We start from the raw sequence: 120,316 nt of genomic DNA on the forward strand, positions 1-120,316 counted from the left end.
CCTTATCTTCTTTCGTTCTTTGATGAGAAATTTAGGTTGGAAGTCAGAGTCCTAAATTTAGTACAGAATGATTTGGGTTCATTTGAATTCAACCCATTTCTTTGTTTCCCTTTAAAATTAAGTTTGTTAAATAAGCAATATGTTTCCCCATTTAGAGGGCTTGTAAAGGATTGTTTTTGTATTGTTTGGTGTGTTGGAAATTTGTATTGAAATTCCTTTTTTTCTTTGATATCTTTTGATATTGTAAACATATTAAATTTCATAAATAAAAAAAATTTAAAAAAAGGAGAAGAAAAGAGCATTTCTTTCATACAAATGCACGGGGGAAAAAGAAGCTATCATTGAATACAGGACAAGGTCTGCAGCGGTCAAAACAGCAGTCAGGGAGGCCAAACTTCGAATGGAAGAAACTCTAGCAAAGAACATTAAGAAAGGGGACAAATCCTTCTTCAGGTACATTAGCGACAGGAAAAAGAACACAAACGGGATAGTACGCCTTAGAACGCCAGACGGGAATTATGTGGAAACAGATTCCGATAAAGCCAAACTACTGAATGATTACTTCTGCTGTCTTTACCTGCGAGGCACCAGGGCACGGGCCACAGCTGGAAGCAAAGCAAAGCAAGGAAGACCCATTTCAGAATTTTGAGTTCACACCAGCTGATGTTTACAGAGAACTGTCAAGACTCAAGGTGAACAAAGCCATGGGACCGGACAATTTGCACCCAAGAGTGCTCAGAGAGCTGTGCGATGTTCTGGTGGAACTGTTAGCCATGCTCTTCAATCTCTCCCTAAGTACGGGGAGAGTCCCCCTGGAATGGAAAACAGCTAATGTCGTTCCTCTGCACAAAAAGGGTTGCAGAGCAGAGGCTGCGAATTACAGACCAGTGAGTCTCACATCAATAGTGTGTTAACTCATGAAAACTCTACTTAAAGGTAAATTAGACACGATTTTGGATAAGGGGAATCTAAGGGATCTCTGTCAACATGGATTCACTAGGGGTAGGTCATGTCAGTCCAATCTTATCAGCTTCTTTGATTGGGTAACAGGAAAGCTAGACTCGGGAGAGTCTCTGGACATAGTGTACTTGGATTTCAGTAAAGCTTTTGACAGTGTCCCACACCGTAGACTATTAAGCAAGATGAAATCGATGGAGTTAGGTGAGACACTAACTACATGGGTCAATGATTGGCTGAGTGGAAGACTTCAGAGGGTGGTGGTCAACGGCACCCTCTCTGAGACATTGGAGGTGACTAGCGGAGTGCCACAGGGCTCAGTCCTGGGTCCATTCCTTTTTAACATATTCATAAGGGACTTGACCCGAGGGCTTAAGGGTAAAGTAACAATATTCGCCGATGAAGCCAAACTATGTAATATAGTAAGTGAAAGCAATCTCAAGGACGCAGGATCTGATCACGTTGGAAAACTGGTCCTCGACATGGCAGCTGGGCTTCAACGCTAAGAAATGTAACGTCATGCATCTCGGCAATGGAAATCCATGCAGAACTTATACCTTGAATGGAGAAACACTAGCTAGGACTTCAGAAGAACGGGACTTGAGAGTAATCATCAGTGCAGACATGAAGGCTGCCAAACAAGTAGAGAAGGCCTCATCCAAGGCAAGGCAAATGATGGGATGTATCAATAGAAGCTTCGTCAGCCGCATACCTGAAATCATAATGCCACTGTACAGAACCATGGTGAGACCGCATCTAGAATACTGTGTGCAATTCTGGAGGCCACATTACCGTAAAGACGTGCTTCGAGCTGAGTCGGTTCAGCGGATGGCCACTAGGATGATCTCCGGGCTCAAGGGTCTCTCATACGAAGAAAGACTAAACAAATTGCAGCTCTACACTCTAGAGGAACGCAGGGAAAGGGGAGACATGATTGAGACACTTAAATACATCACAGGTCGTGTCGAGGTGGAAGGCGATATCTTCTTTCCCAAAGGACCCTCGGTCACAAGGGGGCACCCGCTCAAAGTCAGAGGAGGGAAATTTAATGGGACACCAGGAAGTATTTCTTCACAGAAAGGGTGATAGATCACTGGAACAAGCTTCCAGTGCAGGTGATCAAGGCCACCAGCATGCTTGACTTTAAGAATAAATGGGACATCTACAAGGGATCCCTATGAGGGTCGAGTTAAGGAACTAGGTCATTAGCACTCAGACTTAATGGGGTAGGTCAGTAGAGTGGGCAGACTTGATGGGCTATAGCCCTTTTCTGCCGTCATCTTTCTATGTTTCTAAGGCCAAATGGCACATCCAGGCTGCCCATTCGCAGTAACCATTATCTCTTCCTCTTTCTAAGAGATCCCACGTGCCTATCCCAGGCTTTCTTGAAATCAGACACAGTCTCTCTCCACCACCTCCACCGGGAGACTATTCCACGCATCTGCCACTCTTTCTGTAAAAAAATATTTCCTTAGATTACTCCTAAGCCTATCACCTCTTCATTTCATCCTATGCCCTTTCATTCCATGAGGTTGGCTCTTAGGCATTGGTGGAATGAGGCATTATGGCATCACAATATCTGCTCTGGATACCAGAGACTGTCATTCTTTAGTGTTTACCTCAACCTCAGTCCTTCTACAGCAGCATTTTTCAATGCAAAGCTTGAGGGTCAATGGTTGTGCCCATTCAGACTCTGATTCTCCCCTCTCTCCTTAAAGAATGACCTGGGGATGGTTAAGAACATAAGAATAGCCTTACTGGGTCTTACCAATGGTCCATCTAGCCCAGTAGGCTGTCCGCACGGTGGCCAATCCAGTCATTATTACCTGGCAAAAAAAAAAAAGCAGGTTCCTGGACTGCACCAAGTAAGTGACATCATAGGAAGAGCCACCACTGGCGCGACAGCAGCTTTGGGATTGCTGCTCATGCCAACATTACAGAGGTACGGGGGAAGGGAAGCAATGTGCTTGCGGCAGGAGAGACGGGGAAGGAGCGTGTGGAGGTGGTGGTGGGGGGACGGAGGAGGAGTGCCATTGCCCCTGGTGCCGCTCACTCTCGCTACGCCACTGCATGCACTATCAGGAAAGAGTGTGCACTCTCCACATAGTAGAAATACGTTAGCTGGACAGTTATGGATGATGGCTAAAAAGCTTTGGACAACTTCATTATTTGTTGAAGCTTTTTCCTGAACAGAGGTTGGATTAATATATCAAATACTTTATATCGTTTTTAAATCTTATGATTAGTGAAGCTTATTTTTTTATTGAGGGGCGAAATATGTTTATTTTGTGTTGAGTTTTGGAAGATGTAAGCGTTTGTACAGGCAACTTTACTGACCACATATGTTATTGTTTTTCTTATATTATCTTCCGTTTCTTTATTCTGCATATTATGATCTTTGATCCAGATACAATGGAGAGAGATAAACATTGTTTTCTAGTTTTCTTATCTTGAGCATCATTGATTGTATTCAAAATGTAGAACTTGAAGAGTAATATGTTATTAGTTTTACTTTTGTTTTAATGTCGTTTATGTATTTATATGTGACTTGTATTTTATGTAAGTGATTTTGTAACCCTCTTAGGATTTAAGCAAGCTAGAAGTTTTTTAAATCAAGAAATACAAATAAACAGTACTTTAAGAGGGGTGCATGCTCTTGGAACATATTACTATATATATAAACTGACATTTATGGGCCCAAAAAATATCCCCAAAATGGGGGTCTCAGTTTATATTCCAGTCTCCCACTTAACTGGAAATTTTCTTCCTCCACCCCCCATTCAGTGGCGTAGCGAGTGAGAGGCACCTGGGACGGTGGCACCCCTTCTCCGCCCCCCCCCATTCCTTCCGTGCCCTCTCCTGCCACGCGGGTGCGCCCCCTCCCTGTATCTTTTTAACGGTCGCAGCATGAGCAGCAACCCCAATATGCTATTTGCGTCCGCGTCGGCTCGTCCTGATGTCACTTCTTAGGCTAGGGTCCAGGAAGTGATGTCAGAAGAAGAGCTGGTGCGAGCAGGTTAGGAATGCTGCTAATGCCGCAAATGTTAAAAAGGTACGGGAGAAGGGAAGTTACGCACACGCGGTAGCGGGGAAGGAAGAGGAGCAGAGGGGAGGATGGGTGCTGGTGCCCGGGGCGGACTGCCTTCCCCTTATGTTACTGCCCCCATTCCCTGCCATTAGCGATTTCAATGGGCAGCACACCTTCCTTCTTTAGCTGTTCTGCACTGAGCCAGTAAGATCAGGGCAGCCGGAGGCAAAGCTGCAGGTTCTGCCGCAAACGCAGAAGGGTTCACGGCAGGAAAACTCTGGGACAGAGGCGGCTTCATGGTGTTGTTGGAGTACTCCTTTGGTCAGCTGATAGCAGTCAAAAGCTACACCGCTGGACTGGTGCAGGGCTTACGACCCACTAACAAGAGAAAAATCCAACAGGAACTACAGCAAAACCAAGTGAAAAGCAAAAAACAAAAACAACTGCAGACTATGTACAAGATGCAGGCAGGCACTGTTTATTTCAAACTCTAATGGTATATACAACCTTATTACCAACCGAGGGACCCAACACGGTCCATGTTTCGGACAACAAACCTTCCTCAGGGGTCCTAATAAACATAAACATTGAGTGTAAATAAAACTTAGAAAATATCTTAATGAGTGAGACAGGTGATGGTGTACATAATGCAATGTGAAAGATATAAATAAATAAATAAATAAATAATAGTGAATGGTGATATATATATTTAGTACTTTTATGACAAAATTGCCACCACCTTCTATGCTCACCATTCAGGGCAGATCGGCGCAGAGGGAAAGCTTCGGGGCAGTAGCAAACTTATCTTAGCTTGCAGGTTCTGACGTGGCACTTATTTATTTATTGCAATAAAAGGAGGCAGTAAATCTATTTGTAACTATCTGAGAAGTTTGGCAACACTTTTTGAGACTACACCGCCTAAGTTATAACCTTTTGCATTGTACGATCGGTTCCCTAATGCAGGATCGAAACGTGCCATGTCGGAACCCGCAAGCTAAGATAAGTTTGCTACTTAAGACTAATCATATGTGAATACAGTAAACATAATAGACTATGAGGTACACGGCACTATAAGAAAATATAATACTCTTGGTATCAACTAGTTTTTTGAACATGCGATGATTGGGTGGTGAGGCAGTAGTTTTGGGGTTCTCTCCTGTTTATTGCCTTTGAGTCTCTAAGCATTAGTTTCATTACCAGTTGATACATTTTTAAAGTATCCAGTTCTATTTTTTACAAGAGTGATTACCGATCCAGGACAAGCAGTGGCTTCCCCCCTGTTGGTCTCAATAACAGACTATCTCCCCTACCCCCTTTTACAAAAGCAGAGCATGGTTTTTAGCGCTGGCCATGGCAGTAACTGCTCAGACGCTCATAGGAATTCTATGAGCATTAGAGCTGGTACTGCTGCAGCCGGCGCTAAGGTGGGTATGGACTTTTCCTTCAGGAAATTGTCCAGACCTTTCTTAAAACCAGCTACATTATCCACTTACCACAACCAATGACAACGCATTCCAGAGCTTAACTATTCTCTGAGTGAAAAAATATTTCCGCCTACTGGTTTTAAAAGTATTTCCCTGCAACTTCATCGAGTGTTCCCTAGTCTTTGTAATTTTTGACGGAGAGAAAAATCGATCCACTTGTACCCGTTCTACTTGAGCCAACCTCACTCTTAATTGTTCAGGAAAAATGACAATTGCACATATATTATCAGTTCAATATTGTTTATTAATATTAACAGCAAATTCTCGCATCGAAAGGCATATGTACAATTGCACAGATGTGAAAATTGCACCTCTCCTGAAGGAATACATGGTCTCAGGGAAACCCCTGCCACCAGGTTCACTTATATACTTTTGCAGTGCCTAGTATGACATCACACCTGTCAACTAATCAACCAAGAGAGAGGCCGTCCTTAGGTATGAACAAAGAAAATTCCTTTTAACATAGTTACCAGGCTTAAGAAAAGTTTTACAAATCACAACTTTGTTTACATCAATTTCTGAATGTGCAACACATTATAACATACCCAATGAACATTTTGTATTTCTCAAAAAGTTTAAATCAACCAGCCCTTCTGTGTTTGGAGAACAGACTGAAGAGAGTTTCTATGGTAGGCTAGCTGAAAGGTCAGATAGGTCAAACTGCAGATGTTGCCTTTCAGGATTCTTCAGGTTTAAAATATATAAAAATATGTTTTCAAAACCAATTCTCATGTTTAAACATACATTCACACACATAATCAAACACATTCGGGGTCCCAAATATGCCACACTCATATCTATCACATATTCAATACTTTAGAACAGTGTTTTTCAACCTTTTTACACCTATGGACCGGCAGAAATAAAATAATTATTCTGTGGACCAGCATCGGTCCGTGGACCGGCGGTTGAAGAAAACTGGGATAAGATGTGGTCCAGACCCCGCCCCCATAATAGTACTAATTGTAACACTATTTTTTCCATTCATTTTTCACAGATACACAATATAATCTTATTAGCAACACATAATGGTTAACCAAAAAATTAAACTATATAAAGCAGAGACAACAGATGTAAATTCTCAAAATTGACATTCATCACTAAATTCAAAAATAAAATCATTCCCCCCTACCTTTATTGTCTCCCTCCATCCATGCTATGCTTACCTTCTGGCCTGCTCCCGCCTGGCCATTTTATGCCGCCCCCCCGGTATTATCTTCAGGCCGGTTCCCTCTTCCTCACTGATGCAGTGCAGAAAGCTGTGGGCAGTGGCTCCTTGCGCGTCTCATCTGGAAGCCTTCCCTCTGACGTTGCAACATCAAAGAGAAGGCTTCCAGTTCAGGTGCAGGCCCGTGGCTTTGTGCACTAAATCAGTGAGGAAGAGGGAGCTGGCTCGAAGATAACGCCGCATCGATCGCACCGTGGACTGGCGGTTGAAGAACATTGTTTTGGGCCCGATGCACATGCTGGCCTTGTGGACTGGCAGAAAATTTATATGGACCGGTGGTTGAAGAACACTGCTTTAGAACATATTCACTTTCTTCTATACCTAGCCATGGGATGTGAAATCAGATATGCTCCAAGCTAACTAGCTCATGAACATCTGTTATCAATTAGGCCATGAGGATTTCTTGGCATGAATCCTTTAGACAAAAGGCACAAAGAAGGACAGAAAACAAAATGGAGTTATTAATACCTCTATACCAGATTTCCCCTATAATCCTGCTTAATTCAGCAAAATACATATACTTTTTCCCTCCTGGTAACCCCTAGTGTTTTTCTGTTATTCTCTAATGTTATTTTTCTGGCCTTTGCCGCAATCCATATTCAATTTGTTTATACTTATGTACCAACTTTTCATAAGCTTCTAACTATCATATATACATCTAACTAGATTTACCCTGAACCATATGAAAAGGCGGCATCTTATGTGTAGAAAAAAATCCACAACATATTCAAAATTTTTTCTTGCGCACTGTCCATTCCAATACAGCTTATCATAGCGCCCCCCTGGCTGCCAGTGCCAGTCTATATAATCTACTCAGGATTTTGTAGACTTCAATCATATCTCCCCTCAGCTGTCTCTTTTCCAAGCTGAAGAGCCCTAACCGTTTTAGTCTTTTCTCAAACGAGAGGACTATCTTCCATCCCCTTTACCATCTTGGCCACTCTTCTTTGAACCTTTTCTAGCACCACTATATCTTTCTTAAGATAAGAAGGCCAGAACTGAACGCAATACTCCAAATGTGGTCGCACCATGGAGCGATACAGGGGCATTATAACATTCTTAGTCTTGTTAACCATCCCTTGTTTAATAATTCCCAGCATCCTATTAGCTTTTTTTGGCCACCGCCGCACACTGGGTGGAAGATTTCATCGAATTGTCTATGACACCAGATCTTTTTATTATACTCTGTACACGTATGTGGTTTGTCTCCCATGTGGATCCTCTGGTGATTTTTTAAACTTGAACCAGAAGTGAAGCTTTTATTACACTCTGTACACTGTGACAATCCTGCATCCCCGAGTTTTGTTACAAAGTAATATGGAAGGAATTACAAACCCCGATGTAGAAGGGCTGACCAAGTCAGGGGCTGGGGGTGTAGATCAGCTGACTATCCTATGGACAGTGAAGAAATGGAAGTAGAACAGAAAAGTTGTGACTTCCCTGACACTGTCCTGAAGCCAGGCAGTAAAGTTTTACCTTGCTGCTTTCCAGGTGCTGTTAAGCAGAAAGCAGCACAGCAGGGTGCCTTGAGAGAAATGATTCAAGCCGAGGGAAGGAAACTCTCCCCCCTGTAGCTAAAGGGGAGTGGTTTCTTCCCACAGCTTAAACAAAGGCTCTGTAGTGAGCTTAGGGGAGCAGCAGGGACGGAGCAAAGAGGAACCAACAGAGCCCTCGGGACTGGAGCAGTGCAGGAACATAGATCCCAGCATGAGGTTGAACTGACCTGGAAGCAGCCAGAGCTACCTGCTGAGTTAGACTGGGACATGAAGGAGGAACAGGTTGGGAACTCTCCTTTGAAGAAAGCTGTGCTCCCTGTGTAACGCATGCTGAGCCAATGGAGATTGCTTAGGGCTGTGAGGTTAAAGAGGGAAAGGTTTCTGCTCCTTGCTGTTTCTCTGCTGTTCCACTGCTCACAAGGAAAAGTGATGTCTAAAGATACAGTTAAAGAAACTGCCAGCAAAGTTCCTAATGTTAGGGCTGAATAATGCACCAGAGCTTATATGTTCTGGGGAGATACAAACCTGGATATAGCTGGGTCAAACGCTGGCAGAACGACAGCCTGGGTTGGCTAAGGTCTCAGGTTATTAAACCTCCGTGCAGGCTTACAAGTGCTAATTGATATCCATAACAACCAGTGAGAGGCAACGAGTGCTGCCTGCCTGCAGAATCTTAACCCAAATGCTGGCTAAGGACTGTTTATGAATGCTGAGAAAATACAGTCCCCGTTTATCCAGCTCAATATTACTAGCTGTACTGAATGAACTTTTGATTGATAGCAGTTGCACTTTTCAGTTATGATACTCTGGTGAAGAGGACTGTTAATACTATGGTTTATTTTGATGAAGTCCAGAGCATGCCGGATTATGTTTGATTTAAAGAAGTGCCTGTTTTGTGTATAACGTTTATGCCACCGGGGAAACCGAGCTTGCTTGTTGTTGTTGAGGCCGCTGGCCTAATAAAAGCTATAATTTACAGTTGAAGCCTTTCAGACTGTTGGCGTTTCTTTACAAGAACACAGAACGTTTAACTCAAAAGGGGCTCACGCCAAGTTTCAAGTCCGATGTTACTGCCTGGCTACCTAAATCCACTCGGTCAAGGCATAGGCAGTGATAACACGTATGTGGTTATTCTCCAGTATGGAGCCTCTGGTGATTTTTTAAACTTGAACCATATGTGAAGCTTTTATTACACTCAGTACACGTATGTGGTTTGTCTCCTGTGTGGATCCTCTGGTGAAGTTTTAGAACTGAAAGCCTAGTGAAGCTTTTATTACACTCACTACATGTATACGGTTTATACCCTGTGTGGATCCTCTGATGATTTTTTAGATGTGAAAGATGAGTGAAGCTATTATTACACTCAGTACATGTATGTGGTTTATCTCCCGTGTGGATCCTCTGGTGAATTTTTAGACTTGAAAGTTGAGTGAAGCTTTTATTACACTCAGTACATGTATATAGTTTGTCTCCCGTGTGGATCCTCTGGTGAACTTTTAGATAGGAAAGCTGAGTGAAGCTTTTATTACACTCAGTACACGTATATGGTTTGTTTCCCGTGTGGATCCTATGGTGTCTTTTTAGATGTGAAAGATTTATGAAGCATTTATTACACTCAGTACACGTATGTTGTTTCTCTCCCGTGTGCATCCTATGGTGTCTTTTTAGATATGAAAGATCCATGAAGTTTTTATTACACACAGTACATGTATATGGTTTGTCTCCCGTGTGGATCCTCTGGTGAACTTTTAGATAGGAAAGCTGAGTGAAGCTTTTATTACACTCAGTACATGTATATGGTTTGTTTCCTGTGTGGATCCTATGGTGTCTTTTTAGATGTGAAAGATCCATGAAGCTTTTATTACACACAGTACATGTATATGGTTTGTCTCCCGTGTGGATCCTCTGGTGAAATTTTAGACTTGAAAGTTGAGTGAAGCTTTTATTACACTCAGTACACGTATATGGTTTGTCTCCCGTATGGATCCTCTGGTGAACTTTTAGATAGGAAAGCTGAGTGAAGCTTTTATTACACTCAGTACACGTATATGGTTTGTCTCCCGTGTGGATCCTCTGGTGAATTTTTAAAGCAGAAGGATGAGTGAAGCTTTTATTACACTCAGTACACGTATGTGGTTTGTCTCCCGTGTGGATCCTCTGGTGAATTTTTAAAGCTGAAGGATGAGTGAAGCTTTTATTACACTCAGTACACGTATGTGGTTTGTCTCCTGTATGGATCCTCTGGTGATTTTTTAAACTTGAAGTACACGATTGTGGTTTTTCTTCCCTGTGGATATTCTGGTGATATGTTAGAGCTGAGAGCTGAGTGAAGCTTTTATTACACTCTGTACACATATACAGTTTCTCTCCCGTATGGAGCCTCTGGTGATTTTTTAAACTTGAACCAGACGTGAAGCTTTTATTACACTCTGTACACATATACGGTTTCTCTCCCGTATGGAGCCTCTGGTGATTTTTTAAACTTGAAACAGATGTGAAGCTTTTATTACACTCAGTACACTTATGTGGTTTGTCTCCCGTGTGGATCCTCTGGTGAAATTTTAGACTTGAAAGTTGAGTGAAGCTTTTATTACACTCAGTACACGTATATGGTTTGTCTCCCGTGTGGATCCTCTGGTGAACTTTTAGATAGGAAAGCTGAGTGAAGCTTTTATTACACTCAGTACACGTATATGGTTTGTGTGCCGTGTGGATCCTCTGGTGATTTTTTAAATTTGAATCATAAGTGAAGCTTTTATTACACTCAGTACACGTATGTGGTTTGTCTCCTGTGTGGATCCTCTGGTGAAGTTTTAGAACTGAAAGCCTAGTGAAGCTTTTATTACACTCACTACATGTATACGGTTTATACCCTGTGTGGATCCTCTGATGATTTTTTAGATGTGAAAGATGAGTGAAGCTATTATTACACTCAGTACATGTATGTGGTTTATCTCCCGTGTGGATCCTCTGGTGAATTTTTAGACTTGAAAGTTGAGTGAAGCTTTTATTACACTCAGTACATGTATATAGTTTGTCTCCCGTGTGGATCCTCTGGTGAACTTTTAGATAGGAAAGCTGAGTGAAGCTTTTATTACACTCAGTACACGTATATGGTTTGTTTCCCGTGTGGATCCTATGGTGTCTTTTTAGATGTGAAAGATTTATGAAGCATTTATTACACTCAGTACACGTATGTTGTTTCTCTCCCGTGTGCATCCTATGGTGTCTTTTTAGATATGAAAGATCCATGAAGTTTTTATTACACACAGTACATGTATATGGTTTGTCTCCCGTGTGGATCCTCTGGTGAACTTTTAGATAGGAAAGCTGAGTGAAGCTTTTATTACACTCAGTACATGTATATGGTTTGTTTCCTGTGTGGATCTTATGGTGGCTTTTTAGATGTGAAAGATCTATGAAGCTTTTATTACACTCAGTACACGTATGTGGTTTCTCTCCCGTGTGGATCCTATGGTGTCTTTTTAGATGTGAAAGATCCATGAAGCTTTTATTACACACAGTACATGTATATGGTTTGTCTCCCGTGTGGATCCTCTGGTGAACTTTTAGATAGGAAAGCCAAGTGAAGCTTTTATTACACTCAGTACACGTATGTAGTTTCTCTCCCGTGTGCATCCTCTGGTGAAATTTTAGAGAGGAAAGCCAAGTGAAGCTTTTATTACACTCAGTACACGTATGTGGTTTGACTCCCGTGTGGATCCTCTGGTGATCTTTTAGATAGGAAAGCCGAGTGAAGCTTTTATTACACTCAGTACATGTATATGGTTTGTCTCCCGTGTGGATCCTCTGGTGAACTTTTAGATAGGAAAGCCAAGTGAAGCTTTTATTACACTCAGTACATGTATATGGTTTGTTTCCCGTGTGGATTCTCTTGTGAACTTTTAGATCTGAAAACCGAGAGGTTTTATTACATGCAGTAGATGTAAATGGTTTTTCATTTTTATGATTCCTTGTGCGCAGTTGGAGTCCTGAAGACAAAGGGAAGCGCTTATTAGATTTATATACAAGATGTGTGAATTCTTTCTGGTGTTTTTTCCTCTTTTTGCCATGGTGGAATTCAGAAGTCACTTTATCACTATTATTTATTTGGAAGGGTCTCTCTGTCTGATGTCTTTGGCTCTCAGGGATGTCACTGAGCTCCCTCTCATTTCTCTCACACTTAATGAGTCCATCCACTGAGTCTCCTTCAGGGTCTCTTTGCTCTTTTGATTCCTGCTTACAGGTCTTTGAGTTTATCCTCTCAGTTCCATGGGAAATATTCTTACAGACATTTTCTGATTGTCTTTGGATTTCCTCTATTTCTATAGGATGTTCTCTTTGCTCCTTTTCTCTCTTCCTTTTTTGATGATCTGTTGGATATAAACAGAAGGTTTTAATCATGTGCTAGAAGACAGTGGTGGGTTCTAGAATCTAAAATATTACCTATAATAAGGACTGTTTATCCTACACTCGGATTTTCTAGTTGTGGCTTAAAAATTGATCTGTTTCTTATTTGGAAACCATTTCTTGAAATATAAGCAGAGGCCGACCAAATTTCAGTTTCTCTTACAGTACTAACACTGGCCTAAAGTCCTCTTGCCTAATTTTGGTTTCTGCCCGAAGGCTTCGGTCATGGTTTTGGCCAAAACTGACCATGCCTAGTCAACGGAAGCCAAAATGTGTGCTTTGGTCTGCTCCATCCCTCCAGGAGTTGCTTTTCCCCCCTACACACATGGAGATGCCCCCGTCAGGCCTATTTCACAATCCCTGGTGGTCGAGGTGTATAGTCAAGGCAGGTGCGATCCCCAGTTGCTCCTTTTCATGCTGGCTATGCTCTTAACATGGCTGCCGTGACCTCTAGTAGCAATCTCACCAGTGTGACAAACCCAGCACCAGCTGTAGTTTTGACTCTGGTAAGATCTAGTGCAGAAGAGCTGACCAGGTTGATTCTGGGGGTCAACTTGAGGCTGACCTCTCTTGCCCCTATAATCAGAGCAATAATGGTATGGAACAGAGGCAGGCAGACTGGCAACAGCAGCCTCCGGGCTATAGGGCAGCTAGAGAAGCCAGAAGGAATGTAGCTGCACTGAATAAACCCAGGCAGAGAAAAGCTGCTATAAAACCAAAGCCCATCCCCCGCTACAGGCTGAAGGGGATTGGCTCTGAGCTGTTCAAAAGCAGGCTGAGGCAAGCAGGAGGAGGAGGAGCGAGTGACCAGGGTGAGTCCTACAGGCTGAAGGGGATTGGCTCTGAGCTGTTCAAAAGCAGGCTGAAGCAAGCAGGAGGAGGAGGAGCGAGTGACCAGGGTGAGTCACTCCCACAGCCCAAGGTAGTGCAGGAGCCGTGGGACCAGGCAGCAGAGCCAGAAGTGCCAGATTGGCCCAAGGGTGACCTGGATTTAGAAATTATAGAAGATATAGAAAATATCACCTTGCGTGGGGACACAGTATTGTTAGGTGACTTCAACATGCCTGATGTGGATTGGGATATACTTACCTCTGCTTCCGGCAGCAGCAGGAGGTTATTAAACTCTATGAAGGGAGCTGGTCTCAGGCAACTGGTGTTGGACCCAACAAGGGATCAGGCAATTCTGGACCTTTTACTTACCAATGGAGAAAGTGTCACAGAGGTCTCGGTGGGCGACACTTTGGCCTCCAGTGACCACAACATGGTATGGTTAAATCTTAAGAAAGGTTTCACTAAAACTACCATACTGACCAAGGTCCTCAATTTCAGGGACACGAACTTCCAAGACATGGGTTCCTTTGTCCACCAGGCGCTACATAGCCAAGCAGAAACCGATAGCGTGGAAGAGATGTGGTCAACTTTGAAAGCCACCATACAAGAAGCGACAAACCGCTATGTTAAATTAATAAGTAAACGGCGGAGGAATAATAAGCTGCAGTGGTTCACTACGGAGATCTCTAACCTCATCAAGGAGAAGAAAAAAGCATTCATCTCTTACAAAAAATCGGGAAAACAGGACTCTAGAGCATACTACCTGACCAAGTCACAGGCCGTCAAAACAGCTGTCAGGGAGGCTAAATTCCACATGGAGGAATCTCTAGCTAAGAACATAAAGAAGGGAGATAAATCCTTCTTCAGATATATCAGTGACAGAAGTAAAAACTCAGGCGGGATTGTACGTCTTAAGAAACCAGACGGAGGCTATGTGGAAAAAGATTCAGAAAAAGCACAGCTGCTTAATGACTACTTCTGCTCAGTATTCACCAGAGAAGCACCGGGGCTTGGCCCTCAGCTACAGACAAGGGTTGCCTCAATTGACCCTTTTAGTAACTTCAAGTTTACGCCCAGCAGTGTCTATGGTGAGCTGTCAAAACTCAAGGTTAACAAGGCAATGGGGCCTGACAACCTACACCCCAGGGTGCTTAGGGAGTTGAGTGAGGTCTTGGCGGAGCCACTGTCCGCACTCTTCAACCTCTCCCTCAGTACAGGCAGCGTCCCGATGGACTGGAAGACGGCTAACGTTATTCCACTCCACAAGAAAGGCTCCAAGATGGAGACGGCAAACTACAGACCGGTGAGTCTTGCATCAATAGTGAGCAAACTAATGGAAACTCTAATCAAACATCAATTGGATACGATCCTAGATGAGGAGAATCTATGGGACCCCCGTCAACACGGATTTACTAAGGGGAGATCTTGCCAATCCAACCTAATCAGCTTCTTTGACTGGGTGACGGGGAAGCTGGATGTTGGGGAGTTCCTGGACATCGTGTACCTGGACTTCAGCAAAGCATTCGATAGCGTACCACACCGCAGGTTACTAAGCAAGATGAGTTCTATGGGATTGGGCGATACATTGACGAAATGGGTTGGGAACTGGCTTGGAGGTAGACTTCAGAGGGTGGTGGTGAACGGCACTCCCTCAGAAATGACGGAGGTGATCAGTGGGGTGCCACAGGGCTCGGTCCTGGGCCCGATCCTATTCAACATCTTTATAAGTGACTTAGCAGAAGGACTGCGAGGTAAAATGACATTATTTGCCAATGACGCCAAACTAGGCAATGTTGTGGGCATTAACACAACGGACGAAGATTCAATGCCTGACAACATGATGCATGACCTGCTCCTCCTGGAGCGCTGGTCTAGGAACTGGCAACTCAGCTTCAATGCCAAAAAATGCAAAGTTATGCACCTGGGCGGCCATAACCCATGTAAGATTTACACCCTTAATGGAGAGATCCTAACAAGAACGGTAGCAGAACGAGACTTAGGGGTGATCGTCAGTGAGGACATGAAAGCTGCCAATCAAGTGGAGCAAGCTTCATCCAAGGCAAGACAAATCATAGGTTGCATACGGAGGGGTTTCGTCAGCCGTAAACCAGAAGTCATTATGCCATTGTATAGATCAATGGTGAGGCCCCACCTGGAATACTGTGTGCAATTCTGGAGGCCGCATTATCGCAAGGATGTGCTGAGACTGGAATCGGTACAGAGAATGGCCACCCGGATGGTCTCGGGACTCAAGGATCTCCCGTACGAAGAAAGGCTGGATAAATTACAGCTATACTCGCTCGAGGAGCGCAGAGAGAGGGGTGACATGATCGAGACATTCAAACATCTCACGGGCCGCATCAAGATGGAAGAAGATATCTTCTGCTTCAAGGGTCCAGCGGCAACAAGGGGGCATCCGTGGAAAATTAGGGGCGGAAAACTGCATGGGGACACCAGGAAATTCTTTTTCACTGAAAGGGTGGTTGATCGCTGGAATAGTCTTCCACTTCAGGTTACTGAGGCCAGCAGCGTGTCTGATTTTAAGTCCAAATGGGACAGACACATGGGATCTATTCACAAAGAAAGGTAGGGGAGGGTCTTTGAGGTGGGCAGACTGGATGGGCCGTGGCCCTTATCTGCCGTCTATTTCTATGTTTCTATGCAGGAGGTGGAAGAAATCCTCCCCACCTCAAGCTTCCAGATTCCTGATTGTGTGGAAAGCATGGAGGTACAAGTTGCTGGTCCTGAACATGAGAACCAGACAGATATTATGGACACAAATTGAACCAGGCAGTGAGTAGCTGGAAAGCAGTGAATGTGGGGGGTTTTCTCTGCCTTTCCTTTGTGCCAGAAAGCCTGGAGAATTTGAAGCAATAGTTTGATGTCAGGAATTTACTTACCTGAATGCTGGCAACTGATTTTTCCTAAAAGTAAAGGTTGAAGTTATAGAACCTGAGAACTGTGTGAATGAGTTTGTTTGGAATTTTGCAAACATACTGTGGCTGCCGTTTAATCTCACACAGCTGCCTTGCCTTCCTGAAGGTAGCTGAAGAGAACGGGGTTCTTTGCAAAGCAGTGCTGGGGCTTGCTGCCAAACAAAGTTTCCAACATTTGCTGTGACACAAGTTTGTTTAGTCCCTGTCTTGACTGCTGGAAGTTATTTATGTTTTATGCTTCTAACAAATACTGCTGAGAAGAAGTTTGAATTATGTTTGAATACCATTATCTTCTAATATAATAAAATGCAATGCCGCGCATGCGCACTCAAAAGTCATGTTCCCTGATCCGTCGCGGACATGAGAGTGCGCAGGCACGCCCCCGGCTCTCACTGTGCATGGTTCTGCGTCCATCGCGCTTATGCTCAAGCTGCCGCCACGGCTCCTCTCTCGAACCGCACCAATTGAACAGCTAAAAGGAAAACCCAATGTAGTACAGGAGAGAATATGATTACCATGCAGAAGGTAGGGGGACAACAATCGCACTTATGCTCAAGCCGCCGCCACGGCTCCTCTCTCGAACTGCACCAGGATCGAGAGAGGAGTTGCAGCGGTGGCTTTCAACTAAAAAAAAAAAAAAATTACACAGCTGGGGGTAGCCACTCTCACCCGGCTCTCACGGTGCGGCTGAGCGCTGGCGGCCTGCGAACCCTAATTGCGGTGGCGGCTTTCAACTACAAAAAAAAAATTTACACAGCTATGCGCATGCGCGCTTACTACTTACGTCACACATGGCAACTCAGCTGGGGCAGTCGGGGCCTCCCCTGCCACACCCAACCCGCTCATACAACTCCCGCAAAGGGGGAGAGGAAGGGCTACTTCCCTCTCTCTCCATTTGCCTTTGAGACCATCCGCGACAGGCCCCGCAGCCTCCCTCCTCTGAACGTTGTTTCCCCCGATTATCCAGCATCCAGCCCTCCCTCCCCCCCGCCACCACTTCCTGTTTCTAGCGAGGCGGGCTGCGTCAGAGGGGACGGGTTATCGAAGCGCGAGCCAGCTGCGGAAGTGGTGGTGGTGGGCGGCCTCAGGTATGAGTTTGATATTAGGATGGTGGGGTGGGGAGGCCTGAGAGCGAGCGTGCGCGCACAGGGAGGAGACGGGGAGAGACGCGCTGGACTGGCAGGGGGTTGGAGAAGCGGAAGAGGAGAGACCGGTCTCCAATTGCGTGTGAAGAGAGGGGGGCTCTTGGAGTGTGAGGCCAGCGGAAGACGTGTGACACTCCCCCTGTGCTTCCCTCCCCCTTCTCCCCCGCAGAACAACTTCCGAGGGAAAACACAGTGCGACTCATTGAGTTCAGTAGATTTAACCTGTTGGACTTGGCTGATGCAGCATAAACACCAACCTCACCTTCTCCTCAAATTGACAGGGCTCATTCACTACCCAAATACCTCCCTTCGCACTCATCCAGTATGCTTCCGACCCAGACTCCTCCCCTCCTCCCACTAGACATATATTACTCGCCAATGTCTTAGCAAACTCACTAATCATTCCTTACTGTCTCTCCCACTAATTAATGTTCCCACTAACCCAATTCCGTTCCTCTCTCCATCTGATTCACACTCTCCCAATCCCTCCATCCACACTTACTTTCCAACCACTACTCCTGATCAGACACTCTCTCTCAGTATGACCCAGATTCTCTACTGCCCTGGCTCCATGTGACACACACATTTCAAAACTGTTTCCCATCCTTGACTGCTGTGACATTCACTCAATTGCTCTTTCCTTCCACTGCTCTGACAGACACCAAAACTATCTCCCTCCTCCCATCCAATTCATTTGTTTCCCAACTTCTCCCTCAGTGACCACTTTCAAACCTCTATCCTCACCCATAAACATCCTTTTTTTTTACTGTATCTCCCCAACTGCCCTGCTCCCATTCCACCCACAATCTGGCACACTTACTCACCCGACTGCCACCTTTCCTAGAATTCAGCACACTCAATTCCAAGCCACTTCACTCCTCCTCACGGATCTGACACAACTGCACAGGGAAATGGAGGGGGAGGGAATGCTGATGTGGCTACTGCACAGGGAAGTGCAGGCTCCCTTACTCTTCATGCTCCCCCCCTCTCTCACAGAAAGTCATTTTGTCGTTGCCACCCCCCCCCCCCAACACCACACAAACCTCCTCCACACACCTGAACCCCCGTTGAACCTCCCATCTGACATTCCCACTGCGGTGTGACAATCCCATCCAAACCTCACTTTCCGCTCGCTTAATTCCTTGCCTACACCATCCCTTCTCGCATTCTAAAAAAAATACAAACTGCTGCACAGGAAAATGCACAGGGGAAGAAATGCTGCAGCAGCTGCTGTACAGGGAAGTGGGGAGGGAGGAAAATGCTGCACAGGGAAGTAGGGAGGGGGAAATGCTGATGCACAGGGAAATGGAGGGGGAGGGAATGCTGATATGGCTACTGTACAGGAAAGTGGACAAGGGGAGATAAATGCTGCATAGGGGAAGGAAGAGAGACAAATAGAAAGAAAGACAAATAATAGGAGGGAGGGAGACAGAAAGAAAAGAAGAAAGACACAAGGGCAGGGAGTGAGAAAGAAAGAAAGACAGACATACATATATTCTAGCACCCGTTAATGTAACGGGCTTAAAGACTAGTAAAGTATATTGCTGAATCAGAGTGCAAGAACTCCGGCAAGATAACCTGTATGGGATTTTTGCTTGTGTATTTTGATTTTGCCTTTTACAACTAAATTTGTTTTGCCAATATTTGCCTTGTATGCTTCACCTTTTTGGGACCACCAAGGTCAGAATAAAACTTTGATTCTTTATTTGAGAACGTTGTCTGAGTGGTAATAACTTGGAGCCAATATTGACCCTTGCCTCCCAAGCCTAGGCAGTCACCTAGGGCTAACTAGAAGACCTGAAGATACCCTTGTTATAGGGGACACGCCAGAATCCCAGTGTTTGTCACAAGATAGCTCTGCGCCGAGGAGTATTGGTGACAAGTTTGGTATCAGGAGTGCGGATCTGGTACCTCTTCAGGTGAAGATTGGGAGTGCAAAGGTGGAAAATTTTTTTTTTTAACCTACTCTTTTTGTGGTTGCATGTTTTGAATTGGGGTTTTTTTTTTTTGATGACTATTACATCTTGCCTGTACTGGAGTGCAACATTTGTTGGTTCATCGGAACCGGGATTACAAAATCACCGGAGCGGAAGTAGCTTAACACTGCAGTACTGAGGAAGGATATTGAAACGTGCACTCCCCTATACACCCCCATAACCCTTTTGTACTGGCACATAGGTGGCTCCTCCAGCCATAAGGGCTATTGGGGTGATAGATAAGTGGGTCTAGGGGATTCTGGAGGTGGTTTTGGGGGGGGGGCTCACCGTGACCTATAAGGCATCAGTAGTGAGATGATGACATGGCACGCTTTTTGTGAAGTTCACAGCAGTGCCCTGTAAGGTACCCTACTATTTAGGTGCCATGTCTGGGTGTTCAGTCTATCACTTTGCAGACCCCTCCCACGTCCAACAGGGCTTGTTCTAGACGTTTTTGACTTGCATGAAAAGTTGGACGAAAATGTGGTATAAAGATGGACGATTTAGCGGCTTGGACGATCAGATTGGCAGGACGTATATTTAGACGATTTTCAAAATGAAAAAAAATTTGGAAAAATTTGTAATTTTCAAAAAAGTGTCCTAAGCTGTTTTTTTACTTTGGACAACTTGCAACTTAGATGAAAACGGACTTAGACGTTCCTTTCGAAAAATAAGAGAACAAGAGGGCATTCGGAAAAGTTGAAAGGGGACAGATTCAAAACAAATGCTAGGAAGTTCTTCTTTACCCAACGTGTGGTGGACACCTGGAATGCGCTTCCAGAGGACGTTATAAGGCAGAGTACTGTTCTGGGGTTCAAGAAAGGATTAGACAAATTCCTACTGGAAAAGGGGATAGAGGGGTATAGATAGAAGATTACTGCACAGGTCCTGGACCTGTTGGGCCGCCGCGTGAGCGGACTGCTGGGCACGATGGACCTCGGGTCTGACCCAGCAGAGGCATTTCTTATGTTCTTATGCCTTGGATACTATTTGGGTGATTCTAAAGAATTTCCAGGCTCTGTGGGGTATGATGAAGATGCAGTATTTTAAGCAAATTTGAAGTATGCAGTAGTTTGATTCTATAATATATATATATATATATATTCTAATTATATATATATATATAATTAGAATCAAGAGCAATACATTTCTGAAATTATTTTCTAGTATATATAAATATAAATAAATAAATTATATATATATATATACATACATATACTAGAAAATAATTTGAGAAATGTATTGCTCTTGATTCTAATTTTAAGGAGCATATAGTCCTTGCATTCAGTAATATTAATGGACTTATTTTTTTTTTTACTCTGAATTGTGTGTCAGGCTGGTATATTTGTCCACAATGTAGACCAGTGTCTGGATCCTTTACCCTATTTTAGTTACATTCTATATAACACTTTGCCTTTAACTAAATACAAACTTAATGCTACTTTCCTTTGTTACCTGTACATAGTTTTAAGTATAAAATGCTGGCAATCATGATTTTTTTTCCCCACATATTTTCACAAAGGTTCTGTCTCAGAAGACATTTTCAGCAACAGTCTCCCGGAAGAGGTGTCTGAATTCAAGAAAGCCTGGGATAGGCCCGTAGGATCTCTTAAGAGAAAGAGATAATGGCTACTGCGGATGGGCAGACTGGATGGGCCATTTGGCCTTTATCTGCCATTATGTTTCTAATTTCAGTTTTCGGCTGAAAGTGTTTAGACATCTGCAGTAGCAGTTTCAGATGAAACTGAAAAAAGCAGTTTCAGTCGGCCTATGGGCACAAGTAGACAAAAGAACTTTGAAGAATGGTCTGTATTAGATATGTTATGAACTGTGGTTATCAGGAAGTTTCTTCCATGATGATGAATGTAAAATTATGTCCTACCTGTTAATTTTCTTTCCTTTAGAAGCAGCAGATGAATCCAGAGACCAGTGGGATATAGCTCACATCGACCAGCAGGTGGAGATAGAGAACTGATTTCCAGTTGGCTTTATAGCCTGGTGATCCTCCTGTTGAATCAGTTATGCATATTGCCCCAGCATCCCAGTAAAGGAGCATGAGCCGTCAAACCAAAGGAAAAAACTTCATTCCAGTGAAAAATCTTGTAATTAGAAATGTAAGAAACTAATAATAATCACCAACAATCTCCCAACCGAACTCAGAATTTCGAAGAACAAGCGAAAGAGTGCGAGAGAGAGAGAGAGAGAGAGAGAGAGAGAGAGAGAGAGCCCATCTGGGTGGGGCTCTGGATTCATCTGCTGCTTCTAAAGGAAAGAAAATTAACAGGTAGGACATAATTTTACATTCCTTTGCAAAGCAGCAGATGAATCCAGAGACCAGTGGGATGTAGCAAAGCAAACTCAAACTGGGTGGGAAGCCAAAGTCGCCTCTGCAATCACCGAAGCGCCAAAACTTGCCTCCGCACAGGCTGCCACGTCCAGCCGATAATGCTTAGAAAAGGTGTTCCCTGACGACCAAGTGGCCGCCCGGCAAATTTCCTCCAAAGACATACCACCGGACTCTGCCCACGACGTTGCCAACGCCCGAGTGGAATGTGCACGAAGCTGTTCTGGCACGATCTTCCCTGCCAACAGATAAGCCGACGCAATAGCCTCTTTTACCCAACGAGCTATCGAAGCTTTTGACGCCGCCATCCCCTTGTTTGCACCTGCAAAAACCACGAAGAGATGATCCGACCGGCGAAAGTCGTTAGTCACCCCTAAATAATGAAGAATCATACGGCGTACATCCAGTAACCGTAATAACGCGAAACGCGCCCCCCAATCCTCCTTCTGAAAGGCCGGGAGGAATAAACTCTGGTTCACATGAAACGAAGAAACCACTTTCGGAAGAAAGGACGGTACCGTCCGCACCGACACCCCAGCATCCGAAATGCGCAAAAAAGGCTCCCTGCAAGACAGCGCCTGCAGCTCCGACACACGTCTTGCAGACGCCATAGCTACCAAAAATACAGTCTTTAATGTAATATCCTTTAGCGTCGCCGCCGACAGCGGCTCAAACGGCGCCGCCTGCATCCTAGTGAGTACCAGCTTCAAACTCCAAGCTGGACAGGTGCGCCGTACCGGCGGACGGATATGGTGAACCCCCTTAAGGAATCGCACCACATCCGGGTGAGATGCTACTGACGAGCGCGACACCCGGCCTCTATAACATGCAATGGCCGCCACCTGAACCTTAATCGAGTTATAGGCTAACCCTTTAGAAACGCCTTCCTGTAGAAAAGACAGAATAGCCGCCAGAGACGCCTGGAAGGGCGCAATACTCTGCTTCCCGCACCAAGTCTCAAAAACTTTCCACACTCTAGCATAAGAGGTAGAAGTAGACATCTTCTTCGCTCGAAGAAGAGTGGCAATAACCTGATCCGAATAGCCCTTTTTAGTCAACCGCGACCGTTCAATAGCCAGGCCGTAAGACCAAAGTGGGCCGGATTGTCCATGGAGATTGGACCCTGGGTCAGCAAGTCCGGAGTCACCTGGAATTTCAACCGATCGCCCGACGCGAGTTGCATCAGATCCGCGTACCAAGACCGACGCGGCCAATCTGGAGCCACCAGGATCACTCTGCCCTGAAAGAGAGCGATGCGTTGTAAGACTCGACCGATCATCGGCCAAGGGGGGAATACATACAGAAGGGAATTCGGAGGCCACGGGAGAGCTAAAGCGTCCACCCCCTCCGAGCCCTTCTCTTTCCGTCTGCTGAAGAACCGAGGCCGCTTTGTGTTGCGGGATGAGGCCATAAGATCCATGTCTGGCAGCCCCCACCGAAGGACCAGCAGTTCGAACGCCCTTGGAGACAACTCCCATTCGCCGGGATCGAGACGATTCCTGCTGAGGAAGTCCGCTTGAATGTTTTCGCGACCCGCAATGTGTGCTGCTGAAAGAAGCGGAACATGCCTTTCCGCCCACCGAAACAGCAGCATCGCCTCTTCGGCTAATTGAGGACTCCGAGTTCCCCCTTGACGATTGATATATGACACCGCCATGACACTGTCCGAAAAGATCCTGATCGGCTGGTCCCGAATCATGGCCTGAAACTCTCGTAGCGCAAGCCTTATCGCCCTCAGTTCCAACAAATTGATGGAACAGTGTGCCTCTCCCGAGGACCACACTCCCTGCACGGAAGCTTGCCGGCACTGAGCCCCCCATCCTCGGAGACTGGCATCTGTCGTAATCACGACCCAATCCGGCGTCGCTAGCGGCATGCCCCGGAACAGATGGACCTCGGTCAGCCACCAGTGCATGCCGCGAGCCACCCGCGGACTCCAACGGAGCCGGCGACAATAGTCCAGAGAAGCCGGGGACCACCGAGAAAGAAGCGACATCTGCAGGGGCCTCATATGGAACCGAGCCCAGGGAACCACTTCCAGAGTCGCCACCATCGAGCCTAGAACCTGAACATAATCCCAAACCCGAGGATTGGGCGACCCGAGAAGCCCTCGAATTTGAGACTGTAATTTCTCTCCCCGTTCCCGGGGAAGAAACACCATTCCTAGGCCAGTTTCGAATCTGACCCCCAGGTGCACCAAAGACTGAGAAGGGGACAGAGAACTCTTGGGAAAGTTGACGATCCACCCTAGCGACTGAAGGAGCGAGATTACCCGTTGAGTTACCTCCACACTCTCTTGCCTGGACGACGCGCGGATTAACCAGTCGTCTAAGTACGGGTGAACCCGAATCCCTTCTTTGCGTAAAAAGGCAGCCACCACCACCATCACCTTCGAAAAGGTGCGGGGAGCCGTTGCCAGGCCAAAGGGCATAGCCCGAAATTGATAATGCTGGCCGAGGATCGCAAACCTCAGAAACTTCTGATGCGGAGGCCAGATTGGAATATGGAGGTACGCCTCTTTGAGATCGAGGGACGTGAGAAACTCTCCCGGCCGTACGGCCGCAATCACCGAGCGAACCGTTTCCATCCTGAAATGGCGAACACTGAGAAATTTGTTGACTGCTTTTAGATCCAACACTGGCCTGAAGGAACCCCCCTTTTTTGGAACAACAAAATAAAGGGAATAAATACCGCGGCCTACCTCCTCCGGCGGTACCGGTACTACCGCCCCTAGATCCAGGAGAATTTGAAGAGTTAAGCGGACCGACTCTCCCTTGGCCGCTCCATTGCACGGGGATACCAAGAAAGAATCGGCGACGGGAGCGGCGAATTCTAACTTGTACCCTTCTTGAATAATATCTAACACCCAACGATCCGACGTGATCTTGGCCCACTCCGCCCAAAACGCCGACAGGCGTCCCCCTAGTGGAAAAGCAGAGGGGGCCAAGACCCCGTCATTGCGGAGCGCGACTTGCCGGGGTACGAGCTGGCTGACCGGAAGCGGGTTTCGTCGTACGAAAGGAACCTCTCTGTCGCCCCTTAGGTCTAGCCGAAGAAAAGGCACCATACGCGGAACCAAAGAACGGTTTCCCAGACCTATACCTCCTCACCTCCCTGAAACGAGGTCTAGATGACGAGGACTTCAAAGGGGGCCTAGGCCTATCTTCCGGTAACCGCTGGGTTTTGGTATCTCCAAAATCCTTTACCAATCTCTCTAAATCTTCCCCAAACAATAAACCCCCTTTAAAAGGGAGTTTCACAAGACGAAGCTTAGACGCCGTATCTGCCGCCCAATGTCGCAGCCATAAAGACCTGCGAGAGACAACTGAAAGCGACATTTGTTTCGCCGAAGCGCGAATAATATCATACAAGGAATCCGCTAAATAAGCTAAACCTGATTCCAAATCACCCAGTTCCGAAGGAACCGCACCTCCGGACTCCATCAAATTATCCGCCATCCCTTGAGACCACTGCAGACAGGCTCTTGCCGCATAAGAGCTGCAGATTGCGGCCTGCAAAGTCACTGCAGCAACCTCAAAAGATAACTTCAGCGAAGATTCAACCTTCCTATCCTGGGCATCCTTTAATGTAACCCCCCCCTCTACAGGCAAGGTCGTCCGTTTGGTAACCGCGGCTACCAGTGCATCCACCTTAGGCAATTTAAATTTCTCAAGTTCGTCCGGGTCTACCGGATACAAAAGCCGCATGGCCTTTGCTACCCGTAACCCGGCATCCGGCGTATCCCATTGAGCCGAGATCAGCTCCTGCATGGCTTCATGCACCGGAAAAGCCTTCGGTGGCCTACGGGTACCTGCCATAAGAGGGTTACCTGAAACTTTCGAATCCACCTGAGAAATGTTTAAACTCAGTAAAGCCTTAGAAATTAAGGAGGAAAGTTCTTCCCGATGGAAAAGCCGGAGCGCGGAAGGGTCATCCACTTCCCTATACTGGGGATCCTCCTCTTCCCACTCTTCTACCTCACCTTCCTCCAACAACTCTGGAAGGGAAAAAGGGGAAACAACCATAGGCTCGTCTGCGGACGCAAGCCTGCGCTTTTTAAATATCAGCGATTTCACAGGAGAACCATCCCCCTTCGCCGTCTCCCCAGCATCCACTTTCAGGGGACCAGGCGGGGGCACAGAAAGCACCGGCAAGTTCCCTGAGACCGGAGGAGCAGGCTGACTGCACTGCAGCATGAAAGCCTTATGCATCAACATAATAAACTCCGGGGTGAATGAGCCCAGGCCAACCGCTGAAGCTCCCCCCTGTTCGGCGCCGGAGAGCGGAGCCCCCGCGCCCTCCCGCACTTCCGACTCCCCCCCCCCTGCCGACCCCCCTTCGGCCGTGGCAATACCACGCCGTGAGGCCGAGCCGACCGCGAGGGGCGGGGACGCCGAGCGCGCTTCACGGACGCGGGAACTGGCCCCTTCGCCTGCCTGCAAAAAATAATCCTCAGCTGGTGCGTCTAAGCACCCCGCTGAGCACAAGCCCGCCGGTGTTCGACGCTTCCCACAGCGTGAACACCGCTGACGAGCCTCTTCCTCCATCACCACGCCGCCCCTCCCAACCGGACCGGCACTCGAGGTAATCACTAAAACAAATAACTGTAACCAAAGTTCAGTACTCACCACGCTCTCAGCCCGCCTCCCTCAATCAGGATAAAGCTGGTAATTAATCCAAGCTACCTTACCGGGGCACAGCTCAGCACAGGCAGTAACGTTTTTTTTTGTTTGTTTTTTTTTTAACTGGAATGAAGAAACTAACGCTGAGAGCAGGCAAACCCTCAATCACTCGGAGGGGAGGGTGGAGCAGGGACCTGGGAGGGCCCAGGTGTAACTCCTAAAGCCGGCACCAATCAGCCAGGCACCCCTATCCAACTGAAGAGCCAAAGGCTCAACAGAGGAGACTATAAGATCACCAATCCACCAGGCACCTTTAGATTCTAGGAGCTAGAGAAATAGCTCCACCACCGCTGGGAGATAGAGCAAAACTGATTCAACAGGAGGATCACCAGGCTATAAAGCCAACTGGAAATCAGTTCTCTATCTCCACCTGCTGGTCGATGTGAGCTATATCCCACTGGTCTCTGGATTCATCTGCTGCTTTGCAAAGGAAGTAATGACCCCTTATCCAGACTCAGTTGAACATGGCCACAGTCAGGTCAAGTCTGTGTCCACTTTAACTTACAAAAGGGAGAACTATCCAGATAAAGTTAGGACAGCAAACAGACTCTCCTGAGAGGAAAAGGGGGAAGAAAGTCTCAAGGGCTAAACAATTGCTATTCTGGGGAAAAGAAACAGAAACATGGCATCCACTATCTCCTCCTCTCCTTAAAAGATCTCATTTGCCTTTCCCACACTTTCTTGAATTCAGACAGTCTTTGTCTCCACAACCTCTACCAGGAGCCTATTCTACGCATCTACCAACCTTTCTGTAAATAAGTACAGTGGAACCTTGGTTTATGAGCATAATTCGTTCCAGAAGCATGCTTGTAAACCAAAGTACTCGTATATCAAAGTGAGTTTCCCCATAGGAAGTAAGGGAAACTCGATTGATATGTTCCCCCCCCACAGAGGCCACCGGCGCTGCTCCACCCCCCCTGCAATCCGGCATCCCTCCCCCCCACCGTGATCTGGCATCCCCCACGCACCCACCCACCCAAACACATTGGCTTACTCCCATCTGGCACCAGCACCAGCAGCAACACACAGGACATGCCGGTGATGGAAGATCTGCTCTCTTCCTTGTGCTAGGCCTTGAGCATCTGCGCATGGAAGAAGCGATATGGATTGCTCTGAAAAGAGAAGATGGAACTTCTATCTACGTGGGTGTAGTCTACAGACCTCCGACTCAATCGCAGCAAATTGATACGGATCTGATTGTGGATATCCAAAAGTTTGGAAGGAAAGAGGAGGTTCTGCTGTTGGGAGATTTCAACCTGCCGGATGCGGACTGGAATGTTCCGTCTGCGGAATCGGAAAGAAGGAGGGAGATTGTGGATGCCTTTCAAGAGGCTCTGCTCAGACAAATGGTGACGGAACCCACAAGGGAAAAAGCAATATTGGATCTGGTCCTCACAAATGGAGAGAGTATCTCTAATGTTCGAGTGAGTGCTCACCTGGGTAGTAGCGATCATCAAACGGTTTGGTTTGATATAACGGCTAAAGTGGAGAGCGGCCGCACGATACTTAAAGTCCTAGATTTCAAACGTACGGACTTTAATGCAATGGGAAAGTACCTGAAGAAAGAGCTGTTAGGATGGGAGGACATAAGAGAAGTGGAAAGACAGTGGTCTAAGCTGAAAGGAGCGATAAAAATGGCTACGGACCTTTATGTGAAGAAAATCAATAAAAACAAGAGAAAAAGGAAGCCGATATGGTTCTCCAACCTAGTGGCTGAGAAAATAAAGGCGAAAGAGTTGGCGTTCATGAAATATAAAAAAACCCAAGAAGAGGAGAGCAGAAAGGACTACAGGGTGAAACTGAAAGAAGCCAAGAGAGAGATACGTTTGGCGAAGGCACAGGCGGAAGAACAAATGGCTAAAAATGTAAAAAAGGGAGATAAAAATTTTTTCAGATATATTAGTGAAAGGAGGAAGATAAAAAATGGAATTGCTAGGCTAAAAGATGCTGGGAACAAATATGTGGAGAGTGATGAGGAGAAAGCAAATGTGCTAAACAAATACTTCTGTTCTGTGTTCACAGAAAATCCTGGAGAAGGACCGAGATTGTCTGGCAAAGTTACACGAGAAAATGGAGTAGATTCTGCGCCGTTCACGGAGGAGGGTGTTTATGAGCAACTTGAAAAACTGAAGGTGGACAAAGCGATGGGACCAGACGGGATCCATCCCAGGATACTAAGGGAGCTCAGAGAGGTTCTGGCGAATCCTATTAAAGACTTGTTCAAGGAGTCACGTGATGACATGAGCCGGCGTGCACGCAGCTCAGCCAGCTCCGGAGCTCGTTCCCCTCATTTGCCGCGAAACGGGACGAACGGCGAAAAATAAATAAAAAGCAAAACTCGGCGCATATAGTGGGGATTTATATGGACAGATTCCTAATACAAACCCAGCTAGCCATGACCACAAAATCGACCAAGAAGGACAAGGAGAGAGGTAAACCAGCGGAGGACAAAATGGCGGACACAGCATGCGGGGTCCTGAGACAATTCACGCCGGAGACGCTGGCGGAATTGAAAAGTATAGTCACCCAGGCATTATCCCCCAGTATGGAGCAACTGTCTGCCCAACTCACAAAACTCGAAGGAATAATGGAAGACCATTCAGCGAGGGTGACAGAGCTAGAGGAACGAGTGTCTGCAGTGGAAGATGAAACCCACAGTGTAACGACGGACATGGCCCGCATGAAAACACAGCTAGACCAACAACAGGCTAAGTTGGAGGACCTAGAAAATAGGTCCCGTAGGGGGAACATAAGATTTATGGGGTTCCCAGAGACAATCACAGATTCATCTCTTATAAATGTGCTGGAAACATGGCTAGCTAGTGAAATGCCGATGCCTGCTAACATAGGCCCAGTGCGCTTTGAAAGGGTCCACCGCGTGGGACCACGACCAGGGAATGATCAAAGGCCAAGGGTTGTGATTGGAAAATTGCACAACTACAGGCACAAAATGGAGATACTTAAAGAATTTCGCCTTAAAAGGGAGTCCTTGAATTATGATTCCATACCCATTCGAATTGGACAGGATTACTCTGTTGCCTTGACAGAAAAAAGGAAAGTATTTTACCCTCTGTGCAGGAAACTGGCTGATCTCAAATACCGATTCCTTTTTCTGTATCCAGCTATACTGAAAATCCAACTGGACGGCAAATGGCATGTGTTTGAATCAGATGTACTGGCAGGGGAATTCATAAATAGACTGGGGAATCCAGGACCTTCAACAACTTGACTAATTGAAAGCTCACTAGAATTCTGTATGATATATCACTGTATAACTATGCATCTGCTGTATCTCCCATACTGATTTCTTATTTTCAGCTTACTATGTGAGGGGGACGAGTTTCCAAGCATCAGAGACGTGCTCTGCCTTCCTGTATCCTAGTGCTACAGGATGGGTCTCTGTATTGGGGGGGAAGTTCAGGAACAGGGGATCAAGGGGAGGGAGGGGGGGATATTGGTAAGGGAGGGAAAGAACACACATGTTGATTGTTATGTATCGTTAGATTTATCCTCTTATGTAGTATGTCTAAGAGAATTAATTGCATTTTGCGGGTTCAGGAAAAGACTAAGCGCTGAGGATCCCCCAGGTGAAGGCTGGGCGCCTGGGGTTCTCCTGGTAATAATGTTGCGATATGCATGTTCCTCAGGTTGTGATGAGCGGTAGGACGCTTAGAATATTGTCCTGGAATGTAGGGGGAATAACGTCCCCTATGAAAAGGACTAAGATCCTTACCAGATTGAAACATCACAAGGCAGATCTTGCTTGTATTCAGGAAACCCGACTGACTGTGACCGAACATGCCAAATTACAACGAGGGTGGGTGGGACAGATTTGTTCGGCTTCCTCCCCTAATAAACATGCAGGAGTGGCACTGTTGGTGCGTAGAGGATTTCAAGGGAAGGTTGAACAAATATATGCTGATCCTATGGGTAGATCTCTGCTTTGTAGGGTGACCGCATCAGATCAGAAATTTCACCTTCTTATGGTATATGGCCCTAATCAATATGATCATAAATTTTTCCAAGGTTTGGTTAAACTGGGCCAACTTGACCCAACAATATCATTACTACTTCTGGGGGATTTTAACCAGGTCATGGACCCGGTACAGGACCGTACTGGACCGGGAATGAATCATTCCTCAGCACCACACAAGGGCATACCTTATTTGTGTGACGCACTGGATTTGGTGGACCCCTGGAGGTTATTGCACCCTCGAGAGAGAGATTTCACACATCAATCTCGGGCCCACCAATCTTTCTCCAGAATAGATTACATATTAGCGTCAACTTCCTTCTTTTCTCATGTTGAGACAGCTGAAATTGGTCCTCTCTCTATATCTGACCACTGTCCGATATGGCTGGATCTGTTTACTGGGACATCTCAGAATTTGGGAGGGTGGCGGTTCCCTTCTTATTTAATTGACAATCAAGAATTCAAAAACTATTTAATGGAAAAATGGGACGACTATCTTCGCTTCAATGGTCAACATAGAGACACACCCCTTCTGTTCTGGGAGGCGGCCAAATCCGTTCTTAGGGGAGATATTATATCTTATGTAGTGGCTCACAGAAAGAGGTTGGCACAGGGCATCATACATTTAGAGCGGCAATGCTTACTTCTTAAAAAATGACACCTAGCACATCCGACGCCCCGCTCAAATGAACAATTGACATCAGCACAGATTGCACTGAACGCCTTGATTCATGAACGCACAAAAAAATATCTCTATTTCACACAACACAAATATTATAGATACGGGAACAAACAGGGCAGATTGCTTGCCTCTCTCACTAAGTTGAGAAGGCCAGATAGGTATATTTCTTGTCTACATATGCCGGATGGCACGAAATTGACGAAAACAGGGGAAATATCGGAAAAATTTTTTAGTTATTATAAAAGATTTTACTCCTCGGTGGAGGATGTTGGGGGACCCGAATCTGTGGATTTTCTGGAGGATGCGGGGATGCCCAAATTGACATCCACTATGCGTGACACACTAAATAGACCTATCCAGGGTAAGGAAATACAATTAGCAATAAAACAACTAAGAAACAGAACATCCCCGGGCCCTGATGGGTTTACTCCGGAGTTTTACAAACTCTTACTATCACAATTATGTGGACCTTTAGAGGCTTATTATCACGCAGCAGACGAGGGGGGAACGTTTCCGGAGGGATCCAATCATGCATACATTACACTAATTCCAAAACCTGGGAAACGAGAAACGGATATAGAATCATACAGACCTATATCACTACTTAATGTAGACATTAAAATTTTAGACAAGGTATTGTCCAATAGGTTGGCGACACTGCTTCCCCAATTGATTGTCCCAGAACAAGTAGGCTTTGTAAAACAACGACATTCGGTCCTAAATGTTCGGAGATTATTGACGGTTGTACACAGAGCACAACTAGCGAGACAGGATGGAATATTAGTAAGCCTAGATGCGGCTAAAGCCTTTGACAAGGTTAACTGGAAATACCTATTTTCAGTACTATCATATATGGGAATTACTGGTTGGTTTTCCGACATGATTAGGTTATTATACACATCACCCACAGCTAGCATATTGGTCAACGGGACAAGGACGCCTTCGTTCCCGATAGCACGGGGAACGAGGCAGGGTAGTCCTCTCTCCCCTTTGTTATTCTTGCTATATTTGGACCCCTTTCTGAGAACACTGCAGAAGGATGATGGTTTGCAGGGCCTCCCGGAAGGGAACTCTCAATTGCGTGTACTGGCGTATGCTGATGACATGCTACTGACATTGGCTGACCCTCAGGCCTCTCTGACCAGAGCTTTAGCGATATTGGATGAATTTAGCCTATATTCAGGAATGGTTCTAAATTTTCAAAAATCCTTGGTACTTCCATTATCTCGAGATGTCCCCAATAGGTGGAGGGGACCATTTCCATTGCAATGGGCAACCACGTCACTGTCCTACTTAGGAATACAAATACCTATGAATCTTAATAGTTTATATTCATTGAATGTCCTACCGCTCATCGCTATTACGAGACAGAAATTGTCAATTTAGAGGGACTTTCCTATATCATTAATGGGTAAAATTGCATTATACAATATGGTGATGTTGCCCCAGTGGCTCTATATCTTTCAAATGCTCCCACTCTTGTTGTCCTCTAAACATGAGAAAGAAGTTAGGAAATGCTTAACATCATACTTGTGGAATGGTAAAAAGGCACGAATTTCACTGTCTATTTTGATGCTGCCAAAGCAACAGGGAGGACTGGGACTGCATAACCTCCGAATGTTCTCTCAGGCGTGCCAAATGCGTCACTTGAATGACTGGTTCAGAGGGACGAGCCATTTTTCGGCTACTCCCTCGGAGCTGACATTATGCTACCCATACCACTTCAGCTACTTATTGCACACCTTACGTCTTCCAGGGGGACCGCCACCAGTTGGAAAAATATTGTTTCAACCGCTGCGTCAGGTGTGGAGGCGTTTATGTAGACAATTAAAGATAAATCCAACAGCCACAGCATACCTGCCGTTTCTAGATAACAACGATTTTCAACCTGGGACATCTAGATTTCCTACATCGGTGTGGAGAACTTCTCATCTACAATATATTTCACAGGTGGTAACAGCGCAGGGAATGGTGCCATCATTCACGGTGATGCTGGCTGAATATAACTGGACTTCTAGGGACTGGTTAGCATATGCACAGATGACATCTTATGTTAAATCACTACCACCGGCAGGACTTACAAGTCATGGTCAGGAAGCTATTTCGGAAGCGCTATGCCTGACGGCCCAGACTCATATTCCGTTGAAATTCCATTTACGTTTTTTGAGAGAGAGTTTGGAGCCCATTTCCTATGACAATTATGCGGCCCGTTGGTCAGGAGATATACCATGTGAGGTGACTGGACAGCATATCAAACAAGGTCTTCAAGCAATCTTTAAAGTAACGGGGCAAGTGACCCTTATTGAATTGAATTATAAATTCTACTTACGTCTCTACAGAGCACCGACATATTTGTATCGTGCTAAAATCAGTGCTACGGACACGTGTGCTAAATGTGCTCAACCAGGAGCTTCTTTGGGTCACCAATTTTGGACATGCCCTTTGGTACAGGGCTTCTGGAAACAGTTACAGCAACACATCACTTCTATGTGGCACCATGGCTATGTTAATTGTCCGGAATTGTTATTTTCGATGGACTCCATTCCTCGGATATCCCCGAAAGGTTTTCGAGGTTTTATGACCCGAACATTCCTCTTGGGAAAGAAAACAATATTACACTGTTGGATAACATCGGATCCGCCGACAGTATCACTCTGGAGAATCTTGATGCTTCGTCAAGCATCAATGGAACGACTATCCTTGGCTTCCTTGGATACCCCTACAGGACGAACATTTAGTTCTATTTGGGAACCATTCTGGCTTACACTGACTCATAAAGCTCGAAGTAACCTATTGAACCCGTAACAATTGGATTGATGGAGGATGGAATCTTGTTCATTTAGGAGGTTGGGGGGGTGGGGGGAAGAGGGTAGGGAGGGGGAGGAGGGGGGACGTTACTTGTTTGAACATGATATCTACTGTTAACTTTGTTTGATATATAACCCAATAAACATATTTCAACATAAAGACTTGTTCAACAAATCTCTGGAGACGGGAGTGATTCCTGGGGATTGGAGGAGAGCGGATGTGGTCCCTATTCATAAAAGTGGTCACAGGGATGAAGCAGGAAACTACAGGCCGGTGAGCCTCACTTCAGTTGTTGGAAAAATAATGGAAGTGTTGCTGAAAGAAAGGATAGTGTATTTCCTTGAATCTAATGGGTTACAGGATCCGAGGCAACATGGCTTTACAAAAGGTAAATCGTGCCAAACAAACCTGATTGAATTTTTTGATTGGGTGACCAGAGAGCTGGATCGAGGACATATGCTAGATGTAATTTACTTGGATTTCAGCAAAGCCTTTGATACAGTTCCTCATAGGAGGCTGTTGAACAAACTTGAAGGGCTGAAGTTAGGACCCAAAGTGGTGAACTGGGTCAGAAACTGGCTATCGGACAGACGCCAGAGGGTGGTGGTTAATGGAAGTCGCTCGAAGGAAGGAAAGGTGACTAGTGGAGTCCCTCAGGGTTCGGTGCTGGGGCCAATCCTGTTCAATATGTATGTAAGTGACATTGCTGAAGGGCTAGAAGGAAAAGTGTGCCTTTTTGCAGATGATACCAAGATTTGTAACAGAGTAGACACTGAAGAGGGAGTGGAAAATATGAAAAAGGATCTGCAAAAGTTAGAGGAATGGTCTAATGCCTGGCAACTAAAATTCAATGCAAAGAAATGCAGAGTAATGCATTTGGAGATTAATAATAGGAAGGAACTGTATATGCTGGGAGGAGAGAAGCTGATATGCACGGACGGGGAGAGGGACCTTGGGGTGATAGTGTCCGAAGATCTAAAGGCGAAAAAACAGTGTGACAAGGCAGTGGCTGCTGCCAGAAGGATTCTGGGCTGTATAAAGAGAGGCGTAGTCAGTAGAAGGTGTTGATGTTCAAGTTCAAGTTCAGGTTTATTTTGATTAATCGCCTATATAAAACTTTCTAGGCGATGTACAATAAAATACAGGTTATAAAAAACATAATATCATATTAGTATTACAAAACATCCAAAACATCAGCACAAGTACCATATTTTCGCGGATATAACGCGCGCGTTATACGTGATTTTACGTACCGCGCATACCCCTCGCGCGTTATATGCCTGAGCGCGGTATACAAAAGTTTTTAAACATAGTTCCCACCCCGCCCGACGCCCGATTCACACCCCAGCAGGACCGCTCGCACCCCCACCCCGAACGACCGCTCGCACGCGCTCCCACCCGCACCCGCATCCACGATCGGAGCAAGAGGGAGCCCAAGCCCTCTTGCCCGGCCGACTCCCCGACGTCCGATACATCCCCCCCCCCGGCAGGACCACTCGCACCCTCATCCCGAAGGACCGCCGACTCCCCAACAATATCGGGCCAGGAGGGAGCCCAAACCCTCCTGGCCACGGCGACCCCCTAACCCCACCCCGCACTACATTACGGGCAGGAGGGATCCCAGGCCCTCCTGCCCTCGACGCAAACCCCCTCCCCCCAACGACCGCCCCCCCCCAAGAACCTCTGCCCGTCCCCCAGCCGACCCGCGACCCCCCTGGCCGACCCCCACGACACCCCCACCCGCCTTCCCCGTACCTTTGTGTAGTTGGGCCAGAAGGGAGCCCAAACCCTCCTGGCCACGGCGACCCCCTAACCCCACCCCGCACTACATTACGGGCAGGAGGGATCCCAGGCCCTCCTCCCCTCGACGCAACCCCCCCCCCCCCAACGACCGCCCCCCCCCAAGAACCTCCGCCCGTCCCCCAGCCGACCCGCGACCCCCCTGGCCGACCCCCACGACACCCCCACCCGCCTTCCCCGTACCTTTGTGTAGTTGGGCCAGAAGGGAGCCCAAACCCTCCTGGCCACGGCGACCCCCTAACCCCACCCCGCACTACATTACGGGCAGGAGGGATCCCAGGCCCTCCTGCCCTCGACGCAAACCCCCCTCCCTCCAACGACCGCCCCCCCCCAAGAACCTCCGACCGCCCCCCCAGCCGACCCGCGACCCCCCTGGCCGACCCCCACGACCCCCCCACCCCCCTTCCCCGTACCTTTGGAAGTTGGCCGGACAGACGGGAGCCAAACCCGCCTGTCCGGCAGGCAGCCAACGAAGGAATGAGGCCGGATTGGCCCATCCGTCCTAAAGCTCCGCCTACTGGTGGGGCCTAAGGCGCGTGGGCCAATCAGAATAGGCCCTGGAGCCTTAGGTCCCACCTGGGGGCGCGGCCTGAGGCACATGGGCCAAACCCGACCATGTGTCTCAGGCCGCGCCCCCAGGTGCGACCTAAGGCTCCAGGGCCTATTCTGATTGGCCCACGCGCCTTAGGCCCCACCAGTAGGCGGAGCTTTAGGACGGATGGGCCAATCCGGCCTCATTCCTTCGTTGGCTGCCTGCCGGACAGGCGGGTTTGGCTCCCGTCTGTCCGGCCAACTTCCAAAGGTACGGGGAAGGGGGGTGGGGGGGGTCGGGGGGGTCGGCCAGGGGGGTCGCGGGTCGGCTGGGGGGGCGGTCGGAGGTTCTTGGGGGGGGGCGGTCGTTGGAGGGAGGGGGGTTTGCGTCGAGGGCAGGAGGGCCTGGGATCCCTCCTGCCCGTAATGTAGTGCGGGGTGGGGTTAGGGGGTCGCTGTGGCCAGGAGGGTTTGGGCTCCCTTCTGGCCCAACTACACAAAGGTACGGGGAAGGCGGGTGGGGGTGTCGTGGGGGTCGGCCAGGGGGGTCGCGGGTCGGCTGGGGGACGGGCGGAGGTTCTTGGGGGGGGGGGGGGGGGGGGGGGTTTGCGTCGAGGGCAGGAGGGCCTGGGATCCCTCCTGCCCGTAATGTAGTGCGGGGTGGGGTTAGGGGGTCGCCGTGGCCAGGAGGGTTTGGGCTCCCTTCTGGCCCAACTACACAAAGGTACGGGGAAGGCGGGTGGGGGTGTCGTGGGGGTCGGCCAGGGGGGTCGCGGGTCGGCTGGGGGACGGGCGGAGGTTCTTGGAGGGGGGCGGTCGTTGGGGGGAGGGGGTTTGCGTCGAGGGCAGGAGGGCCTGGGATCCCTCCTGCCCGTAATGTAGTGCGGGGTGGGGTTAGGGGGTCGCCGTGGCCAGGAGGGTTTGGGCTCCCTCCTGGCCCGATATTGTTGGGGAGTCGGCGGTCCTTCGGGGTGAGGGTGCGAGTGGTCCTGCCGGGGGGGGGGGATGTATCGGACGTCGGGGGGGGCATCAGGCTTTCAGGATGGGGACAGACCTTCAAGGGGGAACAGGACTTCAAGGGAGGACAGTGCACGGAAAGTCAGGGGGGGTGAACGGAGAGTCGGGACAGCGCACGGAAAGTCAGGGCGGGCGAAAGGAGAGTCGGGCAGCATGCGCGTTATATGCCTGAGCGCGGTATAGAAAAGTTTTTGTACATATCATCGTGATTTCTGCGCGCTATACCCCTGTGCGCGTTTTACAATGGTGCGCGTTATATCCGCGAAAATACGGTAATTATTAATTAATTAAATAATGTAGAGAAGATTTCTCTTTACCTAAAATTAACAAAACATAACAGGGAGGAAAGGAGGGAAAGAGTTACAATAATTCTCTTAATAGAGGGAAAGGACATATGGAAAGGAAAGACAATATAAAGGAGGGAGAAAAGAAAGGAAATTAATCGTTAAAAGCATCATTAAATAAAAAAGTTTTCAACAATTTTTTAAAAGAGATAAGATCTTTATCCTTTCTAATAAAAAGCGGCAGGGTGTTCCAGAGTTGGGGAGCTAATACAGAGAACATATCATTTCTCCTAGTTCCAACAATTTTTAGTGAAGGGACCAATAATAAGTCTTGCTGGGAAGAACGAAGGAGTCGAGTTGTACAATAAGGGGTTATCATTCTAGATATGAATAGTGGCGTATTGAATAATAGTACCTTGAAAACTAAGAAAGCTATTTTAAATGTTATCCGATGATTGATAGGTAGCCAGTGTACAGTGTACAGGTCATTGGTGAGGCCCCACTTGGAGTATTGTATTCAGTTTTGGAGACCGTATCTGGCGAAAGATGTAAGAAGACTTGAGGCGGTCCAGAGGAGGGCGACGAAAATGATAGGAGGCTTGCGCCAGAAGACGTATGAGGAGAGACTGGAAGCCCTGAATATGTATACCCTAGAGGAAAGGAGAGACAGGGGAGATATGATTCAGACGTTCAAATACTTAAAGGGTATTAACGTAGAACAAAATCCTTTCCAGAGAAAGGAAAATGGTAAAACCAGAGGACATAATTTGAGGTTCAGGGGTGATAGATTCAGGGGCAATGTTAGGAAATTCTACTTTACGGAGAGGGTAGTGGATGCCTGGAATGCGCTCCCGAGAGAGGTGGTGGAGAGTAAAACTGTGACTGAGTTCAAAGAAGCGTGGGATGAACACAGAAGATTTAGAATCAGAAAATAATATTAAAGATTGAACTAGGCCAGTTACTGGGCAGACTTGCATGGTCTGTGTCTGTGTATGGCCGTTTGGTGGAGGATGGGCAGGGGAGGGCTTCAATGGCTGGGAGGGTGTAGATGGGCTGGAGTAAGTCTTAACAGAGATTTCGGCAGTTGGAACCCAAACACAGCACCGGGTAAAGCTTTGGATTCTTGCCCAGAAATAGCTAAGAAGAAAAAAAAAAAAAAAATTTAAATTGAATCAGGTTGGGCAGACTGGATGGACCATTCGGGTCTTTATCTGCCGTCATCTACTATGTTACTATCTCATACTATTCTCTTATTGTAATACCTTTCATGTGTGAATAGAAATATAAATGACTATTTTTTAATATTTTATGTTGTTTCAAAAGCACTCTACAAATTCAATGGTAAAAGCTGACTAATACAAAAAAAAGCCACCAAGCTTATCTCAAAGCATGGTTAATTCAGTCCAATCCAAATGGTGCCCGTTTCGCCAAACATAAAGTGGCTTCTTCCGGGGATACCCTTAGGACTGGAAAAAGCAGGATTGGCTCAAAAGAATCTATCAAATGAAACAACTGATATAAAGAAGTGCTAAATAAAACAATTTACTACGATTTTAAATATTTTAAACCTGTTTTGCTTAATAAAATCTTTTGGAAAGTCAACTTTGAGCTCCAATCTGAGACAGTAACCAGTGTCCTTGGGTGACCCTCGCAAAGGCCTCTCCAGCCATACGGGCTGGCATCCGTTATATCACCTACGACGGGATGCAGAGAGGTAAGCTCTTGGCCAGCATCTCAGCTCAGAGCCTCCAGGGCAAATTGGAGCAGAAGCGGTTGAGGAGACCAGCTAGAAAGGAGAAAACTCTGGAGAGGGCGTAAGTGAGCTGGCAGAGGAGCTGGCATAGCTAGAACCCCAAAATCTGAATGTCAGAGCTTCAGTTTGCACGCCTTCGTAAGGAAAACATGGCCCTCTACTGTGTCGAAGAGAATCCCCAGATACTCCAGGGATTGGACCTCTTCCACATGACTCTTCTGGAAATTGATAATCCATCCCAAGTCCTGCAGGAGCTAGATATGTGCCATAGCCTGTGCGACCTACGGTTTTGGATGGGGCTCCGATCAGCGAATTGTCCAAGTACAGATGAACCTGGATTCCTGCCCAGGTGTGCTGCAGCAACCACCATTACCTTTGTGAAGGTCCAAGGTGCTGTTGCCATGTATTCTGAGAGGGGAAAAACAGGGAGTGGGAGATAAGAGCTGCTCATCAGAGAAATTTGAGCAATGGAAGTCTGAGGGAGATCCAAATTTAATTCCTGCAAAGATACTGCAATAACTTCCACCAGGTCCTCCATTTTGAAAAGCTGGTACCCCTCAGGATCTCTCCCTGATCCAGGGCTGCCACAGTCTCTTGGCTACCAACGCCCACCTGAGACCTGGAATTCTCTGAGGATTCAATCTGAGGGATTAGAGGCATGGACTCTGACTCCCAGTCTTGTCTGTTCTTTTCCAAATGGATCTCTGGCTCCAACAGTAAAGCTTTCCACTGAAGAACTGTCTTCTTTCTGGCTCTGTAGCACTATAGAAATAGTAGTAGTGCCACCCCTGTGCAACCACCGTCAAAGCTCCAGACGGTGCGGAGGACCGTTTATATTTCATATAGCTTTGAATATCAAATTCACAAAGTCAGAGTCCAAACCCTGAACTGGATCTGCAGAGGACCTTTTTGTCTCCTCAGGGGCTCAGGGGTGTCTGCATTTGCATTTTGCCAATGATGCTGAGTCACAATTTGAGGACTCCACCAGGGTTTATTGACCCAACAAGCAAGCATCCTGTGACTTCAAGGCCCTGGAAGGACTAGAGGGGCATGATACGGGGTAGAAAGGCCTAGGAGTCTATAAAACTCAATTATTAGCAACATCGAGGTGTTTTGATGCAGAGAGAGGCTTTTAAAATAAAATTGGGAAATCCAAGATGGCTACCATGGGAGCATTTTAAAGTAACCCCCCAGGAAAAGGCGAAACTACCTTTAGCAGAAAAGAAGGAGCAGGCCGCAACACAATGTGCTCCCTAGAAAACTCCAGAGAGAGCCTGCAGCTCGGAAACACATCTTTCAGAAGTAACAGTAACCAGGAAGACCGCCTTAAGAGTAAGATCCTTCAATGAACAAGACCACCAATTATTAATTTGCAGGCTTCAGAATATAGGGATCACTGATCAAGTTTTAGACTTTTTAAATAATACTTTAACGATTGCTCCTCAAAAGTAATGTTTAACAGTACCTCCTCTAGCACTTTCTATAATGATTTTGGGATCCCTCAAGGTTCCATTCTTTCCCCTATGTTGTTCAATATTTTCCTCGCACCACTTATCACATTAGGACAATCCATTGGGTTTTCAATTTTTGCTTATGCGGATGATATCCAACTTGCTCACCTTGTCAATCTTGACGATCCTAACAATATCTTATCCATTAATCAGAAATTGAAACAAATCAGCGACTGGCTAAGCTCAAATATGCTTGCTCTCAAAATTAGTAAGACTAAAGTTATGATTTCTCCAGTTAAGGAAGGCCTTACTCTACCCTGCCCCATAAGTCTAAAATATGTTTCTATATAAACAGTCACATCCATTATGCTTCTCGGTGTTATCTTAGACAGAAAATTCACATTTCACGAACAAATAAGCTCAGTAGTTAGAAAATGTTTCTATTGTCTCCATATAAGATCCCTCGCCACATTACTAGATCAATCATAATTATATACAGTATTCTCATTCATTCTTTAGTCATTTCATGTTTGGACTATGGCAATTCATTATACAAAGGAATTACAAAGAAAGAAATGCAGCTCACTGGTTACCAGTCAAAAAGCAATGCATCTTCAAAGCCCTGGTCATGACACACAAGAGATTCTACCAAAAAACCCCAGTCTACATAGCATCCAAGCTACGCCTATACACCCCTAACCGTCCACTCTGCTCCAAAGCAGAACAAAGACTCAGCAATCCCACAAGGAGATCCCTCCGAATGAGTATGGCGTACAAAAGATCCTACAGCCATTTCCTACCTCAGCTATGGAACTGACTACCCACACAGATCAGGTCGCTAGATTCACTAATGACCTTTCACAGAGCAGTAAAGACCTTCCTCTTCCGCCAATCGGGCCATTAAAAACTGCCTTCTCAACAACATCTCCCCAATACCAGTCATTTATTCTGAGGGGCTTAAAAGTAAAAATGATATGGTCATACAATTCTGCTTGGAGTTAAAGTATATTAATTTGATGGATTTAAAAGTGAATTTCTGATGTGGTCTTTGAGCCAGCACAGCCATCTGTTCAGAAGGGTGTTAAATGCCCCATTTAATAGAGCACAAAAGAAAGGACTGAGCCATCATCTTCAGAAAGTGTTAAGTACACCCAAGACAAATTTTGTCAGATAAGACAAAAGACATGGCTAAGGTGGATACCAGAGCTAAAAAGACCTTTAACAGGTTATAGATCAAACAAGAAGCCCTTCACACCAAATTAATCTCTGGACTACAAGATGAAACAAGAAGCCCTTCACACCAAATTCATCTCTGAACTAACAATAGAAGCTCATTCAATCAGATGACCTCATCTGCCTATCTTCCATTTTAAAGCACTCAGACATTAGATTCACACCTCATCCAGCAAGGACAGTATTGGGACACCATGTTAAGCCATTGTACTTCAATCATCATCCACTTAGGAACAGAGAATGCAATCTATTTATAGAACAGGTCTCAACCCTATAAATATGAAGCAAAATCCTTTCTCAGAAGGGAACACATTCACTCTCCCTCTGGAACCAGCCTGAATTCAAGCTACACTTCTCCCTGGATCACCATGCTGCTTCACTAGGCCATGCGACCTCTGCTCCATTTTAAGGACTATTCACATTGTGAGTAACTTTTTGAATCCAGATAAATTAATCCTTCTGCTTTAGCAACATTTGTCTTGTGCAATCTTATTGTCTTTGCTCAAAAGATCCCATCTGTAACAGCTTTACCTGTTTTATTAATGCTTAAATAAATTTTCAGTTTGCTTATAATTATAAATATTCTGAGTCTTAGTTCTTGATATTTAATGAGCTAAATTTTAATCAAGCGAGATAACTTTCCCCAAATTAATAGGTCTTTATAATACAGGGGTACAAGGAAGGTTTGGATAGGTTCCTGGAGGATAAGGGGATAGAGGGGTACAGATAGAACTTAAGGTAGGTTATAGAAGTGGTCAGAAACCACTTCACAGGTCACGGACCTGATGGGCCACTGCGGGAGCGGACCGCTGGGCGAGATGGACCTCTGGTCTGACCCAGTGGAGGCAACTTCTTATGTTCTTATATTTCTCTAAGCCAGAGAGGGATGTGTATTATTGGTGGAATTCCATCCATTTAATAATAATTTTTTAACATACCGAAAGGGAGATTTTGCAAATCTGTCTTAAGATGCTGTGTCTGCCGACCAAGCCTGGAGCCACAGGGTATGATATGCGTCTACACTGATATCCCTGGACTTGGCCGAAGCCCGCAACAATCATACATGGCATCCAAAAGGTAACAAGCGCCCATTTCAATCTTAGCTAACTCGCGATCCACCAAGGACCAGTCATCAGGCTCCCTGGTCAACGACACGCTCGGACCACACATTGCTGCCTGGACTACCAGAACAGTCACATCAAAACTCTAGTTAAGAAGAGACTCCAACCTATACTCTTCAGCGTCCTGCAAAGCCAAGCCACCCTCTACCAGCACCATATGCTGTTTTGTGATGCCAAAACCACCGATGACTTAAAGGTATCCCTATCCCCCTCTGGGATGGGATACAGGCGGGCCGTAGACCAAGCGAAATGAAAAGGCATCTCTGCTGCCTTCTATTGCACAAGCACAATATCCTGGATATCCTGATGCTTAGGAAAAGAGTGGGGTTAAGCGGATCCTCCAAAGCAGGTAGGTCCACCACACGCGGGGGCTCCTTAGCGTTATCCTCGAAATGTAAAATCGAAGAAACTTGAAGAATAATCTCCTGGAGCTCTTCCCGCTGAAAACTGTGCACCACAGACGCATCCTCGTCAGCTGGCGATTCCAAAAAATCTCCATCAGTGGCATCTAACCCCCGAGAGGATCTTGGAGGTCCAAGTCCCCCTCATGCGAAAAGGGCTCCCCGAACAAAAAATAATTGTCCCAAAAGAACCTCGGCCACTTAGATGAAACTAAGGGGGAGGGGGGCGAAACCTGCGGCGAAGGGGTGATGAACAGGTGTGGACACAGGAGAACCCTTTGCCACCGAAAAAGCTGAGACCCCCAGGGCAGAACCAGAACCCCAGCTGCCTGAAAATATGCCTTTCACAAGGCTAATACGAAATCAGGGGAAAAACCCCTGGTGGCCCAATGGGACTCACTGCCAAAGCAGGAGACCCAGCAGAAACCTGCCCATTTTACCAATACAGAGGGAAGGTCACCTGAGTCTACAGACAAGATGGAAGAGCTTCCTGCCAAAACCAGCGCAAAACCCACCAAAAATCTTTCCCAAGGCTTACAACGGCAAAAAGGCCTGATCCACCCCAGCCGCTAAATCAGGCAAGCCAGAAGCAGCTGTAGGGGAATCCCCAGCACTATTGGCAGTAAGGAAAACCTTATTTTCCTGGCCGTCGGCGGCTGGGGAAATCCCTGTATGGGCAGTACGGGAAGCCCAGTCTTCCCCACTGCCTGCTGCCGACTCGCAAGGCACTTGTGAAGGGGATCCCTGGACGCCAGCACCCAAAGTCGCCGAGGATTTGCCTTTGCAGAAGGCTGTAACACCGCGAGCACAGGCTGGCCGCATCGACCTCGCATCTGAAGCACAGTGAGCACCTTTTTCCGTTAAAAGTGTTCAATGCGCAATACCAAGTAAGCTAAAGAAAAAGGTGCCGGTTAGCAATAAAAACCAATTAACAGCAATTGAAGGCTTCCCTTCAGAACGATACTGCCCGGGAATTTATTTTTTTTTTAACAGACTCCACTGGCTCCCTAAGCCATATGCCTTGCCATCAGAAAGCTGTACCAGTCTGGAGAGACGCTGAAGAATAGAGAATTACTGAGTAACAAGCAAATAACTGGAGACAGTACATGTATTTTGATAGAACATATAAGGAAATTATCTCAATCAGTTCTCTTAACAGAACAACAATATAAATTATTACCGAGAACAAAGGAAGCTACCTGATGTGTGGACAAACAGACAAATAGGGGTTAAGGAATCTCTCACAGAGGGGATGAATCTGGATGTTCCTTTGCCACCACAGATGCTCATGTCCCTTCTTTTCCCTGTTCATAATAATGAAATGGGAACATCTGGATGAACAAAGGAATCTACAAGAGTGTGGAGGACATTTGGATGCCGTTAGGAGCCAAACGTCCACACACAGCCTGCACTGATGGGGGGGATGGGAGAGATGAGAGTCTCCTTTCAGTTTTCTGTACTGGAAGTAGGGGTCACAGCGAAGGAATAACACAGGTGATGCTGGTTTTGTCAGTTGGTTGGTAAAGGGAAAAATAGCATCACTTGTGGAATACACAGTTTGCAGCCTTTAATGTGGGAATTGTTGGATGGCTTTGAAGAATTTAACGTAAAAAAAAATAAACAATAAATAAAGACATTTTCACACAAAATGGATATTTGGCCCTCATTTAAGGACCAGAGTATCTCATGAATGCTCAGATATAGATGAGCCAGGTTTGGCCATTTAGGTTAAAATGCCACACTTTACCCCAGTGCCTCTTATTACCACACTCACCTGAGCAGCTGCTTGTCCCAGGTTCTCTTTCCTCTGATCCTGGCTCATCCCTGACGTACGGCTCTTCCCCTCTTTCAATGTGGGATATAATGTCAGGAGTGACAGAAGGAGAGCCCGTTCCTGGGGAAAGAAAATTTTGCATTAGGTTTCTCAAAAGTATTTATTGTTGGATTCCCTCAAATTCAAGACTCACTGCTCTAGTGGAGTGGAGCGAGATAAGAGCTGGCGTTATATGGCCATGCTTCACTGTTTTCATGATGATACATGCAGTGGCATTTTATAATAATAATAATAACTTTATTTTTCTATACCGCCATAGTCAGGCAACTTCTAGGCGGTTTACATTGTAAGAAGGCTGGACATTCAGCGAATAACAAAGGTCTTAGTACAGTACAATGCTAATACAATACAATAAATCCACATATAATACAATACAGTGAGTCTAAATACAATACTATACAATAAGTTAAATACAGTGCCGAACAAAGAGTCTGGATGCTGTACAATAGTCTAAATGGTAAACTTACATATTAATTGGAGATCTAAGGTTAATGAGTGTCTGAAGGAATTAGAACATCCATGAGGGGGGTCTTAGTGGGGGAGGGGACCGTTTTAGTCAATGAATTTAGCGAATAGGGTGGTTTTGATCGACTTACAGGGATCTCAGATGCCGCTTCACTAATCCTACTATAAGGCTGTTAAAGTAGTCAAAGCAGAGAAAACCAAGGGCCTGAACTACTGAGTGGAAACTACCCTGGAGATTCTATATTTCATAGAGAGGCTGCAGTCAAGAAGCACTCCGAGATGTGCAATTTATCAACTATTGCAATAAGGAAATTGTCGATTCTAAGGGATCTTGATATATCAGGAGACGGTGATTAGATAGAAGTAGGATGCGGGTTTTGGTGACATTGAGGTTCATGAAATAGTCATTTAGCCAGTGTTCTATCAACTGTAGGTGCAACTGTAATTCGATAATTGTCTCATCCTATATAATAAAAGGTTAGTGGTGCATGCGCTTTTAAAAAAGCGTGATTACTGCCGCTGTGGTGTGTAATCCATGGCCGTGTTCCATTTTAGAACCCGGCCAGTGATCACTCTGGCCACTCCCCTCCTCCCACCCTCACCAACCCGAAGCAAGCTCAACACACCTCCCGCCCTCACCTCACCAACCCGAAGCAAGCTGGAACATACCTCCCGCCCTCGCTCACCGCTGCTGTCGCTGCTGCTGATCCTCCTCTTCGGGGCAGCCTGCAATCGTGGCCGGCTTTGGTGGGCCGCTTTCCGTCCTCGGTGGCACGTTCCTTCTGACGCACGGGATTGCGTTGGGGGGGAGCGTGCTTCCGGGTTGGGGAGTGGCCTGCGAAGTTCGCTGGGGCCGGCCACCACGATCGCAGCCTGCTTTGAAGAGGAGCAGGCCAGAAGACGCCGGGATGGAGGGAGGGTAAGCAGGGGGATTAATTCAGGGGGCCAGAGGGAGAGGGAAAGGGGACTGCTTTGGGGGAAGGGGTGTGCTGAGGGGAGATAGAAGGGGCAATTGAGAGATAGGGAGAGGGAAAGGGGGCTGCTTTGGGGGGAAGGTGTGTTGGGGACAGACTGTTTTGCTCTGGGGAGAAGACAAGGGGCCATGGAGAGACAGGGAGAGGGAAAGGAGGCTGCTTTGGGGGAGGGGTGTGCTGGGGGAGAGAGAGAAGGGGCCATGGAGAGATAGGGTGAGGGAAAGGGTGCTGCTTTGGGGGGGAGGTGTGCTGGAGACAGACAGTTTTGATCTGGGGGCAGACAGAAGGGGCCATGGAGAGACAGGGAGAGGGAAAGGGGGCTGCTTTGGGGGAGGGGTGTGCTGGGGGAAGACAGAAGGGGCCATGGAGAGACAGGGAGAGGGAAAGGGGGCTGCTTTGGGGGGAGGGGTGTGCTTAGGGCAAACAGCTTTGCTCTGGGTGGGAAGACAGAAGAGGGCCATGGAGAGACAGTTAGGGAGAGGGAAAGGGGGAAGCTTTTGGGGGAGGTGTGTGCTGGGGGCAGACAGCTTTGTTCGGGGGGGGGGGGGAGACTGAAGGACACAGACAGCGGCCAAGGAGAGAGAGTTAAAGAAACACAGACACATCTATACTAGCACCCGTTAATGTAACAGGCTTAAAGACTAGTTAATGTTATATTTGATCTTAGCCAGGAATTGGATGTCATCGGCACAGAAACAGTAGACAATGCCGACGCCCTTAAGGAGACTACAAAGTGGCAGGAGAAAGATATTGAATAGAACAGGCGAGAGGATGAAACCTTGAGAAACACCACTGGTAATAAGATCTGTTAGAAAGGAAGGATTGAAACCATTTTCGCACTGTGCCCAAAGTGCTAATGGAAAGAAGTTTATTTAGCAGCACTTGATGGTGGATAGTATCAAAAGGCAGCAGAGATGTCTTGGTTGATCAAGAGAAAATGTTTGCTTGACTAAAACCTAGTTGGATAAAGCCCAGTAATGGCAGAAGGGTCTGTGTCATGACCAGAACAGAAACCAAATTGATAGGGATAAAGGATATAATTAACATAACACCGGACTTCTAGACCGCATAACCAAGTTCTATGCAGTTTACAAAATTTTATAAAAAAGATACAATAGAAAATATAGGATCAGAAATTTTGGAAAGAAGAAATTTTTCAATTATGTTCCAAATTATTTGTAAAAAATTTTGAAAAGAGAAAAGTTTTCTAAATTGTTCATAAGAAAAAAATATACATATTAAGTGTCGAAAATCTTTGTCATAATGTGCTGCTTGATAGGCCGGTGTGTGCTCAAGATATTTCTTTTACATCCTTTAACTAATGGAAAAACGAACAGAGCGTGTGACTTTCTACTATTCTTGTAAGGTGCTATAAGAAATATAACAGCTAGATATGACGGAGCTAATCCAAAAGCAACTTTATAGCACAGACATCCCAACTTGAAAGCAACTCATGCGTCCACTGGGAGCCCATGCAGCTCACAATAAAGTAGAGTCACGTGGTCGTATTTCTTCAGACCATAAATTAATCTGACCGCAGTATTCTGTATCAGTTTGAGAGTGAGACGACTTTCTCAAGAACTTTAGCTAGGAATGGCAGAGAGGATATATATCTATAATTGTCAACAGAATTGGGATCCAGGAAGGGTTTCTTAAGAACAGGCCTCACAGCTGCTCATTTTAGGTCTTTCAGGGATTTTATTATTGTGGGCGAGTGGATATCAATGATGCATCGGGAATTGTTGCCTCATGAGAAAATATAGACAATATGGACTAGAGCCTAGTATTTTTGCCAATAACAATTTTTAGATAGGCGTGAAAACCATCGGAATGTATTCTACCCAAAATTATTTAGCAAATATCAGTGCTAAAGCCCTCTCCCTTTTTTGGAACCTTCTAGACACCGACAAATAGAAGCCTGAAGGGGCTGAACTAACTAGGTATTCTTCTTCCCCATATTTTAACCTGATTTCCATCAGGGCTAAAATTTGAATGCCTAAATCCTTAAGTAGCTCCTGGACTTATTCAGTTTTAGTTTTCAGGCACAGCACTTTAACAATGCTAGCCTTACAGACTCTTCCCTCATTCTCAAATCAGAGGAAATCTGAGGAAAGTAAGATCCTATTTTCGCCAACAACATTTCGCCATCCTTGTCCAATTCATCATCCTCTCCAAACTAGACTACTGCAATGCCATGTACTGTAAACTGCTCTGAACTGTTTTGTGGTATTCTGTATCTTCGCTGTATATGTACAGTCTCTTCTCCTGTAAATCGCTCTGTATTGCGGTATACAAAAATAAAGTTATTATTATTATTAAACCTATCCAAAAAAAGTCTTCAAAGACTCCAGCTAATCCAGAATACTGCAGCCAAGTTGATCTTTGCAAAAAGCAAGTCTGGCCATGTCTCCCCACTCCTAGCCAAACTTCACTGGCTCCCAGTGATTTCCAAAATCCATTTCAAATGTTCCTGCCTGGCTTTTAAGATCATTCACGGCATCCTTCCTCCCTTAATCCCACTATCTTATAACGCGTCGAGTCCTGACTCTACCAGACCCACCCAAAGGTATAAACTATCCTTCCCCTCTCTACAGGGTATTCGCTATGCAGGCAAACTGGGAAAATCCCTTCTCTTCAGAATCACAAGTCTTTGGCACGACCTTACTACCCCACTGTGGAACCTGGGCTCCCTCCAATTATTCCGCAAGCAACTGAAAACCTGGCTTTTCACTAAAATGTAATTCTCTCTCCCCTTACTCTTCTCTTCTATATATAAGTTCATGTAAACCTTTTTTTTCCTTCTCTTCCTATATTTTAATTTTTGTATACCGTGCTGAGCTCCACATCTGTGGAGATGATGCGGTATATAAACTTAAGGTTTAGTTTGAACTGTTATGCTGTACATTTACGTTCTTGTTTGTTTTTATTGAAAATTTACTAAAAAATATTTAAACTTAAATCATGTTATATACTTTAAACAAGGTAGCTTCAGACTTACAAATCAAAGACAGACACGAAACAAGTGGAAAAGAGGGGCAAAGTTAAATGTTCCTGGTTTCAGAAAAAAAGATTAAAGCTAGGAAAAAACTGTCCAAAACTGATGGCCAAGTGTTGCCGGAGAATAATGACACTTAAGACATTGATCCGATGCACACATCTTAGCCTTGTATAGAAAAAATGGAGATCTATACAAGCGCAGTAAGAACTTATAATTTGTTTCAATCAAAAGTACCTTGGAGGTCAAGTGTGCCCATCTCTGGAGCCTTCTTTTGATCATCTGTTCTGTAACCTCACAGGGCAAATCCAAGGACCATTTGGTTGCAAGAGTAGCATACTGCAATTCACCCAAACACTCCTGAAGATGACGATGGTTGAACCATAAGAGCATAAGCAATGCCTCTGCTGGGTCAGACCTGAGGTCCATCGTGCCCAGCAGTCTGCTCACGCGGCGGCCCAACAGCTCCAGGATCTGTGCAGTAATCCTCTATCTATACCCCTCTATTCCCTTTTCCAGCAGGAAATTGTCCAATCCTTTCTTGAACCCCAGTACCGTACTCTGCCCTATTATGCTCTCTGGAAGCGCATTCCAGGTGTCCACAGTACGTTGGGTAAATAAGAACTTCCTAGCATTCGTTTTGAATCTGTCCACTTTCAACTTTTCTGAATGCCCTCTTGTTCTTTTATTTTTCGAAAGTTTGAAGAATCTGTCCCTCTCTACTCTCTCATTGCCCTTCATGATCTTGTAAGTCTCTATCATATCCCCTCTAAGTCTCCTCTTCTCTATGGAAAAGAGACCCAGTTTCTCCAATCTCTCAGTGTATGAAAGGTTTTCCATCCCCTTTATCAGACGTGTCGCTTTCCTCTGAACCCTCTCGAGTAACGCCATGTCCTTCTTAAGCTACGGCAACCAATATTGGACGCAGTACTCCAGGTGCGGACGCACCATTGCCCGATACAATGGCAGGATAACTTCTTTCATTCTAGTTGTAATACCCTTCTTGATTATGCCTAGCATTCTGTTTGCTTCTTAGCGGCCGCTGTGCACTGTGCCGTCGGCTTCAATGTCATGTCCACCATTATCCCCAAGTCCTTTTCTTGGGTACTCTCATTTAATAACATCCCTCCCTTCGTATAGTTGTACCTCGGGTTTCTGTTTCCCACATGTAATACTTTACATTTCTCAACGTTGAACTTCATCTGCCCTCTCGTCACCCATTCCCCTAGTTTGTTCAAGTCTCTTTGCAATTCTTCGCAGTCGTCTTTAGTCCGAGCTCCATTAAATAGTTTGGTGTCCTCTGCAAATTTTATTATTTCGCACTTTGTCCCTGTTTCTAGATCATTTATGAATATATTAAATAGCAACGGCCCGAGCACCAAGCCCTGTGAGACCCCACTCGTGACCCTCCTCTAGTCCGAGTAGTGGCCCTTCACTTCTACCCTCTGTTTCCTACCCGCCAACCAGTTTCTGATCCATCTATGTATGTCTCCTTCCACCCCCTGGTTCTTCAGTTTCCGGAGTAGGCGTTCATGGGGCACCTTGTCAAAGGCCTTTTGGAAATCTAGATACAGTGGAACCTTGGTTTACGAGCATAGTTCATTCCAGAAGCATGCTCGTAAACCAAATTGCTCGTATATCAAAGCAAGTTTCCCCAAAGGAAGTAGGGGAAACTGCTTTGATTAGTTCTACCTCCTCTCCCCCCCCCCCCCCCGAGGCTACCGGCGCTGTTCCATTCTCCCCCCCCCTTGAGGAATCCGACGCTGTTCCAAACCCCTCCCCGTGATCCGGCTTCCCCCCCGGCATCCTCCTCCCACTCGCGTTGCCCCCCCCCTCCACCACGATCCTACTTTCCTCCCCCCAAGAATGTCAATGACACTTCCTTTACCCGACTTGGCACCAGTGCCGGTGCCCGAAGATCCTCCCTCTTCTGGCGCGGCCTGGGCTGGGCGGTGCGTTGGAGATCATCTCTCTTCTGGTCTGGACTGGCTTTGAGCATTTGCGCATGCTCAAAGCCTTCTGGTCTCGCTCTCAATCTCGGAGAGAGCGAGACCAGAAGGCTTTGAGCATGCGCAAATGCTCAAAGCCAGTCCAGCCCAGCCCAGAAGAGGGAGGATCTCCAACGCACCGCCCAGCCCAGGCCGCGCCAGAAGAGGGAGGATCTTCGGGCACCAGCACTGGTGCTAAGTCGCGTAAAGGAAGTGTCATTGACATGCTTGGGGGGAGGAAAGTAGGATCGCGGTGGAGCAGGGGCAACACGAGCGGGGGGGATGCCGGATCGGGGGGGGGGGGGCGCTCGTACAGCGAGGCAAGCTCGGTTTACAAGGCACCAAGTTTGCAAATGTTTTGCTCGTCTTGCAAAACACTCGCAAACCGGTGCACTCGTAAACCGAGGTACCACTGTATATGATGTCTATGGGATCTCCTTTGTCTATCCGTTTATTAATTCCTTTGAAGAAGTGCAATAAGTTCGTTAGGCACAATCTCCCCTTGCAGAAACCATGTTGGCTGGTTATCAGAAGTTCGTTTCTTTCAAAATGTTCATCGATGTTTTCTTTTATCAGTGCTTCCGCCATTTCCCCAGAACCAAGGTCAGACTCACCGGTCTGTAGTTTCCCAGGTCATCTCTTGATCCCTTTTTAAAGATGGGCGTAACGTTGGCTATCTTCCAGTCCTCCGGGATCATGCCTGTTTTCAGGGATATATTGCAAATTTGCTGCAGTAGTTCCGCTATCTTCTCCATTAATTCCTTCAGAACCCTTGGATGGATTCCGTCCGGACTCAGGGATTTGTCAGTTTTTAGTTTTTCTATCTGCTTGCGTACATCTTCAAGGCTCACTTCCATGGATGTTAATTTTTCTGCTTGATTTCTATTGAAGAATTGCTCAGGTTCCGGTATGTTGGATGTGAATACAGATGAAAAGAAAATGTTAAGTCTTTCTGCCACTTCTTTCTCCTCCTTCACCACTCCCTTCCTGTCTCCGTCATCCAGCAGTCCCACCTCCTCCCTAGCCGGTTGCTTCCCTTTAACATATCTAAAGAATGGTTTGAAATTTCATGCTTCCCTGGATAGCCTCTCTTCATACTCTCTTTTGGCTTTTCGAACCACTCGGTGACATTCTATTTGATACTTCCTGTGCTCTTTCCAATGTTATCTATGCTGACTAACACAGAGCCTCAGACAGTGATTCCATAAGCCTGTCCATTAAACAGTTCAGAGGCAAAGAACGAAGGTAGTAGGACAACTGTGCATAAACCAGCCAGTGTGGTCCCAGATAAGATCTTCTATCGATTTTAAAGAACCATTACACTGAACAACTTGGAAGACGTACTGAGTATTAGTATCTCTACATACAGAAGAAGGTGGTGGAATTCCTGTGAGAAAGTCTATGTTGCCCTGTAAGGGCAAAAACAATGTCACAGTTGAGGGAATGTGAAGTTGCCTACATAAGGTCCTCCACAAACGCCACAGAGGAAGCAGAAAAAGATCCCTTGCTGAGGTGAGCTTAGAAGGCAGGCATTTAGTATGGAGCAAGTAGCTGAAATGAAAAGGTGCACAAAGATACAATTCTGAGGTGGTTGCTGAGAAATTGCTAGTGCCCCGAAACCAATCGTTGAGGTGTCTCATTTGGCAGGCCTGGGACAACAACTTGAGACTACAATCCCAATCCACCCCTGTCCTTTGGTCTCATCAAAGCTGACAATGGTAGCCTGGCTTTCTTCCCATTCCAGAGGAAGTGTCGTAAATATTTACCAATGTCTTTCTCGTGTTTAGCAGATAATAATACAGGGAGCATTTGAAATACATAGAGCCACTGGGGCACCAAGACCATATTATACAATGCTATCTTCCCCATTAAAGAGAGTGCATAGACCTTCCAATTCTGCCATTTCTGTTTACTAGTTAACAAAATGGGTCCCACATTCAAAGAATATAATTGTGTAAGATCGGGGGAAATACGTATACCCAAGTAGGTCAGATACTCCTTAGCCCAGGTCAATGGAAAATCACCCCGCCAATTGTCTGGTATTTCCAGAGATAATGGTAGAACCATAGATTTTTGTTTATTTAACAACATACCAGAGTACATACTAAATTCATCCAACAATTCCAATGCTCTTGCTTGCAACCTTATCTTCTTTTTAAATGTTGATGCCAGCAGACTGGTTTCACTCTAGTTAGGAAGCCCATCTTTCCGGCCTATGTTCCCCCTTCCCCAGAATGTTTCCCAGTTCCTAACAAATCTAAAACCTTTCTCTCTGTACCATTGCCTCATCCATACATTGATGAGACTCTGGAGCTCTGCCTGCCCCTGATTTGACCTTTCTAAATCTAAATTTGGCTTCCAGAATCTCCCTTCCCACATTTTTCTATTACTGGTACCCACATATTCCATGACAGCAGGCTCCTTCCTAGCACCATCTAAAATCCAATCTAGGCGACGTGTGAGGTACACCTTCTTCATACCAGGCATACGGAGATTTATTCAGAACTAGGTATGGACCGAGATTAAGATGACTTTGCATCTGTCACCCCACTTGAGCTATTAGTTCCAGGAGATGTAGGTGACTAGGTTATAAGAGAAAACAGAAAATTAGAGGTCCTCTGGATGTTCAAATCCAAATTCTGAGGATTTTTATTGATTTGATTTTAAGCTTGTAAGCTCACTCAGAAATGTTTGTATTTTTTTTGTTAATTTACTATTCGGCTGAATACAAATAATAAAAAATATTATTTGGTTGAATACTGAATATGAAAAAGAGTATCACGCTTTAACATAAATTATAAAAGAAGCACTCTTAGTCTAGCCCAGGGGTCGGCAATTCCAGTCCTCCAGAGCCACAGGCAGGTCAGGTATTCAGGATCTCCACAATAAATATGCATGAGATAGATTTGCATCTCAAGGAGGCAGAGCGTGCAAATCCATATCATACATATCTAACCCAGTGTATCTCAAACTGTGTGCCTCCTGAGATTTCAGGTGTGCCGCGGTACACCGGGGAGAAGAGGCGCCGGTGCCAACTGACTGCCCACAGGACGTGCCTCTCGTGGACGCCAGAACCTATCCCTCTCTCTGGCAGCTCAGGGCCCGCCTGGAGGGCCTTCACCCACACTGGACATCAACATCATGATATCAAACATGTGCGTGGTGTCTTCACGGCGATATCCACGCACTTCCAGGTGCCTCGAGCCACAGCCACTACCTTTAGTGTGCTGCGGCTCGAGAAAATTTGCGGGACACTGGTCTAGCCCTTCATTCTTAAAAACTTAAATGCCTTACTGGGTCCAAATTTCTACTCCCCCCCCCCCCCGTCAGTGGACAGGTCCTGAGTGAGATCAACGCATCCATACACATCCTCTGAGCTCCATGAACCCACCCTCCCTTCTCACGCACAAACGCTGAGCAACACTATATCTCCCCCATATACACACATCACTCCTATAGCATCAATTCCACCAGATCACTCCCCCTCTAATAGATCCTCTCCAATACAAGAACTCCCATTAAGCACTCACCATGTGTTAACAACCACCCCTGAAGCGCAGAAGTCCCAAAATTACCCACTCCATCAAGCCCCCACCCTTGATACATTCCCTGAACTTACTAGACCCTGGGGTCTAGGGGGTAGAAACGATGTCCATTCATTCCCATTTTGATGAGTCCAGCTCTCAAAATTGCCACTGAGGTGTAGGAAGTGTAGGAAATACTGCTCAGTGAAATCAAATGAAACTACAACCATGTTAAGTATGAGTCGTACTTAAGTCTGGTGTCTGTATTACAATATCACTACTAAGTCCAGAGCTCTTGGGGAAGACTGGATAGAAAATAAATAAATGAGTCACATGTCCTAGACGGGCATTTTCCTGCAGAACATTTTGCCCATATTTGGAAATCAGTCATATATCTAATCATCTATTTATAAATCACTCTGAATCCAGCAGGAGTTAAATGTATTTTTGAGCATTTATATATTTGGGTTTTATGAGATTTTCCTCATTTGCTTTGTCTGGACACTGCTAAAAATCATGTCAAAGTATCCCTTACCCAATGAGATCAGGGTCTGATAATTCTCCTTCATCACCTCCCTGTAAAGCTCCTTCTGCTCTTCATCTAAATAAGCCCACTCCTCTTGAGAGAAAGAGACGGAGATATCCTCAAAGCTCAGCCGCATCTGAAACACAAACAATGGCGAGAATCTAGAAGTCCGAGGCAATGGGGTCAAATCCAGAGCACCTGGGCCAAAGGGCAACAAGATGGTCTCTTACCTGCCCAGAAGCTCCTGCAGGCATTTTCCTTTCTGGCCGCGGGGAAGGAGGGAGGGAGAGAAGGGCAGAAACGGAGACTTGGAGCTGGCGATCTCCGCAAACGAAAGGAACAAAGAAGAAAGAGCAAAACACGAGGTCTCGGGTTAGGCACAGGCTGATGACGTCCCAGACGGGAGGCGGAGCTTCACACAGTACCGAGAGACGCAATCTTTTAGTGTTGATTGGCGAGAATGGTCCCTCGGGCGGGGAGAGTTGCGCAAAGGGAACGCCCTCTAGCCCTGATTGGCGGAGGGCGGGCAGGCAAGAAGGCATCTCGGCTCCTATTACTTCGAGGAGGGGGAGGAGCCATAAACAAATGCTGCTGTAGAGTTGGGCGGGAGAATGGCTGCAGGAAGTGGGTAGGAGTCTCCCCCAGCACTGCTTCTGGGGACCTGGGCAAGTCACTTATTCTTCTACTAGTCATTAAGCCCGTTACATTAACGGGTGCTAGAATATATCTCTCCCTGGCCCCCTTTCTCTGTCTTTCTGTCCCTCTCCCTGTCCCTGTGTCTTTCCTCCTTTCTTTCTCCCTCCCTCCTGCTGTCTGTCTGTCATTCATTCCCTGCATTTCCCTGTGCAGCTGCAACTGCATTTCCCTCCCCTTCCAGGTCCCTGTGCAGCAGTATCAGCATTTTCCCCCACCCCCTTTCCCTACCCTTATCACGATGTAGCCTGCTCCTTTTGGCCCCTCCCGCGGTGTAGCGTGCTCCAAGGCCCCCCCCCCCCTTCCCTTATTGTGTTTCCCCGCAGGCAGGCCCAGCTTCTCCCTGCACGTACCCTTTTTTTGTTTCATTTTCCCTCCCTTGTGTGGCTGTCTGCCAGTTACTATTTAAGTTAAGTCATCTCCTACAAATATAAATCTTATGGAAGCATTTACAGTGTTAGCATAGCTGTTAAGGCTAGCACTTTATTTATTGACAGTTTCTTAGAGCTTTTTTGAACACTGCAATGATTGGGTGGTGAGCTGGAGTAATCAGCCTTCATGTCTCTGAGCAGAGTTCTAAGTATAAAATAAGGCTTTTGAATGTATAAATCACATTTCTTGATGATCCAGCAGTGACTTTATTTTGTTTCACTGGTCTCATTGAGCGGCTCGCGGCTGGAGTCTCTTTCGGCGCTTCCCTGCCCGCGGTCTGGCCTGCTCCGGGCAAGGGTCGCAGCGGCTCCTCTCGATCCCCGCCAGTGTCGGAAGCTTTCTCGGACGCTGGTGCGGCTCATGAGAGGAGCCGACACCGCGATCTGGAGAGCAGGGAGTCCAACGCTGGCAGCTGGGAAGCAGTGCGGCTGGGGACTTGCGCATGCGCACTCCTGCAGCCACAGACCTACATCTCACAGATCACAGAAGCACGCAATTGAGTGCGCATGCGCGCTAGCGTTTTATTATATAGGATTCCCCCAAGAAGATTAGTCAGATTATACAAATGCTGGATGTAAAACCCACTTAGACAATCTCCATGATAGGCAGGATATAAGTAATTTGGAAGCTTGAAATAAATGCACAATTACAGCACCTGAGTTCAACATCAGGATTCACATCTGCTGCCAGGGATGTCTAGGTTATATAAAGGTGCTCATTTTGGGTAGCCTCTACTGGAGGGATCAGGGGAGGTCACCTTCCTAATTTCCCAAAGCTTCTGGCCTCTGACAGCTTGGGGAAACGGCGTCCCTCATGAAAAACCATGCACCATAAATGGCGCCACTTCCACAAAATTAATACACCTTCAACGGCAACCCCAACAGATTAAGCACTCGTCTCGAACTCCCAGCTCACCAGTACCTCAAGGAAGGAAATAGGAGAACCAAAAGAATAACTCAGATACCCAACCATGCCAACACACACTTTGCCCTCCCAACCATGGCACCCTGGGTCACCCAATCTAAACCCACAGATCCCCACCGAGGAAACTAGAAACGATTCACAGCAGGAGCTGGCACAGCCCGAACCAAGCACACAGAAGGAAAGAAAAGCGAAGGATACGAGGAAAAAAAAGAGAAGAACGGGCAAAGTCCCTTCAGCGCAGTCCTCCGTGCTCCATTTCAGCAGGAAGCCAGCCCTAGAAGGTCCGCAAATCGCCAAGCAGGTTCATGTAGCGTCAAGATGATCAGTCACCCCACTCCCTCTGGTATATGGTCATCCACAAATTTTTGAACCTGATCAAGGGAATCAAAATGATGCAGTCTCCCCTTGTGAATCATCATGAGTCTCACTGGATAAACCAGGGCAAAGGAGATCTGCCTTTGCACTAAGTGGGAACACGGAGGAAAAATGCTGCCAAGCCTGAGACACCCCCGCAGAATAGTCTTGAAAGCAGATAATCTGCTTGTTCTCATGCAGTAGCTTACCACCCTGTCTCAGTGATAATTGAGAAGGTGTCAGATCACCACACACGGCTTTTCCTGAGGCTCAATCCTTTGGCCTAGTCTGTGCACACGTTCAATACAAAGAGGCCCTGTCGCAGTAGATAAGTGCAAAGATTCAGTTAGCCAGTGTTTCAAAAAGTCACCAAGAGACTTATCATCCACGGCCTCTAACAGTCCCACAAAATGCAGATTATTGCGGCAGGACCTATTCTCCAAGTCTTCGATCTTTGCCTTTATATCAGCATGGGTGTTGGAGTGGGTCATCTGCTTCTGAGTAATCCGCTGTATCGCATCCTCTGCTTTACTGATTTGAACCGTGTTGTTGAGCTTTGCGCACATTAGATGTTAAGGAGGCAAAGGGCTGGTCTAAGTTATCCAGCTTATCCAGTATATGTTTCAGTTTATCTCCAGTGGTAGCCTCCATGGCAGCTTGGACCTCTGCAGTCACTTCAGTCATCTATACGGAGCTGGGAGTCATCGGAGTAGGCGAGCCTGCATGGTCCTCCATCTTGTATTGTACCGACCCGAGCTTTCCCCGCTCCTTTCTCATGATTTTGGTGACCATGAACCCCCGCAGATCTGTTCAGTAGTCCATAGTATATATGCGCACCAAGTATAAACGTATAGTCAGGGAACAAGGAATAAATCGCTGAAAATGTACAGATCTGTTTCGGGTGTTGCGGAACTGCAAGTGCTTCTGCTTACAGCTCCGTCTTCCCCCAGAAGTTTTTATCTTTTTATAATACTATATTTCTATGCTAAACTTTTGCCTAGAAAATAAAGGCAGTACTCTTTTGTTTCAGTTGCAGGCATAGATGTGGACTGAATTGGGCATTCTCAGCCTAACTCGTCTAACCTGCATTCTTACTTTCCAGTCTTCCTTCTTATAAAGGGGAGCACTCTGTAGCCTCTCTCTTTTTTATAAAAGAGAGCAGTGCATTAAAGCCTTCCCCTGCTTTTGCCCAGGGATCAGGGAACTTTTAGTGTGTACGTTTGGTTTGACCACATAGAAAACCAGATACTATGGTTAAGATGTTACCATTAGAAGCTATTAAGAGCGAATCCCTTATTAGATAAAGGAATACAATATTTTCAAGATAAGTGGTGCAAAAAAACAGGGTCCAAGCAAGGGCAGTGGAAATGGCCCTGAGAGGGATCCTTAAAATTGTCAGATTTATGATGATTATTATTATATTCTTGTATACCGCCATACCCAAGGAGTTCTAGGCGGTTCATATCAATTAAGATCCGATCTGAACACGGATTTACAACATTTTGTCAGAGTTAAAAGCAACAAAGAAGGATATGTTGGAACATTTTATCAGAATTTTATCAGAGTTACAAGCAACGACAGAGGTTGGGTTGGAAGGTAAGAGGGAGAGAGAGAGAACCAAAGGAGGGGAGGGGGGGAAGGGGAAGAGTAGTAGGAGGGGGGAGAGGGCGGGAGTTAGTTTATTGCGGGAGAAAGAGGGTTATGGGTCCTGTTCGCGGAATAGGTGCGTTTTGAGTAATTTTCTGAAGTCGAGGTAGGTTGGGGCCTCGAGCACCATTTGGGCTAGCCAAGAGTTCAGCTTAGCCGCCTGGAAGGCAAAGGTTTTGTCGAGGAATCTTTTGAGCTGACATAATTTTAGGGAAGGGAAGGCAAACAGCTGAATTCTGCGGGATTTCTTATTGGTGCAATTCATAGTGAAGTGGGGAAAGAGGTATCTTGGCGATAGACCAAATACTGTTTTGTAGCAGAAGCAGGCGAATTTGAATAGGACTCTGGATTTGAATTGTAGCCAATGAAGTTGTTCAGGCCGAAAATGAGACGGACGGCTGTGTTCTGGATCATTTTTAGTCCTCTGGTGGTTTTCTTCGTGGAGCTCAGGTAAATGATATTGCAGTAATCCAATATGCTAAGAATGGAGGATTGTACTAGTAGGCGGAATGCGGTGTCATCAAAGTATTTTTTTATGGTGCGAAGTTTTCAGAGCACCGAGAAGCTTTTCTTGACAGTGAGGTCGGTGTGATTTTCTAGGGATAGATGTTTGTCTAGCGTGACTCCCAGTATTTTTAATGTTTGTTCGAGTGGGAAAACCAATCCTTTCACTTAGATTGTGGTGTCTTTGATTTTGTCTTTGGGGGTGGCCAGGAAGAATTTTGTTTTGTTAGGGTTTAGTTTTAGTCTGTAGGAAAGAATCCAGAGTTCTATCTGATTGAGTATGCTTGTGATGTAGGCGAGTAGTTCCTGGGAGAAACTGGTTAGTGGGATGACTATTGTGATGTCATCTGCATAGATGAAAAATTTGAGCTTGAGTTTATGTAGGAGGTTACCCAGGGAGGCGAGGTAGATATTAAACAGGGTGGGGGACCGGGGGGAGCCCTGCGGAACACCGCAGGAGTTATCCCAGCTATAAGAGAAAGAGTCGTTTTTGAGCACCCTGTAGGATCTGTTTCATAGGAACCCATGGAACCAGTTGAGGACCTGGTCGGAGATGCCAATGTGGGCCAGGCATTCTAGGAGAATGGTGTGGTCAACTAGGTCAAACGCACTGCTCAGGTCAAGTTGCAATAGCAAGGCGCTGGAGCCCTGACTAAAGAGTGTGTGCAAGTGGTCAAGAAAGGAGGCTATAATGGTTTCTGTGCTGTGGTCCGCGCAAAAGCCCGATTGATTGTCGCTTAGAATGTTGAATTTTTCCAGGTATGCGGTGAGTTCAGCTTTTACTACCCCTTCAGCTATTTTGGTGAATAGAAGGATGCTAGCGATTGGTCTGTAATTAGAAGGGGCGTTAGGAGATTCCTTCATGTTTTTTATGATTGGGGTTATCATAATATGGCCTTGCTCTGGTGGGAAATTTCCTGAGGATAGTAGGAAGTTAACCCACGTTAGCATGTTGGCTATGAAGTGGATCGGAGCAATTTTCATAACGTTTGGGGGGCAGGTATCCAGTTTGCAGAAGGAGTTAGTGTATTTGTTGTAGTATTTGTTGAAGGTTTTCCAGTCGATTGTAGTGAATTGGATCCAGTTTAGGTCAGATCTAGACCCTCGGTCTGGTTTAGCTATGTCGGTGTCAGGGAGAATGGGAAAGAGCTCAAGGGGATTGGTCAAGGTAGGTAATGTTGATCTTAAATTTTGGATCTTGGAGTTGAAGAAATCAGCTACGGTGTTAGCAGTTAATGTGGATTCTTCATGGTTGTTAGTGAGTGTCTCGATGTTGTAAAGGTCATTAACCAGTTTAAAGAGGTTGCTACTGTTGATTGTAATGTTACCAATTTTGTGAGAGTAGAAATTTTTTCGTTTTTCCTTGGTAAGGTTTTTGTAAGTTTTTAGTTTAAGTCTCCAGGCAACTCTGTGTTCCTGGGTTCCGGACTTTAGCCATAATCTTTCTGATTTTCTAAGGTCCCTCTTTATCAGTAGCAGCTCTGAGTCGAACCATCCCTTCTGATTTGTAGTTCTGATTTGGCGGGTTTTTATGGAGGCAATTTCATTTAAAATGTTTGTGCTGTCATTGATCCAGGCGGTCATAAGTTGATCTGTTTCTTTGTTTTGTTTTGTTTTGTGTTAGTTGTGTGGGTATAGTTTTGTGTTAGTTGTGTGGGTATAGATCTTCATTTATTTATTTATTTAAAATATTTATAGTCCACTTTTAGCCAAAGCGGCTCACAATTAACATATATAGTAGAGAATGACACGGGGAAAAAATTTGTCCTCATCCCTGCAAGCTCGCCCCTGTCCCATCCCGTCCCCATGAGCTTGGTTCCCATCACCGTCCCCGCGAATTCAATCCCTATCACTGTCCCGTCCCCACGAGCTCGGTCTCCGCAAACCTAGAGAGAAGAAGATTGTTCTTTAAGTAGGAGTTAACCATAGTGGAAGGGATTGGGGAAGGGAGCTGGTGAGATGGGTGGGGAGGTAGGGAGAAAAGGCAGAGGAGATTGATAGGGACAAGTCAAAAGGGGAGAATGATATCTAGTAATAGCAAGACAAACATTCTTAATCTAGTCTCTTTCCCAGCGTCTTCTCCCCACTCTCTCTTCCCCAGTTCCCTTCAGGCTACTTCAGTGTCTTCTCCTCTCCACCTCCAGCATCCTTCGCACAGTCCAGCAGCTCCCTCCTGCCATCCGTCTGGGTATCTCCCTCCCTTCCCCTTATCTTCCCTTCGTGGCAATTTCTACAAGGCTAGGCATTCTATTATAGCCGGAGCCTTGAAGTCGCATCGCGTGTGGCTGCTGGAAAGCTCTCCTCTGATGCAACAGAAACAGGAAGTTGTGTTAGAGGAGAGCTTTCCAGATCTCCGGCTCCCAGTCTGGGTTTCTGCCCTTCTCTCCCTCCCTCCCCGCAGCCAGCAAGGAAAATGCAGGTAGGAGACTGTCCTTTTCTCATCTGGCACTTGGGAGAGATCAGAGGTTCCCCCAAGGGAGGTTTTCTCCACACCCCAATCTCTCCCTCTGCTGAGCCTCTCCAAGAAATCTGGGCCTAAAGACACCAAACCTCTGTCCCTCGGCTCCAGGGATCTCAAAGTCCCTCCTTGAGGGCCGCAATCCAGTCAGGTTTTCATGATTTCCCCAATGAATATGCCTTGAAAGCAGTGCATGCACATAGATCTCATGCATATTCATTGGAGAAATCCTGAAAACCTGACTGGATTGCGGCCATCAAGGAGGGACTTTAAGATCCCTGATATAGAACATGTAAGTCCCTCCTTGAGGGCCGAATCTAGTTGGGTTTTCAGGATTTCCCCAATGAATATTCATGAGATCTATGTGCATGCACTGCTTTCAAGGCAATTCATTGGGGAAATCCTGAAAACCCAACTGGATTGCAGCCCTCAAGAAGGGACTTTGAGATCCCTGCGAGTCTGCTCTGCTGAGCCCCAGCCCTGGCTCTTCTGAATTCTAACCCCACTGGGGAAGTCTAAATGGTAGACATCCAGCAAAGCTATCCCTGCACCAACATTGGGTGATCTTTGCCATTCTGAGTGTGTTTCTGGTTTGTGTTTCAGATGCGGCTGAGGTTTGAGGATATCTCCGTCTCTTTCTCTCAGGCGGAGTGGGGTTATTTAGATGAAGAGCAGAAGAGCAGAAAGAGGGAGGTGATACAGAGAATTACCAGACCCTGATCTCACTGGGTAAACATTAAACTTCCGCTTACATTAACAAGGCCGGACATTTCCTTGAAGGGGATTATAGATGTCTTAGATGGGTATAGTTTGGTCTCTGGATTCAGAATCAATATGACGAAATCTGAGATCCTTAATCTCACCCTTCCTCCAGCGGAGATTACTAATCTTCATGCTCAGTTTCCGTTTAAAATGGGCAACTACATGTATTTGATATCTTGGAGTGAATCTTACAAGCTCACTTTCGGCATTGTATGGTGGTTAACCCTTCCTATTAAATTTCATTAATTAATCTGTTTATTCATATACTCAGTTTTATTTTTTACATACATGTTTCTTTATATATTTTTATTCCTCCTCTTCTTTACATGATCAGATGACACACTTCGTATTTATTTTAGTTAACTCTTTCTGGATTGCAGTACATTCTAAATACCATCATTTGTAATTTCTAAGGTATGGTAACACGTTGTATGGTGACTGGGTGTTGAATGTAAAATTAAATCTTGATGTTAACTCTATGTTTATGGTCTTTATGGCTGATCTTACTCCTTAGTGTGGACTTTTTGACCTGTTTTTAATGTCTATGGTTTTAATCATTTGTGTTTTTTAACATTTTATCATATAATATTTATTACTTTTTAAATGTTGATAAATTTTATTATTAGTAAAGTATTGTTTTAATTATTAATTGATGTATTTATATATATATATATACTGTGTGTGTATATATATATATGTATATGTGTCTTCATGGCTGTATTTTATATCAGTGTTTTTCAACCTTTTTATACCCGTGGATCGGCAGAAATAAAAGAATTATTTTGTGGACCGGCAAACTACTAGGACTAAAATTAAAAAACCCCGTTTCCACCCCATCTCTGTGAGCTCGGTCCCCGCAAATCATCTGAACCCATCCACACAAGCCTCAGTAATGATTTTATATTGAATGTATTTTATTAAAGTATAAAAAGAAACAATATTCTGTACAATTGTCATTTTATAAGTACAAATAATACAGAGCAAGGATCAAAAAAAAAACCATCTCCCCTCCCCTTAAAAATATATCCCCTCTACTATCCTAATCCTTAGTGTGGACTTTTTGCCCTGTTTTTAATGTTTATGGTTTTAATCATTTGTGTTTTTTAACATTTTATCATATAATATTTATTACTTTTTAAATGTTGATAAATTTTATTATCATTAGTCAAGTATTGTTTTAATTATTAATTGTTGTATTTTTATATGATGTTATTTATGCTATTTTATATGGTTATATATGTATTCATAGACTCCTGAGGCAGGCCTGTGGGCCGAAACATGTACATGTCGAGTCGAGTCATTGAGTTATTGAGTCATTGAATGTATCATTGGAGGAATAAAGATCTTCATACCATCAGATGATTTGGTCAGATAAATGCAGTCAAGATGGTGGTGCTGCCCAAATTTCTTTACCTTTTTACGGCCTTATCAGTTGCTATTTCAAAGCGGGTTTTTATTTGCTAAATCATAAGATCTTATCATACATTTGGAAAAAGAAACCACCTAGGGTTAAGCGGGCATTGTTGTATTAAGTGAGACAAAGAGGTGGTATGGGGTGTTCCTCATTTTGCCCTATACCATCAGGCGGCTCAAATGCAGATAGTGGGAGCATGGGTGGGGGCCCCAGAAAAACCCTGGATTAGGCTGGAACAAACTTATATTCCTATCATATCACTTTGGGCTCTTCCATGGTTCCTATGGATAGATTGTGGCAGTTACTGAGTGAGCTACATGAGCATATGCGGATCCCATTGAGAACTTGGATAAATTTGCGCTAGTGTTTATTTCCAAAGCGGACAGTATTTCATCTTTCTCACATTTCTGGGGTTTTTTTTGCCAGATTTACCTCCTAATCAAATTTATAGAGTGTTTTAAGATTGGGCTAAATTTGCACGATAGGCCAATTATGGGTGGATAAAGGCATTCTTCCATTTGAGGATTTGTGCACGGAGTATGGCCTTTTGTTTATTGATTTTATTTCACTATCACCAACTGCGGGATTTTTTATGTTCCAATGGGAGAGAGGAATTGCAATTGGGGGAAACGGATTTGGAACAAGCATTACGTAAGGCCACTCAGCCTGGATAGATTGTATAGGGTTTTATTACTCCAAAGGGATCCTGTTTGTTGTGTTATTGCATGTTGGGAGCCACTTTTGGAACAGTCTTACTTAAAGGTGCAATGTGAGGGTATCTATAAGATGGTTTTTCAAGTTTCCGTGTCGGCGTCACTGGTGGAGAATGGGTATAAGATTTTCTATTAGTGGTATACGACACCAGTCCGCCTCTCTAAAATATCCTCGAGTTCTTCGGCTTTATGCTGGAGGAAATGTGGTCAGCAAGGAACTTTTCTGCATATATGGTGGACGTGTCCCTTGTTGGCCCCGTTTTGGGTTCACTTATTACAAACCTTGGGAGATATTTTGGTATGGGTTATCCCCATTCATTGGATACTTGCCTTTTACATGTTAGACCTTTGGGGATACCGCAAAAACGACATAGATTTGCTACTTTTTTCCTTTGTGGCGGCAAAATTAGTTTTGGCAAGATACTGGAAACAGGCTTTGATTCCCTTCTTAGATCTGGTTTGGAGAAAATTGGATTATCTTTGCTCAATGTCTAACTCACTGCCTATAAAAATGGTAGAATTGTAGCATTTCATAAAACATGGGACCAGTATATATCTTGGAGAGCTAGAGCTGATAACGACCCCAGACTACAAATCGTTCAGAAAAGAAATAAAAACCATGCTATTCAAGAAATCCTTGAAGACAAACTAACACTGCAAGTCTCATCCCAATTCTCTGAAGCAACTCGCTCTACTCTTCAATTCCTCTGGAAATGGCCAGATAACTCCTTTTGTAATCCGCCTTGAACCGCAAAGTAATGGCGGAATAGAAATCACTAATGTAATGTAATTATATATGGGGGGGTTTTCTTTATGAATATTATGATAATTGAGATGTGGGATTTGCTTTAGGGTGAAGGGGAGCAAGAGGGGGGTTAGGGATTTTTCTCAGTATTGTTTGTGTTGACTTATCTGAAGGATATTAGATGTTAGCATGTACCCTCTGTTGTCGTATGGAGGTAATTGATAGCAATTTTATTGGTGTTTTTGTAATTTTGTTTGAAAAATGAAAACTAAAAGTTAAAAAAAATTGGTGAAATTCTTTATTCTAGAAATCATGTTAAGTCTTGAATTTGAGGTTTTCCAACAATGAATACTTTTGGGAGACCTAATGCAAAATTTTCTTTCCCCAGGAACAGGCTCTCCTCCCGTCACTCCTGACATTATATCCCGCATTGAACGAGGGGAAGAGCCGTACGTCAGGGATGAGCCAGGAACAGAGGAAAGAGAATCTGGGACAAGCAGCTGCTCAGGTGAGTGCAATAATAAGAGGGAATTGGATAAATTGTGGCATTATAGCCTAAATATCCAAACCTGGCTCCTCTTTATCTCAGCATTAAATGAGGGCCAAAGATCCTTTTTATGTGAAAATATCATAAATGACACATTACATTAAACATTTCAAAGCCATCCAAAAATAAAGGCTAACAACTGTGTATTATAGAAGTGCTTCTATTTTCCCTTTACCAACCAACCGACAAAACCAGCGTCTCCCGTGTTATTCCTTCATGGGGACCCCTACTTCTAGTACAGAAAACTGAAAGAAGACTGTCATCCCTCCCATCCCCCTTCACTGTAGGCTGTGTTGGGACAAATTTGTCCCATATCGGCATCCAAATTTGTTGAAATGTCTTTCACGCTCTTGGAGATCCCTTTTTTCATCCAGACGTTCCCATTTCTTTATTATGAACAGGGAAAGGAAGGGACATGAGTATCATTGGAACATCCAGCTTATAAACTGCACAGCCCTGCCTGATAAAAAGACAGACTAGCTCTAGTTTCCTGAGCAAGAGTGAAAGATTCTATAATTGTCTGCTGTATCTTCATTTATGTGCAAATTATTTTTCTTGAGCCAAATTTACAAAAATACAAATGGTACAGATGGACTAAACAAGGCTCTGAATTATCAGATGGAGAAAAATTAACAATCAAGAAAAAATCCGCAAACCCCACCCCCCACTCCATTCCAGAGTCCCCCTTTCCAAAGAGTTGAACCAGAGAAAGAAAAGGGAAATTAAGACGTGCAATAAAATGCAATACAGAAACCTCAGTCGGCAATTTAGAATATGGCTACGTGCCAATGGAGTCATAGTATCCAAAAAGGCTCCTAGGCCGCCTGGAATTGAGAGCCCTTCACAGAGGAGAAATCAGTAATGTCTCGGCGTTCCCAGGTCAAGAAAGAAATCAACTGTGTCCACCTCTAACCACTTAATGAGGATACATTTCAACACTAGCAAAATGGACCATTTGAGGAAAGTAGTCGTTCCCTGCTGTCTTGGGTGTAAGAACATAAGAACATACCTCCGCTGAGGCAGACCAGAGGTCCATCTTGCCCAGCGGTCCACTCCCGCGGCGGCCCATCAGGCCTATTGCCTGAACAGTGGTCCCAGACTAATTTTGTAACTTACCTCTAATCCTCTGATCCTATCCCTATAACCTACCTCTACTCCTATCTGTACCCCTCAATCCCTTTGTCCTCCAGGTACCTATCCCTGTAGCGTGCTCCTGCTTATCACATCCTCCGGTAGCGCATTCCATGTATCCACCACCCTCTGGGTGAAAAAGAACTTCCTGGCATTTGTTCTAAACCTATCCCCTCCTCCAAAGAGAATCAATAAAGGTGAAAAGTCCATCCCAGAAGCTAGCTATACCAGGGCAAGTCCAAAACATGTGGCCTGAAGTCGCTTCTGGCTGTCCACACTTAGCACAATCCACCGTGAGGCGGAATTTAGAAAGGTATGCTCTGTGAGGAGATATATAGAGATGAAAGACCAATTTGTATTGTAATTCCCCAAAGTACATATATTTCCTCAGAGAGGGCAGCTTTTGTATCTGTATCTTCATTTAAAGATGAGACTTCCAAGGAATGAAGCACCTACATGTGGCTATACAAGTCCTTATGATGCAGACATTTTTCTGCTCTGAAAACATCAATGGATGTGAGAATATCTTTATTAAGTCACACAGACTGAACATTAACATGAGTCACTGATACTTTAGCCAGTTTTCTGGTCAACATGGCAATGAACATTAATAAAACTTATCTTTAACTTAAAGCCTGGTGCTGATTCATAAGTACTATCCCTAATAATGTCAAAGTAGCCAGAAAAAAATGTTTACATTTATGGAAGGAAGCATTTATGAGCAACTTGAAAAATTGAAAGTGGACAGAACCACAGGACTATATGAGATCCATCCCCAGAATATTGAGGGAACGTGGAGAGATTCTGACAGGTTCTCTTAAAGGATAAGCACTGTAAAAACGCTAGAGCAAGCATGGTCCCTTTATAAGGACACAGTCACCGAGGCGCAAAATGTATATATACCGCGTATCAACAAGGGATCCAAGAGGAAAAAGAACAAGGAACCGGCGTGGCTCACTGTAGCGGTGAAGGAAGCAATCAGAGACAAGAAGACTTCGTTTAAGAAATAGAAAAGGTCAAAAACGGAGGAAAACTGGAAAAAGCAAAAACAACATCAAAGGGGATGCCATATGGTGGTAAGAGGGGCCAAAAGAGACAAGGAAAAAATAGCCAAGAAATTACAAGCTGTTATTTCGAAATATTAAGGGGAAACGAACTGCAAAGGAAATGGTAGGGCCATTGGATGACCATGGAATAAAGGGAGTACTAAAAGGACGACAAAGCCATCACCGACAAACTAAACACATTTTTTTGCATCTGTGTTTACCAAAGAGGATATACACAACATACCGGAAGCCAACAGGCTATACGCAGGAAACGAAGATGGGAAACTGACAGGGTTGATGATCGGTCTAGAAGAGGTATGCAGGCAGATTGATAGGCTTAAAAATGATAAATCACCGGGACCGGATGGCATCCATCCGAGAGTAATCAAGGAACTGAAAGGGGCTAGTGAACTGCCAATCTGTGGATCAAATCAGGAAGGATTCCGGAAGACTGGAAAGTGGCAAATGTTACACTGATCTTCAAGAAAGGTTTGAGGGGAGATCCAGGAAACTACAGTCTGACCTTGGTACCGGGAAAAATGGTAGAGGCGCTGATAAAGGACCACATCATTGATCATCTTGACGAACAGAGTCTGATGAGGACCAGCCAGCACGGCTTCAGCAAAGGAAGATCTTGCTTGACGAACTTGCTACACTTGTTCGGGGGAGTAAACAGGCAGAAAGACAAGGATGACCCAGTAAACATTCCATATCTGGATTTTCAGAAGGCTTTCGACAAGATCCCGCATGAACAACTACTTTGAAAAATTGCGAGCCATGGAATCAAGGGTGAAATACTCACGTGGATTAAAAACTGGATGGCGGATAGGAAACAAGAGTGGGGATAAATGGACAATACTCGGACTGGAAAAGCGTCACGAGTGGAGTGCCTTAGGGTTCGGTGCTTGGACCCGTGCTCTTCAACATATTTATAAATGACCTGGAAATTGGTACGATGAGCGAGGTGATTAAATTTGCAGACGATACGAAGTTATTCAGAGTAGTGAAGACGCAGAAGGATTGCGAAGACCTGCAACGTGACATAAACATGCTCAAGAAATGGGCCGTGACATGGCAAAAGAGGTTTAACGTGGATAAGTGTAAGGTGATGCATGTCAGTAATTAAAAATCTTATACACGAATACAGAATATCCGGTGCAGTACTCGGAGAGACTCCCCAGGAAAGAGACTTAGGAGTACTGGTCGACAAGTCAATGAAGCCGTCTGTGCAATGTGTGGTGGTGGCAAAAAGGGAGAACAGAATGCTAGGAATGATTAAGAAGGGGATCACAAACAGATCAGAGAAGGTTATCATGCCGCTCTAACGGGCCATGGTACGCCCTCACCTGGATACTGCATCCAGCACTAGTTGTCATACATGAAGAGACACAGTACTACTTGAAAGGGTCCAGAGAAGAGTGACTAAAATGGTTAAGGGGCTGGAGGAGTTGCCGTACAGTGAGAAATTAGAGAAACGGGCCTCTTCTCCTTTGAATAGAGGAGACCGAGAGGGGACATGATCGAAACATTCAAGATAATGAACTGAATAGACTTAGTAGATAAAGACAGGTCGTTCACCCTCTCCAAGGTAGAGGGAACAAGAGGGTGCTCTCTAAAGTTAAAAGGGGATAGATTCCGTACAAATGTGAGGAAGTTTTTCTTCACCCAGAGAGAGGTAGAAAACTGGAACGCTCTTCCGAAGGTTGTTATAGGGCAGGGGTCTCAAAGTCCCTCCTTGAGGGCCGCAATACAGTCGGGTTTTCAGGATTTCCCCAATGAATATGCATTGAAAGCAGTGCATGCACATAGATCTCATGCATATTCATTGGGGAAATCCTGATAACCCGACTGGATTGCGGCCCTCAAGGAGGGACTTTGAGACCCCTGTTATAGGAGAACACACCCTCCAGGGATTCAAGACAAAGTTAGACAAGTTCCTGCTGAACCAGAAGGTACGCAGGTAAGGTTAGTCTCAGTTAGGGCACTGGTCTTTGACCTAAGGGCTACTGTGGGAGCAGACTGCTGGGCACGAAGGACCACTGGTCTGACCCAGCAGCGGCAATTCTTATGTTCCTTGGAGATAGTAGAGGTACTGAGAAAAGCAGAGGTGGTCGCTCTTCACAAAAGTGGTGATTGTGAAGTAGCTGGAAACTACAGGCCAGTAAGCCTCACTTTGGTTATCGGAAAAATCATGGATGTGTTGCTGAAGGAAAGGATAGTGAAATTCCTTTAATATAATGGGTTCCAAGACCCAAGGCAAATCATGTGAAATGAATCTGATTGCATTCTTTGACTCGGCGATCAGAGAATTGGTTTGAGGATGTGCGCTAGATGTAATTTACTTAGATTCAGCAAAGCCTTTGACACAGTTCCTCATAGGAGGCTCTTGAATAAACTTGACAAGCTAATGTTAGGACCCGAAGTGGTGAACTGAATTAGAAACTGACTGATGGACAGACGCCAGAGAGTGGTGGTTAATGGAATTTATTCAGAGGAAGGAAAGGTGAGTAATGGAGTGCCTCGAGGATAGGTGCTGGAGTCGATTTTGTTCAATATATTTATGAGCGACATTGCCGAAGGGTTAGAAGGTAAGGTTTGCCTTTTTGCTGATAATAAGAAGTGTAAGAGAATGGATACCCCAGAGGGAGAGGAAAATATGAAAAAAGATCTGCTAAGAAGTGCAGAGTAATGCACTTGAGGAGTAGAAATTCAAGGGAACCATATGTGCTAGGTCTAAGCATGAGGTGATGAGGGAATGGATAAGAGAGGAATGGTCAGATTTTGGTTATATCATAGAGCAAGAAGAGGCAGGTTTTAGCGATATGTTGTATCTGGGCGTACTATCAACAGACGCTACATCTGAATCGCCCACAGGGCCCACTCATTACTCAGCACACATCACTCCTTATAACTGTACAAACCCAAATCCCCACAATGCCCAACCATTACCACTACCGTGTTTCATAAATTGACACCTGAGGGCCTCAGGATAATTACCACCGGGACCCACCATATAAACCGTACTCCCTACTCCTACCACAAACACACATAGAACTCATTCAACAAACACCACCACCACTAACACCCCAGATCAGCGAATACCAAAGTATTAAAAAATATGGCTGTCATGTGTTCGTGATGGGCTCTTCAACGACTGCTCTCGAAAATCATCTCGGGGCAGTAGGGGGCTGCTGTTACTCCAAGATTTGCCAGAAAAGTAAGTGCTGCACACAGCCTTCATCATGTATTCACAATTGAGCCAGGTAAAGTAGGGCAAATGTGATTTTCTTCTCAAACGAGGCCAAACAAATCAAGGCGAATTCCCACAGTGTCCAAATAATCCTGGAAACATAAGATGCTTTTGGTTTCATGCTGCAAGCTTCTACCTGTCGTATGGAAAACTTTAAAGATAACAACATCGGGTCTGGAACCTTCTGAGTCCTTTGGCCCCAATCGCTGAGCACGCTCCACCTGAAACGGCCCATGATGTGTGCCCAGTTGTAAAGATTGTGGGATCTAAGTCTCCAAATATCCAATAAGCTCCGTGTCTAAAATCCTCTTGGGAAGGCCCACTAGACGTAAATTATTCTGCCGAGCATGGTTTTCCAAGTTGTCCACCTTCTGCACCAGCACCAAATTGACTGCTGTGATCCTGCAGCGGCTACACCTAGTCCTCTAGCACACTGTTCTTCAACCGCCGGTCCACAGAAAATTCCTGCCAGTCCGCACAGGGCCGGCGAGATCGATGCCATTAAATTTCTTGCTCCGGTGGTGTTGTCGGAAATCTGCTGTTCCTCCCAGCCTCGGGCAATCAAGACAGGCTGCCGACGTCGGGCATTCCCTCTGTGAGTCTCGCCTATGCGGAAACAGGAAGTTGAAACAAAATAGGCGGGACTCAGAGAGGAAAGGTCCCAACGTCGGCAGCCTGTCTTAATCGCTGCCCCTGCCAAGTCGCCGAAGAGGGCCGCGGGGAAAGTGCAGGTAGAAAGGAGAGGGTCAGCGTGCGCGGGGGAGGGGGGTCAGCGTGTCGAATGGGGCCATCAGCAGCGTCTGTGCTGAGATTCTGCCCACGTGCAGGATGTGGTGGGTAGGGGCCTCCGGCTCATCTTGGGCGGCAGGGCCTGCGGTGCAACGCTGATTTAGCCGGCTTGGGGGGGGAGCAAATGTGCAGGGCACGCAGGAGCAAGATCATGAGGAGCCTTCGACAGTGGCTGTCTCCCTTCCCAGCAGCTCTCATACTTACCAGGGCAGTGATTCACTTCGGCAACTTTCCCTTTCCTCGGAGGCGGCAATGGACCCAAGGCTGCCTAAGGAAATCACTGCTGCAGGCAAGTACTGAGAGCTGCTGGAAGGAGAGGAAGCCACTGTTGGAGGTTGGGACGCTTCTGGATAAAGGGAAAGCTGCTACTGGACCTGGAGGAAGGTAGAAGGAGAGATGCTACTGGGACGGGAGGAGGGAGAAGGATGGGAAGAGAGTTAATGTTGGATAGGGGGAGGAGGGAAGGGAGAAGGAAAAAAGGAAGGAAACAGCTGGCAGGGAGATTACAGGAGGGGAAGGGGGTCAGGGGTCAGGGTGGAATGAAGAGATCAGATGAGGGAAAGGGGAGAGAAAGAGGAATGAGATAATAGAGAGAGATTGATGCTGGAAAGGGGGTCAGCACAGAAATGAGAGAGGGATAAAGATGCTAGATCTGGTGTAGGAGAGATAAAAATGAGGAAAGCAGTGAAGCTGGAATGAATGATGTAAAAAGGAGAGAGGAGGCACAGGGGAGAGGGGAGGGAAAGGGAAAGGGGGAAGGGCATAGAAAGGGAGGGAAAGGGGAGAGGGGCATAGAAAGAAGTCAGATACATATGGAAGGGGGAGAGGGCAGACAGTGGATGGAACGGGCAGTTGCTGGATTGAAGAGACGGGGCAGACGCTGGAAAGAAAAGAGTGAAAAGAAGATAAAAGCAGAGACCACAAAAGGTAGAAAAAAATAATTTTATTTCTATTTTGTCATTAGAATATATCAGATTTGAAATATATATCCTGCTAGAGACATAACTGGGGACTGCAAAGCCCAAGCAGTGCATCTTTAGCTTCCAGCTGGCTTAGGTCTCTCTCTGACCAGGGGGCACTCCCCTAACACTATTCCTGTCATGTGTGACTGCAGTATTCTGTTAGCATGATATTTCTGTGTAGCATTCTGTAATAACTTTGCTTGTTCGGTTTTCTTGATAGTAGAGGGGATATATGTGAAGGGGAGGGGAGACAGGGGTTTTGTTGATCCTTGCTCTGTATATTTATATTTATAAAATGACAATTGTATCGAATATTGTTTCTTTTTATACTTTAATAAAATATGTTAAGGGGTCATTACTTCATGAAGCACAGTTTATAACATATCTGATGCAGACCATTCTTCAAAGTTTTTTTGTCTACTCATGCCTAGAGGTAGACCGAAACGGCTTTTTTCAGTTTTGTCTGAAATAGGAGCTGCTGCTGAAAATGTCTAAATGCTGTCAGCTGAGAACTGAAACTGTTGCAGAAAATGTATTGCCTGGTTTCGGCCAAAGTCAAAACCAAAAACTAGTGTTTGGATGTGTACATGTGAACCAATGAGGCCCACTGGAGTTTGTCAGAGTTTGCAGTGGGCAGTCCTCTGCTAAATCCACAGGATATTATTAAAATGATTTTGGGCCAGTTTCGGCTCCATCTCTGAAACCTCTTCTCCTGCCATTTCCAAGGAACATCTTGTCATTTCATAGACTTGCAGTATGTGTAGAAAAACACTTCAACAAATGGTTAGGAAATGAGAAATGATCAATTCTTAAGCCACACTTAGAAAATCCCAGTGTAAGATAACCAATCCTTCTTCTTATACACAAGTAATATCTTAGAACTCACCACTGTCTTCTTGCATATGTTTAATACCTTCTGTTTATATCCAACAGATTATGAGATCACACCAGGACGGAAGAGAGAAAAGAAGCAAGGAGAACATCCTGTAGCAACAGAACAAATCCAAAGGCAATCGGAAAATACCTGTGAGAATATTTCCCAGGGAACTGAGAGGATTAACACAAAGGACTGTAAGCAGGAATCAAAGGAAGAGAGAGACCCTGCAGGAGACTCAAGGGATGGAGTCACTAAGTGTGAGAGAAATAACAGGGAGCTCAGTAACATCCCAGAGGGCCAAAGACATCTAGGAGAGAGACCAGTACGAATTAATAATAGTGATAAAGAGGCTTCTGAATTCCACCATGGCAAGAGGAAAGGAAAAAAATCACCAGAAAGAATCCACATATATTGTATATAAGAGAAGCAGCAACTTTATTTGTCCTAAATCTAATAAGCGCTTCCCCTTGTCTTCAGGGCTCCAAATGCACACAAGGAATTATAAAAAAGAAAAACTGTTTACATGTACTGAGTGTAATAAAAACTTCACTTGGCTTTCAAATCTAAAAAGACACCAAATGATTCACATAGGGTACAAACCATACACATGTAGTGAGTGTAATAAAAGATTCACCCGGCTTTCACATGTAAAAATTCACCAGAAGAACCACAAGGGAGACAAACCATTTACATGTACTGAGTGTAATAAAAACTTCACTCAACTTTCAAATCTAAAAATTCACCAGAGAATCCACACAGGGGACAAACCATTTACATGTTCTGAGTGTAATAAAAGCTTCACTCAGCTTTCATATCTAAAAATTCACCAGAGAATCCACACAGGGGACAAACCATTTACATGTTCTGAGTGTAATAAAAGTTTCACTCAGCTTTCATATCTAAAAATTCACCAGAGGATCCACAAGGGAGACAAACCATTTACATGTACCGAGTGTAATAAAAGCTTCACTCAGCTTTCATATCTAAAAATTCACCAGAGAATCCACACAGGGGACAAACCATTTACATGTTCTGAGTGTAATAAAAGCTTCACTCAGCTTTCATATCTAAAAATTCACCAGAGAATCCACACAGGAGACAAACGATTTATATGTACTGAGTGTAATAAAAGTTTCACTCAAGTTTCAAGTCTAAAGAGCCACCGAATGATCCATACGGGGTACAAACCATTTATATGTACTGAGTGTAATAAAAGCTTCATTCAGCTTTCACATCTAAAAAATCACCAAATGATCCACACGGGATACAAACCATTTACATGTACTGAGTGTAACAAAAGCTTCACTCACGTTTCATATCTAAAAAGACACAAAATGATCCACACAGGATACAAACCATTTACATGTACTGAGTGTAATAAAAGTTTCACTCAGCTTTCACATCTAAAAAATCACCAAGTGATCCACACAGGAGACAAACCATTTATATGTACTGAGTGTAATAAAAGCTTCACTCGGCTTTCAGGCCTAAAAAGTCACCAAAGGATCCATAAGGGAGACAAATCGTTTACAGTCCCTGAGGGCTAAATTCTATCTATAGCACCAATAAAATTGGCACTGAATAAAGAGCTATTCTCTAAGTTTAAGTTAGGCATGGTTTATAAACTAGCATTTACGCCTGGGAACCGTGCCAATGAAAAGCTGAGAGAAGTAGAGTGACACGGGGACTGGTACCTGCAGTTAACCACAGGATGGGTTAGCCAAACTCTGTGTCATTCTCTAGTAGCCTTCTACAGGCCCTTCCAACTAGATGGAACAGCATCTATAAAATACTAGTGTCAATATATAAAAACAACACCTCTTAGGCAACTGAATTCAATCATTTAAAAAACAATCTTTAATTACAATTATTGTATATATATCACAAATACCTTTGCAAAGTTCATTGCATTTACAAATATCCCCCCACACACACACACAAAGCCACGCTAGTGGTTGCCGTGCAGCCAAAGCCTCGAAGCCCATTAAATCCCGTTCTATCGAGCTTTGTAAAAGAGGGGGTTTAAGAGTGGAGACGTTATCCGGAATAACAATAAACATAGAAACATAGAAACATAGAAATTGACGGCAGAAAAGGGCTATAGCCCATCGAGTCTGCCCATACCAATGACCCACTCCCTGATTCTTACTCTCCTAGAGATCCCACATGAATATCCCATTTTCTCTTGAACTCTAACACGCTGCTGGCCTCAATCACCCTCTGAGGCAGCTCGTTCCAATGATCTACCACCCTTTCAGTGAAGAAGTACTTCCTCGCATCACCCTGAAATTTCCCTCCCCTGATTTTCAGCGAGTGTCCTCTGGTTACTGAGGGCCCTGTAAGACTGAAGATATCATCTTTCACCTCTATACGCCCAGTAATATACTTAAAGGTCTCAATCATGTCCCCTCTCTCTGATCGCAGTTTACTTCATTTTTAACACATATTCACTAAAATATATGTTTTAATGGCTTTCTAAAAGTTTTGTAGTTAGTCAAAGATTTAATATGAAAAGAAGTCAAAGATTTAAATGAACTACTGAGAAATGACATCATTTGTGTCTTGTCTGCCTTTGACGTGGCAACAAGAGTCTTATCTGCCGATGACACTCCTTCCATCATGTGCCCAGTTGCTCAAGCATCTTACTGTTACTGCAACAGAGTCATCCATCATTGCTGGCATCAAGGAGCATTTCCAACATTTAAAAGATGCTTTTTTTCCTGTTCATCCACTACACTGTGTTGGTTCTCTTCTATATCTGAAAGACAATCCAGTTATCTTCCCAGATGATGTAAAAACACAGGCAACTGAATCTTTGGAAAAGTTGTCCCAAAATCAGATCGAAATGGAAGGCTCTTTGTGAATTACAAACAACAGTTGAACAGAATATCATCCCTCTTTATACATTAATAAATGAAATTAAATATAAAATAACCCTCCTTTAATCAAGCTGCTTTAGGGTTTTTTATCGCAGGCCGCTGCGGTAAAAGCTTCAATGTTCTTACAATAACTGTGAGCATCGGATCCAAAATGGCTGCTGCTATGACGTGCTGAGAAGTACGCACCTTGCCGCTCCGCTCTTCTATTTTTTTTTTCTTTTTCGGAGGCTTTTGTGGCTTGATTTCTTTTCTTATGCCGAAGAGGATGGGCAGGAGCACTGCTGGCGCCTCGCAGCACTCCATGGTGCCAACTCTCGGCTATATTGAAGAGCTGCTGCGGTGGATGCAGAGAATCACGACCCCGACGTCTGATGTTGGCCCACTGAGGGCACCGGGGCTGGGCGAGACTGGAGCTGCACCTCTTGGGCCGGATACCACCCTTAGTCCAGACGTCCGAGCACCACCCCCCACAGCCTCAGATCACCAGTTCTCCAAGGGGTGAGGTAACCCCAGAGCTGGGGGCAGTCCTTTCTCCTAAGGCAGTTTACATTACTACGGAGAGCATGGAGGCAGAACTTCCAACCCAGGGAGTTTCTGCTGAAGAATCGGGCCTGTTTAACAACTGGAGGAGGAGCAAACCAAACAGAGCAGAAATTCCTCGGAGGGTGAGCATTTCTACACTCAACAAAAATTTCCTAAATGGGAGAAGCCCGCTCAGGTGACTCTTGAGTCCCTTTGGGATCTAGTGGCTAATTTTGCTAAAACTATTAGCCCCAATTTCCAATACATGGAGAATAAATTGATTCAACATACCAAGGAGCTCAAGGATACAAAAACCTCTATTCAAAGGCTTGATCGAGATTTATCAGGGTCTAAACATTTATAAGAGGCCCTAGTTAAGGATAATGCAAATCTCAGAAGGAAATTAGAAACGCTTGAGAATAACTCACAAAATAATAACTTATTAATTTTCCTAGACTGACAAGGGAAATGCTTAGGAGATACCTGGTAGAAATTCTACAGGTCCCGGAAGAAACATTGTCCCCATTTTCTCAAGTGTACTATTTGCTGAATAAAAATGGGCCTCAACCACAGAAAAAATCTGACCAAGCAATGTTGAATGTATCGGAAATTTTGGAAATGTCCGATAAGGATCTAGTAACACCTTCTACATTGATATTAACTGTAGCTCTCTCAATTGATAAAGTTTGGTTATTGAGGCTTTTCTTCAAAAATAAACAAAGATTTTCTTGGACTTAAAATTCAAATGTTTCCTGATCTCTCAAGAGAAACTCAAATACACCGTCGAGAGTTTCTTCTTTTGAGACCAGGGGTCACTTTATTGGGGGCTCCATTCTATTTGAGATACTCATGCAAATGTATTATTTGCCACCGCTCGGTTAAATATGTCTTTTTTGAACCTCAGCAGTTAACCGCTTTCTTGGCTTTGTCCCGAATAGATGGGGAAACATCAATTGCTCTATAATTTAAATAAGTTACTCCTACCTCAGCATTATGTATAGCATATTCCTAAATTGATTTAAATTTGTCTTTTTTTTCTCTTGCTTAAATGTAATCTTGGATCCAAATTGGAGAACTTGAGTTGTTAGCCAAATCTATTATTTCCTTGTTTTGTTTTAAGGAATAGCAAGGTGTAAATGCTTTATACTTTGAGAAATTAATATCCTGTCTAACCAACTTTCTGTACAAGTGTATACTTGATATGTAATTTGAAAATTTATAAGAAATAAATAAAAAAAATAACTGAGTGTCAGAGCTTTTACCACAACAACATGGCTTGATAAGAGGGGGAGAGGCGGGTAAGTGTTCAAATCTGGTGCAGTTGGGGACGGTGTCTTTATGCACTGATTTCATACTCACGGACTCCTGGGAGCGAATAATATATCTGTCCATTAGTTCCCACACTGTGAGAAAGTCCAAATATCAGCTGTTGTGCAAATTAAGTAAGCTAATACTCTGTTTAGAAGAGCAGGGCCCCGGAGCCAATCAGGAACACGTCCTCACCTGCTCATAGCATCACGTGACTCATCACAGAGCTAAATGTAAAACTCTGTGTTTGATCTTCAAGGCCCCCAAAGAAAATTGCCCAAAGTTGCTGAAGATCAGGATCTCCCTCTGGACACTAAGGTCCTCCCAAGGAGTATCCTTAACCATACCCTCTCCCTCTCCTCTTGCGAAGGGCCTTAAGAAGGGACGAGCAAAGAAGAAACACTCATCATCTCTTGGAATGGAATACAGAAGGGGCTTTACTCAAAATACACAAGGAAGAACAACGGGGACAACGGGCAAGTACCACAAGGGCATCGGGCCAAACAAGCAGTAGATAAACAATCACAGTAGTAGCAGAGGGCAATAACAGCAGACACAGAGGACACAAACAAGCAACAGGGGTAGCAGGTGTAAAACCAAGAAAAGGACTTCACAGTAACACCAAGGACGCTACACAGATTCCTACAGAAGGAGAAGCCACTTCAGATGACAGACCAGCAAGCGGACAGCAATGGATGCAGCAGACAAAAGCAGGATGTTGAGCTACCCAGTTTTCTGCACCGTTTGCCATATGCATGACTACTTCCCCTCTGGGAGGCGGTCTTATGTATTCACTCGATGCGAGGAACTGGAGGACCTGAAGAAGCAAGTCAGACTCCTGGAGGGCAGAATACTGGAACTAGAAGCACTTCGAGCAGTGGAAGAGGAGGACAGAGAGGCAGAGAACTTCATGACAGAAGAAACCGTTGAGGAAGAAGTCAGTGAGTTAGAGAAGTTCATCGAGCAGGCATACAGGGAGGCCGTGGAAAATCACCAACAGTGGAGCTGCCAAGATACCCCTTCAGTGAGTGAGGACCACTTGGAGAACAACCACAAGGAAAAAGAGTCTGGTGCAAGCCAATGCCAGGATGAGGGAAGATGGAAGTGCACAGAGGACACAGACCTATAGCTGGAGAGATGGTCATACACCAGTGACTCAGACCTGTGGCTAGAGAGGCCAGAGAAGATAGAGAGGACAACAATCGTCGTGGGGGACTCCATCATCAGACGACAGCCACATAGTGGGAGGAAGACAGGATCGGCTGGTGACCTGTCTACCAGGAGCCAAGGTAGAAGATATAGTGAGCCGCATCGGCAGGATCATCGACAGCATGGAAGAGGAAGATACGGTGGTGTAATCCACGAGGGGACAAACAACGTGAGCAACAGGAACCACAGCAGGGAAGGACTGAAGGACCAGTTCCGGATGCTAGGAGGAAAGCTGAAGACCACAACGACAAGGGAAGCGTTCTTGGAGATCCTGCCAGTATTCAGGGCTGACGAGAAGAGGCAGATGGAGCTGCAAGCAGTCAACGCATGGATGAGGCACTGGTGTGAGGAAGAAGGATTCCACTTCGTGCACAACTGGACGACGTTCTGGGTGAAGAGCAAGCTATTCAGGAAGGATGGACTCCACCTCAGCGGAGATGGAATGAGAGTACTTGCAAGCAACATCAAGAGAGAAATTGAGACATTTTTAAACTAGGAAGAATAGGAAAGCCGACAGTTGACCAAGAGTCAATGGTTCAGGAACCGGTATACCCAGAGAATACCATGCAGGAAGATAGTAGAGAAGACTCACTGGATCATAGGCAAGACAGAAATCCAGATGGATCGAAAAGCACACAAGAGGGAAGGAAATGCTTTTACTCCAGTTTGTCACTTTAGTGTCCATACCACATGTATTCAGTTTATTTATCAATTGCCTTGGCGGCACCATGTTGAAAGATTTGCTATAGTCCAATCTGGAAGCTACGTCAGTGAGGGACTGGGCAGACTGAAGACCTCGGTGCAGACCTTTGAAGATTGTTCTCCATGGCGGCGGAGGCTAAAGATAAAACAGGCGTGGGCCGAGAGGGGGCTTGAGGAGGAACGTTTAGATGCTGACTTGCGTGGAGGGGGCTTTTGGAATCGCAGATGATTATTCTGCAGCATGGTGGGGTTGCTGGATTCGTGAAGGAAGATTCTGCTACTTGGGAGGGCTGCTGGACTCGCGGAGGAAGATTCTGCTACTTGGGAGGGCTGCTGGACTCGTAGAGGAAGTCTGCTGCTAGGGACTGGTCTTGGGGCTGAGTGGAAGGGGCTGGAGCTGAGGCTGAGTGGAAGCCGTGGTGTAACAAGGGTGTGAGGCGCCCACTCCTGCACTCTTCAAGGTCCTCTCCTTCCCCGCCCTCCCCTGCCGCTCAAGCACCCCCTTCCATTGTAACTCTATCTTTCCTGCTTTGAGCAGCACCACAAACTTGCCTACATCGGTGTTGGCCCTCCCTCTGACATCATGTCCTAGGTGCAGAAGTGACGGCAGAAGGAGAGCCGATGCAGGCATGAGCAGCAGGTTAGAGTTGCTGCTCGCACTCCAAAGAGATAGAGATAGGGTGGGTGGAAATGAAGGTGTGTGGCGGGGAAGGAGCGTGGGTGAAGGGGGCAGAGAGAAGGAACAGATGTTGGCTCCCTCACCAAGACAACACCTGGGGCGGACTGCCCCCCCTGAGTGGAAGGCAGATGCGGACTAGAGCTGGACTTGGTCTGGGGGGTTGAGTGGAAGGCAGATGGGGGCTGAGTGGAAAGGAGGTAGGGGCTGGATCTGGATTTGGTCTGGAGGGGACAAGTGGAAGGGAGTTAGGGGCTGGAACTAGAAGGAATGGAAAGAGGTGCTGGATCCATGTGGCTGGGGCTGGAAAGAACAGAGGGACTGGAGGGTGCTGGACTCATGTTGGGGGGCTGGGGCTGGGGCTGGAAGGGACAGAGGGACTGGGCCTACAGGGTGCTAGACCCATGTTGTGGGGGAGCTGGAGTTGGAAAGGAAGGGAGAGAGATGCTGGTCCCATGTTGGGGGTAACGGGAGCTGGAAGAAAGGGAGAGCGATTATTATTATTATTTTATTTCTTATATACCGCCAAAGCCGAATTAGTTCGAGGCGGTTCACAAAAAAGAAGGGCTGGGCAATCAGCGAATATTTACAATCAGCGAATACAGATACAATAAATATACGTGTGCGGGGAACAGGTAGAATATGAGGGGACAAATGTAAGGTGGGCAGGGCGAAGATGGTAAGGCAATGAGAACTTGGGGAGCAGGGGTAGGGATAGAGGGTTTAGGTTATAATTTGGTTGAATAGGCTAGTTTTTAATAATTTCCTGAAGTTTAGGTAGGATGAGGAGTGCAAGATAATTCTGCTCTGCCAGTCATTTAGATGACCTGCTTGGAAGGCAAGTGTTCTGTTTAGGTGACTTTTGTATCGGCAGGCCTTTAGAGTTGGATGGCTGAAGAGGTGGGCTCTGTGGGTGGGCCTGGAAGGGCGGTTTAAGGAAAAATGGGGAACCAAGTATAAGGGGACCATACCAAGAATGGATTTGAAACAGATACAGGCAAACTTGAACTGGATTCGTGCTTCGATGGGTAGCCAGTGAAGTTTTTGGTAGTAGGGAGATATGTGTTCCCATTTTTTCAGCCCAAAGATCAGTCGGATTGCCGAATTTTGGATGATATGGAGTCTTTGAATAGTTTTTTTGAAGGACCCCAGGTAGATAATGTTGCAGTAGTTGAGTAGGCTTAGGATGTAGGATTGTACCAGTAGTCGGAAAGAGGTTGCATCAAAGTACTTTCTGATGGTTCTTAATTTCCATAAGGCGGAGAAGCCTTTTCTGACCAGTAAGTCGGTGTGAGTTTAAAGGGTGAGGTTGCAGTCTAGTGTCACACCTAGAATTTTTATGGAATCTGTGATAGGAAATTCTTGACCGTTTAAGGAGATTGTAGAATCTTTGATTTTGTCGCTTTAACTCGCCAGGAAGAATTTGGTTTTTTAGAGTTGAGTTTTAATTTGAAATCGGTCATCCACAGTTCAATTTGTTTTAGGGTGGATGCCAGGTGGTTGGTTATCTCTGGAGATATGATGGTAAGGGGAAAAAAACAAAGGTAATGTCATCAGCGTAGATGTAGAACTTGATTTTCAAGCTTTGTAATTGGTTCCCAAGTGCGACCAAGTAGATGTTGAAAAGTGTGGGGGACAGGGGAGAGTCTTGTGGGACTCCACATGCGTTTACCCAGCTGAAGGAGAGTATATTGGCATTGTAAACTTGGTATGATCATTTACTTAGAAAACCCCGGAACCATATTAAAACATTGCCCGAGATGCCGATTGACTCCAAACAGTCTAAGAGGATAGTATGATTAACTAAGTCAAAGGCACTACTTAGATCAAGCTGAAGGACTAGTGCACTTGTGCCCTTGCTAAACAGGTGATGGAGGGAATCTAGTAGAGAAGCTATAATGGTTTCGGTGCTGTGTCCAGTGTGAACCCAGACTGGTTATCGTTTAGAATGCTGAATTTGTCCAGATAGGTCACTAAGGCTTGGTTGACCGCCCTTCCATTAACTTTGCAAAGAAGGGGATGTTAGCGATGGGTCTGTAATTTGATGTCAGGTTGATGGGTTCTTTGGGGTTTTTTACAATCGGAGAGATTAGGATCTGGCCTTGGTCCTCAGGAAATGTGCCAGAGAGTAAAAGGGAAGAGATCCAGGTGTGTAATTTGGCTTTGAAGGTGGCCGGGGCAACTTTCATTACATTAGGTGGGCAACAGTCCAGTGTGCAGTAGGAATTAGCGTATTTTGAGTAGAGCTTGCAGAATTGTTGCCAGTTAGGGATTGCAAAGGTGTTCCAGAACAGATCAGCCCTGGGTTCATCGAGGTGTTGAGCGACTGGGTAGTTTAAATGGTTGGTTGTGGTGACTGATAGGGTGGAACTCAGCTTGGCGATTTTGCTGTAAAAAAAAGTCAGCCGAAAGCCTAAAGTCATAATGCCATTGTACAGGGCCATGGTGAGACCTCATCTGGAGTACTGTGTGCAATTCCGGAGGCCACATTACAGTAAAGATGTGCGCAGAATTGAATCGGTTCAACGGACGGCCACCAGGATGATCTCGGGGCTCAAAGGTCTCTCGTACGAAGAGAGACTGATTGCAGCTCTACACTCTTGAGGAACGTAGGAAGAGGGGAGACATGATCGAAACATTTAAGTACCTCACGGGACGTGTCGAAGTGGAAGATGATATTTTCTTTCTCAAGGGACCCTCGGCCACAAGAGGGCACCCACTCAAACTCAGGGGCGGAAAATTTCATGGCGACACCAGAAAGTATTTCTTCACAGAGAGAGTGGTTGATCATTGGAACAAGCTTCCAGTGCAGGTGATCGAGGCAGACAGCGTGCCAGACTTTAAGAATAAATGGGAGGGTCAAGATAAGGAAATTGGGTCATTAGGGCATAGACAGGGGGTGGGTAAGCAGAGTGGGCAGACTTGATGGGCTGTAGCCCTTTTCTGCCGTCATGTTCTATGTTTCTATGATGGGTCATTTGGCCTTTATCTGCCATCATGTTTCTATAATAAGAAAGTTCTATGACATCACAATGCAGGTGTAAAGAGCCTTAGCCTATAGGAAGAGGAGATGCAAATGTTAAGAGCCTTAGCCAATAGGGAGAGGAGGAGAGAGTGGCTGCTGCAGACACCAGAAAGTATTTCTTCACAGAGAGAGTGGTTGATCATTGGAACAAGCTTCCAGTGCAGGTGATCGAGGCAGACAGCGTGCCAGACTTTAAGAATAAATGGGATACCCATGTGGGATCCCTACGAGAGTCAAGATAAGGAAATTGGGTCATTAGGGCATAGACAGGGGGTGGGTAAGCAGAGTGGGCAGACTTGATGGGCTGTAGCCCGTTTCTGCCGTCATCTTCTATGTTTCTATGTGGGGAGTCGGAGGTAGTACGGGTTAGGGTCTGAGTGTCATAAAGATCATTGACTATTTTGAAGAGGTTTTTGATGTCGGGGTTAGGGGAGCCAATTTTTAGCGCGTAGAAGTTAGTGCGTTTGGTAGTTATGATTTTTTTGTATTCTTTTAATTTTGTTCTCCAGTTGGTTCTCTCTTTACTGTCACCAGATTTCAGCCATAGTTTTTCAAATAGTAACATAGTAACATAGTAGATGACGGCAGATAAAGACCCGAATGGTCCATCCAGTCTGCCCAACCTGATTCAATTTAAATTTTTTTTTTTTTTTTTTCCGTAATTCCTATTTCACTGATCCTAATTTGGCGTCAAACCAGCCATCTGTATTTTTGTTTCTCATTTTCCTTACAGATTCGAAGCGTATCGCAGGAGAGGTAAGTGAATCAAGCCGGAGGGAAATTTGATAGTAAAGGGGTCCCAAACCGATCGGTTTGCTTTGTGAATCTTAGTTTGGAGCTGGGGCAATGGACGATTAAGGAGCAGCCCTGGGCTTCCATTCAGCCTCTCCTCACCTCATGGTCCAACACTCATTCATTCAAATGTGATTCTGTCCCTTATTCAACTTCTGAGTGAGTTACAGATAAAATATAATGGGAATAAAACCATCTAATGTATCTAATGTAGAACATATGAGACTAAACTAGAGAAGATACTGAACTAAGGGGATGAACTACTGAAGCCAGCAAAGGGAGGGAGAAAAGACACTATTTTTCTATGTAGCATTCGGTAATAATGTGGCTTGTTCAGTTTTTTCAGTGGAGGGGATATTGGTGGCTCACCGTGACCCTGGGCAAGTCACTTAATCCTCCTGTCCCCATTCCCTTGTTCTGTATTATGTGACAATTGTACAGAATAGTTTCTTTTTATAATTTAATAAGTTCAATATAAAATCATAACTATTCAAGGCTTGTTCAGATGGGATCAGACAGTTTGCAGGGACGGAGACTGAGCTCTCAGGGACAGGGACACATCCCTCCTCCCCCCAATCATTCTCGAACTCTAACAACCTCCCAGTCTTGGTTCTCCCTGGGCAGGATCCCTTGTTGGCGGGAATCTCCTCCCTCAGGATTAGAAAGGAATTAGGGAGGAGCCGAGAAGGATGGTGATGTCACAAGGGAGAGGGCGGAGCTTAACAACGAAGGCTCTGCCCCTTTTACTGCTGATTGGTCTGAATTGTCTATGGGGCGGGAAGAGGAGTGGGAGGTTCCGCCCCCTAGCACGAGAAGGCAGAGAGGAGGAGTTTCAGCTAGTTCAAAACGTCCGTGGGAGGGGGCGGAGCTTAGTTCTAGTTTAGAGTCTTTGTGGCCGGAAGTAAACGGAGTCGTCCATCTTGTGCTGGAGCCTCAAGTGCCCAGTTTCTTCTCACTCCAAGAACCAACCTGGTCTAGAGGAAGAGCCCCAAATGTCCAAATGGCTGCAGGAGCTTCTGCTCAGGTAGGTCTCCCCCTCCCCCACTTTTCCTGGCAGGGATGGGGGAGGGGACTTGGAATGCCACCACCACACTCCAAGGGGGCAATGGAGGGTTAAGGAGCAGCCCTGGGCTTCCATTCAGCCTCTCCTCACCTCATGGTCCAACACTCATTCATTCAAATGTGATTCTGTCCCTTATTCATCTTCTAAGTGAGTTACAGATAAAATATAATGGAAATAAAACCACCAGTAACAACGTATCTAATGTAGAACATATGGGACTAAAGTAAAGGAAGATGGGGAGAAAATGCAATTAATATAGGAGAGACCAAAGGCTGCATTTTGCCTGGTAGGAACTAGAGGAAGATTGAAATGTCAAATGGCAGATTCCTATGGGGAGAAAAGTCAGATTGCTGAATTGGCTTCGTGGGAGCCCTGAATGGAGAATGCAAATGATCACTCTGCTTCAAATGGAGCCCCCTCAGATCAGGGATCGGACTTCTTGAAGAGAACTTTGACCCCACGGGGACAGAGTTGTCTTTTCAACATGTAACTTGTACTGTTTTTGCCATAATAAAAAGATTATTCTCATAAATGGCTCTTAAGAAGGCCTTTGAAGCCGTCTAGATTATTTTCTTCTGCTGCCCCCGGGTGTTTACCGTCTTGCCTTCTCCCTCCTCTGTCTTGCTGCAGCATTTGCGCGGCCCCAGAATTTTTTTTTCGGCCAATGCGGCCCAGGGAAGCCAAAAGGTTGGACACCCCTGATTTATAGCATCTACCCTCCCTCCTTTATTCCACTCTTGTAACCCAGATTTCTTTCTCTCCCTCCCTTCCACAAGGCCAACATCTCTCCTTTCTGCCCTTATAGCCACTTCTGCCAGGTCTGACATCTCTCCCTTCCTCTCCTTTCTGGCCCTGAGTCCTTGTCCCTTCCACCTGTCCCTATCTCCCCTCCCCGCTATCTTTGAGTTGTACATCTCTTCCTCCCTCCTTTATTCCACTCTTGTAACCCAGATTTATTTCCTCTTTTCTTTTTCTTCCTCCCTTCCACAAGGCCAACATCTCTCCTTTCTGCCCTTATAACCACTTCTCCCAGGTCTGACATCTCTCCCTTCCTCTCCTTTCTGGCCCTGAGTCCTTGTCCCTTCCACCTGTCCCTATCTCCCCTCCCCGCTATCTCTGAGTTGTACATCTCTTCCTCCCTCCTTTATTCCACTCTTGTAACCCAGATTTCTTTCCTCTTTTCTTTCTCTCCCTCCCTTCCACAAGGCCAACATCTGTCCTTTCTGCCCTTATAGCCACTTCTCCCAGATCTGACATCTCTCCCTTCCTCTCCTTTCTGGCCCTGAGTCCTCGTCCCTTCCACCTGTCCCTATCTCCCCTCCCCGCTATCTCTGAGTTGTACATCTCTTCCTCACCCCATTTTGCTCCCTCCATCAAGTATAAGACTTGCATTTATTTTTAGTACTAAATAAGTTTCAGATATACTTTGGTCTCATTCTTTCCAATAAGATTGCAAAGGTCTGAGCTCTGTGCTTCATTGGGTATTACTCCTAGAAACGAGTGCCAGGCAATTGTTTATCTGATTGCCTGACTGTTTATAGCAGGGGTGCCCACACTTTTTGGGCTTGCGAGCTACTTTTAAAATGACCAAGTCAAAATGATCTACCAACAATAAAATTTTTAAAAATCACAAAGCACACTGTACGCTAAGAAAATGTTAATTATCATTCCTATTCTGGGTTTTTTTCAAAGAGGTCAAGGCAGATGACTCTATGCACTGTCACCTCAGTAACAACCATACAAAAATAGACAAATATACCCCCCTCCCTTTTTTTTTTTTTTATTATTTAATATTTATTGAATTTTTCAATATAATCAAGCATAAAACTTGTACAGAAAGGAAATTCAGCATGAAATTAATACAATTGAAAAGATATATAAAAGAATATCAAATATAAGCATAAATTTCTACTCAAGTCCTCAATCAGATCCAAGAGGGGTAATAGGCGAATCAAAGTAATTATATTTAAACCAAGCAATAACTAGTTGAATGAGATTAAAGCACCCTTTCTTAAACTAAGCACTTTCTTTCTCCAGAGATGCAGTTGAGAGAAAGGTTGTCAGTTGAGATGGCTCAAAGAAAACATATTTATGAGAATGATAATTAATAACACATTTACATGGATGTCGCAAGTAAAAGGTCGCCCCCAGAGATATAACACCAGGTTTCCTTAACAAAAATTCTCGTCTCCTTCTCTGTGTATCCCTAGCCAAATCTGGGAACATCTGAATTTTACAACCTAAAAATTCTTTGTGTTTATTTTTAAAGAAAAGTCTCAGCAACCAGTTCTTATCTGGTGCGAGAGCTACTGTCAAAAGTAAAGTGGCCCCCTCCCTTTTTACTAAACCACGATAGCAGTTTTTAGCGCAGGGAGCTGCGCTGAATACCCCGCCCTGCTCTCAACACTCATAGGCTCCCTGCATGAAAAACCACTATTGCAGTTTAGTAAAAGGGGGCCATAGTGCAAAATATAGACAGCAGATATAAATTCTCAAAACAGACACATTTTGATCACTAAATTGAAAATAAAATCATTTTTCCTACCTTTGTTGTCTGGTGATTTCATGAGTCTTCTTCTGACTGTACATCCAATCTTTCTTCCTTTCTTTTAGCCTATATGCTTCCTCTTCAGACCTCATTCCCTCCCCCAACTTTTACTTCCTCTCTCCCTGCCCTTTCTTTCTCCCTGCCTCCCTTTCTATTTTTCTCTCTTCATGCCCCCTTTCTTTTTTTCTGTTTCCCTTCTTTCCTTCTGTTTCCCGACCTGCCCCCTTTCTTTCTCCCTGCCCTCCCCCAAGCCACTGCCATCGGGGAACAGGCCCCCAAGCCGCTGCCATTGGGTAACAGGCCCCCAAAGCCACTGCCACCATCGGGTAACAGACCCCAAAGCTGCCGCCGCTCCAAGCTCTCCCTGCTTCCCTGCGTCGGGCCGACTAGCGTTGCTCTTCCCGACATCAATTCTGCCGTTGGAGAGGAAGTTCCGGCCCAGTCAGGCAGTGATTGGCTGGCCCAAAATTCCTCTCCGATAGTAGAATTGACGTTGGGGAGAGGAAAGCTGATCGTCCTGGTAGATCGCCAAGGCAAAGTGAGTGTATCACGGAGCCCGGGATGGGCTCCGCGATCGACTCTCTTTGCCTTGGCGATCTACTGGTCGATCACGATCGACCTATTGGGCACCCCTGTGATAGATGCTGAGTGTGTTTCTGGTTTGTGTTTCAGATGCCGGTGACATTAGAGGACATCTTTATCTCTTTCTCCCAGGAGGAGTGGGAGTATTTAAATGAAGAGCAGAAAGAGCTTTACAGGGAAGTGATGGCAGAGAATTATGAGACCCTGAAGTCACTGGGTAAGAGATCATTTTACATTTTTCTTAGAAATATTGAGACAGCCTCGTGGACAGACTTAGATAACATAGTGGAGGCAAAGAGAGGTGAAACAGTGGATGAGAATGTGGAAAGAACAAGGGCTTGTCAAGACCTCTTGGAGGTGACTGGGTGAGGTAGCGGGGGAGGGGGAGTAATGGTGAAAGTTACCTGACGTGATCAGAGATGGGGAGTAGTGAGGTATAGAGAAGTTGGAGATCAAGGCAGTGGCTGTCCCAGTGAGTGGGAGGGTCTACAAACCCCAATAGCCCTTAGGCTGTAGGTGCCACCTATATCGCAGTATAGTAAAGTTTCAGAGGTTTAGGTGGACTCTCAGTTTCCACCATGAAGGTCTTGGTTAGAGTAGCTTATAGGCCTGGGTCCTCCTCTCTTTGGTACACTAGACCACCCCCCAGGTACTTAAGCCACCTCTATGCAGCTCTACTAGGATTTCCTATGCCAGGTGCTGATGTTCTGGAGGCAGGTAGTGATGGCAGAGAATTGAGACCCTGATATCACTGGGTAAGAGATCATTTTACATTTTTGTTAGAAATATTGAGACTTTATAAAGCCAAAAAGTAAACGGAGAAAGGGAAAAAAAAAAAAAATCACACAGCAAAACAAAAATATATTGATGCTCAAAATTAATGTTATGTAAAAGCACCGTCACACTCAGTTGATCACATCAGTGAAAATATAGCAATTGACGGTCTCCCATCATATATTGACACCTTCAATCGCAGCTGAAAATACACCATTTATTAATACAGTGGAACCTTGGTTTGTGAGCATAATTCGTTCCAGAAGCACGTTAGTAAACCAAATTACTTGTATATCAAGGTAATTTTCCCCATAGGAATGAATGGCAACACGGGTGATTCATTCCACATCCCAAAAAGTCCACCACTCCCTGAGGCCACTGGCGCTTCCACCCAACCCCATTCCAAACAGACTCCCCCAGGTCACTGGCGCGCTTACATCCCTTACAATCCACCCCATCCAAAGCTTTACCCGGTACTGTGCTTGGGTTCCAACTGCCGAAATCTCCGTTAAGACTTACTCCAGTCCATCTACACCCTCCCAGCCATTGAAGCCCTCCCTAGCCCATCCTCCACCAAACGGCCATATACAGACACAGACCGTGCAAGTCTGCCCAGTACTGGCCTCAGTTCAATATTTAATATTATTTTCTGATTCTAAATCCTCTGTGTTCATCCTAAGCTTCTTTGAACTCAGTCACAGTTTTACTCTCCACCACCTCTCTCGGGAGCGCATTCCAGGCATCCACTACCCTCTCCGTAAAGTAGAATTTCCTAACATTGCCCCTGAATCTACCACCCCCTCAACCTCAAATTATGTCCTCTGGTTTTACCATTTTCCTTTCTCTGGAAAAGATTTTGTTCTACGTTAATACCCTTCAAGTATTTGAACATCTGAATCATATCTCCTCTGTCTCTCCTTTCCTCTAGGGTATACATATTCAGGGCTTCGAGTCTCTCCTCATACGTCTTCTGGCGCAAGCCTCCTATCATTTTCGTCGCCCTCTTCTGGGCCGCCTCAAGACTTCTTACGTCCTTCGTCAGATACGGTCTCCAAAACTGAACACAATACCCAGGGGAGTTTCTAGCGTCCTTTGAAGCTTAACCCAATATTTTGATCTACCCGGATCATTGCAGGTGTCTGCGTTTTCGTGTCTTTAGCAGCATTTCCAGTTTGCAGCTCTGCCTTTTGGGCTAGTGACAGCTTCCCACAAAAGCCGTCGTAGTTGTAGTGGCCTTCCTCTACAGCATGAGTGTTGAGGTCCATCCTGTAGACGACTGGTTAATCTGGGCTCCATCTCATCAGGAGTTCGAGCAAGCAGTAGACACGGTGGTATCTCTGCTGCAGCACTTAAGCTGGATTGTCAACTTCAAGAAGGGTCAGCCGATGCTGTCACAAACCTTAGAATACTTAGGTGTTTAGTGTGACACGCTACAGGGACGTATTTTTCTTCCCAAGCCACGCAGACAGAAGCTTCAGAAACAGTTTGTGGATCTCCTGGCGTTCTTATGTTCCCACTGCCTGGAATTAAGAACATAACATAAGAACTTAAGCAATGCCTCCGCTGGGTCAGACCCGAAGTCCATCGTGCCCAGCAGTCCACTCATGCGGTGGCCCAACAGGTCCAGGACCTGTGCAGTAATCCTCTATTTATACCCTTCTATCCCCTTTTCCAGGAGAAAACTGTCCAATCCTTTCTTAAACCCCAGTACCGTACTCTGCCCTATTACGTCCTCTGGAAGCGCATTCCAGGTGTCCACCACACGTTGGGTAAAGAAGAACTTCCTAGCATTTGTTTTGAATCTGTCCCCTTTCAACTTTTCCAAATGCCCTCTTGTTCTTTTATTTTTTGAAAGTTTGAAGAATCTGTCCCTCTCTACTCTCTCTATGCCCTTTATGATCTTATAAGTCTTTATCATATCCCCTCTAAGTCTCCTCTTCTCCAGGGAAAAGAGACCCAGTTTCTCCAATCTCTCAGCGTATGAAAGGTTTCCATCCCTTTTATCAGATGCGTCGCTCTCCTCTGAACCCTCTCGAGTAACGCCATATCCTTCTTAAGGTACGGCAACCAATATTGGACGCAGTATTCCAGATGCGGGCGCACCATCGCCCAATACAACGGCAGGATAACTTCTTTCGTCCTGGTTGTAATACCCTTCTTGATTATACCTAGCATTCTATTCATTTTCTTAGCGACTGCTGCGCACTGTGCCGTCGGCTTCATTGACATATCAACCATTACCCCCAAGTCCCTTTCTTGGGTACTCTCAGTCAATAACATCCCTCCCATTGTATAGTTGTACCTCGGATTTCTGCTTCCCACATGCAATACTTTACATTTCTCAACATTGAACTTCATCTGCCATCTCATCGCCCATTCCCCTAGTTTGTTCAGGTCCCTTTGCAATTCTTCGCAGTCATCTTTAGTCCGAGCTCCACTAAACAATTTGGTGTCGTCCGCAAATTTTATTATCTCACACATCGTCCCTGTTTCTAGATCATTTATGAATATATTAAATAGTAGCGGCCCGAGCACCAAGCCCTGCGGAACACCACTCGTGACCCTCCTCCAATCTGAGTAGTGGCCCTTCACCCCTACCCTCTGTTTCCTACCCGCCAACCAGTTTCTGATCCATCTATGTACGTCTCCGTCTACCCCATGGTTCTTCAGTTTCCGGAGTAGACGCTCGTGAGGCACCTTGTCAAAGGCTTTTTAGAAATCAAGATATATGATGTCTATGGGGTCTCCTTTGTCCATCCATTTGTTGATTCGTTTGAAGAAGTGCAATAAGTTAGTTAAGCACGATCTCCCCCTGCAGAAACTTGCAGGTGCTGGGATCCATGGCAGTCTCCTTTTTTCTACACTTAATTGCAACATTTTTACCTCTGTACTCACTATCCTCCTCTTGCTCATCTCCTTACCATCCCTCCCCTTGATCTCACCCACTAGGCAGGCTGTAAGTATTATCGGCCAGCAACATCAGAAAAGGGGGTAGAACCAAGCTGCCTTGAAGTATCTACGGATCACAGAGGCCGGCAGACGTGGTGATGAGATTACTCTGTCTGATGATATTGAGGATAAAATACAGGTTGCTAAAAATATCAAGAAATACCTAGATATCAAGATTACCTTAAACCAGTGGTCTCAAACTCAAACCCTTTGCGGGGCCACATTTTAGATTTGTAGGTACTTGGAGGGCCGCGAAAAAATAGTTAATGTCTTATTAAAGAAATGACAATTTTGCATGAGGTTAAACTCTTTATAGTTTATAAAACTTTCCTTTAACAGTTTTACCTTATGCAAAATTGTCATTTCTTTAATAAGACATTAACTATTTTTTCTGCGGCCCTCCAAGTACTCTATTTTTTCTGCAGCACTCACATTTAAAGTTTAATATCTTTTCTTTCTCAAAACTGGCACATTTCAATCACTAAATTGAAAATAAAATCATTTTCCTACCTTTGGTAATTTCATCAGTCTCTGGTTGCACTTTATTCTTCTGACTGTGCATCCAATATTTCTTCCCTTCTTTCAGCCTCCTGTATGCTTCCTCTCCTCCAGACCTCATTCCCTCCCCCACTTTTTCTTTCTTTCTCTGTCTGTCTTTCTCTGATTCTGTGTCCCATTTTTTGCTTTGTTTCTGGCTCCCTGTCCCCCCCCCTTCTTTCTTTCTTCCTTCCTTCCTGCCCTCCCCCATGCCGCTGCCGCCATCGGGAACAGGCCGAGATCTCCCTCCTTCTCTTCTCCACGGGGCCGACCGACGTCAATTCTAACGTCGGAAAGGACGTTCCTGGCAGCCAGGCAGCGATTGGCTAGCCAGAACGTCTTCTCGACGTCAGAACTGACGTCGGGCGGCGAGAGTTGGTCGGCCCCGAAGAGAAGCAGGGAGATCAAATAACACAGTGCTGGCCTGTTCCCCGATGGCTGTGGTGAGAAGGGAAGGAAGCAGGTTGAGCACCACTGCTCTAGACGAGCAGCACTCTAGGGAGAACAGTGGACCGCCCCCCCCCCTTGGTACGCCACTGGAGCAGCAGCGTGTCTGGCCGGCTATTCCGTGGATAGTGCAAGGAGCCGCCAACCCGCGGCTTTGAACGGAACGAGCCGGCCAGACACGCTGCTGCTCCAAAAGGAAGATAATGATCCAGTCCAGACCGCGGGCCGCAAATAAAATCTGGAGAGCCACATGTGGCCCAGGGGCCGCGTGTTTGAGACCGCTGCCTTAAACCATAGCAATAAGGATTTATTTTCAATTCTAGATTTAGAACTGTAAAGAAATCCTTATTGCTGTGGTTTAAGGTAATCTCTGAAACAGCTGACTTTTACTGCAGGAAAGAGTTCTCTGGGATATAGGGCAGGAAGTGAAAATTAATTTCCTTTCTTTGCGTTCATATCGGTCTGAGCATTCTGTGTGTTTGTTTCACCTTATTCCGTATGTTCAGGATGAGATAAAGGAGACCACATGTTGTATAAGGGATAACGAAGCTTATAGATTTTGAAATGAGGCTGAGTGAGATGTAGACTATCAAGAGTGGGATGTAGACTATCAAGAGTGAAGAGGGTTTCTATGATTTTATTGAGATTTGTGAGGTCTAAATCATTTCCTCTGAGGATTTTTGTTTGTTGAAGTTGGTGAAATTCTTTACGCTGGATATTGTGTCATGTCTTGAATTTGAGGGAATCCAACAATAAATACTTTTGGGAGACCTGATGCAATATGTTCTTTCCCCAGGAACAGACTCTCCTCCCGTCACTCCTGATATTATATCCCACACTGAACGAGGGGAAGAACCGTACATAAAGGATGAGCCAGGATCAGAGGAAAGAGAAACTGGGACAAGCAGCTGCTTGGGTGAGTGCAGTAATAAGAGGGACTGGGGTATTATCCCAGGACAAGCAGGCATGATATTCTCACATGTGGGTGACGTCATCTACGGAGCCCCGATGCGGAAGCATTTTCAAGCAAACTTGATTGAAGATTTAAGTTTGCTCTGCTGCTCCACGCATGCGTGCCTTCCTGCTCCACTAGGGGTCGCATCCCCTCGAGGTCTCCAGTTCAAAATTTTCCGCTGAGCCTAGAAGTCGTGTTTTTTCAGGCTCTGCCCCAACTGCCTTCTCGAGGGAAGCCTCCCCATCCTTCTCCACCCGACGGAGGTCTCGTTCACCGACCCCGCACGGGGCCTCGGGAACATCTCGCCCATCCTTCACTCGCTTTGTCCAGGACATGGGCCACGCCTTGGACTTAGACATCCAGTGCGACTCCAGATACTCTAAGGAATACCTAGCGGAGCTGGATATGCCATCACTGCCCAGAGAGTCCCTCCGTTTACCGCCTAACCCGGTACTCCAACAGGCCTTCTTCAGGAACCTGGAGACCCCCTACATGGTCACAGCCGTACCCTCCAAAATGGAGGCCAAGTACCGCACAGTACCCTACCCAGGATTCGAACAACCACAGCTCTCCCACCAGTCGCTGCTAGTAGAATCCTCCTTAAAAAAGGCCCACCCATCTCGGGTCTCAGCCGCGGTCCCCCCAGGCCGAGAAGGCCGAACCCTAGACAAGTTCGGCAGGAGACTATATCAAAATGCCATGATGGCCTCTAGGGTGCAAAGCTACACTTTCACCTTCACATCCTACCTCAAACACCTCATTGGACTATTGCGAGCCTTTGAGACTGACCTACCGACATCCCGCCAAGGAGCGTTTGGCCTGCTTTTAGAGTCCCTCTCCAACCTGCGCCTTCATCTATTCCACGCGGCATACGATGGCTTCAAACTCTCCTCCAGAGAGGTAGCCTTTGCTATCGCCATGCGCCGACTAGCTTGGCTGCGCCTGGTCGACATGGACCCCAACTACAGGACAGGTTGGCTAACCTACCCTGCGTGGGAAAAGAACTGTTCGACGACACGATCGAGGCGGCTACAAAACGCCTCTCCGAACACGAACGCTCGTTTGCCTCCCTTGTCCGGCAAAAACCTAAACTACCCGCGCCCAGACCGTTCAGGGCCCCTCCATGCCGCTACCCACAAAAATCCACTCCTCCCTTCTCGCGGCCTCCACCCAGGCGTCCGCAAGCCCACCACCGGGCCATGCCCAAGTCCCAACCGCCTGCGACTTCCAAACCATCCCCGTCCTTTTGACGGGATTCGCGGAAGGGGGCGGGCCCCCTCCGCCATAGTCCCAGGCCTCCTTCCCATCAGGGGTCGCCTCAAAGCCTTTTACCCTCGCTGGGAACAAATCACGTCGGACGCATGGGTCCTTGGCGTGATCTCATCAGGATACTCTCTCAACTTTCGGACCATTCCTCCAGACAACCCCCCAAGGAATTGCCCTCCCAACCGGACGCAGCTACCCCTACTCCTCTCCGAAGCTCGAGACCTGCTTCGCCTGAGAGCAGTAGAGGAGGTTCCCCCCGACCAATGGGGGAAGGGCTTCTACTCCCGTTACTTCCTGGTACCGAAAAAAACGGGAGACCTCCACCCAATACTAGACTTGAGACGCCTCAACAAATTTCTGGTACGGGAAAAATTCCGGATGCTTTCCCTACCGACCCTCTACCCCCTGATCGACGAGGGCGACTGGCTCTGCTCCCTCGATCTGAAGGAGGCGTACACACATGTTCCAGTGCACCCCGCTCACCGCAAGTTCTTGCGTTTTCAGGTGGGAGACCTGCACCTGCAATACCGAGTCCTCCCCTTCGGCCTAGCATCATCACCTCGGGTCTTCACCAAGTGCCTCGTGGTGGTCGCAGCTACCTTACGCTCCCAAGGTCTTCAGGTATTCCCCTACCTGGACGACTGGCTGATCAAAGCCCCGTCCAGGGAAGGGGTTATCTCAGCGACCCAACAGACTATTACCTACCTACAAAGTCTGGGGTTCGAGATAAACTTCCCAAAATCCCAACTACGCCCCTTGCAGTCCCTACAATTCATCGGGGCAACGCTGGACACGGTTCGCCTCCGTTCCTTCCTCCCCCCTCCGCGTCAAGAGGCGTTAGTAAGTCTGAGCCGAAGGATCTCACTGCTGACCTCAATATCAGCGCGACAGACGATGGCTCTCCTGGGCCACATGGCCTTCACCGTCCATGTCACACCCTTCGCCCGCCTCCATCTGAGAATCCCTCAATGGACCCTGGCCTCTCAATGGCGTCAAGACCGGGACCCGATCGATCGCCCCGTGACAGTGACGCCTTCCTTGCAACGATCGCTCCGTTGGTGGGCCGACTCTTCAAATCTTTCCAAAGGTTTACTCTTCCTCGCCCCTCCCCACAGCAAGGTACTCACCACGGACTCGTCGGAGTACGCTTGGGGAGCCCACCTGGACGGCCTCCGCACTCAGGGGATGTGGTCAGCAGAAGACCGCCGCTGTCACATCAACGTGCTAGAGCTCCGGGCCATCTATCTCGCAGCTGTAGCTTTTCAACACCTGCTTCACGACCGGGTGATTCTCATCCGAACCGACAACCAGGTAGCAATGTACTACGTAAACAAACAAGGGGGGACAGGGTCTTGGCCCCTCTGTCGGGAAGCCATGCGCCTCTGGACATGGGCAATCTCCAACAACACCTTCCTTCGAGCGGTGTACATACAAGGAGAACAAAACTGTCTGGCGGACAGACTCAGCCGCCTCCTCTAGCCACACGAGTGGTCACTGCACACTCAGACCCTACGACAAGTGTTCGAAAAGTGGGGGACGCCTCAAGTAGACCTGTTCGCATCCCCCCACAATCACAAACTACCCCTCTTCTGCTCCCGGATATACTCCCCGGACCGACTTGAGGCCGACGCCTTCCTCCTCGACTGGGAGGGAATGTTTCTGTACGCGTTTCCGCCGTTTCATCTGATCCTGCGGACGCTGGTGCACCTGAAAACGGTGACAGCCACCCTGATCCTGATTGCTCCTCGCTGGCCACACCAGCCTTGGTTTTCCCTTCTACTTCAACTCAGTGTCAGAGATCCACTGCCTCTGCCTCGGTTTCCTTCTCTACTATCACAGAGTCAGGGTTCGCTGTTACATCCCAATCTTCAATCTCTTCATCTGAATGCTTGGTTTCTTTCCCCCTGACTTCTCTCCCTGTGTCTCAATCAGTCAAGGAGATATTGGAGGCCTCTAGAAAGACCTCGACGAGAACCTGCTATTCCCAAAAGTGGACCAGATTCTCAGCCTGGTGCTCTTCTCACAGCCAGGACCGGTGTCGGTCCCCGTCCCCCTGGTCCTTGACTATTTACTTCAATTATCTCACTCCGGCCTAAAGACCAACTCCATTCGAGTACACCTCAGTGCGATTGCGGCTTTTCACCAGCCCCTGGAAGGGAAAGCCCTCTCGCTCCATCCCTTAGTCTCTCGCTTCATGAAGGGTCTCCTGAATGTCCACCCCCCTCTCAAACCTCCTCCGGTGGTTTGGGACCTCAACGTGGTTCTGGCTCAACTAATGAAACCTCCATTTGAGCCCCTAGACAAATGCCATCCAAAATTCCTCACTTGGAAGGTAATTTTCCTGCTTGCGCTCACTTCTGCTCGGCGGGTTAGCGAGTTACAGGCTCTGGTAGCGGACCCACCCTTCACGGTATTCCATCACGACAAGGTGGTACTCCGCACTCATCCAAAGTCCTTGCCTAAAGTAGTGTCTGATTTTCATCTCAATCAGTCCATTGTCTTGCCTGTGTTTTTTCCCAAGCCCCACTCTCATCCCGGAGAGGTGGCGCTTCACACTCTTGACTGTAAGAGAGCGTTGGCCTTTTACCTCCAACGCACTCAACCACACCGGAAAGTCCCACAATTGTTTTTGTCCTTCGACCCAAACCGGTTGGGTCACCCAGTTTCCAAGCGCACCTTGTCCAACTGGTTGGCCGATTGCATCACTTTTTGCTACGCTCAGGCCGGTCTCGCGCTGCATGGTCGAGTAATGGGACACAAGGTCCGAGCGATGGCAGCCTCCATAGCGTTCCTCAGGTCCACACCCATTGAGGAAATCTGCAAGGCTGCCACGTGGTCTTCGGTTCATACTTTCACCTCCCACTACTGTCTGGACTCACTATCCAGAAGCGATGGCCGGTTCGGCCAATCGGTACTGCGAAATCTATTTGCTTAAATTGCCAACTTCCCTCCACCCCTTTTCAGTTAGCTTGGAGGTCACCCACATGTGAGAATATCATGCCTGCTTGTCCTGGGATAAAGCACAGTTACTTACCGTAACAGGTGTTATCCAGGGACAGCAGGCATATATTCTCACAACCCGCCCACCTCCCCGAGGTTGGCTTCTTTGCTAGTTAAGTGAACTGGAGACCACGAGGGGATGCGACCCCTAGTGGAGCAGGAAGGCACGCATGCGTGGAGCAGCAGAGCAAACTTAAATCTACAATCAAGTTTGCTTGAAAATGCTTCCGCATCGGGGCTCCGTAGATGACATCACCCACATGTGAGAATATATGCCTGCTGTCCCTGGATAACACCTGTTACGGTAAGTAACTGTGCTAAACTGCTGAATCAAAGTGTGGCATTGTAACCTAAATTTCCAAACCTGGCTCATCTTTATCTGAGTATTCATGAGATGCAGTTTTCTGGTCAACATGGCCGTGAACATTAATAAGACTTATCTTTAACTTAAACCCTGGTGTTTGTTTCATAGGGTACTTGGGTTGGGTTAGAGCAGGGGTGTCAAACTCAGGCTTGCAGTGTAATTATATTTGGCCCGCGAGAAAATATAAAATGGCTACTAGAGCTGGCCCACCGGTAGACAGCGCATGTACCTTTTAAAATTGCACAGTTCTCATCGAAGATCGAGGCATTCATCGAGGCATTCTTCCAGGCATGCATCTTCCACCTAGATGAAGCATCCTTTTCTTCCACTTTCGTCACCGACTCCTCGATCAAGGTCTCCGATGCCGAACCTCGAGGATCCAGCGGTTTCGATTGCTTCGTCCAGGTCTCCATGTTCTATGGTTCCCTTTTTTCATGCCGAAGCATCCTCTTCGGCCCGAGCTGCCTCGACGTCCTCGAGTCCTTCTCGAGGCCAAACATTGGCAGATCAGCTGTCTTTTTCATCTTTCTTTCATCAGATGGCTGTGGACTTGAATCTTCAATTAGATACTGGCTCTAAGTACTCCAAAAAGTATCTCGAAGTCACGGAACCAACACGGGGTGATGCCACTCTTGACCTAATCCTCAACGGACTAGGGGGACCTGCAAAGGAGGTGGAGGTACTAGCCCCACTAGGAAACAGCGATCACAACACGATCCAGTACAGGCTAGAGATTGGATCATCAAAGGTAAAAAGAACTACAACGACTGCACATAACTTCAAAAAAGGGAATTATGACGCCATGAGGAAAATGGTGAGAAAGAAACTCAACGACAGCGCAAGGAAGATGGACTCCGTAGAAAATGCCTGGGCCCTACTCAAGGGCACAGTGCACGAAGCACAGAACCCGTGCATCCCCAAATACAGGAAAGGGTGCAAAAAAATAGAACAAAAAACCCAGTGTGGATAACAAATGCAGTAAAAAAAGCGATAAGTGACAAGAAAGCATCATTCAAAAAATGGAAAAAGGATAAAACAGAGGAGAACCAAAAGGAGCATAAAAAACACCAAAAGGAGTGTCACTGAGTGGTTAGGAAAGCAAAAAGAGAATATGAAGAGAGACTGGTGGGGGAAGCAACAAACTTCAAATCATTCTTCAGGTACGTTAAGAGGAAGCAACCAGCAAGGGAGGAAGTGGGACCCTTGGATGATGGGGACAGAAAGGGAGTTTGAAAAGAAGAAAAGGAGATAGCTGACAGGCTAAATAAGTTCTTCATGTCAGTCTTCACGAGGGAGGACACAACCAACATTCCGGAACCTGAGAAGATCATAAAGGGGGAGCAGGATGAAAATCTGGTCCAACTAGAGGTAAGCAAGGTGGATGTCCTCCGGCAGATAGACAGGCTAAAGAGCGACAAGTCGCCAGGTCCGGATGGCATTCACCCAAGGGTACTCAAGGAACTAAGGAATGAAATAGCTGAACCACTTCGACAAATATGCAACCTATCCTTAAAAACTGGAGAGATTCCGGAAGACTGGAAAATAGCAAATGTCACGCCCATCTTCAAGAAAGGCTCAAGGGGAGACCCAGGAAACTACAGGCCGGTGAGCTTGACCTCGGTCCCGGGAAAGATGATGGAAGCACTGATTAAAGACAGCATCTGGGAACACATCGACAACTATGGGCAGCTAAAGTCGAGCCAGCATGGCTTCTGCAAGGGCAGGTCATGCCTCACAAACTTATTATACTTCTTTGAGGGGGTAACCAGCCAGGTGGATAAAGGGGAATCCATAGATATCATTTACCTTGACTTCCAAAAAGCCTTCGACAAGGTGCCACATGAAAGACTACTAAGGAAGCTATGGAACCACGGGGTGCAAGGGGAGGTCCACCGATGGATCAAAAACTGGTTGGCGGACAGGAAACAGAGGGTTGGAGTAAAGGGCCATTACTCAGACTGGCAATGGGTCACGAGCGGAGTTCCACAGGGGTCGGTGCTGGGACCGCTACTTTTCAACATATTCATAATGACCTGGAGGCAGGAACAAAATGTGAGGTTATTAAATTTGCGGATGACACCAAACTATATCGCAAGGTAAATAACATGGAGGACTGCGAAGATCTCCAAAAAGATCTGACAACACTGGAAGAATGGGCCAAAAATGGCAAATGAGTTTCAACATAGGGAAGTGCAAAGTCGTACATATAGGGAAAAAAACCCCGATGTTCACTTACAAAATGGGGGGATCAGCGCTAGGGGTGAGCGACCTTGAAAGAGACCTGGGAGTGATGGTAGACACAACATTGAAGGCGTCGGCACAGTGTGCAACAGCCTCAAGGAAAGCAAACAAAATGTTTGGGTATCATTAAGAAAGGTATCACGACCCAGAAAGAAGGAAGTCATCCTGCCACTGTATCGTGCTATGGTGCGCCCGCACCTGGAGTACTGTGTTCAATTCTGGTCGCCGTACCTCAAGAAGGACATGGAGGTACTTGAGAGAGTTCAAAGAAGAGCAAATAAGCTAATAAAGGGTATGGAGGACCTCTCATATACTGACAGAATTGAAAAGGCTAGGGCTTTTTCTCCTGGAAAAGCGGAGACTTAGAGAAGACATGATAGAAACCTTCAGATCATGAAGGGCATAGAAAAAAATAGACAGGGACAGATTTTTAAAATTAAGGGGATCAACAAGTACAAGGGGGCACTCAGAGAAATTGAAAGGGGAGAAGTTTAAAACAAACGCTAGGAAGTAGAGAGCGGAACGGGAACGGGGACGACGGGAATCCCGCGGGACCCGCGGGTTCCCCCTTCGGGTCACGGGATCCCGTGGGGACGCCCCTAGGGTCGCGGGGATCCCGTGGGGATGCCCCCTAGGGTCCCGGGGATCCCGTGGGGACGCCTCCGAGGGTCGCAGGGTTCCTGCGGGGCTGGATGTACTCAGTCGCGCGGCTCTTCTCCCTACCTTCTCTGCTTGCAGCACAGAGCCGAACGGAAGTCTTCCCGACGTCAGCGCTGACGTCGGAGGGGAGGGAGGGCTTAAACAAAGCCCTCCCTCCCTCCGACATCAGCGCTGACGTCGGGAAGACTTCCGTTTGGCTCTGTGCTGCAGGCAGTGCAGGTAAGGAGGAGAGTATCCTCGCGGTTCGAGTGGCTACCAAGGGAATTTAGATTCGCGGTTAAGGGCAGGGAGGTTTGTCGGACCGGGGCTGTTGTCGGTCGGTCGGGGAAGTGCCACAAAAGTAAGGGGACCTGGCCGGCTGTGCTGCACCCGGGGCGGTAGAGAAGGAGGGGGAGAAGGACGCTGAAAGGCCATGGGGAAGACGGGAGGGGGGGAAGGACTCTGAAAGCACTTGAAGACAGAGGAGGGAGAAGGACGCTGAAAGCACATGGGGAATACAAAGGGGTGGAGAAGGACGCTGAAAGGCCATGGGAAGGGCGGGGGGGGGAGGGAAGGACTCTGAAAGCACTTGTGGAAGACAGAGGGATGAGAAGGATGCTGAAGGCACATGGGGAAGACAAAGGGTGGAGAAGGACGCTGAAAGGCCATGGGAAGGGCGGGGGGGGGGAAGGACTCTGAAAGCACTTGTGGAAGACAGAGGGATGAGAAGGATGCTGAAAGCACATGGGGAAGACAAAGGGGTGGAGAAGGACGCTGAAAGGACATGGGGAAGACAGGGGGGGGTGGAGAAGGACGTTGAAAGGCCATGGGGAAGACAGAGAGGGAGAAGGACGCTGAAAGGACATGGGGAAGCAGAGGGGGGAGAAGGACACTGAAAGCACATGTGGAAGACAGGGGGGGAGAAGGACGCTGACAGGACATGGGGAAGATGGGGGGAGAAGGACACTGAAAGGAAATGGGGAAGAGAGAGTAGGGAGAAGACGCTGGCAGGGAAGAAGACAGATGCCAGACTATGGGGGGAGCGGAGAGAAGAAGATGGGTGCCAGACCAATTTGAAAGGGGGAAGAAAGGGAGAGGCACAGTAACAGAGCAAATGGAAAATGCAGAAGGAAGAAAGACAGTGGATGGAAGGAATTGAATGAGAACATGAGGAAAGCAGAAATCAGGCAACAAAGGTAGGAAAAGAATTATATTTCTTTTTTTTTATTTTGCTTCAGGATAAAGTAGTATATTAGTTGTGTTGATAAAAATTTATAAACATTAGAGGCTGTGGTAGAAACCCGTTTGCAAAGTATGTATTCTTCCCAATTAATATTTTCAAATTAATAAAGTCTTTTTGCTTATTTGTAAATGGGTTTCTACCAGAGCCTTTAATTCAGTAGCATAATTAATTGAAATAACTATTTCTGAAGTTTATAGGGACGGGCGGGGACGGAGGGGATTCCTCGCGGGGACGGGTGGGGACGGAGGGATTCCTCACGGGGACGGGTGGGATTCCTCACGGGGACGGGTGGGACTTTGGCGGGGACGGGTGGGATTTCTGTCCCTGCGCAACTCTCTACTAGGAAGTTCTTTTTCACACAGAGGGTGGTGGATACATGGAACGTGCTACCGGAAGATGTGATAAACAGGAGCATGCTACAGGGGTTCAAAGAAGCTTTGGATAGGTACTTGGAAGACAAAGGGATTGAGGGGTACAGATAAGAGTAGAGGTAGATTATAGGGATGGGTTTAGAGGTAAGTTATAAAATTAATCAGGGATCACTGTTCAGGCACTAGGCCTGATGGGCCGCCGCGGGAGCGGACCGCTGAGCAAGATGGACCTCTGGTCTGACTCAGCGGGGGCAACTTCTTCTTCTTCTTAACCTCAAGCTTCCTCTTCACAAGCTTTTGAATCAGACTTTTAGTCGATACCTGGAAACATCTTATACCATACCAGCTGTTCCAAGAAAGTTGGACTCTAGGTATAAAACTGTACATAACAAGGGTTTTGAAAATTCACAGAGGTCTCATCCTTCCAGGGTTTATGCCATCGTTCCTCCTGGCAGGGAAGGTAAAACTATGGACAGGTTTGGACGTCGCATCTATCAGAATGTTATGATGTCATCCAAGGTCCTCAATTATAATTTTCAATTTATCACTTATTTTGAGTTCTTCATTTCTCTACTTCCAAAGTTCTTGAGTTATTTAGATCCTCAAATGCACTTTGAATTTCTTTATCTCAACTCCGTCTGCATCTTCTACAGTCATCTTACGATGCCTTTGAGTTGTCTGCTCGAGCAGCTGCTTGCTCTGTGGCTATGCGTCGTCTTGCTTGGCTTCGTACCATTCAAGTTCAAGTTTATTAGATTTTAATATACCGACCATCAAACAAATATCTGGACGGTTTACATTAGATTTAAAAAATTGACAGATAAGAGTAGAAACAATTGAAAACAAAAAGTATTAAATAATTTAAATAATATATAGTGAACATTAAAAACAATAACAAGACAGACTTGACAGTGAGGAGAGAGGGAATGGATGGGTAAAGTTACATTGTAAGTAGGAAAAGGAGAAAGAGGGGTTAGGGAAAAAAACATGTTGGATGGGGATAAGATATATTGAATGTTTATAAAAGCGCAAAATTAAATAGAAAATAATTTAAGAAGATGGAAATTAAGTGGAAGAGAATGCATCTCAAAATAAAAAAGTTTTTAAGTTTTTCTTAAATTTGTCAAGGTTTTGTTCGTCACGAAGTGGTTGTGGAAGGGAGTTCCACAATGTCGGGGGCAGTTACTGCAAGTTTATTTTTGCGTGTGTAATAAAATTCTTTATAAACGGAATCAATAAGAGATTTTGATTTGAAGATCTCAGAGTTCGAGTGGAGCACTGAGGGATAAGAAGTTGTGTGAAGATATGATGGCAGATGAGAAGATTTTATTTTGAATGACAAAAAGGATAATTTTGTAGGTGATTCGGTGCGCACGGGTAAACCAGTGAGCAATCTTTCAAAGCTGGCGTAACATGATCTTATTTACCTAGGTTGTAGATGAGTTTTATTGCTGTGTTTTGTATATAAGTTGAAGGCGGCAAATTTCTTTTTGTGGGAGGCCGCTTGAGTAGGGGAATTGCAGTAATCTAGGTGAGAGATTATTAGAGAGTGAATAAGAATTTTGATGGATTCGGTTTCTAGAATTGAGGTCAATGAACGAATTATGCGTAGTTTATAGAAACATGTTTTGACTACCGAACTAATATGATCATGAAATGATAGATCTTTATCAATGATAACTCCTAAGAGTTTGATTTTTGTCTCCATTTGAATTGGGATAGATTTGATAGAAATTTTATCTGGTAGAAATTCAGGATTTTTGATTGAGAATAGAAGACCTCGAGATTTATCTATGTTAAGAGAAAGTTTATTAGAATGTAGCCAATCGTTTATGGAATCCAGTTTATTGTTTATATCTTTTATGTCAGACGTTTTGGAAATATTGATTGGGTGAAGTAGTTGTATGTCGTCTGCATAGGCAAAGATCGTAAATCCTATAGATTGTGCTAGGGTTAAGAGGGGAGATAGAAAGATATTGAATAGTAAAGGGGAAAGAATGGAACCTTGCGGAACCCCATACGTTAGAGATATTGAAGGTGAGGTTTCATTTCTGGCAAAGACTTTGAAGCTGCGTTCTTGAAAGTAAGATGAAAACCAAGATAGTGCCGGTCCTGTGATACCGCACTCTTTAAGTCTGTTAAGGAGAAGCGAATGGTCAATAGTATCAAAAGCAGCAGATAGGTCGAGTGAGATAAGAAGGACAGATTTTTGGTGGTCATGATAGTAGTGTATGGTTGAAATAAGGCCTAGAAGAGATAGTTCAGTTGAGTGTGATGAGCGGAAGCCTGTTTGACAGGGATGTAAAACAAAGGTTTTTTCAATGAATTCTGACAGTTGTGTGTGTATGATTTTTTCAGTTAGTTTAGATATTAAAGGAAGATTTGCAATTGGACGGTAATTTGTTGGGAGAGAGGGATCGAGATTGTGATGTTTAATTTTTGGAAAAACAAGAGCAGTTTTCCATGTCAAAGGGACAGAACAGTTGGAAAATGATTTAGATATCATTTCCCAGAGATATGGACCAAAAAATGAAGAGAATTTTTTGAGAAGAAAAGGAGGAATGATTTCAAGGGGAGTGTTAGTAGTATTGAGAGATTTCAATATTAGTAGTAAGTTTGCTAGTGAGGGCATTGTGAATGTAGAAAAGGTACTGAATGATAGAATAGTAGAATCATTGATGATATGGGGGGAGAGAGAGGATGGAAGTGTTCCGAAATGTGTTCCATTGATATGGACCTTAATCTTCAAGACCGTCTAGCTAATGTTCCTTGTGATGGCAATGACCTCTGTGATGAATCCATCGAGGCAGCCACCAAGAAATTGTCTGACCATAAAAAATCTTTCACTTCTATTGTCAGACCTAAGCCTAAACCTGCTCCTGCTAAGCCTATAAGATCTGCTCATATCTATCAGCGGCGTTTTCCTCCTTATACTCGCTCTCAAGAAGCAGCAGCCTCAGAAGCAACAAAAGCCTCAGCCTTCTGCTGTACCTAAGGCTACTCAGCCTTTTTGACTGCTTAAAACAGAGCATAACCTCCATCGTTCTGTACCTACTACCCTTTTTTCCTCCTATAGGAGGTTGTCTCCATCTTTTTTACAACCGAATGCACGACATTACATCCGACCTCTGGATTCTTTCCATCATCAGGGAGGGATACTCTCTTCATTTCACTCAAGTTTCTTCAGAACTTCCTCCAAGAGAGTATCCTTCCAATCCGTCCCAGACCGCCCTTCTTCTTCAGGAAGCTCAAGCTCTGCTTCGTTTCAAGCCATAGAGTCGGTTCCCCTGGAACAGCAGAACAAGGGGTTTTACTCCTGTTACTTCCTTGTTCCGAAGAAGACGGGCGAACTGCTACCCATTCTGGATCTCAGGGCGCTCAACAAATTTTTAGTCAAAGAAAAATTTTGCATGTTGTCCCTGGCATCCCTTTATCCCCTCCTCGAGCAGAATGTCTGGTTATGCTCTCTGGATTTCAAAGAAGCCTATACTCATATTCCCATTCATCGGGCCTCCCGTCAGTACCTAAGATTTTGGGTGGGGAATCTGCATTATCAATACAGAGTACTACCATTCGGCCTGGCCTCGTCTCCCAGAGTATTCACCAAGTGCCTGGTAGTGGTGGCAGCAGCTCTAAGGAGTTATGGTCTTCAGGTATTTCCCTACCTTGACGTCTGGCTCATCAAAGATTCAACATCTCAAGGGGTTATAGTAGCGACCCAACGGACTATCTGGTTCCTACAAAGTTTGGGATTCGAAATCAACTTTCCAAAATCCCAGCTTCATCCCTCTCAAAATCTACAATTCATTGGAGCTGTTCTGGACACTGTCCGACTCAGAGCATTCCTCGCGCAACAACGTCTGCAAGCTTTTCTCCATCTTTGTCACTCAGTGTCTTCCCGCTCATCCATCTCGGCGAGACACATGATGGTACTCCTGGGTCACATGGCGACTCCTTTTGCCAGACTTCACCTCAGAATTCCTCAGTAGACCCTGGCATCTCAATGGTTGCAGGTTTGCGACCCACTTTCTCGCCACATACAAGTTACTCCTTCTTTGAAGCAGTCTCTCCGCTGGTTGATGCTCTCTTCCAATCTTTCCAGAGGCTTGCTTTTTCAAACGTCCCCTCATCAGAAGGTTCTCACAACAGATTCTTCGACTTACGCTTGAAGGGCTCATCTCGATGGTCTCCCTACTCAAGGCTTACTGGACAAGTACGGATCGTCGGTGTCATATCAATCTGCTGGAACTCAGAGCGATCCTCAAAGCTCTCAACGCTTTTCAGCATCTTCTTCACGACTAAGTAGTCCTCATTCGGACAATCGGGTCGCCATGTATTATGTCAACAAACAGGGGGGCACGGGATCTGCCTCCCTATGTCAAGAAGCTCTGAAAGTTTGGAATTGGGCAATCCGCCACAACACCTTCCTCAAAGCTGTTTACATTCAAGGGGCGGACAATGCCTTGGCGGACAACTTGAGTCATCTTCTGCAGCCTCACGAATGGACTCTCCATTCCTCGTCCCTTCATCACATTTTCTCTCAGTGGGGAACACCTCAGATAGACCTCTTTGCAGCTCCCCACAACTACAAACTGCCTCAGTTCTGCTCCAGGATTTACACTCCTCTTCTTCTCGAGACAGATGCTTTTCTTCTGGACTGGACAAATCTTTTCCTATATGCATTTCCTCCATTCCCTCTCATTCTAAAGACTCTGGTCAAATTGAAGACCGACCATGCCACCATGATTCTGATTGCTCCTCGGTGGCCCAGACAACCTTGGTACTTCTACTTCAACTCAGCAACAGGGAGCCTTACCTTCTACCAGTTTTTCCTTCTCTGCTTACATAGAGTCAAGGATCTCTGCTTCATCCCAACCTGCAGTCTCTACACCTGACAGCTTGGTACCTTTCAACATAACTCCTCTTCAGTTTTCTCAATCTGTTAGAGATGTTTTGGAAGCTTCACGGAAGACTACTACTAGACAATGCTATCACCAGAAATGGACTAGATTTTCTACATGGTGTTTCTCTCATCATAAGGAGCCTCAGCATTTCTCCTTATCTTCAGTTTTGGATTACCTTTTGCACTTATCTAATTCTGGCCTTAAGTCTGCATCAATCCGAGTCCATCTCAGTGCAATTGCGGCTTTCCATCAGCCTATTGACTGCTCATCCATGATTTCCAGATTCATGAAAGGACTTTTCAATGTCAAACCTCCTCTCAAACCGCCTCCTGTTGTTCTTACTAAACTGATGAAGCCTCCATTTGAACCCATTGACCAGGCTCATCTGAAGTATCTCACTTAGAAAGTGGTGTTTCTCATAGCCCTCACTTCGGCTCGACGAGTCAGTGAGCTACAAGCTTTAGTTGCGGATCCATCTTTTACCGTGAGCCATCATGACAAGGTGTTTCTTCGTATTCATCCTAAATTCCTCCCTAAAGTGGTCTCGAAATTTCATCTCAACCAATCCATTGTTCTTCAGTGTTTTTTATAAAGCCTCATTCTCATCCTGGAGAAGTTGCTCTTCATACTCTGGACTGTAAATGTGCTTTGGCTTTCTATTTGGAACGCACCAAACCACACAGAACTGCTCCTCAACTTTTTGTCTCCTTCGATCCAAATAAGTTGGGATATCCTATTTTTAAGCGTACCATCTCTAACTGGATGGCGGCTTGTATCTCTTTCTGCTATGCCCAGGCTGGATTACCCCTTCACAATAAATTCATAGCCCATAAGGTTTGAGCTATGGCAGCTTCAGTAGCTTTCCTCAGATCTACACCTATTGAGGAAATTTGAAGAGCTACTACTTGGTCCTCAGTTCATACGTTTACCTCTCACTATTGTCTGGATACTTTTTCCAGACGGGATGGACAGTTTGGCCAAACAGTATTACAAAATTTATTCTCCTAAATTGCCAATACTCCCACCATCCCATTTTGGTTAGCTTGGAAGTCATCCATACGTGAGAATACCTGCCTGCTTGTCCTGGGATAAAGCACAGTTTTGAGTCGCCCACATGCGCGGTGCGGGCGACTCAAAACTTCTAGTTTCTTCAAGCAAGTCTGCTTGTGAGGCGTCCGCATCGGGGCTCAGTCGGTGACGTCACCCATACGTGACAATAGCTGCCTGCTATCCCTGGATAACACCTGTTACGGTAAGTAATTGTGCTTTATCAGCGCCTCCACCATCTTTCCCAGTACCGAGGTCAGACTCACCGGTCTGTAGTTTCCCAAATCTCTCATCAAACCTTTTTTGAAGATCGGCGTAACATTCACCAGTCTTCCGGAATCTTTCCCGATTTGATCGACAGATTGGCTATTAGTTGAAGCAGTTCAGCTATAGTCCCTTTCAGTTCCTTGATGACCCTCAGATGGATGCCATCCGGTGCCTGGGATTTATCGCTCTTAAGCCTATCAGTCTGCCTGCATAACTCTTCTAGACTGACCGTCAACCCCTCTCTTCTCCACCCCTATAGGCTACATGTCTCCCTCCTCCCTCTCACTGTCCATCTGTCTTTCTCTCATTCCCTCTCTTGCTGCAAAGGGAATGGGGAAAGAGAGAGAGAGAGATTCAGGGTGCATTTCTCCCACCCTCTCTACTGACACATTCAACATTTCTCCCTCTCTCATCCCCTGGATCATGTGCAACATTTTTCACCGTTGCCTACTAGCCCCATGCCCATTTCACCTTCTATCACCCCTCTTCAGCACCATGCCACATCTCTCCCTCCATCACTATGTCCATCATTCTCCCCCTTGCATCCCCTTCAATCTGTCCAACATTTCTCCCCCTCATCCTTCTATATTCCTCATGCATTTTTACCTCACTCCTCTCTCTCTATGCCCAATTTTCTTTTCTTCCTTTCACCATCTCTCACTCGCACACTCATGTCCATCAATTGTCCCTTTCTAATCCCTCCCTTCTGTGTCCCATGTTCATGCCCCTCCCCTTCCTTCTGTGTTGAGTTCGTACCCGCTCTCCCTCCCTGCCTTCCAGTTTTGTCCCAAGATTAAGATTGAACAGGTCTCCATATTCTAAGGAATGAGCTAGTGGAATGATGTTTTCCCGCAATAACACTTTCAAATGTGGTAGTTAAACAGACTGTATTCCACCATACAATGAATTCCACTTTGGATAAGTCCTTCCAGCAATGCAAAATGTTTTCAATAGCCAAAAACAGTAAAATGTTGAGCAAACAAGCATTTGGTTCAGTGAGGGAATGTGTAAAGCCCTGTTGTCCAAGAACAATCATTTTGAGATGTAAAGGTCTGCAAATCTTTCAAATGGAAGAGATGGTGTTCCAAACCTTCTCCCAGTACACCATAACGTGTGAGCATTGATATATGGTATGAGGCAATGTACCCACTGATTACCCACAGGACCAGCATAGAATTTAGCAAGCTTCTGTGAGGTCCAGTGAGACCGATGTAAAAGAAAATATATCGATTGAAGTACTGGAGCCGCTCAAATAGACTTAAATACTCTGGTCCACACTTCCTGCCAAAGCTCATCTTCTGCAGAAATATCTAGGTCAGGGTGCCAAACCCTCATCAGCTGTGATATAGACACAGAAGACGCCTGTCGCAGTAATGCGTACCATTTAGAGCAGGGACCTGAGAGTCCCTCCTTGAGGGCCGAATCCAGTCGGGTTTTCAGGATTTCCCCAATGAATATGCATTGAAAGCAGTGCATGCACATAGATCTCATGCAAATTCATTGGGGAAATCCTGAAAGCCCGACTGGATTCGGCCCTTGGGGACCCCTGATGTATAGGTTACGTCTCTTACATGTTCTATATCAAGGATCTCAAATTCCCTCCTTGAGGGCTTCAATCCAGTTGGGTTTTCAGGATTTCCCCAATGAATATGCATGAGATCTATGTGCATGCACTGCTTTCAATGCATATTCATTGGGGAAATCCTGAAAACCCGACTGGATTACGGCCCTTAAGGAGGGACTTGAGACCCCTGATTTAGAGGCGACACCTTTAAGAGAGGCAATAGTAGTCATTCGCAGAAGGAGATCAGGTGTGAACTTTAATTTTTGAAGATCTGGATACGATGCGCAAACGCAATATTTTCATTGAAGCCATCTAAAATATTGGCTGGCTGGTAAACTATATTTATCGCGGACTGGGGGAGGGTGGGGTTGAGATTGGGAGGGTGGGAGGGGTGTTTTATTGTTATTCTGTCTAAAATTGAAAATTTTGGACCTTCATGAAAGAGCTCTTGTTTGTTTGTTTGAATTTTTCCTAGCTGTATTGCTTATCTGTATTCATGTTACTACAGTGTTGTTTCCTTTGGGCTTGGTTACTGCTTGTGTCTTTTGTGATGTGTTCCTACAATAAAAATATATTAAAAAAAAAAAAAAAGAAGTCAACCGTCTATTATGATTAAGGAAGTTTTGCAAAGCACATCTCTCACATTTTTGCCACATAGATCAGTTCAAGGTAGCGTTTTGGATTTTAAAGGTGTCATTATTCCATAAAGAGATCCGAGAGGTGTCCTTCCATTTGATCTTCATTACGCTATCGAAGTACAACATTCATTGAGTTAAGAATGCGATTAGATTGTTGTTTTGGAGGAGAAGACATTGTCAAGGTTAAGGGCAAGAGTGTTGGTACCAGGTAAACTTTTCTCCAGAGAAAGTCACGAATGGGGATCAGACATAGTTTTATTAAGAATCCATAAAGCGCCCTGATGCATTATAAATGCCAGGTGATATTTTTAAAAAATCCGGAAAGTTGACTCCACCTTTCATCTTATCATTTTTAAGTTTATGCATTGCTTTGTGTTTTCTTTAATTTTGTGGTTACCATTATGTATTAATAAGGTTATGTATGTGTTTATGAAAAATGGATGGAAGAAATTGCGTTAGAATTAGTACTAGTATTGTGGGGGTGGGGTCTGAGGTGGAGCTTGGGCGGGAGTACTCAGTTGGTATTTGTTAGGCTTAAGGGGCACTTGGCTTGAAGAAGTTGAGAAACATTGTTCTAACACGATTAATACCTTCTGTTTATATCCACCAGATCATGAGATCACACAAGAAAGGAAGAGAGAAGGAGAACATTCCATAGAAAGAGAAGAAATCCAAAGACAGTCAGAAAATGTCTGTGAGAATATTTCCCAGGGAACTAAGAGGATTCACACAGAGAACTTTAAGCAGAAATCAAAGGAACAGAGAAACCCAGCAGGAGACTCAAGGGATGGAGTCACTAAGTGTGAGAGAAATGACAGGGAGCTCAGTAGCATCCCAGAGGGCCAAAGACCAGTCCGAATTAATAATAGTGATAAAGTGGCTTCTGAATTCCATCATGGCAAGAAGAAGGGGAAAAAACACCAAAAAGAATTTGCATCTACGAGGAGCATCAATTTTATTAGTCCTAAAGGTAATAAGAGCATCCCCTTGTTCTCAGAACTCCAAAAGCACAAAAGGAATCATAAAAATGAAAACCCAATTACATCTACTGAACATAATAAATGCTTATCTCAACTTTCAAATCTAAAAAGACACAAAATGTTTCATACTGGATACAAACCATATACATGTAGTCAGTGTAATAAAAGATTCACCCGGCTTTCATATCTAAGAATTCACCAGAGGAGCCACAAGGGAGATAAACCATTTACATGTACTGAGTGTAATAAAAGTTTCACTGATAGATCAGGACTAAAAAGACACCAAATGATCCACACAGGGAACAAACCATTTACATGTACTGAGTGTAATAAAAGCTTCACTCACTCTTCAGATCTAAAGACTCACCAGAGGATCCACACAGGGTGTAAACCGTTTACATGTACTGAGTGTAATAAAAACTTCACTGATAGATCAGGACTAAAAAGACACCAAATGATCCACACAGGTAACAAACCATTTAAATGTACCGAGTGTAATAAAAGTTTCACTCACTCTTCATATCTAAAGACTCATCAGAGGATCCACATAGGGTGTAAACCGTTTACATGTACTGAGTGTAATAAAAACTTCACTGATAGATCAGGACTAAAAAGACACCAAATGATCCACACAGGTAACAAGCCATTTACATGTACTGAGTGTAATAAAAGCTTCACCCGAGTTTCAAGTCTAAAGACCCACCAAATGATCCACACAGGTAACAAGCCATTTACATGTACTGAGTGTAATAAAAGCTTCACCCGAGTTTCAAGTCTAAAGACTCATCAGAGGATCCACACAGGGTACAAACCATTTACATGTACTGAGTGTAATAAAAATTTCACTGATAGATCAGGACTAAAAAGACACCAAATGATCCACACAGGGTACAAACCATTTACATGTACTGTGTGTAATAAAAGCTTCACTTACTCTTCAGATCTAAAGACTCATCAGAGGATCCACACAGGGTACAAACCATTTACATGTACTGAGTGTAATAAAAATTTCACTGATAGATCAGGACTAAAAAGACACCAAATGATCCACACAGGGTACAAACCATTTACATGTACTGAGTGTAATAAAAGCTTCACTTACTCTTCAAATCTAAAGACTCATCAGAGGATCCACACAGGGTACAAACCATTTACATGTACTGACTGTAATAAAAGCTTCGCCCAAGTTTCAAGTCTAAAGAGCCACCAAATGATCCACACAGGGTACAAACCATTTACATGTACTGAGTATAATAAAAGTTTCACTCAGCTTTCATATCTAAAAAGTAACCAGAGGATCCACGTGGGAGATAAGCCATACACATGTACTGAGTGTAATAAAAACTTCACTGATAGATCAGGACTAAAAAGACACCAAATGATCCACACAGGTAGCAAACCATTTACATGTACTGAGTGTAATAAAAGCTTCAATCAGGTTTCACATCTAAAACGTCACAAAATGATCCACACAGAATATAAACCATTTACATGTACTGAGTATAATAAAAGTTTCACTCAGCTTTCATATCTAAAAAGTAACCAGAGGATCCACATGGGAGATAAGCCATACACATGTACTGAGTGTAATAAAAACTTCACTGATAGATCAGGACTAAAAAGACACCAAATGATCCACACAGGTAGCAAACCATTTACATGTACTGAATGTAATAAAAATTTCACTGATAGATCAGGACTAAAAAGACACCAAAGGATCCACACAGGGAACAAACCATTTACATGTACTGAGTGTAATAAAAGCTTCACTCAGTCTTCAGTTCTAAAGACTCATCAGAGGATCCACACAGGGTACAAACCATTTACATGTACTGAATGTATTAAAAGCTTCACTAAAGTTTCACATCTAAAGACTCATCAGAGGATCCACATAGGGTGTAAACCGTTTACATGTACTGAGTGTAATAAAAACTTCACTGATAGATCAGGACTAAAAAGACACCAAATGATCCACACAGGGAACAAACCATTTACATGTACTGAGTGTAATAAAAGCTTCACTCAGTCTTCAGATCTAAAGACTCATCAGAGGATCCACACAGGGTACAAACCATTTACATGTACTGAATGTAATAAAAATTTCACTGATAGATCAGGACTAAAAAGACACCAAAGGATCCACACAGGGAACAAACCATTTACATGTACTGAGTGTAATAAAAGCTTTACTCAGTCTTCAGTTCTAAAGACTCATCAGAGGAACCACACAGGGTACAAACCATTTACATGTACTGAATGTATTAAAAGCTTCACTAAAGTTTCACATCTAAAGACTCATCAGAGGATCCACATAGGGTGTAAACCGTTTACATGTACTGAGTGTAATAAAAACTTCACTGATAGATCAGGACTAAAAAGACACCAAATGATCCACACAGGGAACAAACCATTTACATGTACCGAGTGTAATAAAAGTTTCACTCACTCTTCATATCTAAAGACTCATCAGAGGATCCACACAGGGTGTAAACCGTTTACATGTACTGAGTGTAATAAAAACTTCACTGATAGATCAGGACTAAAAAGACACCAAATGATCCACACAGGTAACAATCCATTTACATGTACTGAGTGTAATAAAAGCTTCACCCGAGTTTCAAGTCTAAAGACCCACCAAATGATCCACACAGGGTACAAACCATTTACATGTAATGAGTGTAATAAAAGCTTCACTCACTCTTCATATCTAAAGACTCATCAGAGGATCCACACAGGGTACAAACCATTTACATGTACTGAGTGTAATAAAAATTTCACTGATAGATCAGGACTAAATAGACACCAAATGATCCACACAGGGTACAAACCATTTACATGTACTGAGTGTAATAAAAGCTTCACTTACTCTTCAGATCTAAAGACTCATCAGAGGATCCACACAGGGTACAAACCATTTACATGTACTGACTGTAATAAAAGCTTCGCCCAAGTTTCAAGTCTAAAGAGCCACCAAATGATCCACACAGGGTACAAACCATTTAAATGTACTGAGTGTAATAAAAGCTTCAATCAGTTTTCACATCTAAAACGACACAAAATGATCCACACAGAATATAAACCATTTACATGTACTGAGTGAAACGAACAAGATCCGTTTCTTGGTCCCAAAAGTGCCCTGCAAAACACTCTGTCATCTGGAGGCAATTCCCCTTAGAAAGAAAGATACAAGAGAGGGGAGGGGGTGCGTGAGCAGGATATGTACATGGCAGGGGGGTTGAGCCTTTATTGTCTCAGAGAGCTATCTTCGTTAACATGATTAAATGACCTCTTCCCAAACCATCAAGAGAGTAAACACGAACATTCTGCATTTGATTACTTCCAGCATAGACAGAGACAGAAAACCCATCCCTTCAAATGTATCCTTTCAATCCCCTCTTACGTCATGAAAATGATGTCACAAATGCACAGTATGAGCGTGGAGGGAGAGATATTCTAGATATGTCTCTTGAGGGGTTTTAGGGGCTGTAATATGAGTCAAACAGCGCTGGAACAGTCTAAAAATTACATAAGCAACAAGAGTGCAGATAATAATAAAGATTATAACAATAAGAAGGTCTTTCACCCACCCCTGCATCCAAATAAAATACAGATCCCAAGGATTAGATAAACCAGAATTACGTTTAAGTTCAGCAGAGAGGTCTTCTAATTTTTTAATGGCCATAGTAACCTTACCCGTGGGACCTGCATTGTCAGGAATAAAGGTGCAACAGGATAAAGTACTGGGGAGAATTTTACAGACACCCAACAAAACGTTGCTGATTATAATAAATGTAATTAATCCAATCAACATTCTTATTGATAGTAATAAGGGGAATAAGGGACTCAAACCTAGCCTTAACCTGGTCTCGGGCCTTGAATTAATCTGGGACCCCTCTTGGGACCCCTATCTCATCTATGTATAGCTAAAGCGCACTGGCCTATCTACTGGCTGGGTAGTTTAACACGGAGCCGGAGGTCTCCACAGAGCCAGTAAATATCACCTAAAGCAAAATCTAATGCTGCAACAGTAAAGCATACCTATAATTTCCAAAAAAGAATACTAGGCTGTAGTTAAATTTCCAGTATGCCTCGGACAATAGTTTCTGATTAATACATTAACACATTTTAGCTAATCATGATTTAATCAGGACTACTTGAAACTGTCTTCCTGCCCTCAGGGTCTATCTGCATCCCCATGCCAGAGTCAGATTGATACAATTTCCCATAGGCCTTGGCTGACACCAGCTATGCCAACCAAAAATGCTGAACGCCTGCAACAGCTATGCTGACATCTCCCATATTCTTTGAAATGAAAGCAAACTTGTGGTACCCTTAGCCAGCTTGCCTCGCTTATGCCTTGCCAATCTCTAACAATATATCAGCACGTCCCCTGTACTGCAGAATCTCCAAGCTATGAAGATAAACAGTTCCCATTATGAGTTCAAACCTCTGTCTTAGGTTGCATAGGTCGTATCTATATCTTACCCGTCGTTGAGCGAATGAACGGTGCATAAGGGATGCAGGAAACTTTCTCAGGAGGCCCAGGCAAAAAGGTACAAAGATGTCATAAGAGAGTATGTAAGTATGGGATAATATTATCTCTGACCCTGGTAATGGTAATGCAATAGGCCATGCCAAATTAGAACCAAATTAGCAAGTGTCAGAGAAGATACTGGAAATTCATGTATGGCCACACGGATGGTCACGGGGCTCAGGGATCTCCCGTATGAGGAACGGCTGAATAAATTGCAGCTCTACTCCCTAGAGGAACGCAGGGAGAAGGGGGACATGATCGAGACATTCAAGTACCTCACATGCCGTATCGAGGTGGGGGAGGACATCTTCTTCAAGGAACCCACGTCAACACGAGGGCATCCATGGAAAATCAGGGGAGGGACATTACATGGCGACATCAGGAAATACTTCTTCACCGAGAGGGTGGTGGATCGATGGAATGGTCTTTCAATGCAGGTGATTGAGGCCAGCAGTGTGCCTGATTTTAAAGCTAAATGGGATCGAAAGGTGGGATCTCTTCGCAAAGGGAGGTAGGGGAGGGTCATTGGTGTGGGCAGACTTGATGGGCCTTGGCCCTTATCTGCCGTCACTTTCTATGTTTCTAACTGCCTTAAAAGCTAGAAGGAACTTTGTATGATATGCATTGTAAAGAAATGTACATGTGTTTCACTTTACAGCAAAGGAAAATCATAATAATACATAGCAAAATTTGTACAATAATTAAGATAATGATAGGGTGAATTAAAACATTAAATACATGGTTTGCAGTGAGCGAATACGCAAAGAAAAGTTCCCAAACTTGAGACATGAGCATCTCGGAGCAAATTTTGTGCAATCTGTTCATTTTCAAAAGTGATAGTATGATTCACTTCTTTGGAGGTTTTCTTAAGTTGTTCAATGTATGAAATAAAGTCTGGAATGTCCGTAGAATAGGTTAAATAGGTGGAATTGTACAGCAAAGCGTTCTTAGGAAGGTGGCTATATCCGATGAACAGGAAACATTGTGTAAAAGTCTTTACAATCAGGGTGCAGGAAGATGAATTACAATCTCTTTAAACTGGTGAGATGCACGCTTGGGATGAAATGATGTTTGCACAGGATCTGTCAGTCACTGGAAACTAGTGGTGTTCACCCTTGAGATGAAATGATGTCTGTGCATACAGGGAGGGATTTGAAAAGAGTCC

At 45.5% G+C, this 120,316-nt stretch overlaps 2 protein-coding genes and 1 long non-coding RNA gene across 4 annotated transcripts; 2 read left to right on the forward strand and 1 right to left on the reverse strand.

Moving 5' to 3' along the window:
* Positions 1-7,062: 7,062 nt before the first annotated feature.
* Positions 7,063-56,323, reverse strand: LOC117355010 (zinc finger protein 420-like). The gene is made up of 5 exons (XM_033932960.1): positions 56,108-56,323; positions 55,887-56,013; positions 45,346-45,465; positions 9,477-12,566; positions 7,063-7,112 (listed from the first exon to the last, which is right to left on the reverse strand). Exons 1-5 carry the CDS (start codon positions 56,129-56,131, stop codon positions 7,063-7,065), a joined length of 3,411 nt encoding a protein of 1,136 aa, XP_033788851.1. The 5' UTR covers positions 56,132-56,323.
* A 7,168-nt stretch (positions 56,324-63,491) lies between these two features.
* On the forward strand, positions 63,492-75,917 carry LOC117354641. Its single transcript, XR_004538221.1, has 3 exons — positions 63,492-63,618; positions 66,912-67,031; positions 75,182-75,917. It is a non-coding gene; the product is annotated as an uncharacterized LOC117354641 (long non-coding RNA).
* Positions 75,918-87,097: 11,180 nt separating this feature from the next.
* On the forward strand, positions 87,098-118,057 carry LOC117354643 (zinc finger protein 850-like). 2 transcript variants are annotated; one of them, XM_033932471.1, is made up of 5 exons: positions 87,098-87,262; positions 90,522-90,648; positions 95,935-96,054; positions 114,248-116,024; positions 116,697-118,057. In XM_033932471.1, exons 1-5 carry the CDS (start codon positions 87,239-87,241, stop codon positions 117,715-117,717), a joined length of 3,069 nt encoding a protein of 1,022 aa, XP_033788362.1. In that variant the 5' UTR covers positions 87,098-87,238; the 3' UTR covers positions 117,718-118,057. The 2 variants fall into 2 exon arrangements, with proteins under 2 accessions (XP_033788362.1, XP_033788361.1); XM_033932470.1 differs by having other exon boundaries at positions 114,248-118,057.
* Positions 118,058-120,316: the final 2,259 nt, after the last annotated feature.

This window comes from Geotrypetes seraphini, chromosome 2, assembly GCF_902459505.1.
Source record: "Geotrypetes seraphini chromosome 2, aGeoSer1.1, whole genome shotgun sequence".
In the NCBI taxonomy this organism is placed as follows: Eukaryota; Metazoa; Chordata; class Amphibia; order Gymnophiona; family Dermophiidae; genus Geotrypetes; species Geotrypetes seraphini.

What these genes read in the sequence shown, in the direction of transcription:
- LOC117355010 (XM_033932960.1), bottom strand. Translation starts at nt 56,131, where the DNA reads ATGCCTGCAGGAGCTTCTGGGCAG. An exon ending in TGGGACAAGCAGCTGCTCAG is followed by an intron (nt 12,567 to 45,345) that starts GTGAGTGTGGTA and finishes TATATCCAACAG; the next exon opens with ATCATCAAAAAAGGAAGAGA. An exon ending in GTATAAACCGTATACATGTA is followed by an intron (nt 7,113 to 9,476) that starts GTGAGTGTAATA and finishes TTTTGTCTAAAG; the next exon opens with GATTCATGCCAAGAAATCCT.
- LOC117354643 (XM_033932470.1), top strand. Translation starts at nt 87,239, where the DNA reads ATGGCTGCAGGAGCTTCTGCTCAG. An exon ending in CTGCAGGAGCTTCTGCTCAG is followed by an intron (nt 87,263 to 90,521) that starts GTAGGTCTCCCC and finishes TTTGTGTTTCAG; the next exon opens with ATGCCGGTGACATTAGAGGA. An exon ending in TGAGACCCTGAAGTCACTGG is followed by an intron (nt 90,649 to 95,934) that starts GTAAGAGATCAT and finishes TTCTTTCCCCAG; the next exon opens with GAACAGACTCTCCTCCCGTC.